At 39.1% G+C, this 144,179-nt stretch overlaps 1 protein-coding gene and 1 long non-coding RNA gene across 5 annotated transcripts; one reads left to right on the top strand and one right to left on the bottom strand.

Annotated features, from left to right (window-relative positions):
- Positions 1-1,393: 1,393 nt before the first annotated feature.
- On the bottom strand, positions 1,394-44,829 carry NOCT (nocturnin). Of its 4 annotated transcripts, XM_077140016.1 has the most exons (4): positions 19,207-22,750; positions 5,481-5,539; positions 4,560-4,829; positions 1,394-3,341 (listed from the first exon to the last, which is right to left on the bottom strand). In XM_077140016.1, the coding sequence occupies exons 3-4, from the start codon at positions 4,819-4,821 to the stop codon at positions 2,506-2,508; spliced, it is 1,098 nt and encodes a 365-aa protein (XP_076996131.1). In that variant the 5' UTR covers positions 4,822-4,829; positions 5,481-5,539; positions 19,207-22,750; the 3' UTR covers positions 1,394-2,505. The 4 variants fall into 4 exon arrangements, with proteins under 4 accessions (XP_076996131.1, XP_076996130.1, XP_076996127.1 ...); XM_077140015.1 differs by lacking the exons at positions 5,481-5,539; positions 19,207-22,750 and adding an exon at positions 44,711-44,829; XM_077140012.1 differs by lacking the exons at positions 5,481-5,539; positions 19,207-22,750 and adding an exon at positions 30,486-30,669.
- LOC143666318 (uncharacterized) lies at positions 31,692-102,831 on the top strand. Its single transcript, XR_013167521.1, has 3 exons — positions 31,692-31,717; positions 42,708-42,841; positions 102,800-102,831. It is a non-coding gene; the product is annotated as an uncharacterized LOC143666318 (long non-coding RNA).
- Positions 102,832-144,179: the final 41,348 nt, after the last annotated feature.

Raw genomic sequence — 144,179 nt, forward strand, 5'->3', positions numbered from 1 at the left:
CCATTTGTACTCACTCAAAGCCAAGGAAACATGGTGTGTATGTATAGGAGGGGGTGTGGAAAGCAATCACTTTTCAAAACAAAGCAGACATGAGTTATTAGTTGCAAGGCTCCACTGGTTATTAGCTGTCACTTTGATCAAATTATTTGACCTTTTGAGTCTATCTACAGGAAAGAAGGAAAAGTTATACATAAAGCTTAGACCAAGATACATGTTACTCAAATGTCACTTTCTTTATGCGTACATCATAATGCTTTGTTTAAATAACTAAGGTGGTCATTCCTACCACCATGTAGAATAGAATCTATTGAAACTTGGAATAAAGAGCACAACCATGGCCACTCACCCTCTCTTCAAATCTACACAATTTACCTTCTCTTTTAAGACTGTTATAACTAATCAAAATATGATATAAAAGGAAAAGCTGAACCAAAAGGTACATAACGAGAAACTCATGCATGAAATATATATCAAAATCTAGAATCTTATATTTTTCCCCAAGCAGTATAGATCTGTTATTTACCATCACACCTTAAGGTAATTCTGATAGTCCATAAGGCAAAGCAGTCTACAAAGAAGCCTGAAAGTAGAATCAAAATAAAATATGAAGCGTAACCCAGCAAGACTTATATACCTAATTACATTGAAACAAATGCAAATGCATCATCCCATTGAATAAGTATTTAGTCTCCAGCTATTAGAACTTTGATGGGTAAATCATAAGGAGAGTTCCATAGTGTATTTTCCCTCCAACTCTTAATTTATAGCTGCATCTCAGTCACATGTTGAAATCTTCAGAAGCCTTTTATTTTAATCAGCAGTATCTACACCCATAGCTACTCCTACCCCGAGTCCTTACTCCATTAATTCACATGTTGGTGGAGAACACTTGGAAATTCAAACATTATTTTGGCTTTCCTTCTCATCCAGATTTTCTTGCTTAAGCTCTAAAGATTTTTCCTCAGGTTGGGGTACTTCAACATAGGCAAACTAACACTTGCACAAATAAATACTTGGTGTTCTGTTTCTGAAAATTAGTCATGCTAAGATTTGAACCAATACTGCAATTAATACAGACCTCCTCCTTGCTTGCCATTCTTTCCAGGTAGCCCCAAGATGATGTGTATACAATGTACTGAAAACCTCATTTGTTTTTCACGAGTGGTTCTAATGCAGAGTACTTAGGTGAGCCCATTTTGGGTTACTCTGACTTTGGTGCTGAGCGAAATAACGTAAGAATAGGATAGATGCCTTCAATGTGCAGCTACAGACCCACCTTTGTCCGCTTGAAAAAATGAAGATGCTATGTGCAAATGGACTGTGTGGGCCACCACATAACAGGTCAAGTCCACCCCAGATTTTTTGGATGAAAAAGGCAAGATATTAAAAGTACTAGTTTTAGAAGACCATTTATTAATCTTAAATATTTACAACTTAATGGATTAAAGTACCAATTTATTACCAATAAGTTATTTTGTTGAGATTTTTTGAGAAGATGCTTTACCTGTTATCTTTACCACTTTTATTTCTGATGAAAGAGAATTCCAGGTTCCTTTTCTGACTTTTTACATAATTCTTTCTAGACATTTGAACAACACAGTCACCTGGCTATCTTAGGCAATTTCAGTGACAGCCCTATTAACAGGGTTTTCAGTTTTCCATCTCTGAAAAGAATTTCTTAGCCATGGCCACATAACAGCTCCTAAATAACCTACTGTGAAAAGCACATTCCAGTACAAATAATAATGAAGTTGAGTGACCTCAAATGTATACCAATGGCATTCCAGTGGAAAAGTATAAATGCATAATAGTGAATAAATAATGAAGACACTGACCATGGACATGGAGCCACAGCAAGGATTATTTATGAAGACTGTATCAAGGAGACATGATACCTCCACTTAAATAACAATCAGGTTTCGTACACCACTATTTTGTTAGACCCCAAATGAAATATTAGAGCTTTAAGAAAGTTACTATAAATTACTCTCCCTATAACTTCTGAACATTATAAAATGTTCATGTCATATTTTAATTTTACTTGAAGGTATAAAAAATAAATATTGCCATGCATATTTTAATGGACATTTAAAGAACCACAAATAAATAAACTGAAATGCTGTCTAGAGAAATTGCTCCTGCATATCTATTGTTAATTATGGAGGATGCAAGCAAGTCTGAGTTTTTATAATGTTCTCAGATCGAAAAAGCTTCAAAATAAGCTTAATTTAATGCCTTAAAATTATCAAAACATAATGCTAAGGGAAAGAAAACAATACAAGCCAAAACTGGAGTGCAAACACCCTTTTTTTTTGCTGTAGGTTTTAATAATAATAAAAGAATTATGAACTAATGGGCTCCCTTCCCAAGGCATGCGGGAAATATGGAAAGTGAAGTGAGAGAAACTGCGAATCCTTCCTCAGGCAACTTGTTACCCTGTTTCAGTTTCCTCAAACATCCCTTGTTAAGACTCATGTTATTAAAAATACATAAACAAGTAAGTACTTATAATATCTCATCAGATTCCTCATTAAAGCTGAAGTCACACACCAGAGACAGGTGGTCTGAAGGATAATGAAGGGATGGTAGTCGGTTGGGTCCAATCTGTTCTTCAGTGAGCAAATCAAGAGCTGACCTCACACTTAGAGCATGTTTAGAGTACCAGATATAATCCAGGGTGTGCCGGCATTCCCCTGAGGTCCGGATCTTCCAGGTAGTATATGGAGGTTCCGACTGCCCATCAGCACTCAGCAGCTTGTAGGCGCTATTCAAGTTGAGGCTGGAGGAAGCAAAGTGTTTGTAGACCTCCTCCGTTGGCTCTGCATTGAAGTCTCCACAAACAATAAGGGGAATTTTGGCTTCATGGGTGATGTTCTGTAGGTTCTGGAGAAGGTCACAGCCTTGAGCTGATCGGAACCGCTCCCAGCCAGTGCGTGCTTTTAAGTGGGTGACAGCAATACAGAACTGTCGACCTGACTCTTTGCACTCTAGTGTCTGTGCAATGGCCACCTGATTGGTTTTCAAAGTCATGGCTGTCAGCCTAATATTGGCACTGTTTACTAGCTTGAATCGGTTTTGGAGAAAAAACAAGGCACAGCCATCTGGCCCATTGTTATGTTCTACATCTAGACAAGGTGACCAAGGCTTGGGGAAAAAAGTACCTTGATAGCCCAGTCTACTGAGGAGTGGTTGGAAGGTGTCAAAATAGTGGTCCACCTCTTGGAGGCACAATATATCGGGCTGATAGGCTAGGATTTCTTCTAGGATGAGACATTTCCTTTCTTCCCACTTGAGTGCTTCAATAGGGCATTGCACAAAGTTGTCTTTGCCTTCTCCAAGAGCTGAAATAAAAAAACCAGTCAGTTGTCAGCTACTAGAGAACAGTAACTTCAAAGTACCTTAGGGTCTCCTTAGGTTTGACACTACTTAACAACCATAGAATGCTGCTTCTGTTTCAGATGCTTTGGGTGGTTCTTCTGTCTAAATTGTATTAACACACCCAAACTAAATAACCTCTAACCATCAGGATAAGGCAACTAATTGGTTTTCTTTTGTTCTAAACTATTTCATATAACTATTCCATGACATAAGAAGTACAGAGTTATTTTCAGTCCCAGCAGTCTAAACTATGTTTCAAATGAAATATATTATTTGACTCTACAGACTAATTTCAACAATGGCTGTAACAAAGTCATTCAAATATAGGGTGAACTGATAAAAAAACAGACAGCACTTTGAAAGAACAGGACCTATTTTAAATGGGTAGCTTTTTCTACTTATGGATGAACACCTGGGAAAAATAAAACAATCAAAGATTGGAAAGTTAGGGAGTATTCCTTTTCCAGCAAAAAAAAAAAAAGAGCTCTGGCTTCTTTTACTTAAAATTTTAGTGCTACACAAAAGGCAATACTTCACAACATTGACTGTCATCTGTTTTTTTTAAATTCAGATCCAGGAAAAGAGTCCTTTTAACTATAACACAGTAATATCTGTGTTTAACAATAACATAGTAGTATCTCAATGAACAGAGAACTAAAGCAACATTTCTGGTTATTACAGAAGGAGGCAGAAAGTTTTCACATATTTTTCTACTTTATAGAACACTGGCCTCAATTTATATAGATGTGTATGGATAAGAATCTGGCTGCAAGAATCCCCAACACTCACCACCAGCCAACTCCCATTCCTGAAGAAAGTTCTACATATTATGTTACCCATTCAGTAGACTTAGTTTCTCTTCTGCAAGAATGCACTGAAAGATGGAGGCAACAGAATATTAGAGGCTGTTCAATTTAATTGTCTAATAAATGACAGGGTCATTTAAATTTGGATTTGCTGGGAGGTAGACATAACAGACTTTCATTGTCCTTGGATAGTCCACAGACATAGAAGGTAAGGAATAAGTTTCGACGTGACATGATTCCTTTTCCTAATCTCCCCTTCTGGGAACAGGATCCTCATGTTCCCGCCACAAGAAACATCAGTGAATTGGGCACATGCAAAAGCAGAAAGAAAGTGACAGCAAACTAACCGTGCAGGCACAAAAGCATCAGGCATACCTTGGGCGAGGATGTTCCACTGCATGACCCTAATAGGTGGGTGGCTACTGGGGCAATCTGTCCTCAGATCCACAAAATCCCTCTGGAACCGAGGAGGTCGAGTGTGCAGGACAGCCCTGCATTCCTCAAGGAGCTCTTTAGGATCAATGGGCTCCAGATGTTCTGGGTCAGGTGACACCAAATACTCTGGGTGCTGGGAGGCAGCGCTGCTGTTCAGTGTCTTGGCGAGAGCACTATAGAGTCTGCTTGTACCGTTTCCCATGGAATACGCTACAGGAAAAGTAAAGTACAATTACACACTCAGCTCCTTTTCCTGCTGTTTCTTCCATTCTCACTCAGCTCAAATGTAAGATAAACCATTTACTGCCCACAGAAGTCAGGAGCTCATCTTAGGGCAATGTTGCTGGGTTCATTTCTACAGAGGTGGATTTAAGGAGTTTCCAGGTTCTAGCTTTCTACTAAGACAGGTATTTTAAATACTGTTAAAACTAGTCTCTGATTAAATCTTAGGCAAAAAATGCCTTGATCATTGTGGCCTCTTCTAACCTAGGATTTGTCTTTATAAGTTATAGTCCCAGTCTTAATGAAAGGATGGCTTACAGAATTCACATTCTTTTTCCTGTATATCCTAATACAGATTTGAAAACTAGTTTGTAAAGAGTCAATATTCGAAAAAAGATCTGGTTTTAGAAGGCTGCTGCTTCAGCTACATCATCTATATGATCTCTTTGTTATGGAAGGTAATGGCTGGATTAAATCCGTATCACAGTTTTCTTAGATGTTAACTCTATGTAAACCATGGCTCTGGCTTTCTGTAGAACTCCGAACATTATTGAGGAAGGTAGTCTATAATCTCAAATCAACTGCTTGATTAGAAAAAAAATCCAAAAACGGGACAGAACGGGGAGGGTGTGATGATACCATTGATCAGGCTCAGCTAGTTTCCATCCAGGATACCACCTTCGTGTGAATTGCCCGTACTTCCTCAGATCCCAGCAAGAAAAAGGAATAAAGCAGGGGACACAGATTAGATTGTCTTCATAAACACTTCCTGGTGTTTTTCTTTTTATCCTACTTTTTATCCATCTTTTCACGTCACTACAATATAAATTAGGACAAGTTTTACTTGGAGGAATCTCTAACTCTGGCAAGATCCTGTGCACAATGGATCCTCGTATCAAGCAATATGGATTTACATACCATGTCCAAATCCTAGCTTTCGCTTGAAAGACACAAAGTTTTCTTAATGAAATACGTTATTTAGCAGAATGACTCATTGCATCTGAAATTAGCAGTCAATCAGCTTCACTATAAGAGGTCACAAAAACAAATTCATACATTCACCACTAAATGAACAACAAGCATATAGGCATACTGTCTGTTGTTCCTGTTCAACTTTAAATAAAGTTTTTTTCTTCCTTCAGTAAGAAAACTAAGGCAAAAAAAAACCAAACTACTGGTTTTCCCAACACACATTCAAGCGTATGTGTACCTGCAAGAAGCGAGCTCATACACACACATGCCTGTTTCCAACTGTTCGATTTCAGTATGTGTATAATGGCTACATGATCCAATAATAAACATATGAAGATTTAGTGCAACCAAAAGGGTGGGTGGGGGAAAGAATAAGGATAGCACATTCAATAAAAAAATTGTAAACTCTTTCCTGTGGTTCTAATTGGTACTGTTAGTTTTGTATTGCTAATAGGACTCAGGTATGTGTGATGCAGCAAATGAGTAATTATAGGATATTCTAATTCTATTATTCCCTGTTGTTTGCAAGAACCAAGATTCTTGGTATGAAAGAAGAATATATATATATATGTGTGTATATATACACACATGTATATAGTGAGAGAGAAAATTCAGTAAAAACCCTTGAGTTCTTATTAGAAGTATTAGCATGAGCTTATAAAGAAGTTTATAACCATGGAAAAGGCATAAAAACGACTAACCCAATTGTAATGAGCATCCCCAGTGCCCAGAAGTGGTCTTGAAATACACTTTTTACTAAAACAAACCAGGGCTTCTTGGAAATTGTTAATTCTACGCCTGGAGAAAGAAATGTATAAGATGAGTCTGTAGTATTTTGTCATTCCCCAAATACCAGGGAAGCTATCAAAGACTACAAGTCTCAGGTCAAAAAGGACTCAGGTGAGCACTACTCCATACAAGGAACTGTTTAAAAAGTTGAAAAAGTCACCAGACTTCAACTAGAGATATGAATGAAGCTGATCTGGATAGGACTAAGGTAAATCAGAATACAGGGTGAAGGATGATATTGTGCATATTGTGAAACTTCAACTTCTATGTGAGACCAAAGGGAGAGATGTTTATTTTGTGCAGCGCATTACCTAATTTAACTTGTATGGTCAGTTTAGTTGAACACCATAAGTACATGGAATCTTGGATAGGGGGTGAGATTTTGTTGGTTTATACAGGTTAGTGTGATACCCAGATATATCCTGGAGTAATATGAGCAGTGAATAAAGAAGTATTTGCAAAGTCCCCTTGGGGGACTGGGGAGAAAGGAGGAAATATTCAACTTCCTCATTTGGGGAACTCCTGATACTCTCACAAGCAGTGGGGACAACCAAATCAATAGGCCGAGATCTCAATCTTGCGATTCATCCCTATAAAATTTATTCCTACAAAGGATAGGCTAAGCCTACTTAAAATTAGGCCTAAGAGTAACCCCCAGAGAACCAGTTTTGTTGCTCAGGTGCGGCCTCCCTCTGTAAGCCAACTCAGCAGACGAACTCACTGCCCTCCCTTGCAATGGTGCCCGAACTCACTGGATGAGCCAGGACCCAGAATCATGGGATTGGGAAAGCCTTTGTGACCAAAAGGCAGAAGAGAGAAATGAGAAGTTTCAGTGGCTGACAGATCTCATAGAGAGTCGAAAGGTTATCCTGGAGGTCATTCTTATGCATTATATAGATATCCCTTTTTAGTTTATGATATATTGGAGTGGCTGGAGGGAAGTACAGAAAACTGTAGAGCTGTATTCCAGTAGCCTTGATTCATGACAACAATTGTATAATTATATAGCATTTACAATGCGACCCTGTGTCTGATCCTCCTTTTATTCAGGGTATGGACAGACGAGTAAAAAACTAAGGATAAATAATAAATAAATAATGGGGGAGGGTAAGGGCTAAAATAAATTGGGTAGATGGAAATACTAGCAGTCAATGAGAGGGAGGGATAAGGGGTATGGGATGTATGAGTTTTTTCTTCTTTTTCTTTTTCTGGAGTGATGCAAATATTCCAAAAATGATCATGGTGATGAATACACACTATGTGATGATATTGTGAGCCACTCATTGTATGCTATGGATGGACTGTTTGTGTGTGAAGATTTCTCAGTTAAAAAAAAAAAAAGACCCAGAAGCCAATCCAAAGAGGCTTCCATTTGCCAAAAATGAGACCATTTTAATTTCATTAAGGATAAGGAATGCAGTGAATTAAAACAAAGTATGTCTAAATCAACAAGTTCATAAAAATGTTTAAAGAGTTCAACTGCTCGTCTTCCAAGAATGACAGGGAGCCAAATTATTCTTTTGAAAATTGGAAAATTAAGGGAAAGAACCAAGAGTTTATCCTATCTTTCCTTAATGAACTGTACCACTGGATAGCCAAATAGTGGTATGAAGATGTCTCAGCTGATAAACTAAGATGGAATGACAGAATTGGAATAACACCATTTTGCAGCTCCCAGTGAATTAATGCCTTTAGACAATGTGCATCACTACAGCTAGCATTACAAAAGGAGAGATAACCAGACATTTTGTCCTTCCAGATGAAAAAACACATTTTTGACAAAGGGATCAAACACATAGGTCCGATTAAGCATCTGGATCCAGGTGCTCATTTGAAAAAAATTCCAAGGACAGAGGAATAAATTGAACGGCACCATAATTATGCAATTGGCAAAATACAGAATGTAGAAAACTACAAATCAAACAGCCGGGTTCTTTACAGATCAACTGAAAGGAAAAGAAAAAGATGAGGCTTTCCTTACAGTTTTTTAATATGTAGATTAAGAATTTAAGGCATCGATTTTTTAAATGGGCAAAACTAAACTATAATAATAAACAATCACAACTGGGTGATAAAGACATAAAGAACTATAAAACGAAGGAATGACTATGAAAGTCAGGACAGTAATTAATTTTGGAAAGATGGTGGGAGGTGTTGGGATTGAGATGGGTCCCCTGAGTGGCTGACAAAGCCTGTCCTAGACGTGGGTGGTGGTTACAAGGGTGTTCAGCTTATAAAAACTTCACTATGCTTTACATTTGGTTTGCTTCGTTTTCTATATTAGTGCATTATTTTACAATAAAAAGTCTAAACCAAATGCTCAGAGAAGAAAGAACTCTTAAAAATCAAATATAAAAAAAGAGATAGCAATTCAATAGGTACTTAGAGGACAAATATTAAAATATTTCAGAATATAGAAAAAATTAGAATATAGATATGAAAAATACAGGAGAAAGGCCAGTAGAGGATCAATCTAAGAGCTTCAAAAAGGAAAGGAAAAAATGGTGTGTAAATATAAAAAATTTTCCAGATCTGAAGGATGAGTTTTCAAATTGAAAGTACCTAAAATAAATGGAAGCCTACAAAAAGGCATGTTACTAAGAAGTTTTTCAATGCCAAAGATAGGGAGGAGATCCTAAAAGCTTTGAGGAGAGAAAAAAGCAGCATATAAAGAAAAAGACTCATACTGGCTTCCTACGAAGCCTAAAGACAATAGAGCACTGCCTTTAAAATACTGATGAAAATGACTTTCCATTTCTAACTATTCCTAACTAAACTAACATTCAAGTATAAGGACAGAATAAAGACATTTCCAGACAAAGACTAAAAATTTACCCCTGTGTACCTTTTATTAGTAAACTTCCACAAAATTAACTTAAGCAAAATGGGGGTGAGTAAGTTAAGAAACAGAAAATCAAGAACAGGTTAAGAGTAGAAAGACAGACAACTAGATAGGGAGATAGATAATTAGTTAGGGGAAGAGAGGTCAGAAAAAAATCGATGTCAGGAAGTCAACAGACAATATCTATAATTACCAGGGGAAAGGAATGAGAGTGGCTGTCACTTGGAAGTAAAATCGGGGAATGAAAATAGGAGGGGGAGAGGATTGCTGTTTCTAATGGTATTGTCCTACTATTTGTATCAAACCTACTACTATACTAGCCAACATTTGTACAATTATATGTTAGACAGTGGTCCAGGTACTTTAACAAGCATTATTTCATTTAATCCTCACAACAAAATACTGTTATATTCATCTTATAGATGAAGCAACTGAGGCATAGAGAAGTTAGGTATCTTGCCCAAGATCACAGAAGTAGAAGATCCAAGAAGTAAAGGAGCTAGGATTTGAACCCCGGCAGTATGATTCCAAGATTAAGATCCCAAAGATAGGGCAGACAACGATGGCGCAGTGGCAGAGTTCTCACCTGCTGTGCTGGAGACCTGGGTTCAATTCCTGGTGCCTGCCTGCCCATGGGAAAAAAAAAAAGATCCCAAGATACACCATTGACAAATACATATTCAAAACAAAATAAATGAAATAAAATGATATATATTAAGTACTTTCTATATTCCTTATAAGATTGTGAGGATTAAATGAGGTCATCTATATCAAAAGTTTAGAATCATCTATAGCATATAGATGTGCTCAATAATTATTAGCTATTATCTTTATTGTTGTTACTATATGGTATACTCATCTGAATGAGTTGTTCTTCAAAAGTTACCTGGCAGGCTACATTATTTTTGACTTGGCTCTCAAAGACTTTTGTGTTTCCAAAAACTAAATCCACCCTCAAAAAACAACGCTTTGCAGCAAAAAGGGGAAGGACATACCACAGAATGGGATGGTATCAAGAGACCCGATTCTAGCCCCAGGTGTATTACTCTGGATGTGTCACAACTCTCTAAACCTGCATGTGTGTCTTTAAAATGGTCCTGTAGGTGTGAACCTATTTGCAAAGAAGACCTCTGAAGATGCTATTTGTGAAGGTGTGCCAAACTGAATGAGGGTGGGCCTTAATCCATGAAGTCCTTAAAGTCAAAGGAAATTGGACAAGGAAAGAGAGGCTATGGGCAGAGCAAGAAACCAGAATTCAATGGAACCTGGAAGAAAGATGCTAGAATGTGCACTGCCAGGTGATGGAAAAGCCAAGGAACCCCAAAGATTGCTGATCAGCTAGAAGATAGAGACACTGGGAGGAAGCAAGTCTTCTATCCTCTGAAACTGTGAGCCAATAAATTCCTATTGTAAGACAACCCACTGTATGGTATTTGTTTTAGAAGACCGGAAATGAAAACAGACATTTTCCTTTCATTTCACTGTAGGTTCATTCACCTGAGAAAAATGTCCTTAGGCTAAAGTTTGAGTAAGAGACTAAAGAGCTTTTAGGAAGTAATACTATTATCCCGTCTCTGGCCCTTAGAGCCCCATGATGGACTGACACAAACCTGATTTGTCAGATTATCTGATACCAAAGTGAAAGAGAGAAGTGCTTCTGTACCCACCCAGGACACACCCCTCCAATACTAAGGTACTGGGACGCGGCTCAATGAATTGGCCTGCTGCTTAGTGCACACAACTAGGAACGAGGCACAGATGCTTCAGAAGTGGAACCCCATAGCAGTAAAACATGGACTAATGTTTTCCCTCAAAAGTTAACAGGTGTTTGGGGAAACATTAATACACATGAACTAATAAGAGATGAACAAAGAACTACCTATATGGAACGGGCTAGGGAATATTAATAGTTAAAACAATCAGGACATAAGACTAAACCAGAAAAAAATTTCAAAGAAGGACTTAGATAGGGAGCTCCAATTCCCGATTCAGCATTTATGGGGTTTATCACAGGTAGCCACCTCCATTCCCTACCTCACTTTCTCAAACACACACACACACAAATGGTCACTCATTCATTCTTTCAAATGTCTGAGTGCCTACCATGTGCCAGACAATATTCTAGTCCACTGGAGATACTCTCAGAGAACATACAGACTAAAATCCTTGCCCTCATGGAGCTTCCATTCTAGTGGGAGAGACAAACAAGACAAGACAAAAGAAATATATAGTTTAAGTATTGTGGCAAAAAATCAAGATGAGGGGAATAGGAAATCTAGTGGGTAGAGTTGGCAGAGTGTTGCTGTTTTATGTGGGGCGATCAAGAAGGCCTCACTAAAAGAAGGAATTTGAGCAGAGACCTGAAAGTGGTAAGGAAATAGGTCACAGAGATCTAGGATCCACAGGAAGAACATTCAGGGCAGAGGGATAGCAGATGCAAAGGCTCCAAGGAAGGAATGTGCTTCAAGTCTGACATACAACAAAGAGATTAGCGTGACTAAAACAGAGAGAAATGGAGACAAGCTTAGTGAGGCAGTGAGATGGTGAGCGACGGGACAGCAGATCACGTAGGGGCCTGGCAGGCCATTCTAAGTGCTCTGAAATTTATTTGAGATGGGAAAATTCTAAGCGGGAGTGAGAATACAATTTAATCTAAAAATATCACTGGCTAGTGTATTAAAAATACACCAAGGGAAACAGGGGCAGACATAAGGAAAACTGTTAAAAGTCATTGCAACAACCCAGGAAAGAGACAGTGGTAGCTTGGACTAGGGTGGTAGCAGTGAAAGTAGCTGGATTCTAAGTCAACTGAAAGTTGGAGCCAACAAGTTTTGTTGATGACTTGGATGTGTTTGTGAGAGGAGAGAGCAGTCAAGAAGGTCTCCCATGGTTCCTGGCCGAGCAACTAGAAGGATGAAGTTGTCAAATGCTGTGGTTAAGAACGCTTGGTAGGGTTTTCAAAATTTGGCAATTAGTTATGGCTCACTTTCAGGAGAGATGGCCAACCTGGAAATGAATATTTGGGAGATTAGTGTGTAGATAAGAATGAAGTGATTTAGAGAGAAAAGAGGTCAAAGGATTGAGCTCTGGGCAAATTAGGGAAGACGTGGTGAAAATCTGCAAAGCTGATTTTTTGAGACAACATGGCCAGAGAAGTAATAAAAATAAGAAGAGTATGATCATCCTGGAAACAAAGTAAAGAAAATGTTTCAACCAGGAGGGAGTTTATCTCCTGTGTTAAGTGGTACTGATAATTCAGAGAAAATGCAGACTAAAGTAGATCTGGATTTAGCAATATGGAAATCTTAGGTCACTTGAACAACAGCATTTCTTTTTTTTTTTCTTTTCATTTTCAGTGTAGTTGTGAGGAGAAGGGGAAATGAAGACAGAGAGGAGAAAAGTATTTTGAGGAAACTTTGTCCAAAAGAGGTAGAAAGGGTGTAGTAGCTATAGATGGATATGGCAGCAAGATATTTTTTGTTTAAGATGAAAACTATTATGCCATGTCTATTTGCTACTAGAGGAAATACAGCAGAGGGAAAACCTGAAACAGGAGACTTCTGAAGAGGTCGACGGATCCTCTCCTCAAAAAACAACTATACATCCTGACCAAAAGGGGGAAAAGAAGTGTAACTAATAAAGTATCAGAGAGAGTTCAAAGAGTTGAGAAGCTACTCTGGAGGTTGCTCTTAGTCAAGCTTTAATTAGACCTTGCTACCTATCATAACCTGCCAACCCCCAACCAGGACCATTCCAGCCAATCCTAAAGAACACCTAGGGCAATATATAAGATTCCACAAGGGCTCCAGGCACTAGAGCAACTTTCCAGAAACCTACATCCTCCACATGGGTCCCTGGACCAGATAAGTCCTGAAACCTAGAGGGCCCAGCCTCTCCAGAACATCAGATAGTTCCATCTCCCTATCCCATATTAATGACAGACTTCCTTCCAACATGAAAAAGTTAGAATGGTCATAGCCCAAACACTAAAGAGAGAGATGGAAAGATCAAAGGCGATAGTGGAGTTAAATAGTGAAGATAGGATTTAACAAATGAATATGAACACTGAATCATTAAATTGATATCTCTTTTTGTCTCTAGTATCATAGAGCAACTAGAAGTAAAAATCTAAAATTGTGGAATTGTAATCCATGTCAAATTCTGAAATGTTCTACAACTAATTGTGGTGCTGTGTTTTGAAATTATTGCTTTTGTGTGTGTGTATGTTATTTTTCACGAAAAAAAAGGAAGAAAAAGTCGATTGTGATGATAAAAAAAAATTAAACCTGCTAGCCTCCTATATTCTACAGCAGCCAGAAGGAAAAATGTGAGAGGATGGTATGGTAGCCCATGACAATCTCTGAGATCTGTCCTATAACTACTTGTTGAAGAGTGCTTTGAAAACTATTGCTTTTTTATTTCTTTGCTTTGTATATATGTTATACTATACAATAAAAAAGTTTTTAAAAAAATCAACTAAAATGGATCATATATATATATATATATATATATATAAAACCAAACAAGTATACATCTGGATGAAACCATCAAAAACAACCATTTAGGTACTCTGGATATTGACCAAAGGCATAAAATGGACTGAGAAGCTCTTATCCATAAAAGTCACTGAACTTTAGGTAAGAACAGTGCTAGTGTACAACATTCTTGCCCACAACTTCTCCCATCCTATCTACTCTTCTCCCTCGGCTCTATGGAAATAACAGTTCAAACAGGGCAGCACAGAAATTGAATTATTAATTTAAAGTCTCCCCACAAAGAAAAGTTTTGGCCTTTAAAGGTTTCACTGGTGAATTCTTATCAAATATTTAAGTAACAATCCCAATCCTTCAAATAAACTCATTCGTTGCTTCTCAGGTAGAAGCAATCCAGGAAACAATATGGCAATTAAAAAACATTAAAATATATACTTAACAAAGTATTTATCTAAATGAACTGAAAACTTAAGTTCACACAAAAACATGTAGGCATAATCACCAAAAATTGGAAGCAATCAAGATACCCTTCAAGAGATGAATGGATAAACTGCGGCATGGTCATACAGTGAAATATTATTCAATGATAAAAAGGGAAAAGGCTATTGGTTCACACAATATGGATGAATCTCAAATGCACTGTATAAGTGAAAGAAGCCAGACCCAAAAATATTGTATGATTACATTCATATGATTCTGGAAAAGGTAAAACTATAGGGACAGAAAGAGACCAGTGGTTACCGAGGGTTGGGGGAGTGGAGAATGAATGAGTATAAAGGGGATGACGCACGGAGGAATTTTGATGATTATGAAGCTATGTTTGGTACCGGGGTGCTGGATACATGACTCTGCATTTGTCAAAATCCACAGAACTGTACATCACATAAAATAAACTTTAATGTATTCAAATTTAAAATACTGTATCAGGAGGTTGGAAATCCCAAGAGAAATGCAGACTTTGTTGAATAAATCTAATTGTATTCCAAAGGTATGATATAACTTCACTGAAAGGGATGAGGAAAAAAAGAGCTGATACAGGTAACTTCAGGTAACTTGCTCACTGACAGAGGAAAGGTTTGGATCAACTAGAATGAACCACAAGCTGGAGCTGGTGACATCAGTATGAAATCATGTTTAGCTTACTATAGATACAGACGGATATATACAGAAATAATTATAGATATGTGTATGTACATGTGGGTTGGTATGCATACATTTATTTCCTAGCCTAGCCAAGTAAGAGTGAAGACACCCTAGCAGCAACAAGAACTCCCAATGCCCAGATCTTGGTTTCTAATACCATTTTCAAAAACAAAGGAATCACGGCTTCTTGGAGAAATCTGCTAATTCTATGGCTGAGGCAGGGAAAATAAAGATGAACCCAGAGACAAGGAGCCAACCTCAAAAAGTCCTCAATGATCAAAAGCTGGAACAACAGGGGCAACAAAATAACATAGTATTGGATTATAACCCAAAGTATAAAATAAATATCCATAAGTCCATACCAATGCAAGAAAATCATTAAAATAAAGAAATAAATGGGGGAAAAGAGACAAATCTTTACACAAGAACTACAAATAACTCATAGATACTCCTTATTCAAAGAGGTCGTGCTTAAACCCACCCAGCCACCCACAGGAGTGAGGCTTGCTTTCCACGGAGAGTATGAGATGAGGAAGGGAGGGGAAGTACAGTAGAGGAAAAGATGTTCAACATCATTAGTCATTGTATAGACACATATCTAAAGTGAGTTTTATAAAATAGTTATCTTTTCTACATAAAATGGGCATGGATATTTTCTATTCTATTGTTTCATTTTTTTTTAATGCTGGTTTCGACCCAACTACATTTATTTTACAACCCACCAATCCTCAATATGTAACACTGTTTTCAAAGTATAGTTCACAGACTTTTGGAGATGTGTGAGACTCTTTCAGAAGTATGCAAGGTCAAAACTATTTTCAGAATACTAAAACTCATTTGCCTTTTTCACTAGGTTGATATTTTTTCACCCACAATGGCAGATAAGACTGCTGGTGTCTTAGCACAAATCAAGGCAGTGGCATCAAACTGTACTGGTAGCCAGCATATACTCTCAGTTAGAAAGAAATGCCAGTTTCACTGAAAAATGCAGAAAAGTATTTTGTTAAATCTGGATCTCTATTTACACGCCTTTTTCAATATTCTGTGTGACAATATGGAAAGGGTGCATAACAAAATGCAATGTTTTAAAGCATTCAAGCAATTGTAGCGATTGCCTAAGTTAAAAGATGAATTATCTCATTTTTCATAGAACAACATTCTTACCAAAAAGAACAAATGATAAGCTACAGTTAATCAGATATGGATATGAGGCAGACATTTCTCTAAAATATATGGAGTGGGCGGGCCACGGTGGCTCAGCAGGGAGAGTTCTCGCCTGCCATGCTGGAGACCAGGGTTTGATTCCCGGTGCCTGCCCATGCAAAAACCAACCAACAATCAAACAAATATATATATACTCCATATATATATATGGAGTGAACCTGCCACTTCAAGGAAAACAACTGACAATATCGCTGCCAGTGATTAAAATTTTCAAGGAAAAACATATCTGCCATTGTGAGCTTGGCAGGTTCCCAATATTTCAAAGATTTTCCTGAACAGGCTGAAGGTGATATTAACTAATGTTATTTTTTGATATTATATAACATTTGCATAACTCCGTGAATCAATATTTTCCAACAGATCAAAACCAATGTTACAAAATCATGCAGGGGTAAAAGATCCATTCAAAGCACCAGACAGATGGAGGGATTTTAAGGAATATCCACAATTACTTAAAAGGGGTGTTAAAATACACCTTTCTCATTTCCAGCTACATATGTGTGGGACTGGGTTTTCTTCATAGACTTCAGTCAAAACAACATATCACAAAAGAATGAATGCAGAAGTAGAAATCAGAGCCCAGATGTCCCTATTAAGACAGACTTTAAGTGATTTCCAAAACTGTTAAAACATTGCCACTGTTTTCACTAATTCCTTTTTGTTCTGGATAATATAGTTATTGTTTCACAAAAAAATGTGTTCCATAACATGTAGTGAGATACGAATGGTGATGAAATAACTTGATAAACATATTTCCAAGTTTTACTTTCTAATATGACATTATCAATAGATACCACTAACCCACATAAATAGAAGTTCTCTGGGGCCCTGGATATTTTTTAAGAATGCAGTGACCTCAAGAATAAAGTCGGAGAACTTCAACACTAACTATAGATTTCCACCCACGCGGGGAACAAGGCAATACCCTCGGAAGAAAATGAGCATATGTTTATTATTTTTTTAACTGATGGAACGAATGATAACAAAAGCTTGGCGATTACTGCTATTGCCTAGAAAGTAAGGCTGTTTCTCCAAGTCACTCCAGAGACTAAAACTATCTCCAAATCATGGATAATCTTCTGTTACCTCTGCCCTTATCTTCCTAATATCCAACCTAGATTTTCTATACTTCAAAAGTACTCTTCTCATAAAATCATTTTACTAAATCATATCAGAAGGGATTTGGGGAAGTTCAATTCATCTTTCCCTTGTGTTCATTTTTTATTTTCTTCTTCTAGGCCCCAGAACAGATGAACTTTCTTAGTCACTTCTCACAGCTCTATTTTGCAAAATTTTCTGGTAACATATAGAGATCAGTTCAAAGTAAGTTCTAAGCCCCAGGCTCAGGAACTAATAAATAAAAGTAAATACTATAATATGATAATGCTGCATTGATAACACTGTGTCAACCAAGGCTTGGACACACCCAAGGACTGTAATGTAGTAGGCTATTCATTTAAATTTGAAAACAAAAGATGGAAGATTATAGGGCAATGATAGTTACTGAATACTGTTTAATATGCACCAATCACAAATTGTGCTTCCATTTTCAACTAATTCTGCATTTTCAATTATTCTTACCATAATTCTAGGAGCCAGCTACTCTTATTACTACCCCCATTGGACACATGAGGAAATAACTTAGTAACAATTCTCATTGTTTCTCACTTATTTTTAAAATAACAACATTCACTTTGTTAAGAGTATCAACCATTTTTTAAAAATCCCCTTCACATATAATATACACATACGCAATTCCAAGATTTCAAGCTGGTTGAGGTTCTATGCCTTAACAGGGGTTGCCATCTGGACTTTTAAAAGATCTTCAAGCATTTAGAACAGCTTAACATTCAAAGCATAGTTCCTGACGCTAAATATGATAAATAATTCATTTACATGGTAATTAAGAGATTGAAAAGTATCAAATCTTGACAAAACTTCTACTGAACTTTGACAGTCATACTGGTTTCTAAATTCAATTTTATGTGTTTGGAGAGGGGTATTTTTAAATGAGCCCATATGTATTTTTATTTTATCCTAAGTTAATTTTTTCTTCCATTTTACTAGAAAATTATCTGTCATTCTCAATGCAACATATACATTACATAATTTATATTTTTATTTTTTATGCCTAGCTATCCATTTAGAAATGCCACCACCATTCACTGCCATTTACTAATTTTATAATTTCATACTCATTTACAAAGGGATGCCTCCAGGCCTTGTACCTCACAGTCACTTCACTTTATAGGAGTAATAGTTCTCTTATAAAAATGTCCTTTAAAGATCTGCCAGGAAATTTAGATTATTTAGATTCTTGAAATATTTTAGTGTAAAAATCTCATCAGGCCACAGGGATATACACATTTTCACGTTCTCCTGGGATTTCGTTTTGCTTAATCCCATTACATAATGGTAAACTTTCCATATTTAGTCACCCTTTTCTTTTCCTAAAAAACAAAGCAGAGACTATGGGCTAAAAATATTAGGATACATGTTTATCTTAATACTTCCAACACCACGTACTTCTAAGCAACAAGCAGATCACAATATAAGCTCCTAAGTATGCTAAACATCAGAGGGAAATGATCAGAGCCTAATGAAACACCATCACATCAATAATTAGGATATGGGATGAGAACCCCAACAGTTGAGATCCAAGATAACAGGGCCTCACATTCCCAGTAGTCCTAAACAGCAGTTAGTAGTCACAAAAGAAAGACACTTCTTTCCCATTTACCCAGTAACTGCTTGTTCTTGGGTTTGTTCAAACCACTCAGTCTGTACATAATTTTTTTTTTCACAATTAGTTTGAGCTTGGTCTCTTGAAACATTAGCTAGATTAAAAATGTAGATCAAAAACCAAAGAATGAACAGAAGCCAGATTTATTTAAGTACACACCTGAGGACTGCTGGAGCTCACGAACCTTGGGCCCAAAGAAACCTCGGAGGGTAAAGCCCACAAAAAATGGTAAAATGACAAACGTCACAGGAAGGCGTCATTTGAAACAACAATCCAATGCTGCCATCTACTGGCCATGCAGTGAGCCAGCTCAGACAGTCTAGTGGCTAATTTTCATCAGGCTTCTTAGAGAAGGTTCCTGCAGAATATATAGCCACCTTTAAGACAAGTGAGTGAAAATCTCCTAAGATAACCATTGATGGAGGATATATTCTATATTAATTTAATATTTATTGAAGGAATCAATAAATAAAGTCATAGCCCCCATGCCTGCAGAGCTTAGAGCAGAGCCATGCCGCTTCCTCTGCTACATGTGGAATGTTGCGGCTTCTTCTCCATCAAGCCCCAATTGCTCTTTTTCTTATACCGGGCCTGCTTCTCTAACTGAGGTTGCCCTTGGATATTTGAACTACACAGTCTTTATCTTTTATCCGTTAGATTACCAGCTCCACGAGGGAAGGGACTGTGCCTCTTCACCACTTTCTCTGGGACCCAGCCCAGCGCATTAAAAAATGTTAATAAAAAAGAAGGATGGCAAGTGACAAGAGTGCCAAAGAATCCTGTCAAACACTGCTGGATAAACTGTCTTACACTGGTAAAGTATTTTATGGTCTCCCAAGCACTTACCCATTACCTGTCTTCTTCTCGAAAATCCCTTGAAAGTAGTAATTATTAACACCATTTTATAGATAAGGATACTGAAATTCGGAAATTTACGTGACTTATTCAGAGTCACTGGTAAATGTATCTCTATCTTTTTGGAATCTTGCGAGGCTGTGGTCAGAGCCCTTTCTTTGTGCTGATATGCATCCCATCAGGAGAAAACAAAAGCTCAAATGGTATAACACGCCCCTGAGATCCACCTGGTAAATGAATGTGGCCACTTACAAATATTGCACCTTAGCATGAATGTGGACTTATATAGTGTATTAACTCCCAGATCCTAGAGACTGGATCCAAAGTGCCAATTTAGGAAGACATTACTCCTGATGAGGGCCAAATATTTTCATCAGTGACCAGTCTTCAAACCTCTGTTACTGAGCACTGTTGACTGAATGTGATAGGCAGGCCTGGAGTACTTAGCAACCAAGTATGACAGTAAGTGAAAGCGCCTTACAGCTAAAGCCTCACTCTACTCAGGAGGATCAGGCTGGAGTCCAGTAAAGGCAAAGTCTCAAAAGCATGGACTCTGGGGTTAGGCTGCCTGGTTTCAACCCCTGGCTCCAGCTTTTATTAATATGATCCTGGACAATATTTAACCTCTCTGTGTCTCAGTTTCTTCATCTTGGGATAAATGCAATCTACTTCATTGGGTTACTGTGAAGATTAGTTGAGTTTAATTAGATGTACTAGAACATCCTAAGGATCAGCTAAATGTTAGCTATTCTGTTACATGTAGTGAAGTTCACATGCTGGGTTTAAAGAGATGATTGTTAACATTTGAGAGCTTATATGTGCCATGCTATCTCTATGTATTTTCATTTACTCTTTCTCACAATCTGGTAAAATTGCACAGTGTCCACCATTCTACAGGCACAGACACTGAGAGTAAGAGAGAAATTTCCTCAAAATTACATAACTAGTAAGGGGTCTGACTTTGGGGAAAGTTCCCTGAACCTTGGACTGCTGCTCACCAGCATCTCCAACAGTACCAATACTGAGTCAGGACAACTGAGATGGAGCCCTGCAAAGGGCACACACAGCAGCTCATTCTAAGTGCCAGGAATAAACAGAGGTCAAGTTCCACCTCCTCCATCTGTTGACATCATTGCCATCACAGCACAGATACTGGCACAGAACAAAGTGTACAAAGCAGTGGCAAGACCCACATGGCATTACCAGAGATATTAAGTAAAGGTCATGGCTCTCAACCTAACATCTCTAAAAATACAAGCACCTAAACACGGACTGACAGCCCAACCAGCCTGTCTTTGCCAGGCAGCAGTCACAGGCAGGTAGGAATGCCACGGCGTTCTCCAGACAAGGCTGGGCTGTACCTTCAGATATGCCAGCTTCATCTAGAAAATACTACAAAGAAAATAGTTCAAAGAAATGTCCCCACAGTAAAAGCTCAGTTTAACATATTTAATTGGTGATCAACTGTTAGTTGGCTGGCCAATAATAATAAGCTGGGCTTTTTTAGGTAATGCTCTGAGGAAGACATGAAAAATACAGAAACTGAAAAAGAACCTGGTGGGGCATCTGACATCCACCAGACTGTTAGTAAAATGTCAGGTGTCAACTGTCACCTTTTTGCACAACGATCAACAAAACGGGAGGCCATTCTACACACACACAGAGGTCTGTGTCACTACATGACACCCATCACAGACATTTCAGGGCTACTCAAGAAAATGGCCCATTTCTGCAGTTATGAATAGAAATATGAAAGCTAACAGGAATATTTCACTGCAGCACTGTGCTCTTCTCTCTACAACAAGGGTCTGCTATGACAGCCAAATCTGGCCTGGCATTTGTTTTTGCGCTGCTCTGTAAGCTAAGAGTGCCTTTATATTTTTAAATGGCTGCAGGAAAAAATCATAAGAACATTAATATTTCATGACATGAAATTAAATGGAGTTCAAATTTCAGTGTCCATAAATAAAGTTTTATTGGAACACAACCATGCCCCTTCATTTATGTATTGTCTATGGCTGCTTTCACACAACAAGTGCAGAGCTGAATTTTTGCAACAAAGACATACGGTATGCAAAGCCTAAATAAAACAGTCAGTAAAAGGCTCTTTACAGAAAAAGTGTGCCGGCTTCAGTTCTAGATTACATTAAAATGAAATTGTATAATCAAGAGAATATCACAAAACCAATGAAATACTTTCAGTCACTTAAAAAGGGGCGAAATAATTTTCATATGTAAATTTCCAGAACCTTGCTTAAATAACTAAAACATATGTAGGAAATGAAACTTCTTTAAAAATCTGAGAAAATGTCAATGGTATTTAAATCTCTATTCTAATTACTCATTTTGAAAATAGTAATTTACACAATTTATACAATCAACAGGTCATCAGGTATGTTGGTTCTAGAACAATATAGCAAAATGAAACATTCGCTCACCTTCTTTCCTAATAAAGCACATATATATATACACACATATATATATTTAAAGAATGTAACAATAACATTGGAAAACAAGGATGCCATCAAGGATTAAAAATCTGAAGGAATTCTAGGAAGACAGAAACAGACTAGTTTGAATTAACAGAGAAATCAGAGTGGAGGAAAATGCAGTTCAGCTACCAAAGGGTCTTCCCAAGGGGGAGCCCTGAAGAAACTCCAAGTTCCCAGTCAACAAATATAAAGGGCAGTAGTGGGTGAGGGGCCAATGCTAGGGGTGATTCGCTGGAAAATGGAATTCAAACACTAGTTAAACCCCTTTCCCTCTCCCACAGACAAAAGCTGGCAAGCAAGGCATTTGCCTGCTGGATAGAACCAGAGAACTCCTTAAAAGACAGTGGGTGATATGCATTTGAAAGGCTCCTGAGGGTGACAGACCAGGAAAGCAGAATGAGCAAGAATGATTTGAGCCTGTGAATGTGTCAAGGATATTTTTTAAAAAAGAGGCGTGAGCAACTCCATAAGTGAAATCATTGCCTGCACCCCTACATGGGACATGATGCCAAGGACAAGACTCCCTGGAGGCGTGGATGATGAATCCCAGGGATGAGTCTGGCCCTGGCACTGTGGGATCAACAATTCCATCTTGATCAAAAGGGGGAAAAGAAGTGTAACAAATAAAGTATCAGTGATTGGGAGAGTTCAAATAGTTGAGAGGCTATTCTGGAGGTCACTCTTATGCAAGCTTCAGTTAGACATTGCTACCTATCATAACTTGCTAACCCCCAACCAAAACCATTCCAGGTAATATATGAGTCTACAAAGGTTCCATGCACTAGGGTAACTTTCCAGAAACCTACAATCTCCAGATGGGTTCCTGGACCAGATTAAGTCATGAAACTTAGAGCCTCTCCAGAACATCAGCTAGTTCCATCTTCCTACCCCATATTACTGACAGCCCCTTCCAACATGAAAATGTTAGAATGGCCATAGCCCCAAATACCCCTAAAGAGTGGGACAGAAAGATCCAAAGTGATGGTGACGTTATACAGAGAAGGTAGGGTTTAACAAACGAGTATGATTGCTGAATCATTAAATTGATATTTCTTTTAGTCTTCAGTCTGTTAGAGCAGCTAGAAGTAAAAACCTAAAATCATGGAGCTGTAACCCATATCAAACTTTGAAATCTGTTCTACAACTAATTGTCGTGTTGTGCTTTGAAATGTACTGCATTTTTGTATATGTTATTTCTCACAAAAAAGAAAACAAAGTTGATTTTGATGATAAAAAAAATATTTCCTCCTTCTAGCCTCCTATATTCTGGAGCAGCTAGGAGGAAAAATCTGAGAGGATGGTATGGTAGGCCATGACAAACGCTGGGATCTGTCCTGTAACTACTTGTTGAACAGTGCTTTGAAGACTATTGCATTTTCTTTCTTTGCTTTGTATATATATATGTTATATTATACAATAAAAAGTTTAAAAAGAGAGAGGGGTGAGGAGTTGAACAGATGAAAGAAAACAGAATGAAGCCATCTGCTGACATCTTTGTCAACATGATCTCTGTCCATCTTTGACAAAGTGGAGGTCCCCTGTCTGCTCCCTCTCTCATGTATTCTGTAAGGAAGCCTGGCTATCCACTCTCCAACAACCTTCTCATTCACAGAACTGCAAACTGCTCTCCTCTTTAGCAGAGGCCTGAGGGAAAACAGGCATATATATCCATACATATTTAAAGATACAAGAGAGTATTGTGGACACAAAAAAAGAATAGGCTTCTATAAAAAAAGGACCAAGAGCACTAGAAAACGTTTAGGACTTTAAAATGACTGCAAAATAGAAATGTTCAGGAACTCTCATGAACTAGAGAAGAGATAAAGACAGTAAAATATGAGAACAAGAGACAGTATAGTAAAAAAAATATTCTAAGAAACTATAGAAAATGTTCCCCTGCTGGAGAATGGTATGTCTTTAGAGTGAAAGGGCTCACTGGATGCTCGGCCATGTGTCCTGATGAAATTTTTGAACACCAAGGACAAGAATCCAAGCTTCCAGAGATAATCAACACTCACAAAGTTAAAGTTCTGAGGAAGAAGATTTTTATACTGGGCATGTGTTACTGCTGTTCGTTAAAAAAAAAATTAATTAAAAAAAATCAAATCATGAAATTATTTCCAAGTGAAATTCAGAAGAATGAACTGCCTGAAAGAGAAATTAATTCTGGGAATAAAAGCTTGTGAAATCTATTTGGCCTACAAGATTTAAAAGCCATACTTCTTCCTTCAGCATACCCTCAGTGACAGTTCACATCCATGTAAGCAAAACACAAAAAAAGAAATAGAATAGCATTATATCCAAGGTATTACTAGAATCTTCAAGGTAATTTACTGTACCCTGAACTGGACAAGGTACTGGGAGTCAGAAATTTATTTGCAGACTGGCAAATAGATCCGACCAAGTACTGGAAGCTCAAAGAGTTCCTGGGGAAAGGACAGAAAAGAAGGGAAGGAAAGAGAGTAGAGAGGATACCCTATAACCAAGGGACTTCCCAGGCATAATTCTTTATTTTTATTTTTTTAAACATAACAACATACAAACATGAGCATTCTTACCATATGATCATTCCATTCTTGGTATATAATCAATAACTCACAATATCATTACATAATTGTATATTCATCACCATGATCATTTCTTAGAACATTTGCATCAATTCAGAAAAAGAAAAAAGAAAAAACTCATACATACCATACCCCATATCCCTCCCTCTCATTGATTACTAGTATTTCCATCTACCCAATATATTTTAGCCCAGGCATAATTATTACTGTAAATTTGGCTGCATGATAAAAACCTTTAAGTGCTTAATTTAATGAACTTTTCATCTTACTCTAATTCTGAAGATGAAATAAAAGTGGTTTCAACCTTTTCCTTTCTGCACATTTCCCAATAGTCAAACAGCAGTGTAACTTTAGGAGGCAAGAGAATTAACACATTAGTTAACAAATTTATGACTGGATTCTAAGCATTTTTATAAATAAGTTTCCCCAACAGGTGTCTACCTGCTGTCTAGCCTGGCTACACAGCAGAATCACCAGACAGAACTCCGGCTACTTGCAGATACTATTATTCAGGAGATCCAAGCGGAGCCCAGGTTTTTTTTTGGGAGAAAAAACATTTTATAGGGACATGCTAAACTGATGGTAATAACTTTCTCCTGGGCACTCCTACCCATATATATATATCAGTGACACTGATTTCATTGGTAATCATGTATGTCAAGTGCTACTTTGAGAACACACACACACAAGAGGATAGCTAAGGTTTTCACTTGTTGTAGCATTACTCCTTCTGGGAAGGCTGATTTTCTTTTCTTCTAAGAATGACAACAAATCCAAAATATCTTGGCTGCTTTCCACAAAAGTCTAAGTGGGTTTACCGTGGGGTCAAGTGCTTATGCATATCATTTTTTCAACTTTTTAAATATTCAAGTACGATAACCATTAAGTGGCTATCAAGGCCTTATAATTCTCATTAGTCAGGAGTGACTCCTTACAACAAGTAAAGATGCTGTGAAGCTCCCTTTCTCCTTCTTCCAAAAAGAAATCTGAATAAAACTGCCTCACTTCTCCTTTAGTAAACAGAAACCTACATGAGTATTATTTATCCACTGTGATGGCATGAGTATTTCCTCATCTTGTTATGAGTATGTCTGTATTTGTACATAAAACAAGTATCTTGTTTTCTTCTCATCATATGACATAAGTTGTATTGTTCATGTTACACTATTTAAGTTATAGGATATCAAGTTTAAGAGCGAATTTTACCTAAGGGCTGGAACCCTATCCTGGAGAGATGTAGTGCATTTCCGGTTGTATGTGGCACAGTTGTGTATTGTTAGGTAAGACATATGTCTGTTATTGTCTTCTATTTAGAAATTAAGCATGTTTCAAGGTAATGTATATAGCTGCCAAGCAGACAAGGGATGAACTGTGATGGTTGGGTCCCAGTGTCAACTTGACCAGGTGACAGTGCCCAGTTGTCTGGTCAGGGAACCACTAGCTTAACAATTACTGCAAGGATATTTGCTGGCTGGTTGATAAACCAGAAGGCTGGTGTATTAAATCATGAGTCAGCTGAGTACAGCTGTGGCTGATTACATCCGTGATTAAAAACTAAGGGCACACCTCAAGCAAATCAGATAATCCAATCAGTTGGATCTGATTTGATCAGTTGAGGACTTAAGGGGGAAGAGAGAAGTTTCACTCTTCTTCAGCCAGCGAGCCTCTCCTGTGGAGTTGGTAGAGAACTTTCATCTGAGTTGTCAGCCTTGCAGCCTGCCCTACGGACTTGGGACTCTTACATTCCCACAGTTGTGTGGGCACTTTTATAAATCTTGTATTTACAGATATTTCCTATTGGTTCTGTTTCTCTAGAAAACCCTATGCAACTACATTAATACACCATTCCAATGTCAGTCTCAATGTTTCTTCTCAGTGAACTTTCACAAATACTCCAATTCTAAAGTCTGCTCTTGTTCAGGGAAAGGGTTTTTTGGCTCAGAGGTCTCCTGAGTTGCCTTAGGCCTCCAGCCCAAAGATCTTACCAACTTTCAGAGTTCCCTCCAGGGTTTCTCTAAGTACCTTTGGAAAGGAGGAGTAGGGCTCATAAGATGTTTCCCAAGCACTCTAGAAACAATCACCTGGGGCACTAGTTACATACACAATTTAGATCTGGGTGAAAAGGCCAGAAAGCCATATTTCAACAAGCATCCCACAAGATTCTGGGAGGGCCTTTACGATCCACACTCCTCTTTTGCAAAGATGTTCATTACTCCTTAGACCCACCAATTTCTTTCAGGCATTGTGTGGTTTTCTCTTTCTGACCACCAAGTCCCCTTCCACTGCAGTGTCCTTCTTTCACCTAGTCAAAGCAAAATCTTTTCCAACAAATCCAACTGCAATGATTTTCTCTTTCTTCTAAATTCCTGCTGCAATTACAGTCTTGTGGCACAATTTAATATCTGGCCTCTTAAGTGTACTGTTGTTCAATAAAGCCCGTGGATTGAGTGGTATATCAATTTATCTTATTTTTTTTTTCTAAGTAACGTCCAGTATTGTTCAGAGACAGTAAGCAAGGTTAAACGATTTGCAAATGTTCACATATAAGTGTGTTGAATGTGATCCTGGAGCCATGGTTATTAGCAAATGATACCTTAGTTCTCCCACAAACAAGGCAATTTATTCTGCAGAAGCTTGATAATTACAAGCTTTCCCATTTTCTTCCACGCATAAAGCAGCTTACCCGCATAGCTAAGGGACATACTACATAAGGCCGCCTCTTCACATGAGCTGGTATTTGCCTTTAAAATTGCACTAAGAAAAAAGCAACATGTTCCAGGGGTGGTGACAGCCAACTCGTCCTTATCTGACGAGGGATCTGGAAGGCAGCATTTATAAACCCACACACGACTCCATGCTGCATCTCATCCAGTATGCTAACTCTGGCGATTGCTGCCTCTTTATGAGGGCTGCTATCCTTGTTTGAGAAAAGGAAAAATGAAAAGGTATATATATATGCATGTATATGTATATACACATATATATAATGAGACTATTTCTAAATTCCTCTTCAAATGCTAACAATTTGATGACCCCAAAGGGGACTGGATGCATCTTCTAGGCAGCCTGTGATTGTCAAGAAGCTTAAGTTAGGAAGGAACTATTAAACTGGGCGGAGTGTGGGAACACATTATTCTCCTCAAAAACTGTGACAGAATAGCTATCAGCTGCCTTAAGGTCTCTCCCACACTGTGGATGCCAGATGTCAAAACTTAGGGACAAACAACAATAATCTGGAGAGTTTTAATGTTATTATTCTGTTTAATGATATGGAATCTGAAGTCCACCATTAATGATTCTGATTTAATAGGTCTAGGGTAGGACCCAGGAATCTCCTTTTTTTTTTTTTTTTAATGAATCCACATTTCTAAAAAGTACCTAATACTGGTTCTGAGACTTATTGGAAAAACTGCCCATTCTGCAAGGGGCCTCTTCTCTCACCCTTCTTCATCCACCCCTCACTTCCCTTTCTATTCATGCTTTTCCCAAACAAAATGCTTGATATTAATCTTTCAATCCTAGCCATGATTCAAGGCCCAGATCAAATGTCAACATCTTCTTGAAACATAAAAGGATCACCATTGCTAAAGCGACTTCCTGTTCTCCTATACCGTGTGTGTCATTTGCAAACTCCTCTAAGAATAAAAGGTGCTTCCTTTCATTAAAGAGCTTTTGTGTGTGTGTGTGTGTGTGTGTGTGTGTGTGTGTGTGTGTGTGTGTGTGTGTGTGTGTGTGTGTGTGTAGGGAGGTGTGACTCTTATCTCACAGGATAAGTAAACTCCTTAAAGGTAAATTAAAGCTCCTATTCTTTTACCTCCTATAGTAAAGACTCCTTGAATGAATGAATGATCCAGCAATAAATGAATCTACTCAAATATGTTTCTTTTAACAGTAGCTGAACTAAAATGGCAGGAAACAGAAAAAGTAACTTTGTAATACCTATCTACAATAGTACCATAAGTCCATCAATTTCCTTATCTGTAAAACCAGGATATTTCAGAAGACTTTTAAAAACTTTATTAAGATTTCCTCAATCAAAAGTCTAACATTTTAAGTGCTCTGCTTGATGTGACCAAGTTCAGAGCAGAGCTATCTAGATCTGTATTACACAAGCTATCTGTATTCCTATGACATAACTATTGACTAACTCTGCTTCCAAGGGACTTTGAGGGAATTTAAGATATGATCTGGTACAGGAGGAGCCACCATTTTTTATTCCTGCTGTCTCAAGCATAATGATGTTTGAGTAATGTGTCCTCAGGCAGAAACTGAGGTGGCAAAACAGAGAACGTCCTGGTTTAGGATGATGTCTAAAATTGGATCTTCATAAACAGAAGGCATCATTTTTGCAAAATCTTAACCCAGGTATACGGGACACGTAATGAACATTTCCAGCAACAAAATCCATACTAACAGTTATTAGATGGTACCCATCTAACAGTTATTTCACAAATGTGCCAAATTCCTAAAGAACTGAAGGAAAAAAACCTATGACTGACAAGTTCACTCCTAAAAAACAATCGAGTTCAGAGTCTCTAGTAACCAGCAGTTCAGTACCCTAATTTTAAAAGTATCTTCCATCAGATTTCAGATGATCATTTTTGTCAATTAAAGCCACATTGATTATGTTCTTACTGTTCAATCTGATGTTCTTAAATCAATCCAAAACTTTCAGAACAAAATGTATTTACAATCTAGAATGGTTATAAAAATGTCTTAAACAGCAATAACCTGAGAGCAACTAACATACACTTCTTAGTGTGATGAAGTAATTGTCAGTTTTGAAGTTGAAAGTTCATTTATCAGTTTTCAAAGTATGATTTAAATTTGTGGCCACAGTAGTGTGTCCTCAGGCAGAAACTGAGATGGCAAAAGAAGGTAAGTTCTGGGTTTAAGACAATGCCGAAGATTAGCTCTTGGCAAACAGAAGCCATCATCTTTACAAAACCTTAACCTAGGTATCCAGGACACAGAATGACAGAACTATACAGAGTGGAAGGCTCCGAAAAAAAAAATCCAAATCAATGTGAAACGAATTAATATGGGCTGTAATACACTGTTAACACGGCCTTCAAAAAAATTTTCAGAACCTCTAGGTCAGGCAAGCCACATGACCAAAAAAAGTGCCATTTTAGAGGATTTGGTTTTTTTGCACAAAAATGTCCATAAATAGCACAATAAGAAGTATAACCAGAACAAACAACTTGAGGCCTCGAAAACGGGGAAATTTAACACTGAGAGTGAGAAATATTGAAAGCACTGCATTGTCAGGATCGAACAGGAATCTGAATACAGTGCCCCAGTTCTTACAGTAAGTGATGCAAACCCCAGGCAAGGGAGGGCGAGGGAAAGAAAATTAGGAGCAAGGACGGGTGCTCGGGGAGCGGGCCCGCTTCCCGGCCTGCCCCCAGCCAGCCCCGGCAGCCCGGAGCCCGGCGCTTCTCATTCATCCCGCACCGTCTGCGGGTGGCGGCCGCGCGTTCTCTGCCGCGGTCTTCTCGGCCCCGAACCGCCGCGCACTCACCTGTTCGGGAGCTCGACCTCGCGGCGACCGCCGCCGCCGCCGCCAGGAGCCGGGGGGACGCGGGCCGCGAGGCAGCCACGGGCGGAGGGGACTGGCGGCGCAGCCCCGGGGCGGGCAGGCGGAGCAGGCCGGGCGCGTCCCTCTGCAGCAGAGCGGAGCAGAGCCGCCGCGGGCTCTGATACATGCCGGGCGCCGCCGCCACAACCGCCGCGGCCCCTCGCGCGCCGAGGAGCGGGGCTCCGCCGAGACCGACGCCGGGCCCTCGCGCAGACCTTCGCGGCCGCTGGACGTTCCTAGCCTCCTCCTTCCCCAGCCCAGGCCCTGGGAAACGTCCCGGTCTGCCGAGCCCGAGAAGGGTCCCAAGCAGCAGCCGCCACCGCCGCAACGACCGGCCAGTCTGCCGCCGGCTCCAGAGAGCTGGGAGGCAACCGGCGAGCGCGGCGCGCTGACAACGCGGGCGCTACCAAGCGGGGAGGGAAGGGGGGACCCGGGAGATCTGACTTCCGCAAGACCAGATTGGGAGTCTTAGACCCGGGATAATACTGTAGTGAATGGAAGACGATCTTAAGCTGTTATATAGGGGAAGCTGTAGGCGGGTTAAAGAATCGAATATACTTTGGAGAGGTTTTATAGAACTAAGAGCCCCCCCTCCTGCTGGTTGGAATGGAATAGCCCACAGGTTGGGAGTCCCAAGACTGTTCCAAGACTGTGGCTCAGGGGACACGTGTGTGTCCGAGTGGGTGACTCCGCTGTGTGAGAGCCGCGTGTTTGTGCGAAATCAGCAAAGGGCTCTCGCCCTAGGGTGTTACGACGGGGCTTGCTTGTGTTAAACGAAATTTAACACGATGAAACACCGATTGTGTGTCGAGGGCGATGGTGGCTAGGACGACGTCACTTACCTCAAGGATATTATACTTAGGCAAAGAGGCAAAGAGGTGGCAAGAGAAATCAGATCATAAAGCTCTACAAGTCGCATTCAGATTAGTGCCAAAAGATGCCATAAACTGGTGATACAGGCTGGGGTGGGAGGAATGGAGAAACGTTTCTAGAAGAATTGGCATTTGAATTGGGCCATGACACGGAGGTCTGGAATTTACACGTGTGGAATAGGGGGTGGGGGTGGGGGGTTATTTACACATGAAGAAAGCAAATAAGCCTTGGTGCATTTGAGGGAAACGACTCTTGTTCCTTACGTAAGAAGGAGGCCAAGGAGTAAGAAGAGAAACGCTTGGGTAGGTTATATTGTGGCAGATAGGCATTATACCAGATTTAACTTGGTAGGCGAGGGGGCTGCTTATATTTTGTGAAGTGGTAAGCGGTATGGCCAGGGCGGTGCTTTAATCAGATGTCTTGTTTCGTGGAACAGGAAAAGGGAGGAGACAGGAGACCAGCGGAGATGAGAGCTATTCTGGGTTTGTGTTAGGTTGATGGTACTGGAAAAGAATGGGTAGAAGAGCTTTCTGACTGGGCAGGAAATGGTGAGTAACTAGGAACGGATGTGGGGCGGAGGAGGAGGGAAACTGCAAGACTGGATTCCTCCCTGTATGAGGTGTGAGTTGGAAATGTTTTCTCTTGATTTTGCTGATTCTCCTATCTTGTGGAATTGAAAGTTTTTCATCAATGAGGATATTCAAACTATTTTTCAGACCTGGGTTATGTATCTCACACCCTGAGGGTGTGAATGAATCAGCTGGCACAGCTGAACACAACTGAAAGACAAGCTTCTTGGCAAGTCATTAAACCCTCAATCTTGGTTTCCTTATCCATAAACAGATAAACTCATACCTTAGTCATTAGGTGAAATAAAAAGAGGTAATAAAATAAATAAAAAGTGTTCTGTAAATGTAGCAAAATGTTGATTGTAAAATCCTGGTGATGAATATATAGGTGTTCACTTACAATTCTTTTTCTTTTCTGCATGTTTGGAAATGTTCACAATAAAATGTTGGCGGAAAAGTGCTTTAAAAAATTCCGAATATTGTTTTAAAAAAGCTGTTATTTTCAAAAGGGATTCAGAGAGCACACAATCATGAAAGTGAGTTAGTAATGTTGTTTTTGTTATATATTAAACACTGTATACTTTAAGCAATCAGGAAGATATACATTAATACCTGCTCACTTCAAAATTCATTCAGTCACTTCAATAAATTCATTCGTTGAATGCATATTATGTGCCAGGCTCTATGTTAGGGCATACAAAGAGTAATCGAACAGCTTATTCATAGGAAGGCATTGTATAAACACAAATACTTGCAATGATCTGATAATAAATTCAGAATCATGATATGAACAAGGTATTGTTGAAACACAGAAGGGGGAATAGCTAATTGCCTGGAGAAGTCAGGAGAGGCTTTTAGAACAAGGTGACTTCAGAACATTAGGAGAGAAGAGAACAGTAAGACTAGAAAAGGAGATGCATTCCAGGAACAGCAAGTACTACACTTTGATAAACTTGAGTGCAGGGTGCCAGAAAGGGAGTGGGAGGAGATGAGAGGAAACTGTGAGCAAGGAGCAAAGTATGAAGGGTTTTGAGAGGAGCTTGGACTTTATACAGATGGTTTTGAGAAACTACTGAAAGACTGAGCAGATAGTTTGTACTTTCAAGTTTGCTTGTTTGAAAGATCATTCTATTAGCAGTGTGGAAGATGGATTGGCGACTGGGGAAAGATTAAGAACAGAGTAGGTGAGAAAGAGTGGAGGCAGGGCATGGCATGTATACGTATTTTAAAAAATACTACATGATGATTCCCTGTTCCTCTTCACCATCTCCCAGTGAAATACAATTGAAGTTGAAAAGGAGACAGATTTAAGACTTATGGAGGAGAAAGAAACCAAAGGGTTGAGTGACAGATTGAATCTAGGGGGCTAGGGAGAGGAGGATAGAGTCTAGGGGTGACTTAGGTGACTGGTAAATGGTACCAACTAAAGAAAACAGAGTCTCCATTGTCAGGGGGAGATACTCGGTTCAGTTTTGAGCATGTAAGTGCACTGTGCCCATGGAACATCCAGATGGAGACATTGTGGGCAATTGAAACTGTGGACCTGGAGTTCATAGCAGGACCAGGGCCAAACACTTTTGGGAGTTTGGTAGCTGAAGCCAATGGATAGTGAGGTCACCCATAGAAAGTGTGGTGAGATAGAAAAGGTCTTAAGGATGAAACTCCTGTGAAACACGTATCTTATGGAGTTGGCAGAAGAGAAAGAGACTTGAGACTTGTTTAAAGGAGAATCAGGAGAACTTGAAAGTAAGGGAACATAAAGTTTCAAGAAGGCTATTAACAGTAATGAATGTCCCCCAGAGGTCAAGGTGGGGACGAAATCCTTTGGATTTGGCAATTAGAAGACTACTTTAAAAAAAAATGCAATTTTATTGAGATATGTATTCACATATAAACAAAATCTTATTTTGTTTCATTTTCCCATTTTGGTCAAGAAGACTTTCTTACTCCCATGATACAGGAGCTGAGCTTGTCCCCTGGAGTCATGTCCCAGGTTGCCAGGGAGTTTACATCTCTTGGAGTCTTGTTCCAGGTAGAGGGGAGGGCAGTGAGCTTACCTGCGGAGCTGGCTTAGAGAGGTAGAAGGCCACTTTTAATGTCAGTGTGAACAGACAGTGGAAGGGGAGGGGAAAACCAGATTGCAGTAGTAGCGGGGCCGGAAGGAAGGGGGACAATGAGAGAATAATGGAATAAATAATCAGGTGATTTTTTTTTCTCCTACGAGTGGAGCAATGGCGGATTATTTAAAAGTCGAGGAGATAGAACCAGTAGACAGAGGAAAGGTTGTAGCTGTTCTGCTACTATTGAGATTTTATGCTGAGCACTGCAGTTTGCTCAGCAGTTCCACTAGTTCCTTTGCACAGTCCATTGACTTTTCCTAACTTCAATTGTCCACAGTGAAGCACATAAAAATAACACAAATGCACTTAAAATGTGCATTTTTTTTGTTACTGTCAAAGACTGAATTAATGAGTAGTCAAACAAGACAAAGCAACAAGGACTCTATGACTATAAATTATTTTTCAGATTTTAATAACTGGGACAATATTGTCTTTAGCATATTTAAAAGCATAGAAAAATCCCAATTGCTTTGATTGGGTTTTTATAGTTAATAAAGAAATTAACTCAGACATCTATGATAGACTCCTTTGGAGATTTTTCCATTCATTTTATCCTTTTTCTTGGAAGATAACACTTTTTTGGGTGTCTTTTTGGAGGATCATCAGGTACCAGACAGCTGTGAGAATGTGCCTCTGAGATTTCCCACTGCCACCACCAAGGCATGATTGACCGATGGCCCTAACAGCTTTGCTCTGACACCCATCAGTGCTCTGGTGCCCTGGCAATGTTTCCCACATGCTACTCCCAGCCCATGACTGAGTGCAATACAGGACACCAAAGCAGGGTCATTTCTGAGAGACGTGGGACTCCTCCGAGGAGTGACTTTGGCTTGAGGACTCCCCCAACGTCCTTACTGAACTCTCCTAGAACTGTTCTCCTGTTTAAGCCCTCCTCCCCTCCCTTCCTTTCTTCTTCCTCTTTTTCCCTTCCTTTCCTCCTTCCTTCGCTCTCTCCTTTTACCAGAGTCAGAACTATTTCTCAGGATGATGGCTCTCCTGGTCTCCTCCCAGCTCCCTCCCCAATTTCCTTCCAGGGATTTGGGCCTAATGAATCTCTTACATGGATGTTGGATGCCAGCTCACCAACAGCCTGTAGTTAATGCCTACAAGATATCACCTACAAGATAGAGCTGAGTTTTTTGCTCACCACTGTGTGGAGAACTAATACCTTAAGAGAGCTTTGGCAGCATCTTAAAGAGGAAAAGGCAAGGTCTGATTTTATTGCACTTTTGAAATATGGTTTACAGTCAGGTCTTTCAATGAGGGGACTTGGCAAGGATCGTGATGCAATAGACCTTTAGGATGGCGGGAACAGCAAGGAAAGGAATGTTAGGGCAGGAGTGTCTTAGTGGGTAAACTGTTGATGCTTTCTACTAAAAGAATTGATGGGTTTTTTTTCAAAGTTCCTGTGATGAACAATAAAGATATCTTCCTAGGCAATAGTCTCTTGGAATGGTCAAGTTAACGTAATGAAAACAATGGAATAGTATGTCATTTCAGTTTTCATGGCTAATTGCTTCTTGGCAGACACAGACTTATATAGGTATGAATATAAAAAGCAAATTAAAAGCTCTTTCCTTGTTATCTATGAAGCAGAAATGGACATCCAAACTCTACAGTAGTCCATGACCAAGGAAAAGTTAAGTTTTAATCTCTTATTTAGACTAATTTACACGTAGGCTCAAAGGAACCATCAGACTTCCCCTTTATTCCCAAGTCATAACATCATCCAAAGGTCCAAGTATTTGATAATCTTACTCATGGAAGCTGAGGCCCAATGAAGTCAAGTGAAATGATTGTTATTCCCTACATTCTAAGGACCAAATAGTCTTTTGTGAGTGTGTGATTAAAATGAAACATTGGCAATTAGCTCAAAATAAAAAGCGTCTATCTTACTCTTTAAAGATACATACATGAAGGAAAAGATTTCTCATTTATTTTTTAAACAACATTTATAGTGTTATTGAAATCCTCAAAATTTTAAGAAAGATGACAATTAGTGTAATTTCTCAGTTTGGAATTGTGTTTAGCTGATAAGATATCCGAAGTAACAATAGCTTAAACAAGATAGAGCTGTTTTTCTTTCTTGTGTAGAATAAAGTGGAGACAAGCAGTTCAGGGCTGGTGTGACACCTCCGCCTCACCAAAGACTCTGACTCCTTATATCTTTCTGCTCTGTCATCCACTGAGAATAGATTCCATCCTTAAATTTACCTCATTACACAGATGGCTGTTGAAACCATCATGTCCCGCATTGTAGCAGAAGGAAGAAGGAAAAAAAGGGGAATATATCAGCAGCAATCTGTTCCCACTTCAAAGAGTTTTTTCTACCTTGTGCCTTTTATCTGTGGCATGGAAAGATGAGTAAAAAATACGGATAAAAATAAATAATAGGGGAAACAAAGGTTAAAATAAATTGAGTAGATTAAAAAAACAGTGGTCAAGGAAAGGGAGGAGTAAGGGGTATAGTATGTATGAGTTTTTTCTTTTTCCTTTTTTATGTCTTTTGCTGGAGTGATGCAAATGTTTGTCATGGTGATGAATATACAATTATGTGATGATATTGTGAGCCATTGATTGTACACCACATATAGAATGTATGTCAAGAATGTTTGTATGTTTGTTTGTCAAGGTCTACAATAAAAATATTTAAAAAAAAGAGCTTTTCTAGAAGGATCTCCAACCGTTTACACATATATCTCATTAGTCATCTGGCCATACCTGTCTGTAAGGGAGATGGGGAAATGTGGTCTTTGAGCTGAGCATATTGTCTTCAAGAAAAGGAAAACATCTGGAAATTAGATTGGCAGCTACCAATTTCTGCACACACAATACTTTGTATCTGAAGCAAGCATGCAATAAATAATTCAAACTTAAATTGTGACATGATAACATCAGAATGGGTTACAAGAACACATTCATTTGCCAGTTCTGTTGCAACTTTCAACATGGGGAACAATAATAATGATTAAAAAACCAACACATTTTTCCTTATTTCATTCATTCTTGCAACAAATATTTGAATATCTCCTAAATGTCAGGCACTGTTCTAGGTGCTTGAGAAATATCAGTCAAGTAAACAAAAATCCCTGCCTGTGCCTGTATGAAAGGATTACGTATCCTAGAAAAGCTATTTTTAATTCTGACCCATCTTGTGGAAACAGCTATTTCTTTTAATCCCTATTCAATACTGTAGGTTGTAAACTTGACTAGATTATCTCCACAGAGATGTGACTCACCCAATTGTGGGCTTTAACCTTTGATTAGAAGGAGATGTGACTCCATCCATTCCAGATGGGTCTTGATTACTTTACTGGAATCCTTTAAAAGAGGAAACATTTTGGAGAGAACCTCAGAGCCATGAGAACCACGAGAGCCCACGCAACCAGAGAGCTTTGAAAATGAAGAAGGAAAACACCCCTGGGGGAGCTTCATGAAACAAGAAGCCTGGAGAGAAAGCTAGCAGATGTTGCCATGTTTGCCATGTGCCTTTCCAGTTGAGAGAGAAGCCTTGAATGTCATTGGCCTTCTTGACCAAAGTATCTTTCCCTGGATGCCTTAGACCAGGCATTTCTATAGCTTTGCTTTGATTTGGACATTTTTCCAGCCTGAGAACTGTAAACTTGCTACTTATTAAATTCCCCTTTTTAAAAGCTGTTCCATTTCTGGTATATTGCATTCTGGCAGCTGGGAAACTAGAACACTGCCCTTGTGGAGCTCACACTTTAGCAGGCGGATATAGATAATAAACAAGAAAAAAGTAAATAAATATTTCAATGGTAAAGATGTGACATAAGCATCAACTCTTAAATCACATTTTGTAGCACACTAAATCTGTCTTAATTACCTCCTCAACTGGCTGAAATTTAAATAACTACAACTTTTTGGAGAAAAGCTTTGAAACAGTCATATCCTTTGATTCATTCATTTTACTTCTAGGAATAAGAATCTATTCAAGGAAACAATCCTAAACACCAAAAAGCTTTCTATGAAAAGATATTCATCTTTTTCCCTATTATTTAAGAAAGGAAGAAACTGGAAAGAAGCCTATATGTCTAGGATAGGGTAATAGTTAAATAAATCATGATGCCTCCTTTGGCACTAAATTTTATTTATAAAAACTATGTAATGATATGGGGAATTGCTTATAATATAGTATTAAGTGAAAATAAAAGCAAAAATTATCAGGAAAAAGTACTCCAAAACATTAATAGGGCTTATTTTTGAGGGTTGGGCTTTTTTCCCCCCTATTTGAAAACATTCTTTTCTAATTTTGTTGATTGATCATTTATAAACTGATTAAATGTAAGAAGTTAACATATCCACTGAGGACTTAGCCTACTTTTCTAGTTTGAGCATTAGATAAGCACCATATATGCTAGTTTCATAATATTATGCACCTTTTGTCTTTACTTATATATAAAAATCTGGTAAGGAATTTCATAATTGGCCCTAATAACCATCTAAGTAAATTTGAAATCATTTCGGATTTTAACTGCTTGGTCCTGAAAAAGAAGACACTTAGAAATCATTTCACCCAATACTTTTTATGTACAAATGAGAAAACTGAGACCCATAGAATTAGACTTTTAATAGCAGGACAAGGTTTAGGAGTTAGGTTTCTTGACTTCCTAGGAAGGCAGGTCTCTAGAATCAAACCAGAGCCTCATGATTCAATTCCCCAGTGCTAGATTAAAAAAAAAAAAATCCAAGAATGCTGATGGTGAGGGAAAAGTAGTCAACTAGATATATAGGCATCATCTGCTTAAAGTTATAAATAAAGAGATTGTGTTTTTTAAAAAGAGCTTTATTAAAATATAATCCACCCAATTCATCAACTTGAAGTATATAATTCAATGGTTTTAAATATATTTACAGGGTTGTGCAATCAATATAACAATCAATTTTAGAATGATTTTTTAGTCAAAAAAGACATTAGCAATCATTCCCCATTTGCCTCCAGAACCCCAGCCCTAGACAACCACTAATCTACTTTCTGTCTATAGATTTATCTATTATTACTATTTCATATAAACAGAATCATATAATATCTGGACATTCGTGATTGACTTCATTCACTTGGCATAATGCTTTTAAGGTTTATCCATGTTGAAGCATTTACCAGTACCTTATTCTTTTTTATGGCCAGATGATATTCCATTATTTAGATATTCCACATGTCATTTATTCAATTAATCCATAGGTGAACATTTGAGTTGTTTCCACTTTTTGGCTTTTATGAATAATGCTGCTAAAAACATTTATGTATAAGTTTTTGCATAGACATATATTTTCATTTCTTTTGGTATATACATAGGAGTGTATGGTTTAAGTGGCAACTTTATGTTTAACCTTTTGAGGGACTGTCCGACTATTTTCCAAATGGTGGTATCATTTTACATTTACCAGCGATGTACAAGTGTTCCAATTTTTCCACATCCTCATCAGTACTTATCTGTCCTTTTGATGATAGTCATCCCAGTGGGTATAATGTGGCATCTCATTGTGGTTTTAATTTGTGTTTCCTTAGTTGATGACGATGTGGCGCTTCTTAGTTTTAGTTTTAGTTTCTTTGACTGTTCAAGCAAATACCATACAAAGGATTGGCTTAAGCAATGGGAATTTATAAGCTCCATGGTTTTGAGAGTAGGGAAAGTCCAAATCAAGGCATCTTCAAGGTGCTGCTTTCTTCCCAATGATTGGCATTTTGGGGCTGGTTGCCAGTGATCTTTGACCTTTGGCTCTTCCGCACAGAGCAAGGTACATGGTAGTTTCTCCTGGATTTTGCCTTCTCTTCTGGGTTCTGTTGACCTTCAGCTTCTTGCTTCCCATAGCTTTCTTTATCTGGGTCTGAATTTCATTCTGCCTATAAAGGACTCTAGTAATAGAATTAAGACTTGTCTTTACTGGGTTGGGCCACACCTTAATTGAAGTACCTCATCAAAGGTCCTTCTCACAATGGGTTCACATCCACAGGAATGGATCTATATAAGAGCTTGTTTCCTGGGGTACATGGCTCCAAACCACCATATTGGCCATTTGAATATCTTCTATGGAGAAATGTCTATTCATATCTTTGGATAATTCTTTTACTTATCCTGGGTCCCTTGAATTTCTAAAGGAATTTTAGGATTAGCTTGTCAGTTTCTGCAAAAAAAAAATGCCATTTGAGATTTTGATAGGAATCGTGTTGAATCTTCAGATCAATTTGGGGAATATTGCCATTTTAATAATATATTTTCTTCTGCTCTATGAACATAAGATATCTTGTTATTTATTTAGGTCTTCTTTAATTTCTTTTAACAATATTTTGGAGTTTTCAGAATACAATTGATTCTTGTTTTTTTGCAATAGTTGGGTTTCCTAAGTTTGACATGAAAACTGAATTAGGAAATACTGAACCATTGTTCCTTGGGGAAATACAGGGCTAGGTTCCTGCTAGTCTCTGGTCACATTTTTGTCAACCGATGGAATACATAACCTTATTTTGTGTGTTTTTACATTTAAAGACACCTTGTATAATATATATTGTTGATTCATTAACATTGATCTCATAGCAACGGCACTATAACGCAGGCCTGAATGAAAATTTTCTAAACCACGTATTTTTCTCCATAAGGCATGCCACAGTCTTCTTGGGCTTAAAGTACACTAGCAATGCTTCAGCTCTATGCGTGGGGGCCATTTGAAACAATGAAATCACCAACAAAGCATAAACACGTAAAAAACATGGCACTATATATACTGCAAAAAGAATACTTGTTTACATTATAAGAACTGAAACAAAATGTCTGAGCATTACTTTGTCTGTGCTCAGCTGAGAAAATTTGCTCAGGGCAACTCAAAATTTTGCCATTCTGAACATGTCCATGAATGACCTTGAATGTGCCACGAGTATTGATGTTGGGGTTACAAATAAATTTTAGTGAGAAGGAGAACTCACAAATACAGAATGCACAAATAATGAGCATTGATTGTATAAAGGCTTTGTAGTCATGTGGAAAAAGTGGTGGCTTTGGAGACAGTCAAGTCTAAATTTGAAGCCCAGTTTTAGAACTCAAAAGCCAAGTGCTATTGGACAAGTTGCACAATTTCCCCAAGCTGTACCTTTCCATTGATATAATTTCATTGTTAGGGTTAGATAAGATAATGGAAATATCCTCAAAATAGAGTCTAGCACATGTAGGTATTCAATAAATATTAATTGCTCTTGGAAAATTTCTTACAGTGTTACATCATCTCCTAGTATACTTTTTGTTTTATCTATGTCATTATTTTATTTTTGTGTTGATTTTTTTTTTTACTCTAAGTTCACTACCTAACTCTCATCCATTTTTTATACTGTGGTGGCCAAACTAATTTTCCTAAAATAACGCTTTCAATTATATTATACTTCTGCCAAACAACATACAATTTCACCCTATTGCTTTCTCTATGGAGTCCAAATTTCTCTTGCTTTCCAGGTCTCCCCCTACCTAGCATTCTGTTCATGGTAGTCTCCTCGCTATAGAAATCGCACCAGGGATTCTATGTGTAGCTGGATGAACAGAGTTAGGATGCCCCCTTGGAGTTTCCAACAGATATCTGTTCTTCATCCCTTTGATATGTGACCAACAATATTTGCCCTACAACATGTGGACAATGCTGTACAATCAAGAACATTCAATCTTCTGGGCTTCAGATTAGAAAATAGGATTTAGGAAACAGACCATGCTCCATTATTGATCAGAGTTCCTCTTTGTTGATAGTGAAGTAGCAAAATATAGATTGACTTTGTTATACAGCCAATTGAAAGGATTGAAGATGTAGAATGGTAAAATAGATAGCCCAAAGCTAGTCATTCAAAATGTAAGTAAATCAGCAGAGAAAATAATAGGCTGCAATTATAAATATAAACATGGTAGGCTAGAATTCATTTCGACTAGAATTATCTTCCGTCTCTAATTGACAGAATCTAAAGCCTAACATGGTGACTTAAATTTATTTAAATCCCCAGTGTCTATGTGTGAAGCCCACCAACTAAAAAAAGTTATAGTATATCATTCATTTTAAGTGACCATGCTGGGTTCCAACCTTCCTTGGAAGTATTTCTTGGAAACAAGAGAATGTTCTCCTTGGATATTTCTCTAAACCTAATGCAATGGATGTAAGTAGGTGTGAGTGCTTCGGTACAACCTAATGAATTCATAATGCCTCAACACTGATGCAGATCCCTTTCTTAATGGATTCTTGCTTAATATTTCTTGTCCCACTCCAAGCTCCTAAGTAACCTGGCCTACAGTTTGTCCTGAGCACGTACTCAGGTCTGAATCTTGTCCCAAATATGGTGCTTGACACAACAACATTCTTGCTAACTTAAGCAATCATCATTAGGTTTTCACATGCATTTCTCTTTGTTTTCTCCTCTAATTAACGTAATGTATTCCTCAGTCCAACCCTAAACTAACAGATGCCATCAATTCTAAGATACATGGGGTTCTCCCCCAAACACACATTTTAACACATCTGAAATTGGGATATCCTCTTAAAATCAATGAAATACAACAATTGCATTCATCTGTGGTGTACACTTTATTCTGTATTTTCCTAACTCTTTTTTTTAGATCTGCTGTTCTTCACCTAACGCTGACTAGAAAGTTCATGATTTTCCTGTCCAATGCTGAATCCTGACTGTGATGAGTTGGGCCCAACCAGCTCCAGCTTCTTCATAGAATCTGAACCCTGGGTCCCAAAGGATGTAAGTTCTTTGAATCTCAGGAGGTTCTCAACCATATTTTTTTTCATGTATAGATATTCTGTTTTCCAGTGTGTCAAATGCAATGACCCCAACCTTACTTTTTTCCCTTGGCATAAATGTCATCTGTTTATAAGAGCCAAAACTATTTAAAAAAATCCCTATATCTAATATTTCAGCACTCCCTCTGTCCCCCACTTCCTTTTCCCCCATCCAGTCACCTAACAAGCTGTGTATTATGATGAGGGCAAGCTAGAGGGTCAATTTCTGAGCTACTTGTCCATATAAATAATAACCAACTTATCTCATTATGATTAAATTTTGCATACCTTGATGTAGGTCTTGTATGTCTATATGTTAAAAAATTAGGATGTATGCTTTTCATGTATATCCAAATCTCCTACTCATTTGCATAACTATCCGTCAGATGTCTGGAACCAACCTAACGGCTCTCCAAGGTTATTAAACTTTTCATTAGCTGGTGTAATAATTTTAGGGCAAATATCAAAATAGGTACTAATTCTATCAAAGCTTTTGTTTAAATTTGAAACACAGCCATCAAACTGACACCATAACAGGTTCTCATCAGCCCCATGGAGCAATCCAATTAAAAGTTCCGCCCTTGAAATATCTGTAGGCAGGAAACACTGCCTGGAAACCTAGCATCAAACTACTAGGTTATAACTGTGACAATGAAGGCCGCGTAGAGTGATATACATCCCCTTCTTGCAAACCACCTGGTATTCTTAAACCTCTGGGAATTGAAGGGGCAATTCTATTTTGTAGCAGTAATAACAATATTATTACATATGAACTCTATTCTGATAGGATCTTAAGGTTTCATACTCTATGCCAGCCATTTTCAAACTTTTAAACTCAACAGAACATTTTATTAAAATTCAAAGTTTTTCTTAATTGACAACCTGTAAAATTGACAGTAAAAGGTTAGCACAGTTGAGGTCTAGAATGTTATAGTTTCCAAATAGAGTAGATACCGCAATCAACGAATCAATATCTAATGACAAGGCAGAAGAGTACAGGGGAGGCTGGGCAGGCAAGCTGGGGCTTCTCCAGCTTGGTTAGCTGACAGTGTGGAGGGCCAGGAACAATTAATCAGGCCCAAGCAGGAGCAATCAATCAGGCCCAAGCAGGGAGAGTCCCCACACCAGTGGGGCAGAATGTCCCGAGAGTTAAACAATAACCAATGCTAAGAAACTGTGGGAATGGGATAGGTTTTGGCAACGGCTAACAGCATTCTTCTGCTTCTATGAACCGCTTGCTTGCTAGCAACTGCAAAAAAACCACAGCATGATTTTAGCCTTTATAAGCACACCTTGAAAACCTCTAGGGGCTGCTCTCTGAATCCTCTTTCGTGGAGGTTTCTGAGGCAGTCGCCGGTTGGCTAATAAAGACTCCAAATTGGCTTGCAGTTTTGAATTGTGTGGTCTCTCTTCCGGTGCATCCCACAACAACAGGAACAAGTAAAGTTTTCTTTCAAGTTTCCTGCTCCATCATAAAAAACAGTGCAAATTTGGCCCTCTATACCACAGCACATCTATGTTTGTTCTAAATAAAATTGTTGGATTCCTAAATCTTGGTGTACAATGTGTACTGGCTAGAAGATATGCTGTATTTACTGAGTGCCTTCAAAGAACCTCCTATTGTGTTGCTCGAGCAGAACTCTTGAGAGTGGTATAGATTAGTCCTGTGTGTTAGAAAGTGTAGAGCACCTCCTTTTTTTTCTAACTTTTTTATCATGGTAACATAAGCACAACTCAAAATTTCCTATCTTCCTGTATTAGTTAGGGTTCTCTAGAGAAACAGAATCAACAGGAAGCACTTGCAAATATAAAATTTATAAAAGTGTCTCACATGACCACAGGAACACAGAGTTCAAAATCTGCAGAGCGGGCTGTGAAGCCGACGATTCCGATGGAGGGTCTGGACGAACTCCACAGGAGAGGCTCGCCAGCCGAAGCAGGAAGAGAGCCTGTCTCTTCTGAATCCTCCTTAAAAGGCTTCCCGTGATTAGATTAAGCATCAGGCATTACAGAAGACACTCCCCTTGGCTGATTATAAATGGAATCAGCTCTGGATGCAGCTGATGTGATGATGATTTAATTCTATGAAATGTCCTCATTGCAACAGACAGGTCAACACCTGCTCAACCAGACAAACAGGTACCACCACTTGGCCAAGTTGACACATGAGCCTGACCATGACACTTACCCACTATCAAATGTACAATCTGAACATTCATAATGTTGTGCCTCCATCACCCTATCCATTACCTACACTTTTCACCACCCCAAATAGAAACTCTGTGGCTATTAAACAATAACTTACCATTCCTTCCTGCCCCTGGTCCCTGATAACCTGTAATCTGTTTTTGGCTTTATGAATTTGCTTATTCTAAGTATTTCATATAAGCTGAAATGGTACAATATTTGTCCTTTTGTGTCTGGTTTATTTCACTCAGCATAACGTCTTCAAGACTGATCCATGCTGTTGCATATATCTGCTTCATTCGTTTTTATTACTGAATATTATTCCATTGTATGTGTAGATCACATTTTGTTTATCCATTCATCTGTTGATGAATACTTGGATTGCAGCCACCTTTTGTCAATTGTGAATAATGCGGCTATGAACATCGGTGTGCAAATATTTGTTTGAGTCTCTGCTTTTTCAGTTCTTTTGTGTATGTGCCTGGAAGTGGAATGGCCAAGTCATATGGTAATTCTATGTTTCACTGTTTGAACAACTGCCAAATTGTTCCACAGCGGCTGTATCACTTTATACTCACACCAATGGGAAATGTGTGTTCCTATTTTTCCACATCCTCTCCAACATTTGTAATTTCCCATTTTTAAATTAATAACCATTCTAATAGGTGTGAAATAGCATCTCATTGTGCTGTTTTTTTTTTTGTGTGGGGAAGTGCATGGGCTGGGAATCGAACCCAGGTCTTCCTCATGGCAGGCAGGAATTCTACCACTGAAACCCCCTCGCACCCCCTCATTGTGGTTTTAATGTGCATTTTCTGGATAACTAATGATGTTTAGTGTCTTTTCCTGTTCTTTTCAGCTATTTGTATATTTTTGGAGAAATACTTACTCAACTCTTTTGCCCATTTTTTAATTGGGTTCTTTGTCTTTTGGGTATTGAGTTATGTATTCTGGATATTAAACCCTTATCAGATAAATTATTTTCAAATATTTTCTCCCATTCTGTGGAGCATCTTTTCACTTTCTTGATAATATCCCTTGATGTACAACAATTTTGAATTCTGACAGTCATTTTATCTAGTTTTTCTTTTGTTCCTGGTGCTTTTGGTGTCAAATCTAAGAAATCACTGCTAAATGTGATGTTTTGAAGGTTTTCCTTTATCTCTTCTAAGAGTTTTATGGTTTTAGCTCTTATATTTAGGTCCATGATCCATTTTTAGTCAATTCTTGTGTATGATATGCATGTGGACATCCAGTTTTCCCACGACCATTTGTTGAAAAGACAATTCTTTCCTCATTTAATGTGCTTGGCACCCTTATCAATACTATTTGGCTGTAGATGTGTGGGTTAATTTCTGGATTCTCAATTCTACTCTTTCTTTATACCAGTAACAGACTGTTTTGATTATTGTGGATTTGTAGTAATTTCGAAATCAGGAAGTGTGAGACCTTCAACTTTGTTCTTTCTGTATAACAAAGGGGCTATTTGTATTCCATATAAATTTGAGGATTGGCTTTTCCATGTCTGCAAAATATGCTGCCAGCATTTCGATAGGTGTTGCCATGAATGTGTTGAATACTTTGTCTTGCTAGCCATGACCGTCACGCCTTCTAGTTGTAAAGTTTCATTTTTATATAATTTCAAACTTAAAGAAAAATTGCAAGAATAGTACAAAGAACTCTCATATACCCTTTGCCCAAATTCACCAATAAAAATTTTCCCCTGTTTATCACTGGCTGTTTTTAAAAGAACTATTTGAGAATAAGTTGCAGACATCATGCCCCATTACTCCTTAATACTTCAGTGTATGTTTTCTAAGAGCAAGGACTTGCTCATAAATAACCATCAACTTAACATTAATACAATGCTATTATCTAATGTGGATTAGATAGTCAAAGTTTGCCAATCATCCCACTAATGCCCTTTATAACTTTATTTTTTCCCATTCCAGGATCCAATCCAGAATCATCCCTTGCATTTAGTTGCCAGGACTTCCTAGTCTCCTTAGATTTAGAATCTTTAACTTTTCCTTGATTATCATGATCTTGATATTTTTGAAGAATAAAGACAAGTTGTTTTATGTGGAATGACCAACAGTTTGGGTTTGTCTGATGTTTCCTAATGATTAACTTCAAGTTATGCTGATTTTGGCGGGATTCCAAATGAAAAGACTCAGGGTGATATTATTACTGCGTTGTCATATTTGGTATAGTGGATGCCCAGAGCTCATAATTACTTTTCTATTGCTTTCTTCATGTTCAAATAAGATATTTGATAAGGTCATACTAATCAATAGAAATGATGTTTCCTTCTCCGTGCGTCATATCAGGAGGCCTATGCTCTCAGTTTGTTTCATTTTTGTTGATGTTAACTTTTATTTCTTAGTTAAGGTGATATCCACCTAGTAGATAGTTGATGATACTTCCAGGAAATCTCTTTAAAAGACGGATGAATGCTCTTCCCCTTTCCCTTTCTCTATCCTGCTTTCAAGGATGTGGATAGGAACTGCGAAGTTACTATTTTTTCCCATCAGAATTAATAAGTAATTTATGGAGAGATACTCTCAGATTATGTCAATACTTGTCCATGAAATTTTCACCAGAAACTTTTCATTCATTGAGGATTTTGGCCAAATCATTTATTAACTATGATTGTTGCAAAATGAAAACTTTCCAACTCATTCTGTCCACATTTAGTAATTGACTTTCTAATTTAAGGGAAGGTTTTCCCATCTCCCTCATTTATGAAGTTATATGTGTATGTATATATGTATGTGTGCATGTAAATATATATTTGTATGTGTTTGTATCAGCATAGACTTATGGGTTTTCCCTTTACTCTAATGTGTTAAAATCTATTACTATTAATATTTATTTTGATGATTAAAATGTACCATATTTGGCCAGTGGTAACCCCTTCAATCTAGCTTCTGTGTCCTTTCCACCATTATATATTTTTAAGCTCATCTTTATTTTCTGGTACCACAGATGTTCCTGGCTTATTTTGTACTTTCCCTGCCTCAGTCCTATAATCAGCCATTTCTCTTAGAAGAGCTGGCTCCTTTTAGTGGGGAATGATAACACTTTTTTTTTTTTTAACTTTTTGATTGTATAGTATAACATATATACAAAGCAAAGAAATAAAAAAGCAACAGTTTTCACAGTACTCTTCAACATGTAGTTACAGGACAGATCTCAGAGTTTGTCATGGGTCACCATAGGAACCTCAGATTTTTTTCCTTCTAGCTGCTCCAAAATATAGGAGGCTAGAAAGCTTAAATATTTTTTACCATCAAAATAGACTTTTTCTCCTTCATTTTTTGTGAAAAATAACATATATACAAAAAAGCAATAAATTTCAAAGCACAGCACCACAATTAGTTGTAGAATGTATTTCAGAGTTTGACATGGGTTATAATTCCAGAATTTTAAGTTTTTACTTCTAGCTGCTCTAACATATTGGAGAGTAAAATAAATATCAATTTAATGATTCAGTATTCATATTCATTTGTTAAATCCTATCTTCACTGTATAACTCCACCCTCACCTTTAATCTTTCCATCCCTCTCTTTAGGGGTGTTTGGGTTATGGCCATTCTAAATTTTTCATATTGGAAGGGTCTGTCACTAATATGGGGTAGGGAGATGGAACCATCTGATGTTCTGGAGAGTCTGGGCCCTCTAGGTTTCAGGAATTATCTGGACCAGGTACCTATCTGGAGGTTTCTGGAAAGTTACTCAAACGCATGGAACCCTTGTGAAATCTTATATATTGCCCTAAGATATTACTTTTTTTAAAGGTATTTTTTGAATAAGTAATGCATTCATTTGACACAAAAATAAAGCATATATGAGTATTGATTTATGATTATTATATCCCGACTGGACTATTTTAAAAGCACCCAGACTAACCTATACCAATGGCAAGTATTTGTTACTCCCAAGTACACACCCCATTTTAAATTAATGAATTGGCATTCTGGTTTATAAGTGGATCTTTTTTATGTGTCTGGTTATGTTAAACTTGTCCTTCTTCCCTCCAGATAATATCATCAACTAGCATCTCACCCAAATCTGAAATCTGGAATTACTCTTGAATTACTTCCTTATAGAGTGGCTCGATTTAGTAAAAAAATATTTTAAAAAAGTACAGGACACTCAGTGTCGTGGTCAGGTTCATGTGTCAACTTGGTCAGGTGGTGGTACCCTTTTTTCTGGTTGGGCAAGTGCTGGCCTGTCTGTTGCAATGAGGACATTTCATAGAATTAAATCATCATCACTTTGGCTGCATCCACAGCTGATTCCATTTTTAATCAGCAAGGGGAGTGTCTTCTGTAATGCGTGATGCTTAATCTAATCACTGGAAGCCTTTTAAGGAGAATTCAGAAGAGACAGGTTCTCTTCCTGCTTCGGCCGGCAAGCCTCTCCTGTGGAGTTCATCCAGACCCTCCTTCAGAATCGTTGACTTCACAGCCTGCCCTGTGGATTTCAGACTCTATGTTCCCATGGTTATGTAAGACAATTTTATAAATTTTATATTTACGGGTATTTCCTGTTGATTCTGTTTCTCTAGAGAACCTTAACTAATATACTCAGTTAAATTTGAATTTCAAATAAGAAATGAAAATGATAATAATTTTCAGAATAACAATAAATAATTGAGAAATGCCCCAACTGGGCATCCTATATTTTATCTGATCATCCTACTTCCTCAAAATCTCTAAGAGTAGAGTGACTGCTATCTGGTCACTAGAATCTGCACTCCATTTCTTTAATATGACTTCTCAGCTTCACATAATTTCTTAGCTTCCCTTGGATTTAGGTAGAACCAGGTGATTAAGTTCTCCAGTGGAATATGAGCAGAAGGAATATGTGTTACTTCCAAGCCTGGTCCATACAACACCCAATGAACTTTCCTTGCTGCTCTTTCTTCCCTCCTTTTGTGGACTGATATGGCCTTGACAATTATGCCCAGAGTGAGTTGGAAAGCCATAAATGTGAGATGGCAGAGACTTAATTAGCCTGTATCCCTGAACAACTGGATGATGAAGCCCAGCCCCTACCAACTTGGAATCTTGGTCCTGAACTGTTGTTTGAGAAAGAAAGAAGCTTGTTCTTTAAACTACTACATTTTTGAAATCTATTTGTTTCCATGATTTACCTTACCATAACAAAACCACAAATTTTAATGATTTTTTTCTTAAACTTAACAATTCCCTTCACCCAGAGGTATGCTGGAGCTGGCTCTTGAGAGCTGATTGCATGCGTCTTTTTTCAATCTCAGTTTAGTGACATCACATTGGTAGCTTGAAAGCAGCCATAGTAGTAGTATATTCCCCAGGGAAATTGGCAAATTCTACAGATCAGTGCTTTTCCCCTCTCTCAAGAGTGCTGGTTGATAAACATTTATCAGTACACCACTGCCCTTACTTCACTGCATTTCATTAGTTCTACTGGAATATTTCAATACCTCTGAAACGGTCTTCCTGCCTTTCTAGTTAAGTAAAAATTCCCTTTTTTCTCTGTGTTTTAACATAATTGTATTACAGTTGGGTAGTATTGTGCTGTCCGTTTCTGAGTTTTTATATTCAGTCCTCTTGCACAATCTATATTCTTTCAGCTCCAATTACCCAATATCTTACCCTATTTCTATCTCCTGATGGTCTCTGTTACCAAAGTAATATTTAAAAATTCCTTTTATACTTCCCTGAAGGCTTCAGCATTAGTCAAAACTCTTTAAGCCTCTTACAATCTACAGACCTCAAAATTTGCCTCTATTCACTAACTTTTAAGTGTACTATTGCATGAGTTTTTGACAAATGTGTACAGTTATGTAATCATAGCCAGAGAAAAGATGACCTTCCATCACCCCAAAAAGTTTCCTTGTAGACCCTTCTTAATCAATCTGCACCTCCAACCCCCAACCCAGAAAACTACTGATCACCTTTCTATTACTAGAGATTTTATTGGTTTTTTCTATAATTTTATATAAATGGAATATGAAGTATGTACTTCTCAGCATGATATTTTGGAGATACATCCATGTTATTGCTGCCTTAGTAGTAGTCCATTGCATGATATACTACAATTTGTTTATTCATTCACTAGCAATTGGGCATTTGGATTGTTTGCAGTTCTTGGCTTTTAAGAATAAAGTACTATGGGGACTTCCAGGAAGATGGTGGAATAGGATATGCTCAGTTCACTCTTGCTCTGTGGAATAACTAGAGAAGTGACAGAAAAATGACCAGGATAGCAGCTCCAGGATTCAAGTTAATAGAGAGGATCTTGTACACTACATTGGGAGGTCCTGTATGAAAAAGTGGAGAAATTGGGTTGGAGAGAACAAGGAGAATGTACTTGGTTGTGACTCCATCTGGGGCAAATGGTGGTATGTAGGAAGAAGCAGGGCTAGTCTCTGCAGCTAACTTGGAAGATCTTCCCTCTCAGCTCCACAGCTGGGAGCTCCCGTGTGGAACCCAGAAGCCAGCAGATTTGGTTTGCCTGTGCAACCAAAATCTGACCTTCCAGCCAGTGCACAGTGCCTGCTCCCAACCTCTGAGACAGTCTGCTGTGGGCATCTAGTTTTTGGCAGAGACTAGGGGGCTCTCCTTTTGGGAAATGCAGAGTGGTATTGTCTGACAATTGGCTGGTGAATGAGACTCATTGGTTCCCACTACTGCTTCCCTTTCCCATAGAGACCTGGAGCCCTCAGGCACACACAGGTGGGGAGGCACAGCTGAAGAAGTCAGCTGCAATGTGCCTCACTGCCAGGCTTTTCCAGGTTGGTTGAAGGCAGAGGTAGTTGAAATACTCAGTCCCATAGCCCAAGGTCATCCCAAGCAGGACCCTGGTGACCACCAGATCCATTGGTCCCATAAGTGGATCCTCCTCTGAGGTGCATACCTCCAGTCTAGGGTTGTTGTCTTTCAGCATGCACTGAGGCCGGTGGTCTTGGCTGGAATTATACAAGGTCTCTGTCCTGCTTAGACAGCTGCTGCAATCAGGGAGAGTTGGGCCTGATGGAAAGAGGTGGCCTAAGAGTGGCATCTCCTGTGAGGACATGGAAAGTGCAATCTGGCAAACTATCTATATAGCTTTAAACAGATCTTTAAGTAGAGTTGCATCTCAGCATGATATCTGGGTAATTACTGACAAACCAAGAGCAAAAGCAGACCTTCAATGCAAACTCAAGCAAATACAAAACCTTAGACAAATGAGGGAAATCAACATTCAAAATAATCTTATTGAGATAATCAAATACCCCAAAGCCGAAAGAAAACCATAAAGCACATGAAGAGGCAGGCAAATCTGGCCCAACCAAATGACCAAATTAAAATACCAGCGGAGATACAGAATTTGGAACAATTAATCAAGGATATCCATACAAACCTCCTAGATAAATTCAATGGGTTAGCTAATGACATAAAGAATATCAAGAAGACACTGGATAAGCATAGGAAGAATCTGAAAAAATAAATGGAAAAATAATAGATCTCACAGAGATGAAATACACTGTAGACAAATTAAAAATATACCAGAGACACACAACAGCAGATTTGAAGAAGCAGAAGAAAGAACAATCAAACTGAGGCTAGGTCAGCTGAATTTGAATGCACAAAAGAACTAATAGCAAAAAAGATGGGAAAATTGGAATTGGATCTCAGAGAAATGATGGATAGCATGAAGCATACATATTTAGGAATCATCAGTGTCCCAGAAGGAGAAGAGAAGAGTAAAGAGCTAGGAAGATTAGTTGAGGAGATAATAGGGGGAAACTTCCCAACCCTCATAAAAAACATAAATATGCAAATCACAGAAGCCCAATGAAACCTGGCTAGCATCTGCTGGGGTCATTGACCTCTGGACACCTCTCTTAGCTGGAAGGCACCTGGTGACATCTGCTAGCTTTCTCTACTGGCTTCTTCAAAGGGTTTCCCCAGGGTGTTTTCTTCTGCATCTCCAAAGGTCTCTAGTTGTGTGGACTCTGTTGGCTCTTTCCAAAATGATTCCCTATTAAGAACTCCAGTAAGCAACCCCACCTTGAATGGGTGGAGACACATCTCCATGGAAACCACCTAATCAAAAGGTCCCACCCACAACTGGGTGGGTCACATTTCCATGGGAAAAACTTAATCAAAGAGATCCCAGCCAGCAATATTGAATGAAGATTAAACAACATGGGTTTTCTGGGGTACACAACAGTTTCAAAGAGGCATGCAACTTATTGGATAAGGGTTTGATATTCAGTAGTATAAAGAAATCATACAACTCAACAACAAAATAACAAACAAACCAATTATAAAATGGGCAAAAGATATGAATAGACATTTTTCTGAAGAGCAAAAAAAAAAATGACTAAAAAAACACATGAAGTGATGTTCATCTTCATTAGCTATAAGGGAAATGCTAATCAAAACTGCAATGAGATATTGTCTCATATCTATAAGAATGGATGCTAATAACCAAACAGAAACTACAAATGTTGGCATGGATGCAGAGAAATTGGAACACTTATTCACTGCTGGTGGGAATGTATAATGAAATAGCTACTGTGGAAGACAGTTTGGTGGTTCTTCAGAAACTAAATATTGAGTTGCCCTATGACCTGGTAATACCACTACTCAGTGTATACTCCGAAGAGCTGAAAGCAGTGACACGAACAGACATTTACACACCAATGTTCATAGCAGCATTATTCACAATTGCCAAAAACAAAAACATGGAAAGAACCCAAGTACCCAACAATAGACAAGAGAATAAACAAAATATGGTATATGCATAAGATGAAATATTATGCAGCAGTAAGACAAAATGAGGTCCTGAAGCATATGACAACCTGGATAAACCTTGAGGATATAATGCTGAGTGAAATAAGCCAGACACCGAAGGATAGATACTGTATGATTTCACTAATATGACCTGGTACAGGTAAACTCGTCTTTTATGTACAATATAGGGCACTCAGAGATACACAGAAGCTAGATATAGGTAAACAGTTACCTAATGAGGTTGAACTCAAATGTATGGGAATGGATAGAAGTGATGGTAGTTCATTAGTGGATTTACAAGTAATATTGCCATATTGAAGGTGAATATGATTGAAAGGGGTTGCACGGAGCCATGTATCTCACCAATTAACACTAAAAATATAATAAGTTTTTTATTGGGAAAATAAGATACATACCAAAAAAGCAGTAAATTTCAAAGCACACCAGAATAATTAGTTAGAGAACAGGTTTCAGAATTTGGTACGGGTTACAATTATAAATAAGTTTTTTCATGAAGTACTTCAAAGTTATGAATCTTGTAGAAAGAGTCAATAATAGAGGGGTATAGGGTGAAAACTACTATGGCATGCTGTGGTCTGTATTTAACAGGAAAACATCACCAGTACCACAGCAATACTAGGGGTAAATAAATATGGGGATGGGGAATGGGCAAGAGTTAAGGGGACTTTTGGATTTTCTCTTTGGTGCAGATGTGTTTTTCTGTTATTTTTCGCTTTGGAGCAATGAAAATTGTCTTAAATTGAGAGTGATACTTATTGTACAACTAAGTGAGGATACTGAGATATGGATCGTTTATTTTGGACATTATCCATGAGACCCAATGGATGGAAGTGGTGGAAGGGTACCATGACTGAGAGGCAGAAAGGCAAACTGTGGTGTATACGTGTAATGGAATATGGCGTGGCTACAGAAAGGAACGAAGCTGTGAGGCATGCAATGAGATGACTGAATGTTGAGGACATTATGTTTTGCAAAATAAGTCAGAAACAAATGGGCAAATATTGTATGGTCTCTTTTAGAAAACACAGAAAATTGTGGACTAGATTCCAAACTCTTATAGCAGTCACATTATTCCTAAATTTTAAGTGTTATTTCTAGATTCTGAGATGCTGTGCTATATATGTATAACCTGGTATCTCCCTGGAACTTTGGGTGCCTTTGTGACACCTAAGATTCAGAGTCAGAGTTCTGTGGCTCCGAAAATCAGCACTGCTACATCTAACTATTGTTAAAGAAGCCTAAAAAGATATCAGGCTTCAATTAGAGGTAAGAACGAAGCTGATCTGGTTGGGGTTAAGGTAAATCAGAATACAGGGTAAAGGATGATAGTATCTGTCTTTTAGAACTTCACCTACTGTATAAAACCAAAGGAGGAGAACTTAATTTTGTCCAAAACTTAAATTTTCTGTAGCACACCATCTAATTCAACCTGTCTGGATAGTTCATTTAAACAACCCAAAGACATGGGGCCCAGAATGGGAAAAAGGGCTTGTGATTCTGTATAGCTTAATGCAATACCTATATATATCCCAGAGTATGTTGGGTAATTAAAAAGTATTGGCAAAGTCCCTTGAGGGACTGGAGGAAAAATATGGAACTATTAAACTTTAACACCTGGGAAACCCCTGATACCATCTCAAACATTAGGGACTCCCAAGTTAATAGGCTAAGCCCTTGATTTTTTTTTTTTTTTTTTTTTTTGCATAGGCAGGCACTGGGAATAAGCCCTTGATTTTGAGGCTTGCTCTTGTGAAGCTTATGTATGTAGCAGAGACACTTAGCCTATTTATAGATATGCATAAGAGTCACCTCCAGAAGACCTCTTTTGCTGCTCAGATGTGGCCTTACTCTCTCTAAGCCCAGCTCTGCAAGTGAAACCATTGCCCTATGTGGGACATGCCATCCAGGGATGAAAGTCTCCTGGCAGTGTGGGAGATGACTCCCAGGGATGAGCTGGGTCCTTGCACCATGGGATTAACAATGTCTTCCTGATCAAAAAAGGGAAAGGAAGTGTAACAAAATAAGGTATCGGTGGCTAAGAGAGTTCAAATAGTTGAGAGGCATTCTGGAGGCTACTCTTAGGCAAGCTTCAGTTAGATATTGCTAATTGCCACGGTTTGCCAAAACCCAACCAAGGTCATTCCTGTTAATACTAAAGAACACCCAGGGCTCTATCTGAGATCCTACAAAAGTTGCACACACTAAGCTTACTTTTCAGAAACCTAAAACCTTCAGGTGGGTCCTAGGCCAGACAAGTCCTGAAACCCAGAGGTGCTGGTCTCTCCAAGAATATCGACCAGTTCCATCCCCCTATCCCATATCATTGACACCCCTTTTCAACATGAAAAAAGTTAGAATGGGAAAAACCCAAATATCCCTAAAGTTTGGGAGAAGAATTAAAGAAGACAGAGTTACAAGAGAAAAGTTAGGATTTAACAAATGAGTATGACTATTGAATCACTATACTGATATTTCTTTTTAGTCTCCAGTGTCTTGGAGCAGCTAGAAGGAAAAACCTGAAATTGTGGAACTGCAACTCATACCAAACTTTGAAATATGTTCTGTAACTACTTGTTACAATGTACTTTGAAATGTATTGCTTTTTTGTATATATATTTCATGATAAAAATGTTTAAAAAAGAGAGTAAAATACTGTGAGCAACTGTCTACCCATCTTTGCATGGATATCTATTTCCATTTCCTTTGGATAAATGCTAATTTATCTGAATTGGGAGTGAAATTGCTGGATTGTATGTTTAATGTGCATTTATATACTTAAAAAATGCACATTATTGTTTTCCAGTTGGTGACAACAGGAAAACAGAGAGCCTCATTCTGAGAAGGTAAACTAGGGGGTTGTTTTTTACGTAAAATAATCTTCTCTTTTGTTTTAGTTTTAGAAATTGTATAAGTAATACGTGGATACGGTCTCACTTTAAGACATTTACTCATTCAAACAATAGAGGAACAACTTTGCTCCTGTCCTTCTCCCCTTCCTGCATAACAATGTCCTTGGAAGGAGCTTGCCCAGAGCACTTGGGGAGAAGTAAGGATGTTGTGCCTGGCTCAGGACTCACTGGGGAAGAACGGAAGGAAGAGAAGGTGCCTGAGAGGAGAAACAGCACTAGAGCAAACTGGCTTCTTCACAATTTCCCCTTGTGAGATTGGCTTGTTAGCTGTGAAGATAGCTTTTTGGTCTTTTGGGAAAAGCTATGTTTAAATAAGGGCTCATTATTTAGAAATAGATATTCTTTCCTCTTGAATGTACAGTGTTGATAGACAGGCAGATTCGTGTTTTGGTCATTTTTCCAGACTTCATGCAAACCACAGCCCTCTGGGACAATCCAAAAGAGGTTTAAGTGTCTTCTATCTCTACACTCCGGTCATATCTTACCGAGGATACACTAGATAAGATTTAGCAAACACCCTGGACTTTACCACAACACCTGTTATAAACCGATATGGGTATCAGTTGTTATACATTCTGCTTTTAAAATGGTAAATTTATCCTGACTCTCTCTTCTAGGGATGGGACAGTGATGCTTTAACTGTGATTCTTGGCACATCAACTATTTTCATTTTTCTTTAAGAACAAACTGTAAAATACAAATTGCTGGATTGTGGGACACTTGTTTTCCCACAAGATTATAGTGCACTGGGAGCTCAGCTTCATGGCTATTAAGTCTGATTTGGGGCAGAGGATATAGGAATCTGTTTTAGTTTCCCAGATGCTAAAGCAAGTTTCATACAATGGAGTGGCTCAACAACAGGACTTCATTGAGTTACGGTTTCAGGGGCTGGATGGCTGGCCTCCTTCCAATTCCAATTCAGTATCTTCTGGCTGGCCGGCAATTCTGGGGGTTCCTTGGCTTTTCTGTCATATAGCAATGCACTTGACAGCATCTTCTTTCCCTTCTGGGTTCTGTTCACTGCCAGCTTCTGTCTGCTCCCCATGGCTTCTCTCTCCCTCCTACTTTTACTCTGCTTACAAGGGACTCCAGTAATCCAGATTAAAGTTCAACCTGATACTGTTGGGCTAGACCTCAACTGAAGTAACATCTTGAAACTATCTTATTTACAATGGTTCCATGCCCATAGGACCAAGAGTTAGAACTTGAACCTGTCTTTGGTGGGGGCTGTGATGCAATCCCCAACAGCATCTTTTAACATTCATTCATTTGTTCATTCCACCAACATTTATTCTGAGCACTCACCATGTGCCTGGCATAGGGCTAGGTGCTGGGATACAGCAGTGGACAAGACAGACAAACGTGCCCTTACGGAGCTTTCATTCTAGTTGAGGGAAGAGTGATAGATCATCAGCCAACAAAATAAGCAAGGCATTTATACAGTGGGGTCAATGCTATGAAGGAAGGAAATAAGATAAAGTGATAGGGAGCGAGGAACATTTAAACTGAGGTGAAGGCTCAGAATGAGATCCCTGTGAGAGGAGTTGGAGCAGGAAATTGCCAGGGGCAAAGTGGGAGAGTATGTAGTGATTTAGGGAGTGGAAAGGAAGACAAATTGGTAGAGCCAGATTCCAATTGAAACATAAGGAGTTTGGATTTTATTCTAAGAGCAGTGGAAAGCCATTGCACACAACAAAGGAGTGACAGCATCTGATTTATGTTTTAAAATATAAACTTGAAACTTAAAAACATAAAACCTGTGGTCACTCAATGGAGAATGAATTATAAGGGAATGGCACTCTGCCATCTTCCCGGTGACCTCTTATCTGAAGACCATGAATTCCAGGGATACCTCTGGAGTGGGAGACCCTCCTCATTCAATCCCCCGTATTAGTTAGGGTTCTCTAGAGAAACAGAATCAACAGGGAACACTTGCAAATATTAAATTTGTAAAAGTGTCTCACGTGACCACAGGAACTCAGAGTCCAAAATCCACAGGGCAGGCTGTGAAGCCGACAACTCTGATGGATGGTCTGTTTGAACTCCACAGGAGAGGCTCACCAGCTGAAGCAGGAATGGGGCCTGTCTCCTCTGAATCCTCCTTAAAAGGCTTCCCGTGATTAGATTTAGCATCACTAATTGTAGAAGACACTCCCTTTGGCTGATTACAAATGGAATCAGCTGTGGATGCAGCTGACGTGATAATAACCTAATCCTATGAAATGTCCTCATTGCAACAGACAGGCCAGCACTTGCCTGATCAGATAAACAGGCACCACAACTTGGTCAAGTTGACACATGTCCCTAACCATGACAGTCCACCCCTTGTCAACTTGGCACCTATATATATATCACCTTAAACCATACTTAATTTCCAAATGAAAACAAATAAGCACATATTTTTTTCTTTTACCTGACAATGCTCAATTGTCCTGCATATACTGGAAACACATTAAATCTCTCCAGAATAGGGTGCAAATCCTTGGGCAACATTCATTCTTAAACTTGATATCTTAAAACTTAAATAATATAACATGAACAAAACAGCATTACAGTCCTCGTTTCTGTAACTGATCACGTGGTCGAAGTTCATATTTATCACTACCTTCTTCCACTACCCATTCCATGTTCCCTTTCCCCTCATCAAGCACTTCAGCTGGCCGTGGTTCTTTGCCTGGTGGGGTGACCCAAACTTTCATTCCTGAACTTTCAGAGCCATTAGTAGTCCTGCCTGGATTGTGTTGTTGCAGTTTTCCATTGATTTTAATCACAGGGCATGGTAGTACTAATAGACGCCCCAGGGGATCTCCTATATTCCAAGAAAACTCTTCTTTACCTCCATTATGTAGTTGCAGTCCTACTTCCCTCTGATAGTCAGGGTCAATTACCCCAGACAATAATGTAATCCCCTTCTTGGTTTGTTGATCCAGGGGCATAAGTAGCCCAAAGTGACCAGGTGGCAGTCTTAACTTCCAGTTCAGTGGAATCATTGTTGTTTCTACTGGAGGAAGCACACCCCATTTTGGAACTAAAACCTGTAGACCAGCAGAACTCAGGGTAGCAGGGACAGGAAGCAAAAATTTTCCTAGTGGATCTCTAGGGGTAATAGTGAGTGGTACCATACCCATTTCCACCCCTTGGTTCCTGGACCCATGGATCCTGGCTATGGGAGAAACAGCACCATACAGCGGATGCTGATTCAGAGCATACCCAGTTTCCTGGAGAACATTACCCCAGCCTTTCAAGTGTTTGCCATCTAGTTGGCACCATAATTGAGTTTTCAAAAGGCCATTCCACCGTTCTATCAATCCAGCTGCTTCTGGATGATGGGGAACATGGTAAGACCAGAGAATTCCATGAACATGCACCCATTCCCGCACTTCATTTGCTGTGAGGTGTGTTCCTTGATCCGAAGCAATGCTATGTGGAATACTAGGACGATGGATAAGTCATTCTGTAAACCCATGGATGGTAGTTTTGGCAGAAGCATTGCATGCAGGGAAAGCAAACCCATATCCAGAGTATGTGTCTATTCCAGTTAGAACAAATCACTGCCCCTTCCATGAAGGGAGTGGTCCAGTGTAATCAACCTGCCACCATGTAGCTGGCTGGTCACCTTGGGGAATGGTGCCATATCGGGGGCTGAGTGTGGGTCTCTGCTGCTGGCAGATTGGGCACTCAGCAGTGGCTGTAGCCAGGTCAGCCTTGGTGAGTGGAAGTCCATGTTGCTGAGCCCATGCATAACCTCCATCCCTACCACCATGACCACTTTGTTCATGAGCCTATTGGGCAATGACAGGAGTTGCTGAGGAAAGAGGCTGACTGGTATCCACAGAACGGGTCTTCTTATCCACTTGATTATTAAAATCTTCCTCTGCTGAAGTACCCTCTGGTGTGCATTCACATGGGACACAAATATCCTCATATTTTTAGCCCGCTCAGAAAGGTCTATCCACATACTTCTTCCCCAGACCTCTTTGTCACCAATTTTCCAATTATGGTCTTTCCAAGTCCCTGACCATCCAGCCAAACCATTAGCAACAGCCCATGAGTCAGTATACAAACGCACCTCTGGCCAGTTTTCCTTCCAAGCAAAATGAACAACCAGGTGCACTGCTCGAAGTTCTGCCCACTGGGAGGATTTCCTCTCACCACTGTCCTTCAAGGACACCCCAGAAAGGGGTTGTAATGCTGCAGCTGTCCACTTTCAGGTGGTACCTGCATATTGTGCTGAACCATCTGTAAACCAGGCCCGAGTTTTCTCTTCCTCAGTCAATTCCCTGTAAGGAACTCCCCAAGAGGCCATAGCTCTGGTCTGGGAAAGAGAAGGTAATGTGGCAGCAGGAGTGGAAACCATGGGCATTTGTGCCACTTCTTCATGTAACTTACTTGTGCCTTCAGGACCTGCTCTGGCTCTATCTCGTATATACCATTTCCAATTTACAATAGAGTGCTGCTGTGCATGCCCAACTTTATGGCTTGGTGGGTCAGACAACACCCAACTCATGATAGGCAACTCAGGTCTCATGGTAACTTGGTGGTCCATGGTTAAGCATTCAGTCTCTACTAAGGCCCAGTAGCAGGCCAAAAGCTGTTTCTCAAAGGAGAATAGTTATCTGCAGTAGATGGTAAGGCTTTGCTCCAAATCCTGAGGGTCTGCATTGTGATTCTCCTATAGGGGCCTGCCAAAGGCTCCAGACAGCATCTCTATTTGCCACTGACACTTTCAGCACCATTGGATCTGCTGGATCATATGGCTCAAGTGGCAAGCAGCTTGTACAGCAGCCTGGACCTATCACAGAGCCTCCTCTTGTTCTGGTCCCCACTCAAAATTAGCAGCTTTTCTGGTCACTTGATAAATGGGCCAGAGTAGCACACCCAAATAAGGAATATGTTGTCGCCAAAATCCAAAAAGACCAACTAGGTGTTGTGCCTCTCTTTTGGTTGTGGGAGGGGCCAGATGCAGCAACTTATCCTTCACCTTAGAAGGGATATCTCGACATGCCCCACACCACTGGACACCTAGAAATTTTACTGAGGTGGAAGGCTCCTGTATTTTTGTTGGATTTATCTCCCATCCTCTGACATGCAAATGCCTTACCAGTAAATCTAGAGTAGTTGCTACTTCTTGCTCACTAGGTCCAATCAACATGATATCATCAATATAATGGACATCACACTTGATGTCTTGTGGGAGGCAGAAACGATCAAGGTCTCTGTGAACAAGATTATGATATAGGGCTGGAGAGTTGATATACCCCTGAGGTAGGACAGTGAAAGTATATTGCTGACCTGGCCAGCTGAAAGCAAACTGTTTCTGGTGGTCCTTACTAATAGCTATTGAGAAAAAAGCATTTTCCAGATCAATAGCTGCATACCAGGTACCAGGGGATGTATTGATTTGCTCAAGCAATGATACTACATCTGGAACAGCAGCTGCAATTGGAGTTACCACCTGGTTGAGTTTACGATAATCCAGTGTCATTCTCCAAGACCCATCTGTTTTCTGCACAAGCCAAATAGGAGAGTTGAATGGGGATGTGGTGGGAATCACCACCCCTGCATCTTTCAAGTCCTTAAGAGTGGCAGTAATCTCTGCAATCCCTCCAAGAATACGGTATTGCTTCTGATTTACTATTTTGCTTGGTAGGGGCAGTTCTAGTGGCTTCCACTTGGCCTTTCCCACCATAATAGACCTCACTGCACGAGTTAGAGAGCCAATGTGGGGATTCTGCCAGTTGCTCAGTATGTCTATGCCAATCATACATTCTGGAACTGGGGAAATAACTACAGGATAGGTCCGGGGGCCCACTGGACCCACTGTGAGACGGACCTGAGCTAAAACTCCATTGATCACCTGGCCTCCATAAGCCCTCACTCTGACTGGTGGTCCAGAGTGATGTGTTGGGTCCCCTGGAATTAATGTCACTTCTGAACCAGTGTCTAATAATCCCCAAAATATCTGATCATTTCCTTTTCCCCAGTGCACAGTTACCCTGGTAAAAGGCCGTTGGTCTCCTTGGGGAAGACTTGGAGGAAGATTAACAGTATAAGTTTGTGGCAGTGTAGCAGGTTTCTCCCCCAAAGGGACCTGGCCTCCCCTTCATTCAAGGAGCTCTGGGTCTGTAAACTGTTTCAAGTCTGGAAATTGATTAAGGGGCCATGACTGTGTTTTTGTAATTCAGGTTAGACTTCTGTTCACTTGACCTAGAACTCTTTTGTTTATATAGCTCCAACAAGAATTTAGTAGACTGCCCTTCTATTGTTTTTCTAGGTACCCCATGATTTACTAGCCAATGCCACAAATCTCTGCGTGTCATATAATTTTTGATGCCTCCTTTGAGTTTGCTGTCTATTATAATAGCCACATCTACCCTGTCCGTGGTGATTAAGTGCTGCCACTTGGCTTCTGCCAACTCGAGATCCTGTCATCCCTATTGTGTTTAAGGATTCCAGCTCAGTGACAGCAGTTCCTACAGTAATATCTGACCTACAGAGAAGTGCAACCACAGAGCTCTTTAGGGATGATGGTGCTAGTCTCACAAATTTATTTCTCACTGTTCTGGTAAAAGGTGCATCCTCTGGACATTCCTGGGGTGTAAGAGCAGGCTTTGCATGATAAATCCACTCTAACATTCCAATCTCTCTAAGCCTCTGGATCCCCTCATCTACATTATACCAGGGCAGTTCTGGCATTACAACCTCAGGTAATGTTGGCTACCTTTTGATCCATGTTTCAACCAACCACCCAAACAAGCTGTTAACACCTTTTCTAACCGCTCGAGCAATAACATGGAATGCAGAATCTCTGCTTAGTGGGCCCATATCAATAAATTCAGCCTGATCCAGCCTTATGTTCCTCCCACCATTGTCCCACACTCTTAAAATCCATTGCCACACATATTACCCTGATTTCTGTCTATATAAATTGGAAAACTCACATAGCTCTTTTGGAGTATAATGTACCTCCTCATGTGTGATACTTTGTACCTCACCTTTAGGGGCCTGTTGGGACTTTAGTCTAGTTATAGGTCTGGAAGAAATGAGGGGTGGTGGGGGTGGGTCATGAAAAGAATTAGAAATATCTTCTAAGCCATTTGCTTCAGGGCCTTCATTTGCAGTTTCATCTGGTGAAACAGGATTAATCACTCTAGGGCTAATCCCTTCAGGAGGAGGTTGGGTGGCCAATTCCTCAAGGGAGGCTGGAGGTGCGGTGGCTATGTCCTCAGGGCAGACTATTACAGGGTTATTCAGAGAAGGCTCAGCATGGCCTAGGGTTTCAACCTCGCTCCCAACATCATTATCAATCCATATGTCACCATCCCATTTTTCAGGGTCCTACTCCTTTCCAATCAATGCCCTCACTTTAATGGCTGACACCATGTAAGACTGAGATATCAGTTTACGTTGTAAAGTTGCTACTCTAACAATAAGATTCTGAGTCTGATTTTCAGAGATCTCAAGTCTATGGCTATAGGAAATAAGATTTTCTTTCAGGACACTCATAGAAATGTCTACATTTTCAGATGGCGCTTAAGCTTCTCGTTTGAAGCCTTAAGCCCATCCCTTTCACCCCTTAATGTAGCCAGTGTATCTAACAACAACCAACCAACATCTCTATAATTCTTATTTCTACAAAACTCTATAAAGGTTTCAAAAACATTATCCCCCAGAGTCTGGCTTCATACACGTGAAGCATTAGGAGAATCGAATGATGATATTTTGACTATCTCCTTTGCCAACTCACTCCATGGATTGGGAGCGTCATTCTGATTATGGGAATCAGAGTCCTTAGTGTCTCTGAGTCCAGTCAGAGTAGAAAACCATTCATAAAAACTCATTTTTAAGATTCTGTTTCTTAAGAGCCACTCCTGGTACCAAGATGTATTAGTTAGGGTTCTCTAGAGAAACAGAATCAATAGGGAACACTTACAAATATAAAATTTGTAAAAGTGTCTCACGGGACCACAGGAACGCAGAGTCCAAAATCCACAGGGCAGGCTGTGAAGCCGACAGCTCCGATGGATGGTCTGTTTGAACTCCACAGGAGAGGCTCACCAGCCAAAGCAGGAATGGGGCCTGTCTCCTCTGAATCCTCCTTAAAAGGCTTCCCATGATTAGATTTAGCATCACTAATTGTAGAAGACACTCCCCTTTGGCTGATTACAAATGGAATCAGCTGTGGATGCAGCTGACATGATCATAACCTAATCCTATGAAATGTCCTCATTGCAACAGACAGGCCAGCACTTGCCAGATCAGATAAACATGCACCACAACTTGGCCGAGTTAACACATGTCGCTAACCATGACACCCCCTCTCTATTTTTCTTTTCTTTTTTTTTTTAACGTGGGCAGGCACCGGGAATCGAACCCAGGTCCTCAGGCATGGCAGGCAAGCATTCTTACCTGCTGAGCCACTGTGGCCTGCCCCCCCCCCCCACTCTATTAACTGCTCCCAATTCTGTAGGGGAGGCCCCTTGGTGAGTGAAGAAACTAAAAGCCACGGCAACTTGCCCTGGCAAGAGCTTTTCTCAGCTTCTTTCCCAGATTTGGGAACAGGGCCTGTAGGGAAGCACTACACTTGACGGTGGTTCAGCAAACCACTGTTTGAAGGTGCTGCTTGCTTGGGTCTGATTAGGTTCAAGCAATGATGAGGCCATAGGATGTGCGTCACTAAGTCATATAATTTCCAAAGGGAACTGGAGAAATAATAGCAGATGATAATGAAAATGACAGAGAATTATGACATGTGAGCAAAATACTGAAAGAGATTACAAAAAAGAAAGAATAAATCCTCCTGAAGCAGGAGCCTAAGCCTTTTGAACTAGAAAAGAAGCATAAGGAATTTATTCAAAAGCCTAGTGTGCCCAGAAGATGTAAAAAATTATTTCATTTTTTCAAATGTAGTCTGTTGTATAAATGAATAGTTTGAAGTAAGTTTTCCAACAGTGTAATAAGTTAAGTATTTAAGTTGAGGATATAATTTATTCATGCTTCTCTAATGTGCCCTTGATTTCTTATTCAACTTATTCATGAAATGATTTACTATTTTATAAATCTCAAAATAAACAAGGATTGCTTTAATCTTTTAAGAAACTCATGTTACTTAAAGTATTGAAAACAAAAATTGGATGTTAGCAACATTTTCTTTATTATAAGGAGAGTAGATTGAAAATCAAACCTTTAATGAAGTACAAATTCATATGTATGTATGTATACATATACATATTATATGTATGTATGCATGCAGTGTGTATATGTATGTATGTGAGTGTGTGTGTGCATACATCTCCCAACTGGGTTTGTGTTTTATTTTTTGTATTAAGGAAATAAGAGTCGTTATCAGTAAAATTAGAAAACATGAAACTACTCACACTGCCATGGTATCTGGAAAAGGTATTAAAAGTGGATCTTATTTTCTATGAACTTAAATCAATCTTCAATGATGCCTAATAAAGCTATCCATGTAAAATACACCTCTTCTAGACAGTTCTCAAAAGAAAAAATAAAATGACAAATACAAAACAAAATAAAACATCAATCTCCGTAGTAATCAATGAAAAAAAATCAAAACAAACAAACATTTACCCCCATAACCTGATTATTTTTCCCATAACATCTTGGCAAAGAGGTAAAAAGAGGAGTGAAAATACCCAGTGTGTGTTGGGTGATAGGGTAATGGATCTTTGTGGAATGTGTTTTGATTGTAAGTATTAGAATTTCATTCTGACAATTTAGATGAAATTAGCCATTCTTTGAAAAATACAAACTCTAACAGCTCACTGAATGTGAAATAGGTAATTTGAATAGCCATATAACTACTAAGGAAGTTGAATTTATAACTTAAAAATATCCAAAAGGAAAACTCCAGGTCCAGATGGTGTCACTGGAGAATTCTACCAAACATTTAAAGAATCAGAACTGATTCTACATCATTTCTTCCAGAAGACAGAAGAGGAGAAAACATTTTACAATTCATTTCATGACACTGGTCTGACCTGACACTAAAACTGGTCAAAGACAGCAGGAAAAAAACAAAACAAAAGCAAACTGTAGATCAACATCCCTCAGGAATATAGAGCAGAAATTCTTGACAAGATAATAACAAATAGAATTTAACAATTTATAAAAATAATTGTATACTAATACCAGGTGAGGCTTATTCCAGAAATGCAAGCCTGGTTCAAATTTCAAGATTAGTCAATAAAATCCACCACGGTAACTAGGCAAAAAAGAAAAACCCACATGATCACATTGATCAATGCAGAAATAATATTTAACAAAATTTAACCCTCATTCATGATAAAAATTATCATAAATCTATGACTAGAAGGGAACTCCCCCAACTTGGCAAAGAGCATTTACAAAAAGCCTATAGCTAACATTATAATTCATTGTGAAAGACTATCCTTTCTCCCTAAGATTGGGAATAGGACAAGGATATCTAATGTCACCTCTTTGGTACAATTATAGCACTGAAAGTTCTATTCAGGGCAATAAGGCAAGAAAAGGAAATAAAAGGCATAAAGATTATGTGTAAGAAATAAAACTGTCCTTATTGGCAGATAACATGAGTGCCCATGGAAAAGTTTCCTAGAACTAGTAAGTGAGTTAATCAAGATCACAAGATACAAGATAAGCATTAAAAAATACCCAATTGTGTTTCTGTATGCCAGCAAAGAACACTGGTATACCTAGAAATCAAAACATACAAAACATACAATACAGGGGGGTGGGTGAGGGGATGGGATGGTGGCTCAGCAGGCAGAGCGCTTGCTTGCCATACTGGGTTGGATTCTTGGTGCCGGCCCATGCAAAATACGAAACAAAACAAAGAAAGCATACAATGCTATTTATAATTGTTCAAAAAATAGAAGACAATCCTTTGATGTGAATATAACAAATCATACATAAGATTTGTATGTTTAAAACTACACAACACTGATGAAAGAAATCAAAGCAGACCTAAATAAACAGGGAGGCATACTGCGTTCATGGACTGGAGGGCAGAGCACTGTAGAGATTTATTTTTCCACAGATTTATATATCGGTTTAATGCAATTCCTATCAAAATCCCTGTAGTTTCTTTGTAGATATAGATAAGGTAATTCTAAAATTAATATAGATAAGCAAAGGAACTAAAATAGCTAAAACATTTTGAAAAAGAAGAAAAAGGGGAAAGAATTATTCTACCCAAGTTTAAGACATATAAAGCTAGTGTTCAAGACTGCGCTACCATTGGAGGAATAGATAATAGATTAATGGGACAGGTAGAGATTCCAGAAATAGAGAATTCCACAATGCATTTGTCCAACTGATTTCTGACAAAGATGCAAAAGTGACTCAATGGAAGAAAGGCAGCCTTTCCAACAAATGGTGCTGGAACAATTGGACCATCCATAGGCAGAAAAAAAAAAGAAGAACCTCAGAGAAGAGTTATGTCATGTGCTTGTTTGAAAATGTTATGTACCCCAGAAAAGCCATGTTATTTTCCTAATCCAATCTTCTGGGGCAGACACTATTGTTTAGGTTGGAAACTTTAACTGGATTGTTTCCATGGAGATGTGACACACCCAGTTGTGGGTAGGACTTTTTGATTAATTGGAGATGTGACTCCACCCACTGAAGGTGGGTCTTAATTAGTTTACCAGAGGCCTTTAAAAGGGGAAACATTTTGAAGAAAGCTCAGAGATAAGCAAATACTCACAGAAATAGCCAGAACCTGAAGAAAAGAAATCTCCAACCCCAGGAAATGCTAAGCTAAAAGATGAAACCCAGAGTTTTGCCCAGAGCAGCTAAGTGAGGACCCACAGCTGATTAAAGAGGAAGCCACTGGAATCAGAAGCTAGAAACAACCCAACTGGGTTGAACCAGCAGACGCCAGCCATATGTTTTCCCATGTGACAGACATCAGTCTTTCTTTGGAGTCAAGGTATTTTTCTCTGGATGCCTTAGTTTGGACATTTTTATGGTCTTAGAACTGTAGACTTGTAATTAATAATCACCTTTATAAAAGCCAACCCATTTTTAGTATATTACATTCTTGCAGCATTAGCAAACTAAAACACACCATATACAAAAATCAATTCAAAATGTATTGTGGACTTAAATGCAAAATGTAAAACTGTAAAACTTTTAGAAAATAAACATTGGAGAAAATCTTTGGGATCTAGGGCTAGGCAAAGAGTTCTTATGATTGACACAAAAAGTATGATCCTTAAAAAGGAAAAATTGATGAATTGGACTTCATCAAAATTGAAAATTTAATTCTGCAAAAGAGCCTGTTAAGAAAATTAAAAGACAATATACAGAGTGAGAGAAAATATTTGCAAACCACATATCCAAGAAAGGACTAGTATTTAGTCCTCAAAACTCTCAAAACTCACACCTCTCAAAACTCAACAGTAAAAAAAAAAGCAAATAACCCAATTGGAACATGGATAAAAGACATGAAAAGACATTTCACTAAAGAAGATATGCAATGACAAATAAGCATATGAAAAGATGTTCAATAGTATTAGCTATTAAGAAGTGAAAATTAAAATCACAATGAGGTATTATTATATACCTTTCAGAACAGGTAAATAAAAAATAATGACAATACTAAAATCTGGTGAGGAGGCAGAAAGACTGGATAACTCATAAATTGGTGGTGAGAATGTAAAATATTGTAACCACTCCGGAAAGCAGTCTGACAGTTTCTTTAAAAATCTTTACAAGCAACTACCACATGACCCAGCAATTATACTCTTGGGCATTTACCCCAGAGAAATAAACTTATGTTTGCACAAAAACACACACATCAATGTTTGCAGCAGCTTTATTAGTAATAGGCAAGAGCTGGAAACAGCCCAGATGTCCTCTAATGGGTGAGTGGTTAAACAAGCTGTGGTGCGTCCATACCATGGAATACCACTCATTCAGAAAAACAATGAACTATTGATACAAGAAACAACCTGGATAAATCTCCAAAGGATTATGCTGTGTGAGGAAAGCCAATCCCAAATGGTTATATACTGCTTACATAAATGATTACATAAATGAACTGACACAATTATAGAAAAGAGAACAGATTCATGGTTGCCAGGGGTTAAAGAGAAAGTGAAGGTGGGAAGGAAGTGTGTGGGGGTGGAAGAGGGCACCTGAGGGATCCTTGTCCAGAAGAAAATGTTCTGTAACTTTACTGTATTAATGTATGTATCCTGCTTGTGATGTGCTATTGCTTTACAAGATGTTACCATTGGGAAAACTGGGTGAGAAATACACAGGATCTCTGTGTACTATTTCCTACAACTGCATGTAAGTCTATAATGATTTCAAAATTCAAAGTTCAAATTAAAAAAACAAAGGGAAAATATCTGCATGCTCTGTTTTCTGGTTCCCTTTCTTGGCATTTGCCTTGACCTGTTAGGGAAGCCTTGTACTTTCTTCTCTTTGTGAGCCCCTAGAACTGGGTCTGTTCACCAGAAAGTGCTTATGATGACTCCTCTAAATATGGAAAAGGGTTGGCTGTTTGCCAGCCTCTGTGGGAAGTAGTACAAACATTTCCTTAGCAAATTTCCAAGCTTTTCAGTGGTCGAATTGGCAGCAAAGACATTAGTGAATTACAACATGAATTCCCATGAGATGAAAAATTAGGGTTTAGAACTTTCTGCTGTAGTCACAAAGCCTTGGAGGAAGCTTGTAGGGAGGAAGTCAATAAGCAATTCCAAATCGATCTGCAACATTTTGCAACCTTATCATGACTTCTTCATCCTCTCCCCTGCTTCCACTAAAGGATACATTTGAATTTAGAGGGATGCCCCTAAAAAATCTGTCTTTTCAGTTCAGGTCCCTTTGATGGATTGTGATGATCTCTCTGTCAGTCTGTCTATATCTATCTGTGTATCTATCCACCCAGATGGCAAAAATCAACTTGTTTTATACACTGATCTGTTACTTTTACATGGATGGTGTGTAAATTCTCAATTAATGTACTAGGTATATTCCCTACGGTGGTAAAATATGAGTTTTAAAGTCAGTTCCTAGTGCAGGGAAATGCTAACAAGCTTCCCGAGAGTCTTAAGTGATCTCCTGATGTGGAAGAGTGTCTAAGGCTAAGTGAAATTTTCTCTGCTGATTTGCTATGATACTTATCCTGATATCCTGTGACTCATAGAATTTTAGCACTGGAATAAACCCAAGTTCAACCTTTCTGGTTTTCAGATGAGAAACTGGGTAATTAATTTTTTGGATATTGCAGCAGAGAGTTAGTATTAGAACCCAGATCAACTGTCAAGTCCAGCGCTCAGCATGTTGCAAAGGACTCTAGTAGGCTTATTTTCCATACTCATACCTCCTTATATTGTGTTTAAGATCGCACACTCTGGAATCAACTGGTTCCATCTCTAAGGCATGTAATCTGAAATGAATAATTAGACCCTCAGAGCCCTAGTTTCCTCATTTGTGACCTGGAGATAACAATAGTACCTCTTAGGACTGGGTGATGACCAAACGAAACATTGATAGGAGTGTCTATAACAGAGCCTGGTGTGTGGTGCCCACTAGCTAAACCTTAGGTAGTGCTGAAGCTTTGAGACAATGCCATCAAGAGATGCCAGCTATTTACGGAGATGGCTTATTGTTAAGACCTAGGAGCTAGAGAGACCTATGTTGCTATGCTGCCTCTGACACTTACTAGCTGTCTGACCTTGACGGAAATTACACAACTTGTGTGATCTTTAGTTTCCTCACCTAGAAAAGAGGGGAAGTAGTCCTTATTTTGCTGAGAAAATTAAATAACGAATATAGCGTGCTTATCTTAACACGTTAGCACTCAATAAACATGAATGCCTTTCCCCCTTTTGCTTATTGAAGCAGTTATGTAGCATTTGGCTTGAAAGACTCTCTTCTGGCTGGCAGGCGTCCATGGAGTACAGTCATCATGAACTTGCTATAATTTAATCTGGAGCAAAAGTCTGTACACTCTAGAGTTATACAAATGTAGGAAAACAGGTTTTATGTCAGCTGTGCTTTTATATATCTGTCTCACAATGAACATTTTGTTTCTTGCTTTACTAATTCAAAGGGAACCAGTTTCAGCTTTCTGGAAGGCGTCAGGCTATGGAGGAAAGGTCAGGGCTTGGGATTGACAAGAGGCTGGGCCGGGATGCCAGGCTGTGGTGTGTTAGCCTTGCACTCTGGGGCTGGGTTTTCCAACCTCAGTGTTGCTCATTCAGGAGAGATTAGAGAGAAAAACGCAGCCCTTGAAGGGTTAGTGTGAAGATCAAGCTATAGATTATGTGGGAAAGTAATACTATATAATATTTATTGAGCACTTATTATGTGCCAAACGTGTTCTAGTTAACTCATTTAATTTTCATAGCTATCCTAAGAGATAGGTATGGTCACCACCATTTTATGGATAAAAAGTTCAGGCACGAAAAATTATGCTACCTGCCATGGCTAGTTAGGTGGTGGCACCTGGCTTTAAAGATGGGCACTGGGACAATTAGCTGCTGAGCTTTACCGCTGCCTTGGCACATAGTAGGTAATAAATAAATATTCGTTTCCCATCTCTTCTGTCTAAGATAAGCTTATTGAACAGGAAGACATTTTCAAAGTGGGGGGAAAATAGTGTCTTCCCACATCAGAAACAATGAATCCAGGAAATAGAGAATTAATAAACAGCATAATTTTTTAGACTTAATGATGTAACAATTGTACAGAAGGATTTTCTTGCTAGTAATTAATCAAATATAGCTTAGTAAAAATTGTTATGGATAAATGTTTGACCAAAGCAAGTGAAGAAGGAATTATTGTGAAAATCAAAACAGGTAAAAAATGATGGGGAAGGGAATTTACATCTCTTGACCATCTGCTGTGTTCCAAGCACTGTGCCACATGATTGATCGACCTGGTCTAAACACGATTCCTGAGAAAAGGAGATTGTCCTATTTTATGGATGAGGACACTGAGGTTTACTAAGGCTGAGAAAGTTGCCTAAGGTCACCTGCTTGGCCAAGATTCAAATCAGATTTGTCAGACATGCTTTCTGCTCCATCCCTGCCTTTGTTCCAGGAGTCACGTAGACATATTCCGGATGACTCTACTCTGCCAAGAACTGCAAGTCATGAAGTGTCCTTGGCTGGAAATTTCAGCATCTGTGCATGGGCGATTCCCAGAAAAACTTGTTCCTAAGGAGAGCTTTTGAATGAATGGGTGCAGGAAGAGGGTTTTCTTCTCCTCTGAGCCATGATAAAGGCTGATGCTGTTGTTCTTCTCTTACCACAGGCAGTGACATGTTGCTGCATTCTATGAATTGAGCAGGAGTCCAAGCTTGAGACTTAGCTTTGTCCCTTTAAATCCATACAGGCCTAGAATAACTAGAGGACCCAATTGGTGGGTTACATAGAGACTTTTTATATGATTCACCAAGGAGGCTGCTGGCAAGCACTTATCCCAAGGATAAAGGGAGCCAATGCAAATAAGCTTGCTCTAAGCCCATGCTTCAGGATCAGAAGGGAGAGATGTTTGCTTTTTTTTTTGCCAAAACTGAAGGACTCCAATCTTGATATCTAGAGAGCTGGAAGTAAAAATTGAAAGAACCATCCTGAAACCTAGAGGGCCCAGCCTCTCAGAACATCAGCTAGTTCCAGCTCCCTACCCCATATTATTGACAGTCCCTTCCAACATCAAAAAGTTAGAATTGGCATAGCCCAAACACCCCTAAAGAGAGGGCTAGAAAGATCAAAGGTGATGGTGGAGTTGTACAGAGAAGGTAGGGTTTAACAAACGAATATGATTGCTGAATCATTAAATTGATATTTCTTTTAGGCTCCAGTATCTTAGAGCAACTAGAGGTAACCTAAAATTGTGGAACTGTAACCCATATCAAACTCTGAAATCTGTTCTACAACTAATTGTGGTATTGTGCTTTAAAATTTATTGCTTTTTTGTATATATGCCATTTTTCACAAAAAAAGAAGGAAAAAAAGTCAATTGTGATGATAAAAAAATATTTAAACCTTCTAGCCTCCTACATTGTGGAGCAGCTAAAAGGAAAAATCTGAGATGTTATGATAGCCCATGACAAACTCTGGGATCTGTCCCATAACTACTTGGTGAAGAGTGCTTTGAAAATTATTGCATTTTTCTTTCTTTGCTTTTATAGATGTTTTATTATATAATAAAAAAGTTAAAAAAAAAAAAAGTCTTAGAGAAAGCAAGAGACTCCAGTGTGAGCACATTTGATAGACACACCTTTTGACCAGGCTGGTATGATGGAAAAAAGGTGGATAAGGATTTACTCTTAGCGTAATTTTTAACACTGAAGACATAATTTGTGATTAAGCTGAATGGAGGAGACATTATAGAAATGTTATTTAAACAGTCAGGGAAATATGTGAGTTCAAACTCTGATAAGTCCCATGAAGAAAGATGACAGGGTGTCCTGCCAGTGTGCAATGGGGAAATGACCTGGCCTGAAGGGGATAGTAAGGAAAGGTTTTCCTGAGAAGTTACATGTTGGCAGTGTGTGTGTGTGTGTGTGTGTGTGTGTGTGTGTGTGTATGTTGTGGGTGTGTGGAGTGTTTGCATAGCTCCTGAAGCCAATGGGAACAGGTCAAACAAATTACCAACTGTGGGAGTGAGAGCAGGAGAGAAGTCATGGTGTGTTTCTCCTCTGATCTGCATTTTAAGGAGCCTTTGTGAAAGTAGAAGTTAATGTGAGAAGACATGTGAACGGGGAGCACCCAATAATCTGGATTCTAATTAAGCCTCAGTTGCCAAGTTGAATGATTTTAAGCAGATTTCATAACCTCCATTTCTCCCTACGTAGAGGAAGGCAGAGAAAGGAGTGGCATCAGTTAGATGATCTCCATGGTTCCTTCTGGGGCTTAAAAAAACATCTAATAGCAGTTTTTAAAGATCCTCCGGCTATTTCACTCTTGGAGAATGAGTTTGTTCTTTTAGCTGCATAACTCCTCATATGTGCTCAATCTTTCCCACTGACTCAGTGAAGGCCTTAGAAGAAGAGGGTTTATTTTGTGAGGCCTCATGGTTTTACTGAAGTTATTCATTTACTCAACACTTGTGCCAGGTGCTGAGTATTCAAAGGAGAAAGGATCTGTGAGATCCCATCCTCCAAATCCACCATCCATTTAGAAGACAGATAAATAATCGAATAATTACAATACACAGAGATAGTTGCACTGATAGAGATATATATAGAAGATATTAGGAGAAAATAGAGGAGGGCCACCTAATCCAAATATAAGAAGAATAGGGTTGTGGGTTACATCTTGTGATACACATGGCTGGGTGTATAAAACATAGCAGATGCTTCATAAGTGTATACAGCTGAAGGAATGCATGAATTGTACAGCTGTCATTTTCATTTCAGGTTGCTAGATGGTTGATTCCAAGATTCTTTCCCACCATAAATAATAAAAAACAACCTAATAATTGTTGCAATTTTTATGATTCTAAAGAGTGACCAGGCACTGGACCTATTCACGTGGGTAATATTTACCTGCACTGTATTTTTTGCCTAACATTTTCATTAGGTGGACTACTTCCCCCATTATTCTTTCCTCCCAGAAACTAGAAAGATTGCCTTTGGCCATTTTCATTTTATTGTGTTAAGTCCTGGAAAGAAACAAGTTCAGTGTACCCAACAGAGAGACAGGTAGGTGGCTAAAAGTCAGGGTAGAGAAATCCAATAAGAGTTTCCTCCCCCAGGATGGGGGCCCTGGGGGTGGATGTGAGTCTGTGAAATGACCTGGCCGTTACTGAACTGTGGAGCTAGCAAGGTTGAAGGCTTGAAATTTTTCCTCTCGCTTTAATTTTCGCCGAACACTTGCTACAATAAAAAATGAGATCGGAGGCCCTAAGTGCAAATGATCAACTTCACAAGAAAAATGTTACTTTCATGCTGCCCATTAAAACATTTACCTGCTCCGTATGCTCCTGCACTTACCAGAAAAAGGGGAATTTGCCCAATGAAAATTGAGAGCACATATCTGAAAAATTGTTTTCCATAAATCTTGCAAATTACTGTGCTCAAATATTCCTGCTTGTAGCCAGACTGACCTCGGGGGAGCGATTATCAGGGAAATAACCATGAACAGCAATAAGATCTGGCCCAGATCTGACTAGCAGCTCCGCCTGTGACCTTTCCGAGCAGGAGACGTTTCTGAGGGCCCTCCCCGAGTTGCCAGCAGCACTGTAATTAATGGGGCACCAGACAAGGCCTTTTCTCTGTGAGCTGCTAATTAGTCCTTCTGGAAACACTTCTCCCAGCCACATCTAGGAGTGTCATGCTCCCCCCTGCTGCTTGCTCAGCTGAATTAGATGAGTCCTCATGGGGGCGCTGCAACTGATTCCCCAAACCACCCGCCTGCTGTCCTTTCCTTCCCCCCCAGCATGGACCCAGGTAGGGAAGCTATGGTGACTAATACCTACCCTGTTTTGACTTTCCTTTTATGAGAGATACATGATATCATTGGTAATATTACAAATTTCAAAGATGCTAAATGGTTTAGAACTCACAGGCTGTTTTGCTGACTTTTTACTTGTATGATGCTTTGGTCAGTTGGCACGACATAGAGGACACTGCCACCCGTAGTCAGAGGTGGCACCCAGCCTGCAGGGTTGCCGTGCATGGTTGTACAGGTTGCACCCTGCACAAGGATGCCCACGTGAAGGGGCAAGTGGGGCCAGAAATCCTGTACTTTAGACTCCAGCCCGTCTGGCTCCAGAATAAGTCCTTAACTACACACTATATTGACTTTGTAAATTAACTTTACTGGGCTTCATATCCTGGAAACCAACTTTATCAATTACTAGCTAACAGTCATTGACGTCTTGGGAAAATATGAAGGTTGAACCCAGCCTTTTAAAACCAAAAATTAATAAAGTTAGATATTCAGATGCTGCCTGTGATTGATAGTTGCTGGAGAAAGAATCATTCATCCTGGTACACCATACCATGTGTTCTAGTTTGCTAGCTGCCGGAATGCAGTATACCAGAAATGGAACAGCTTTTAAAAAGGGAAATTTAATAAGTTGCATATTTATAGTATTTAGGCCATGGAAATGTCCTAATTAAGACAAGTCTATAGAAATGTATGATCTAAGGCATCCAGGGAAAGATACCTTGGTTTAAGAAGGCTGATGAGGTTCAGGGTTCCTTTCACAGCTGGAAGGGCACATGGTGAACATGGCAACATCTTCTAGCTTCCTCTCCAGGGGTCTTGCTTCATGAAGCTCCCCGGGAGGCGTTCTCCTTCTTCACCTCCGAAGGTCCTGGGCTGGTGGATTCTGTCGTTTTCTCATCGTTTTTGTGACTCTGCTCTGTTGCTTTTCTGTTGTTCTCCTTGTACTCTCCAAAAATGTCTCCTCTTTCAAAGGATTCCAGTAAGCTAATCAAGACTCACGTAGAATGGGTGGAGACACATCTCCATCTAATCAAGTTTAATACCCTCAACTGGTTGAGCGACATCTCGCTGAAGATAACCTAATCGTATTTCTAACCTATAGTAGTGAGTAGGGCTTAGAAGAAACAGTTGCCCCCACAAGATTGATTAGGGTTAAAGCATGGCTTTTCTAGGGGACATAAATCCTTTCAAACCAGTACACCCATGTTTTACTTTTCGCATTCAATAAGAAGGTCTGTAAATAAATAGATGAGATGATTTATTTGCAAACTCAGCATTTTAGTTAACTTTTGGTTAAAAGCACAGGGCTTAACTGACTTCTAGTTGGCAAATTATGAAGCTCGGGTGCTATCAGCCACAATATATTTGAAAGTCAACAGATGCTGACGTATCTTTCAGGGAGACACAAAGGTCTGGTTCACCTGGGTAAAGCTTGTGTGCTGATGTTGATAGCAGTATACACAATTCTGCCCTGTCAGTCTTCTCAGATCAATAGAGCAATGCTGTGTCCTTGGCAGCAGTGCATGGGACATGATGTAGACTTTAGAATCAGAGCCTTGGACTCAGCCCTTTCCAGCTGTGGCAACTTGGACACATTATTTAACATGTGAGTTTCATTTTCCTCATCTGTAAAATGCCTTCTTCTCAAGTTGTGAGAATTAAATAAAACAAATGAGGCATCTAGCACAGAGCCTGGAACATTATAGGTTTTCAATAAATGTCAGTTCCTTCCACCCCCGTTCTTAAATATCTTTAATGATTTCCCATTATCTTAAGAAACTAATTGCTGTGCCAGTCTGAATCTGTGGTAGACCCCAGAAAAGCCAAGTTCTTTAATCCTCATTCAATATTGCTGGGTGGGAGTTTTTTGATTGTTTCCTTGGAGATGTGACCTACCCAATTGTGGGTGGTAACTTTTGATTAGATGGTGTCCATGAGATGTGTCTCCACCTATTCAAGGTGGGATTTGCTTACTGGAGACTTTTAAGAGGGAACCATTTTGGAAACAGCTTTAGAGCTCACGCAGCCAGAGATCTTTGAGGATGAAGAAGGAAAATGTCCCCAGGGGAGCTTCATGAAACAAGAAGCTTGGAGAGAAAGTTAGCAAATGTCCCTGTGTTCTCCATGTGTCTTTTTGATTCAGAGAGAAACCCTGAACATCACTGGCCTTCTTGAACCAAGGTATCTTTCCCTGGACGCCATAGATTGGACATTTTCATAGCCTTGTCTCAATTTGGACATTTTCACAGCCATAGAACTGTAAACTTGCAACTTATTAAATTCCCTCTTTTAAAAGCCATTCAGTTTCTGGTATATCGTGTTCTGGCAGCTAGCAAACTAGAACAGTTGCCTAGTGACTTCAGAATTTCTCAAAGGCTTTTGTTATCTCTGACCAGGGAAATGGGCTTTATATCTTTGTAAAGGGGAAATTCCCCATTTAAACTAGCAGGTCATTTTGTAGGAGGAGGTGAGGATCTCAATTTAGCTGTGGTGCAAAATTCTTTTGTTTTGGAAAAAATCACTAGAAGACACCATTTAACATTTCACCATGATCACTTCTCCATGTTGTAACCTTATCTTTTGTAATTTTCACCATTCAATAAATACATCACATAGTTGACGTACCACATTTTACTTCTTGGTTGATGGATATTTACATGTCCCTAACCAAGGATGCCTGGGATATATTTTATATTCAACAGATGTCGTATAAAATACTGCTCGGCCAGTCTTGTATATGTTCTTGGTGATCATATACTGGAAACAAAGGAGGTTCTTAAATCAGACAGATCTGGAGTCACATCTCAGCCCTAGGCCTTTCTGCCCATGTGAACATGGACATATTAAATAATAATAATTTTAAAAGTCATAGAATAATGTGTAAAATAAGCATATATTTATGTTTATACAAAAATTATATTTATATCTACTCAGAAAAGGATCTAGGAGGATATGTATAAAAACTGTTAAGGAGGGGAACTTTGAGGAGTGGGTGTGTAAATGAGTGAGAAGCAGATGAGGACATTTACATTTTATTATATGTTCACTGATATTACATTTTTTTTCAACAAGCAGGTACTTTTTCTAGTGTTTAAAGAGCAAATTTAAAAACAAAAAGAAGCATCTTTTCTCGCACATCATAAAATCCAACCTAAGTAAAGGATCAGTGGTTCCCAGTGTAATCACATGGCCATGCCTTGCCTTTGGCATCACAATCTATATGAAGACATTTTCTTTTCCTCCACAAAGAATCCCATACCACCCACCCCCACAACCCCTGCTTATTGACATTTGGTTTTGCCATATTGCCTTTGTTACATTCAATGGAAGCATATTACCATGTTACTGTTAACTATAGACCCTAGCTAGCATGATTGTATTTTTTCCTGTATACTATTCCATTTTCAATACCTTGTGATGTTGACATACATTTGTTCTCATGCAAAAATATTCTTATATTTGTACATTTAATCACCATCATTGTCCACTCGAGGCATTCCTAAGTTATACCTTCCCCTTCTCAGTCTTTATCCTCTGTCTGTCCTTCTGGTGTCATGTGTGCCCCCAGCCCTTCTCCCTCCACCATGCTCACATTCAGAGAAACATCTGTTTTAAAAGCAGGTGATCACTTGGAAACTAGGGGAATCTGGCCTTTTGAATTTTTACCTATGCCAATGCCTGTCTATCACTTATCAATTGGAAAAGATTAATATGGAGAAAGGACCTTTTGAAAACAGAGATAGAAAATAGAAATCTTTCTTTGTCTTAGTGTTTTCTCTGATGATAATTTCTTCATAACTCACTCATAGGGAAAGAAAACACCAGAAAAAGCTTTTTAAAGCCAAACACATCCTTTTCTTTCTTTCTTTCTTTTTTTTTTTTTGCATGGGCAGGTACCAGGAATCAAACCTGGGTCTCCAGCATGGCAGGTGAGAACTCTACCACTGCACCACCATTGCCTGCCCACCAGACACATCTTTTTACTAGAAGTGCCAAAGGAGGATTTGGAATTTTGGCTTTTGTAATTGTTGATGTTTTTAATAGCTTTTATTTTTTTCTGCTGAAACTTGATTTTTTTTTCATCATAAGGAAATATATGTCTTCCTTTTCTAGAGAAAAATTGGTTTTAGTTTGGAAAGTTCTAGAAAGTATATATTCAGTGAAAATTTAAGAATGATTTCAAGTCTCCTGGATATATATGATTCTTCAACTATTTTTTCCACAATTCTGTTTTGAATGGATATCAAAATCTCTCAACAAATTCTGTGTTGTCACAGAATGCACAGCCCAGTATCACATTTCATATGCAGGCTTTAATGTTTGCTTTTGAAAAAGCAGTATATACGGGCTTTAAAAGAAGCAAATTCCTCCACTTTGTACTTCTCACTATTCTGTCAAATACTTTTAAAAACTAGGGAGTTAGTGGTGTGCCTAGGAAATGAAATAACTTTTTAAAAATGTAATTTCCTTATTTCATTTTCTTTAATATCATTCTAACGTTATTTGTTTAATTTCCACTTTGACTAAAGAAAATATCTCTATTACAGACAATTTATTTTTTATTTAAAGAATAAAAGGTTTGAAAGATTACCAAAAGTTTTCACAGAAATGGGTCTGAAAAATTTCATTTGATCAGTAAATTATGCATAAATACAAATTATTAGAATATATTTTCAGTAAATATTATAGGACATTTCATCATCAATTATTGGCAGGTGGAAACAAATCAGTTAATATCATTTGAGCTCTTGACAAAACAACAAAAAAAACTTGGTGTGATTCTGATGAGTAAAAACAAGGATTAGGTTTTGGTTCACAGGGCATTGAGAATATTTTGAAACAATTCAAGGGTCAGGAGTAAGAAGACAAAAATGGCTCAAATGACTGTATGTACATATGTGGTAGTACATTGATTTGTGTAACATTTCTTGTGGGCAGCTAGTTCTTATTTTTCTTTAACACTATCAATTAAAAAACAAGAGTTCATTCATCAACTAACCATATGTAGTATTATGCACCAAAAATGCAAGAGAATTTCGTATGCATAAACACAAAGTTGTGATTGCGGATCAAAATTTTCACATTGTGCTTCAGTGAATCAGACAACATACAAATGAATTCTTCCAGAGTTTGTAAATTAAAAAGATGAGACCCTGATGATTCCGTGTTGCTTCAGTGGCCTGAGGACTGCTCTTTTATGTTTTGAACTCATCACAAAACCTGCCCAGAGTTTGGCACATAGGAACTGCTTAATAAATAATTGCTGCATTACAAAATAACCCACTCATGAATGTAAATGAAAGCATCAAGAAGACAAAAATCTCAGGAAAGTAAGTGTAATTCTGGAGGCCACATGTTATAATAGCGACGTGAGTACTTATTTTATAGAAAGAAACAAAATAAAAATGTACTATTCTGTTGACTAATAGGGTTTTGCACACTGTAAAAGCAGAACACTAATTTTTCATTTTCAAATCTTCTTAAGTAAGGTGGAATAAAAATAGCATTTATTTTTTTGTTTCCAAAATTTGAGAGATACTGAAAAATGGAGAAATAACACTGCCAGGAAAATAAGGAAGTTTCAACATTAGTAAACCCAATAATGCAATTAACCACATTAATAAATTAAAAGAAAATTATCAAATAAGCACCTCATTAGATGCTGAAAAGATGCTTGATAGAATTCAACATGTATTCCTTATTTTAAAAGAAACTTAATAAATGTTGATAAAGGCAGAGTTAATGTTGAGACATTAGCTACCAAAGACATTCCTATTAAGGATGGTAACAGTACAGAAATTCTATGATTTTTATATTAAGCAGTATTGTCCTAGAGGTCTTAGCCAACAGGAAAAAATGAGAAAATTGTATATTTTGGCAAGCAAGAGATGAAACCCCTTATTTGCAGGTGATATTACTATTTACTTAGAAAATTAAAGACTATCATCCCAAAAAGAGTTAGAAATGAAGATAATTGGGACAATAGATAATATATTTCAAAAAAAGAAATTGGATTTTTCATAATTTTTTTATTGGGAAATATTTTCAAACTTACAGTTAAGAAACAATACAGACACCCCACAGAGAACTTTACAGTACCCTGTCCACCCCCTCAGATACCCAGATCCACCAATTTTAACATTTTGCCATGCTTGCTATATTAAAATTTCAATATTTTAATTGAGAAATATTCACACAAATATAGTTCATACATGGTATACAACCAATAGGTCACAATATCATCACATAGTCCTATATTAATCACCAAGATCATTTTTAGAACATTTGCATCACTCCAGAAAAAGAAATACATATAAATATGAAAAATCTCATACATCCCATACCCTGTATCCCTCCCTCTCATCGACAACTAGTATTTCAATCTATCCAATTTTTCACCCTTTATACCCCCCATGATTTATTTTTATCGTTATTTTTTAATTATTTTTATTAATTAAAGAAAAAAAAGAAATTAACACAACATTTAGAAATCATTCCATTCTACATATGCAATCAATAATTCTTAACATCATCACATAGATGCATGATCATCATTTCTTAGTTTATCGTTATTTTTAACTCATTTGTCCATACCCTGGAAAGGGAGCATCAGACCCAAAGTTTTCACAATCACACAGTCACATTATAAAAGCTAGATCATTATGCAATTGTCTTCAAGAATCAAGGTTACTGGAACACAGTTCAACAGTTTGAGGTACTTCCCTCCAGCCACTTCAATACACCATAAACTAAAAAGGGATATCTATATAATCCATAAGAATAACCTCCAGGACGACCTCTCAACTTTGTTTGAAGTCTCTCAGCCACTGAAAGTTTGTTTTGTCTCTTCCCCCTTTTGGTCAAGACAATTTTCTTAATCCCTTGCTTCTGGGTCCCGTTTCATCCCAGGATTTCTATTCCACATTGCCAGGGAGATTTACACCCTCCAGGAGTCATGTCCCACGTAGTGGGGAAAGCAGTGCGTTCACCTGCCAAGTTGGCTTAGAGAGAGGCCACATCTGAGCAACAAAAGAAGTTCTCTGAGGGTGACTCTTAAGCATAATTTTCAGTAGGCTTAGTTTCTCCTTTGCAGGAATAAGTTTCATGGAGGTGAGCCAAAGATTGAGGGCACAGCCTATGGAATTGGTTGTCCCCACTGCTTGTGAGAATATCAAGAATTCCCCAGATAGGGAAGTTGACTATTTCCTCTTTTCTCCCAGTCCCCACAAGGGGCTAAATACTTTTTGTTCACTGCCCAAATTACTCTGGGATATATCAGAGCATCACACTAACCTGTACAAACCAACAAGAGCTCATGCCTTATTCAAGATTCCCTGTACTTATGGTGTTCAAATAAACTGATCAATCAAGTTAATTTAGATAGTGTGCTACCAAAAATATAAATTTTACACTACTTAAGTTTCCCTTCCTTTAGTCTCACACAGAAGTTGAAGTTTGAAAATATGGACCAAATCATCTTTTACCTTGTTTTCTGATTTACTTTAGTCCTAACCAGATCAGCTTCATTCATATCTGTAGTCAAAGTCTGATGGCTTTTTTCTTTCTTTCTTTTCTTTTTTGTGAAAAATATCATACATACAAAAAAGCAATAAATTTCAAAGCACAGCACCACAATTAGTTGTAGAATATATTTCAGACTTTGACATGGGTTACAATTCCACAGTTTTAGGCTTTTACTTCTAGTTGCTCTAAGATACTGGAGTCTAAAAGAGATATCAATTTAATGATTCAGCATTCATATTCATTTGTTAATCCTATCTTCTCTGTATAACTCCACTATCACCTTTGATCTTTTCATCCCTACCTTTAAGGGTGTTTGGGCTATGGCCATTCTAACTTTTTCATGTTGGAAAGGTCTGTCACTAATATGGGGTAGGAAGATGGAACTATCTGATGTTCTGTAGACACTGGGCCCTCTAGGTTTCAGGACTTATCTGGTCCGGGGGCCCATTTTGAAATTGTAGGTTTCTGTAAAGTTTCTCTAGCGCAAGGAACCCTTGTGGAATCTTATGTATTGCCCTAGGTGTTCTTTAGGATTGGCTGGAATGGTCCTGGTTGGGGGTTGGCAGGTTATGATAGGTAGCAGGGTCTAACTGAAGCTTGCATAAGAGCAACCTCCAGAGTAGCCTCTCGATTCTATTTGAACTCTCTCTGCCTCTGCTACTTTATTAGTTATACTTCTTTTCCCCCTTTTGTTCAGGATGGAATTGTTGACCCCACAGTGCCAGACCCAGATTCATCCCTGAGAGTCATTTCCTACGCCACCAAGGAGACTTTCACCCCTGGATGTCATATCCCATGTAGGGGGGAGGGCAACGATTTCACTTGCAGAGTTGGGTTTAAAGTCTGATCACTTTTTGAACAGTTCCTGCATGGAGTAGTGTTGACTTTTATAACTTCAGAGCTCCAACTCTGAGTCTCAGGTGTCACATAAATACCCAAAGTTTCTGGGAACGACCAGGTTGTACACAAATAGCTCAGCATCTCAGAATTTAGAAATAACAGTTACAACTCCTGAATATATGTGACTTCTATAAGAGCTTACAATCTAGGACCCTTTACAATAGGTCCAACCTGATAACCCATACTCTAGACTTCAACTCTCTGAATTCGTACATTATAGTTAGTCCATATGAGTGAGGAATGATGATATTTGCCTTTTTGTTGCTGCCATTTCAACATACAGTCCTTAAGTTTCATTCATCTAGTTGCATGCCTCATAACTTCATTCTTTCTTGTGGCTGCTCAGTAGTGTGTTGTATTTATATACCACAGTTCCCCCTTTCTTCCCTCTGTCTTTGTACCCTCAGGCCACCTCCATCCATTGCGAATCATGAACACTGCCGCCATGATCAATCCATTTTTCTGAATACTTGAGTATAAGTTGTATACATTGTGCTCCTTGAACACTTACTACGGCCATACACATTTCCTAAGAACAAAGATATTCACTTGTGTAGACATCTTAAGTGCAGTTATCAAGTTCAAGAAACTTAACATTGATATAAAGCTCACAGTCTATATCTCATTTTTTCCATATGTCCCAATATTGTTCTTTTGAGTCTTTCCTTCTCCCTTGTTAGATCCCATCCAGGATCATATATTGCATTTAATTGTCATTGTCTCTTTAGTTGTTATCTTGCTTGCTTTCTCTCTCACCTCTCCCCCACTCCTTTCACTCTTTCTTTCTCTTGTGGGAATATATATACAACATAAACATCCCATCTCAACCACTCCCAAACATATTACTCAATGGGTCTAATCACATCTGTACTATTGTGGTACCCTCATCACCTTCAATACTAAAACTTTTCCAGCTCCTCAGACAGAAAACCTACACCCGTTGTGCATTAACACCCCATTCTCCTTGCCCCTGCTTCTGAAACCTGTGTTCAAATTTCTATTTGTATAAGCACTCATGTACTCTTATGTTTTTTCTGTAGTTACCATGGGGCTTAAATTTAACATCCTAAATCTGTAACAGTCTCGTTTGCTTTGGTACCAACTGACACAAACAATGTTCCTATACTCTGTACCCCAACCTTTATGTAGTTCTAGTTAAAAATTACATGTTTCTACATTATGAGTCTAAAACCACTGATTTATCACTACATTTTATACATTTGCCTCTTAGCTCCTATACAAAGAAAAAGTGGAGTTACAACCAAAAATATAGTTTTTGCATTTATATTTACCAATGTTGTTAGCCTCCCTGGAGACCTTTACTTCTTTGATTTATTGCCTATTGTCCTTTCCTTTCAGTCTACAGAACCCTCTTTGGTATCTCCTGTAGGGCCAGTCTAGTAGGGAAGAACTCCCTCAACTTTTGTTTATCTTAGAATTTCTTAATTCCCTCCCTCATTTTTGAAACACATATTTTTTTCAGAAATAAAATTCTTGGTTGTGATTTTGCTTTCAGCACTTTCAATCTGTCATCCCATTTCCTTTGTAGCTCCATGGTTTCTGATGAGAAATCATCAGTTAATCTTATTGAGGTTCCCTAGTTTATGACTTGTTGCTTCTCTTTTGTGGCTTTCAGACTTCTATCTTTATCTTTGGCATTCAACAGTTTGATTATAATATGCTATGGTTTGAGTCTATTTGGGCTTATCCTGTTTGGAGTTTGTTGAATGTCTTAGATGTATATATTAATGTCTTTCATTAAATTTGGCAACTTTTTCCATTATTTCCTTGAACATTCTTTCTGCCTCTCTCTCTTTTTTCTCCTTCTGGCACTCCCACAATGGGTATATTTAATGCTTGATGGTGCCCCACAGGGTCCTCAGCTTCTGTTCACTTTTCTTCTTACTGATCTTCTGACTGAATCATTTCAATTGTTTTAGCTTTAAATTCATTGATTCTTTCTTCTGCCAACTCCAATCTGCTAGTGCAACTTTCGAGGGAAGTTTAAATTCTTGTCACTGTGGTTGTCAGGTCTGTTTGGTTTCTCTTCATAATTACCATCCCTTTATTAATAGTCCTTTGTATTTATCTTCATTTTCCTGATTTCTTTGGTTCTTGTTCATGTTTTCCTTCAGCTCTTTGATCATATTTAGGACAGTTTTTAAAAAGACTTTGTCTGGTATATTCTGGTCTGGTTCTTCTCATTGATAGTTTTTACTGCTTTAATATTCTCTATTGCTTGGGCCATAATTTCCTGTTTCTTTGAATGCTTTGTAACTTTTGTTTAAGCCTGGAAATTTTGATATTTTAATGTGTTATTGCTGGAATTTAGTCTCTGAGGCATCTGTTCCTTAAGCTAGTGTTATGGCAGAGATTTTTTTGAAGGCTAAGAGCTAACAACAAAAAAAGACAAAGAAGAAGAAAAAAACAGTAGTACCTTCCTCAGTCTTTGCAGGTTGAACTGTACTCTTCTTCAGGGCTGATTCACACAATGAGTTTAGAGAATAGCCCCTAAAAGCAAAAGGGCCTCACTGATCATTTCTGTGCAAGACCCTTGTCTTGTTTATATGCCAGTAACCCTACTTTTTTACGCATTTACATGAATGCAATGTCCTCACTTTCTTAAGAAACAGTTTCTTCAGAGCATTGTACTGTAAATCCTACAGCCGGTAATCCTTTGCCCCAGGCAACACAACCTGAGGGCTCTCCCACTGTGTTCTGGAGAACACAGGGCTCTGTGAGCCTCCTATACTAGGGCAAGTTCTGGGACGGTGAGTCCCTCAGGCCATCACCAGACAGACTGGGCCAGACCATACCTGCTGGTGAGTGGTGAGAAGGGCCAGCCAGGGCATCACTAGCTCCTACTGCTTAACTGCACATTGAAGGCTTTTGGCATTGATCATAGGTCAGTTAGATAGTTTTGGCCAACCCGGCATTTTCAGTACTGTGTGTGACTTTGGCTTTTATCACATAGAGCCAGACTGCCCACTGTTTCCTCAGAGAGCAGGTGTACTAGAATTTGAAGATGGAAGGTATTTGTGTTGGTTTGAAACTATTATGTACACCAGAAAAGCCTGGATTCAATATTGAATCCTTTAATCCTGATTCAATATCGTAGAGTGGAACCTTTGATTAGGTTGTTTCCATGGATATGTTACAAACCCAATTGTGGGTATGACCTTTTGATTAGATGGAGATATGACTCTGCCCATTCAAGATGGGTCTTGAATCATTTACTGAACTCTTGAAGAGAGCTCATGGGGAAAGGAAGAATTAGAGATGACATAGACACAGACGTTTGGAGATGCAGAGGAAAATACCAGAAGGACCTACAGGATCTTCAAGAGCCATTTGAAATGAGAAGCCAGGAGAGATGCTCAGTAGATGTTTTCATGTACCTTCCCATGAGATGCTAAGCAAACCAGAACCCAGAGTTTTGTCCCAGAGAGTTAACTGAGGGCACACAAAATCTTGGAGAGGAGGTTGCTGGAATCAGAAGCACAAGGCAATGAACTGGGAACAAGGACCAGACGCCAGCCACCTGCCTTTGCAGAGAAATCTGGGATGCCATCTGGTCCTTTCTTGAGACAAGTTGTCTTTCCCTGGATGCCTTAGCTTGGACATTTTTATGGCCTTAGAACTGTAACCTTGTCACTTAATAAATCCCCTTTATAAAAACCAACCCATTTCTTGTATATTGCATTCAGGCAGCATTAGCAAACTAAAACAGTATGTATTCATACTCTCTTTTATCTCAGCTGAGGCTGCATACATATGCATGTATATGGTTTGATATTCCATGGCCTTGACCTTGGCCTCTGAAGTGTTGCTTTTTTTCTTTATTTTTGATTATCATTTATTTCTGCTTAAAACAAAACAAAAACTCTTGATCTTTCTTAAATTATGTGCAGTTCTAAAGCATTGGTCTTCCACTGTTACTCCAGCAGGTACCAGTTCTGAGAGCCTGAGAGTCCTTCTTCAGAAATCCCTGTCTCAGCCAGCAGGCAGAGAGCGCTAGCAGAGGGTCCTTGATTGGGCTAAAATCTCCTGGTTCCATACAGGATGTTCTGATTTAAGCAGACTTTAAACAGAGTGAGATTGACACAGAGAGAGTGAGATCGGCGTAAAGAGAGTGTGATTGACGCAGTTTTCCTCACTGTGAAAGCGTAGGAGGTCCCAGGGCAGCCTAATTGTGGGCTGCGGGGACTTGCTCAGGAACCACATCTGCTTTTGCAGAAGAGCAGCTATTTCTAACACACCATCTACTGCCTTCTTGGTTTTATCTGCCACAAATGAAGCAGAGTAAAGTTAAGGTGGAGGCTCTACTGTTAGGTAGAATTCAGCCTTACCAGGAGAGAAATGTCAGCTTCAAAAATACATATAGAATAAGATTCATCAGAGAGCACACAAAAAGAAAAGGCTAGAAACAGCGAGTCTAGTTACCCTATGACCCAGTAATTACTCTCTTAGATAAACACCCACAGAAAAACTTGCACACAAATGTTATTTGGCAAAAAAAAAAAAAAAAGGGAAAAAAATGCTGATGCATGTTACAACTTGGATGACCACTGACCTTTTGCTAAGAAAAGGCCACATATTGTATGATTCCATTTACATGAAATCTCCAAAGCAGACAAATCATACAAACAGAAGGTAGAATAGTGGTTACCAGGAGTTGGGGATGGGAGTGAGAAGGAATTAAGGGAGAGGGGGGAGTTATTAATGGGTACAAGTTTCTTTTAGGAGGGACTAAAATGTTCTAAAATTAAATTGTGGTGGTGGTTGTGAAATATTGTGAATGTACTAAAAACATCGAATTGTGCTTTTAACCAGATGAATTGTATGGTATGTGAATTATATCTCAATAAAGCTTTTTTTTATTCTTTTATTTTTTTTTAGAAAGGAACAGTGAGTCTAGTAAGAATTAGTGGGTCTAGAAGGAACGGGTGGTGAAAATATAGCATTGACAACATATATTTAGACCTCTGTTGTAGCAATCAGGAAGTCTCACCTCCACCCCCATTTCCTTCCTGGCAATGTCTTTTGTCCTCCACCCTCAAACTGATCTTCTTAAATTCCTGTATTTCTTACATCAGAATTATTGCTCAAAACTATTACTGATTGCCCACTGCCTGAAGGATTCTTGGTCTCAAACTCACCTTTATTTTTTATTTTTTTTCATACAAACATATAAACATTCTAAACATACAAACATTCCATATATGGTACACAATCAATGGCTCACAATATCATCACATAGTTGCGTGTACATCAACATGACCATTTTCTTGAACATTTACATGACTCCAGCAAAAGAAACGAAAAAGAAAAAAAGGAAAACTCATACATACCATACCCTCTACCCCTCCCCCTCATGACTACTACTATTTCAATCTACTCAATTTATTTTACCCTTTGTTCCCCCTATTATTTGTTTATTTTTTATCCATATTTTTTACTGATCTGTCCATATCCTAGATAAAAGGAGCATCAGACACAAGGTTTTCACAATCACACAGTCACACTGTAAAAGCTCTATCATTATACAATCATCTTCAAGAATCAAAGCTACTGGAACAGTTTCAAGTATTTCCCTACAGCCAATCCAGTATACTGTAAACTAAAAAGGGATATCTATCTAATGGATAAGAATAACCTCCGGGATAACCTCTCAACTCTGAAATCTCTCAGTCACTGACACTTTATTTTGTCTCATTTCTCTCTTCCCCCTTTTGGTTGAGAAGGTGTCCTCAGTCCCTTGATGCTGGGTCCCGGCTCATCCTGGGATTTCTGTCTAATGTCAAGCTCGCTTTTTAAACCTGATTTCTTGCACAATTTTTTATTTGCTCTAATTGTCTGGTCTCTTTCCTTTTATTATACCCTCCCAAGAATTCCTAGTTGCCCACAACATTCTGCCAGCTTGGAATATCACATTCCCATCCTACACTGTACATCCTTCAAAGACATATCACTACAAGGCTGGCCATCTTCTCTGAGTACCCAAATCTGCCTTGAGGGTGTGTTCTTCTGACTCCTGTCATTTTCATGTCTGCTTCTTCTACTTTTCACAGTATATACACTGCTTGTGTGAATATAAAAATGTCACACATTTTCTTGTATGTATATTCCTCTCTTCCCTCATTACCCACATTTACTTTGGGGATTGGTCTGGGATAAGAAGAACCAGATTTGAAGCTCCAGGCTACCCTACAGATAGATTATAACTTTCAGTACTCTAAAGAGCTAGGTATGATAAGAAACTAAATAATCTTTTAAAAATATTCTTTTCCTATTGCTAAAAGAATTTCATTTGCGTATAGAACATTTAGAGAGGTGTAGGACATTTGGAAAGGAAAAGAAAAACTGCCCCTAATTTCCTTGCCCAAAGATAGTCAACATTAACATTTTATTGCATAACATTTTATATATACACATGTACATGTATGTATCAGTGTTAAAACTCAGATATATAGAAATATAATTTTTTCCAGTATGGAATTCAATTGGCTCATCAGCTCTGGTTTCTGCTGATGGGAAACCATTTCTTTTGGTTAAATATTCACTCACATTTAGGCATCTCCGTCCTTTTCTCTTGTCCTTGCGTCCTTTCTTTCAGTTTCTGCTCTTGCTAAACTACCCTGCACAGTACTGATGGGCTGATGAAAGCTGATCTTTCTAAAACTCAGATTTGATCACAATGCTTCTTGTCCTCCCAGTTTAAAGACCTTCTCTGGCTTCCCATTGCACACAGGAAAATCTCCAAATTTCTTGGCAAGCCCAGTCTTGCATATTGTTTTTTGCCATTTTTACTAAATGCATTTGCCCTCTAATCCTCATAGCATTTGCTTTTTTCTGAAAATAGCAAATGCTTCCAAGTCTCTGCTCACACTGTTTCTTCTGCATGGAACACACCTTGCAACTTTTTCCTCCAGGCAAATATCTTTTAAACGTTACCTCCTCTTCCTTGACTAGTTTATATTGAAATAATCCTTCCATCAACGTGCTCCTTTTTCACTTGTACACCTTTGCTACTGAATTTATTATACTGTATTAGAATTTGTGGGTCTGTTTCCTCTCTGGGAATGTGAATTTATCCAGGATTACTCATTCATTTTTGTGTTCTTTTGGCCCTCCAAAGCTGAATATTACACCCTGAATGCTGAAGTGCTAAATAAAAGTTGAAAATAAAGTGAAATTATATGTGTCAGTACATATGTATAGGTTGATTAAAGAATTCTAAATCATTTAAGAGACACAGGAAGAAGTGTTGGATGCAGGTGAGGAAATGCAGATTGCTATTTATTAGGGGAAGTTGTTCACAAGGTAGTAATGAAAAAATAACTATCCCTTTATAATTTCTCTTTAAACTGTGAAGGTGAAATCACTGAACCTTCCCATACTTGTGACTGTCAAGAGACTAGCACTGTTCCTTTTACAGAGCTAACTAATTCTAAGGCAAGAGCATGGCTTTTCAAACAGTTGCACGCGTTTATCTTTAAAAAACAAAAACAAATACAGAACTAAGAGCGCGTGACCTATTGCTTTACTTACAGGAAAAAATCCAGGTTTTGGGGGATCTGAAGCATATAGAATGGGGGGGCCCCTCTTTAAAAAATTACAAATTAGAAAATGAGGCAAGAAAACAAATATTTATTTAGAATGAGAATGGGCAGGGATTGTGCAAGTGAGTGGCCCTGAGGTGTAAACTTCCTTAATGTCATGGAGATAAGTTTCTGCTTATCATGAAACTTTTAGATCTTATCTTGATGCTGCTCTGGGGCTTTCACTTATGAAAGCTGCAGCTGCACTGGAGAAGGTGGCTATTCTGTGCCTTAATATGACATGGGTGGCAGAAGCCACCAACTTTCTTGAGTTAATTAATGCCTAGATACGGACTAGATTCAAGACGATGCAATAACCAGCCTCCTCGTTCTTTTCCTGACACAAGAAACTGAGCCTCTGTCCAGTCTAGACACATTTTATTTCTCTATCAGGTCGCACTAGGTAAGGCTTCAGAAAATACAGTGATTCTATTTGAAGTTAAAGCTCTTACACACATGTCTTTGGGTGTTTTTCACAGGAGGGTTGGTGCGTTGAAATTAGTTGATCACCAGTTTTTTTTTTTTTTTTTTTTTTGTCTCTAGAGAAGGAACAAGGAGAACATAAAAATCAAGAATTGTCTTTCAGTTCAGGTTCTTACCGGAGAAAAAGCAGCACCAGCGAGGCCGAGCTAACCAACACGCTCCCTCGGCAGCCGGGGCCGCCCCTTCCTGGAGCCCCAGCTGTCCACCTACCTCTCGGGGCGGAGGTCGTTTCCAAACCTATTTTCATTTGAATCTGCCGGATTCACTTTCAGTTGCACAGAATTCCTTTTAAAAGAAGTAATTAAAATTACAGAAAGGAAATTCCTCCTGGGGAGCTTCTGGGAAGAAGCACTTTCCTTCTTTTTCCTTATGAAGTCTGAACTTCACAGCTTTCCCTCTCGCACTGGCTCACAAAAAATTGCAATAGCAGATAAGACACTTAATGACTGTTCTTCAAAAGTGCCATTCGTGGGTTATGGTTATTTTCAGCTTCTGTTTAAACCACAAACCAGAGTTTTGAAATAAAAAAGGTCGTGTTACAGTGTTGACGTTTAACTCAAGAAACGTGGCGTGGCGGTAGTAGAATGCATGGGGAATGAAACACTATGCTAAGAATCCGATTTCCTAAATTATTTTCTGGTCTCTCAGCTATTGTGGGTTGTAGGTGAATAAATCCTACGATTAATGAGTGATAGGGCCCAAAGGTCCAACTCTTGAAAAGAAATTACTGTTTTATCTAATTATGGAAGTACTGCATATACATTGTAGGAACATTTTCCCTGCAGAAAAAGAATTGAAAAAAGAACAAAAAACAAAGCCTGAAGAAAATGTCCTATAATTTTACTACCCAATAATAATCTCTGTATACGCTTAGATTAATGTTGAAGTACATTTGCCTTTGGTGTTTGATAGAGAGAGTAATTTTTAAATAAAATCTATAATATGAGAATTTAGAGATATTATGCTGAATAGTAGACTCTGCATTCAAGGATTTAACATTCAGAGTTAAATAATTTTCAGAGTGAGTAATTTTAGCAATCTGGAAGGTCCACAGTGTGTAGAAACAAAATTCTGCTGATAAGCTGGTAGGCAGGAATGAGTCACCTGGCTGGTGAGTCATGTATGGGCTGCTAAGAATCCATATCCTAATATGGCTTTGCTGTTTTCTACAGGAGATCACTAAATGCGTAGTTTGTGGTCAAGATTGCTTAGTGCCTCCTAATTCATATTCTCACCTTCTTCATTAACTAGACATTCTCTCACCTAACTACAAGAATACATTTCCTCAAAAAGCTGAATATAGAATTGCCATACGACCCAGCAATACCACTGCTAGGTATCTGCTCAGAGGACTTAAGGGCAAAGACACAAACGGACATTTGCACACCAATGTTTATAGCAGCATTATTTACAATTGCAAAGAGATGGAAACAGCCAAAATGTCCATCAACAGAAGAGTGGCTAAACAAACGATGGAATATTATGCAGCTTTAAGACAGACTAAAGTTATGAAGTATGTAACAACATGGATGAACCTTGAGAACATTATGGTGAGTGAGACTAGCCAAAATCTAAAGGATCGATACTGTATGGTCTCACTGATATGAACTGACATTAGTGAATAAACTTGGAATATGTTGTTGATAACAGAGACCATCAGGAGATAGAAATAGGGTAAGATATTGGTTAATTGAAGCTGAAGGGATACAGACTGTGCAACAGGACTGGATACAAAAACTCAGAAATGGACAGCACAATATTACCTAACTGTAATACAATTATATTAAAACACTGAATGAAGCTGCATGTGAGAATGATAGAGGGAGGAGGGCTGGGGGCATAAATGAAATCAGAAAGAAAGATAGATGTTAAAGATTGAGATGGTATAATCTAGGAATGCCTAGAGTGTATAATAATAGTGAAATGTACAAGGTACAATTTTAAAAATGTTTTTGCATGAGGAAGAACAAAGGAATGTCATTATTGCAGAGTACTGAAAATAGATGGTAATTAATATTTTAAAATGTCACCTTATGTGTGAGAATAAAGCAAAAAATGTTTATTTGTTACAAAATTTATATTTTGACTAGTACATTTCCTAATATAACTTATGTAGATAGTGTGATTGAACGCCATAAGTACTTGGAATCTCAGATAGGACATGAGATTTTGCTGGTTTGTCCAGAGTGATGCCCCAATGAATCCCAGAGTGATTCGATCAGTGAGTGGAAAAGTATCTGCAAAGCCCCCTTTGGGGAGTGGTAAGAACAGGGAGAAATTCAACTTCCCCAAGTTGAATTCTTGATATTCTCACAAGCAGTGTGGACAACCAAAGCTAAAGGCAGAGCCCCCAGTCTTGGGGTTTGTTCATATGAATCTTAACCCCGCAAAGGATAGGTCAAGTCTACTTAGAATTTAGGCCTAAGAGTCTCCCCAAGAGAGCCTCTTTTGTTGCTTAGATGTGGCCCCTCTCTCCAGCCAACACAATGAGCAGTCTCACCACCCTCCCCCTCATTGCGTGGGGCATGACTCCCAGGGGTGTGGACCTTATTGGCAACGTGGAACAGAGATCTTGGAATGAATGGAGACTCAGCATCAAGGGATTGAGAAAAACCCTAGAATGAGCTGAGACTTAGCATCAAGGGATTGAGAAAACCTTCTAGACCAAAAGGGGGAAGAGGGAAATGAGACAAAGTGTCAATGGCTGAGAGATTCCAAACAGAGTCGAGATGTTATCCTGGAGGCTATTCTTATGCATCAAATAGATATCATCTTGTTATTCAAGATGTAATGGAGTCACTGGAGTGAACTGCCTGAAAATGTAGAGCTGTGTTCCAGTAGCCATGTTTCTTGAGCTGTCACAATGTGACTGTGTGATTGTGAAAACCTTGTGTCTGATGCTCCTTTCATCTACCTTGTCAACAAAGGAGTAGAACATATGGAATAAAAATAAATATTAGGGGGAACAAATGCTAAAATAAATTTAGTTTGAAATGCTAGTGATCAATGAAAGCAAGGGGTAAGGGGTATGGTAGGTATAATCTTTTATTTTTTCTTTCCTGTGTTCGTTTTATTTCTTTTTCTATTGTCTTTTTATTTCTTTTTCTGAATTAATGCAAATGTTCTAAGAAATGATGAATATGCAACTAAGTGATGATATTGTGAATTACTGATTATGTATATTGTTTTATTTTGTTTCTTATTTTTTTAATTAATAAATAAATTTTTAAAAATGTCACCTTGTGTGTGAGACTAAAGCAAAAAATGTTTATTTGTTACAAAATTTATATTTTGACTGTGCATTTCCTAATATAACTTATGTAGATAGTTTGATTGAATGCCATAAGTACTTAGAATCTCAGGTAGGACATGAGATTTTGCTGGTTTGTCCAGAGTGATGCCCCAATGAATCCCAGAGTGATTCAATCAGTGAGTGGAAAAGTATCTGCAAAGCCCCCTTCGGGGAATGGTGAGAACGGGGAGAAATTCAACTTTCCCAAGTTGAATTCTTGATATTCTCACAAGCAGTGTGGACAACCAAAGCTATAGGCAGAGCCCTCAGTCTTGGGGTTTGTTCATATGAAACTTAACCCCACAAAGAATAGGTCAAGTCTACTTACAATCTACGCCTAAGAGTCACCCCCAAGAGAACTCTTTTGTTTGCTCAGATGTGGCCTCTCCCTCCATCCAACATGACGAGCAGTCTCACCACCCTCCCCCTCTCTGCATGGGATGTGACTCCCAGGGGTGTGGACTTTCCTGGCAACGTGGGACAGAGATCCTGGAATGAGCTGAGATTCAGCATCAAGGGATTGAGAAAAACCCTAGAATGAGCTGAGACTTAGCATCAAGGGATTGAGAGAACCTTCTCGACCAAAAGGGGGAGGAGTGAAATGAGACAAAGTGTCAATGGTTGAGAGATTCCAAACAGAGTTGAGAGGTTATCCTGGAGGTTATTCTTACGCATTAAGTAGATATCACCTTGTTGTTCAAGATGTAGTGGAGAGGCTGGAGGGAACTGCCTGAAAATGTAGAGCTGTGTTCCAGTAGCCATGTTTCTTGATGATGATTGAACAATGGTATAGCTTTCACAATGTGACTGTGTGATTGTGAAAACCTTGTGTCTGATGCTCCTTTTATCTACCATATCAACAGAAGAGTAGAACATACGGAATAAAAATAAATAATAGGGGGGACAAATGTTAAAATAAATTTAGTTTGAAATGCTAGTGATAAATGAAAGCATGGGGTAAGGCATATGGTATATATAATCTTTTATTTTTTCTGTTATCATTTTATTTCTTCTTCTGTTGTCTTTTTATTTCTTTTTCTAAATCGATGCAAATGTTCTAAGAAATGATGAATATGCAACTATGTGATGATATTGAGAATTGCTGATTGTATATGTAGAATGGAATGGTATGTTAATATTTTTGTTTGTTTGTTGTTAATTTTTTTAATTAATAAAAAATAAAAAATAAAACAAAAGAATACATTTCTAGTTTCCTTTGTAGGTAAATATGTGACTTAGATTTAGCAGAGATATAAGCACAATACGCACAGCTCCTAGGAAGTATCCTTTTCCCCTTTCCCTGTCCCTCTGGGTGGAATATAATTGTTATGGCCGGAGCTCAGCAGCCATGCTGGACTTTGAGGATGAGTGTCACAATGTAGGGAAGGCAGACAGTGAGTTGGAAGGATGCTGGTCCACGACAATTTTGTGGAGCCAACATTTCAATCCTGGGCTGTCTACTCCCACCCCCCTCCCCATCCCCTACCCCAGATTTCTTTTACATGAAAGGGAAATTTTCTATGTTGTGTAAGCCATTGCAAAAAAAAAAAAATGCTTTTGTCTTTTCATTCAATTAAACATAATCCTTTGGATACAGGCTTGCTCATTGTTATCATCTACCTCATTGACCTAATATGGGGAGTTGTTGATTCACCAGTAGGAAAACAAAGGTCAAGTGATCTCACTGTGAATAATCAAGCTAGGAGGCATCCTGGCCTTAGTTCAAAGTCTTTTCGTGTCTGTACCTGCCATGTGCTATCTGTGATGACTCAGGTTCTGTGGATCCATCTGCAAAGACAATTCTTAAAAGCTGTGGCTTTGCTGTGCATCTCAGGGTCAGTTGGGGTTGCGGTAGTGTGCTAGTTTGAAAGAATGCATGTCCCCTGGAATAGCCATGTTTTAATCAAAATCCCATTTTGTAAAGGCAGAATAATTCCTATTCAATACTGTATGTTTGAATCTGTAATTAGATCATCTCCCTGGAGATGTAATCCAATCAAGAGTGGTTGTTAAACTGGATTAGGTGGAGATGCATCTCCACCCATTCGGGTGGGTCTTGATTAGTCTACTGGAATCCTATAAAAGGGGAAACATTTAGGAGAAAGCAAGAGATTTGGAGAGAGCAGAGAAGAACAACATAGCTACGAGAAGCAGAGAGTTCATGAACCAGCGATCTTTGGAGATTAGGAAGGAAAATGCTTCCTGGGGAGCTTCATGAAACAGGAAGCCAGGAGAGAAAGCTAGCAGATGACGCCATGTTCACCTCGTGCCCTTCCGGCTGAGAGAGAAAACCTGACTGTGTTCACCATGTGCCTTCTCACTTGAGAGAGAAACCCTGAACTTCATCGGCCTTCTTGAACCAAGGTATCTTTCCCTGGATGCCTTAGATTGGACATGTCTATAGACTTGCTTTAATTGGGACATTATCTTGGTCTTGAAACTGTAAACTAGCAACTTATTAAATTCCCCTTCTTAAAAGCTGTTCTGTGTCTGGTATATTGCATCCCAGCAGTTAGTAAAGTAGAATAAGAAGGGTTAGAAGTCCTGTTAGTCTTACAGGGAAGGCCAGTACTGGCCAGGGAAAAGGAGCATCAAGAACAGCCAGAGGCATCCACAGGGGAGTTCCTTCTAGGGTAGCTGCTCTCAGAGTATGCTTGGGAAGCTGTAGGATTGCCTGAGACCTTTCCAGAGCGTCCATGAGGTCCAACTTATTTTCTTTATAACGCTAATTAGTTACTTGCCCTTTCCATTCTCACTCTTTCATGAATTTATACTGGGGGTTTTCTAAAAACTTTACTATATGTGATAGCACAGCAGATTGAATATAGATGCAGATGTGAGAAGTCAGTTGAGTTTTAGAAATCAAACTTGAGAAAAATTTGCAAAAATGTAATACAGTACCATTCTTCTTACATTTTTTGTTTTGAAAAAAAAAATAGTTCTTTAAAATAAAAATGTAGGGTGGGCCATGGCAGTTCAACAGGCAGGGAGTTCTTGTCTGCCATGTCAGAGACCTGGGTTCAATTCCTGGTGCCTGCAAAAATAAAATATAAAATAAAATTAAAATAAAATAAAATAAAATAAAAATAAAAATGTATTGTGTTCACATGCCATGTTTATTATTATTATTATTATTATTTTTTGCATGGGCAGGCACTGGGAATCAAACCTGGGTCTCTGGCATGGCAGGCGAGAATTCTGCCACTGAGCCACCGTCGCACCTATTTATTATTATTTTTAAGTGAATTAATAAATAAATGCTTTAAATATTTCTCAGTTTACATTTCTAACATGGTGCATCTCGATAGATAGAACTCACAGAAACAAAAGCTCTTTGAGCTACTCAAATTATTGAGAGTCTAAAGAGGTCTGAGACCAGAAAAGTTTCAGGACTGCTGCTCCAGCTTTTCCTTGAAGAGAGCCTGTGTCAACCACACCACGGGGCTGCAAATGGTCCTTTGTAAGGACTCTCTTCTGGATTCTGTAATATCTGGGGCAGATGGGGTTGGGGAACCTGAGGGTTGAGCCCAAGGAAGGTTTATTTTGTTTGTTTGTTTTTGGGGTTTTTTTGGAGTGTATGGTCTGGGAATCAAACCGGGCTCTCCCACATGGAAGGTGAGCTTTCTACCACTGAATCACGCATGCACCCTCCCAGGGAGGGTTTTGTAAAACCCTGCAGAGACTGGCAGGGAGAGGATTGAGGCAGATCTGCTCATCACAGAAGCGCTTTCCATCCCCTGTGGCTCATTTACTTAAAGCCATTCTACTTAAACCATTCCCAGTGGCTGGAACTCCTCATTTGAAAAATTTCAGTTGTCAGTTCTCTAGCGTTTTGAAAAAGTTCTGAAATGGTAAGTAGATGGAATTTTAAAGGCGTCATTGACCATGCGAGTAAATTGGCCCTCAAGAAAAAAATCTCCAACTCCTTTGTTTTACAGATGAGATAAAAGTACATGTGACATCCTCAGTCTGGGGCTGGGGCTGCCAGCCAAGATATTGCTTCTTGAAGAGGACGCAGGCGCAGGCGGGAGGCCTATCTCTGGGTGCTTCACATCTATCTGGATGTTTCTAAGGCTTTCCATGCCCTAAGGAGGGGTTGGGGTGTGTCTGGGATAGGAGAGAAAGCAATAACTTTATTTTTCCTTTTGTCCCCCTTCTTTTCTGCACAGTATTTCCAGGCTGGAAGACGGGAGATTTCTTTTATGCCTCATTCTTTTCAGTGGAGTACCTCTAAAGGCTGAATTAGGGATATGAACTCTCTTTGTTTGCCTGGGACAGAGGCAGGATTTTCAGGGCTAACGTGGAAACAGTCCCAGGCAAACCAGGATGACTTGGTCATCTTAGACATAGCTCTCCCAAGCTGAAGAGGTTATTTTCCACGTGCATTGAGAGTAGGTCCCAGGGGTGGGTCCTACTAGTTTGGTTTTGTGAAATGCTACAGATATTTAGGAAATCTTTTCTTTAACACAGTAGTTCTCAATTAGGGGAATTGCCGTAGGGAACATTTGGAAAAGATTGGAAGTGTGTGCTCCTGGCACGCAGTGAGGTGGGGCACTGTCCAAGACAGTCTGCGCAGGGAATAAGTCTGCCACTCAAGATGCCAATGGTGTTGCCTTTGAGAAACAGAGCACAATTGCCTAACCCTGTTTTTCAAGCTCAGGATCTAGTTAAAGGGGTCAAAGCCCTTTTCTCTCTTGATCTGGGGCCCCAAGAATCAGTGACTTCTCCAGAGAAGTGGGCACCTTCCCAGGGAGTATGATTTAAAGGGGAAATTTACATGCTGAACTATAATATTTGCAAAATATTATCCTCTTATAAAGCAAGGGTCTAGAACTCTCTGCAATCAGTGAAAAAGAGCTCTGGAGCAAAAACTAGACATCTCAGAGAGCACAAGAGTATGGAACAAGAACAATGTGGAATTCTGAAAGGTAACATATAGGATGAAGCAGAACGACTCTCCTAGCTATAAGGGTCAGTGTTCATAACCACCTCCTCTATTAGGAGAAACCTGAGATTGAATCCAGTAGTTTCTGTGTAACCTTTACAGGTCATTGTATAACCATGTACACAGTTCTCATTATAGAGCAAATCTATTTACCATCTTCATAAAACTCCAATCTAAAGAAATATTTCAGGCATTGTAATATAAAGTTGTTTGGACTGGGTAAATTTAGCATCAAAATTCTGAAGCTCAGAGTGGGGCAAAACTGGGTGGAATATTGTTTTTGTTAGGCTTTTTTTCCCCCTGCTGGAAATGCTATGTAATACAGAAACTGAAGAGCCCATGCAACAAAGCCAGTGCAAAACAAATTCCGATTTCTACAGAAGTCCCTTCTTTGCTTAAAACAAAATTATTATAATCTTTTTAGAATACATGTTATCTATGAACACTCTAATTTTTAAAAAGGGGTATAACAGATCTTGTAAAGTGGCTCACTCAATACATACTGCAAACCTCTTCTAGCCTGTGTTCCTTAATTATACAGGCAGGACATTTCCCAGACTCCCTTGCAGCTAGGGTTCTAAGTTACCCCCAGAATAGTCACATGCCTGGTTTGCCTGGGGCAGACTGGTTTATGTCTCTTGTCCAGACATAATTTTTAAAAGTGTCCCCTTCTCTCTCATACCCACACTAAAGACTAGAAGTTGGTGGTGATGACTGACACTTTTGGCAATGCCCTAGAAGAGATACCGCCGTGGCAAAGTTTCTGATGTGTCACAGCAGTTGGCAGCAGGCAGTGGTTGTAGTGTAGTGCTGTTTCTGCCAGGCCAGTCCCGTGGGGTAGTTGGGTATTTCCTTGGATGTTTTGTTCCTGGCTGTGTAGCATCTAAATCCATTTCCCTGGTCCTAATGGGAAATTTGTAAGCTTCCTATATATATAATTTTCCCATATTTCATCAATTTTAAGATGCACATTTCTCACATTTTTTAATCTCTGAAATTGGGATCCCTCTTAATAATCAGTGCTGTATCATAGTTTATTTAGCAAGGTTATAGCTTTCTTAGTGGTTTATAAAACAATGGTGTGTATTAGAGATAAATGATGACATCTTAGCTTCAATGAAGAACAGTAACAAACACCTTACTGCTGAAATCTGCTACGTTAGACTACACTATTTGCACTGGGCATCCAAAGCAGTGTAGATTGTGAACAAGGGAACTTACGATGCGATGGCTGGAATCATAGTAACTAAATCCTAGGTCATTAAAAATTTTTTTTTTACCTGGTTTTCTAGGAAAGATACTGTATAAATCTTCTCCTTCTGGTAGAGAATATGGGATATCTTGCAATGCCTGACTATTTTAGGAAACACCTGTATAACTTTGTCACTTCCAGAGTGGCCTTAGTATCTCTGAATTCCTTCTCCCTCCTCCCTTTTTAAATAAAAAAAAAAAACAACAACCAAAAAACTGTTACAAGATACAACTATACAACTGTTACATAGCCTTGTGTTATCTTTCCTTCCTTTTTTTTTTTAATAAAAAAGGAAAGAAAAAAAAAATAACTGTTATCCACAGAGTAGTCCAGGACCAAACAGATTTATGAAAATCAAGTAATTCATTTTGCATTATTGCTGTCATCACCACCACCATCAAAAATATTCAAGTCTATATGTGCTGACTGTGATAAATGATCCACAGAAAACGTTGCCTTCGAGTCATACTGATATTATTTCTGACATGCCCCTTGAATTAGATTCTTTTCCTTCTCACAGACACTATCTGGACACTATCACCTCTCACCCGGACAATTGCAATGTGCTCCCTGAGTCCAGTCTCACTCTCACCTTCCCTACCTCCCTCCTTATAGGGCTCAGAGGACTCGCAGGCGTCTTGGAAGCCTTGGGTTTTGGGAGTTGTGGTTGAGTAGAAGCAGGAGAGACCTATGTGCTTCAGGTAAGAAGTGTTAGATATTTTTCCTACCCAGGTATTCATTTTTATTTATTAATTTGCATAGAGGCTGGAAATAGCCACTTGATACACAAACACACACACACACACACACACACACACACACACACACACCTCCATATACACACATTGGATGAACTGGTCAAAAGATTCTGAAATAAACCAGACTTTAGGAGGGACAGTGATTGTGTGTGCCACACACACATACAAACACTCTGAATTAGAATTTATCATAGGAAATCTGATACACTGAGCTGACTTTGGATCAAGATTTAAGTATCTGATAGAAGGGATGGTTTCTGCCTACAAGCTCTACCTGGCTACACGTGTAAGACCCGGGGGAAAGAGCTGAGTCTATTAGTTAGGGTAAGCATAGGTTATTGTAATAGAGGGACTCACAATAATCCAAAGGCTTAAAGAAGATAGAAGTTTCTTTGTCAGTCACAGCCCAAGGTGGCCTTGTTTCATGAAGTCATTCAAGTAATCAGGTAACCAGTTTTCTCTACCATCCCTTAAGTTCTTGGTCTTAATTACATGGTTAAAATTGCGTCACAATCAGACTGTGATCCACCTTGAGAGAAGAGGAAAGAGCATAGAGGAGTACATGTGCAATATTCTGAGGCCCAGGCCTGGAAGTGACAGGTATCACTTGTGCTCATATTCCATTTGTGGGAAGTCACATGGCCTCATCTGTCTGCAAGGAGGGCTGTGAGGGTGGCCGCACACCCAGCTATAATTCTGTCATTACGATAGGTGAAAAGAATGGATTTTGGAGGAAACTACCTCACTCTGGTACATAGGGAATATGTGACTATATAGAATTATAATGCTTTGGGATCCAGACAATTTTGTCATCAGATAACCTTGCATTGAGCATTCTCCCTCTCCACAGGGAGTTGCTGGCTCCAACACTGAGGACAGATGGTGGTGGTTACAGCAGATCTCTCCATGGTGGTGGAGCGCTACCTTGAGTGCTGTGTGTCAGGTCTAGCACTACGGGTGCGTGTATATCCTGCATGGCAGGTCCTCGCAGCAGATTGTCACCAGGATTGATTGAAAAACTCATGTCAACACGCCTTAGAATTTCTGGAAATATTCAGGAAGAGGAACTCCAGGAAAAGGCTGAACTACTTCTTTTTCAAGCTGTGGATACTCAGAGCACTGAGACTTGAGGTAATGGTTCAGATGTGACCTCATTTATACAGGTAGGCTGATGCAGCCTGGGCATTCTAGGTGTTCGTACTTGATGATGTTATTTTTTGAATAAGAAAAACTTCCCCTTGTCTTCTTGCTTCCAGGATAAAGTGCAAACTCTTTTGCAAAACATTCACAGCTGCTCAAGGGCTGACCCCAACCAACCCATCAGATCTAATCCTCTCACCACCCTCCATGCTCCGGCTACACTGACTAATGTACTAATTACTCTTTACCAGACATGACAGGTATTGTCATGCCTCTGTGCCTTTACTCTATTGTTTCTTATGCCTGAGATGCCCTTCCTATCCTGGATTAATCTTACTCATCCTTGAAGGGGCCTATCAAGTACTAACAATGACGACAGCTAATATTAAAGCACTTATTGTATTCCAGGCACCGTTCTAAGCGTTTTTCATGGCTTATCTCTTTCAATTTTTCACAACAGATATGTGATAGATATTATTATCATCTCTCTCTTACCACTGAAGAAACTAGGTCATAAGGAGATTAAGACCATTGCCCGAGGCCACTAGGAAGTGGGTGTCTCAGCCAGAATTTGGATCCAGGTGGTTGACCAGAGTTGAGCTCTTCACCAACATGTGATGAGAAGCTTCCTCACCCCCTGCAACCCAACCCCCCCACAACTGCTTCTTCTTTGTGTTTCCTTTTAATTAATCTCCTTTTTTTGTGCTTCCACTCACCAAAACTAAGTGAAAGATAGTTGCGTTCTGTCTTCGTGAAGGTATTCTGCAGATGTGATGAAGAGCTGGCTTTAAGTAAATGGAGATTGTTCTCAGTGACTGGGTGGGCCTAATCCAATCAAGATGAAAGGTTTTAAGAGGTTTCACTGAGGGCCGAGGAAGAAGTTCTTCCTGTGGACAGCAGCATGAAATCCAGCCCAGTAGTTCTCAGCCTGCCAACTAGCCTTACAGATCTCAGGTTTGCCTGACCAATCCCCATAATCCTATAAACCAATTCCTTGCAATAGCCTCTACATATATACTATTCTATTGGTTCTATTTTGTTAGTAGAACCCTGACTGCTATAGTTTCCCACACTTAATGACATAGGCTGGTATATAAAGTTTTTTTTTTCCAGTTGTATATTCATCACCATCATCATTTTTTCAAACATTTGTATCACTCCAGAAAAAGAAATAAAAAGGAAAAAGAAAGAAGAAAAAACTTAAACATACCATACCCTTTACCCCTCCCTGTCACTGACCACTAGTATTTCCATCTACCCAATATATTTTAACCTTTATTCCCCTTATTATTGGCTTATTTTTTTATCCATATTTTTTACTCATCTGTCCATACCCTAGATAAAGGGAACATCAGACACAGGGTTTTCAAAATCACACAGTCACATTGTAAACGTTACAATCATCTTCAAGAAACAAGGCTACTGGAGCACAGATCTATAGTTTCAGGTACTTCCCTCTAGCCATCAAATACATCAACCGAAAAGGGATATCTATATAATGCATAAGAATAACCTCCAGTATTACCTCTCAACTCTGTTTGAAATCTCTCAGCCACTGATACTTTATTTTTTCTCATTTCTTCCATTTCACATTTGGTCAAGTCGGTTTTCTCATCCTGGGATTTCTGTCTCACGTTGCCTGGGAGTCACACCCCTGGGAGTTATGGGCTGGTCTATGAAGTTTTAATGTCTTGTTGTTCCTTGAGTGCTAAGTCTACTGAAACTTCTTCAGGATACATTTAAGGATTTTTGAAAATTCCCTAACTTTTGAGTATGATCACATTTGAACAAATTCAAGGATTACATATCCCTTAAGAATCAGAGGTTTCTCTTGCATTATCTTCAAAACCCCAAATTAATTTACATTTCAACAGAAATGGATCTGCTTTGAGGCTAATGAAGTTTATGTTTCAGGGCCACTCTCTTGCCTGGCCCTGCTGGATTCCTAGCACTGTGCTCGTTGTTTTCATGAAATTTAGAATAGTAAGATGAAGTGACTTTGGAAAGAAATTTTGGCACATTTCAATACAACTTTTGGGAATTACTGACATGATTTGAACATACTTGAAATGTTTGATACTACAACTGATGAAAGGGAGTGAATCATATAAGTACATTAGGAAAAGATTTACATTTCCTACTGATTTGACAAAATAGTGATATTGATGAAGATAATATAAAATTCACAGTAACCCATTAATTGAGTAAACCATTATATTACTGATCACAAACTGTTTAAGGAAATGTTAGTTAGTCAATAAGTACTTAAAATTAACTACTGACCCCCCTCCCCAAAACTTGAAATGTCCTGAAATGTTATGTCTCATATACAAAAGAAATTCATTAGAGATATTTTAAATTGACAATAAACTTAGACATTTTCTTGGCTTTAACAGTAATGATTTGTGAGGCTAAAAGAAACCTTTCTAGATTATTGATAATAAAAGTATGTTTTGAAGATACAGTTGTCAAAATAGCACGGTCCTGGCACAGAGATAGCTATATTAACCAATGGAATTGAACTGAAAGTTCAGACATAGACCCTCATATCTATGGTCAATTGATTTTTGACAAAGCTGCCAAGTTCACACAATTAGAACAGGATAATCTCTTCAACAGATGGTGTTTGGAGAACTGGATATTCATATGCAAAAGAATGGAAGAGGACCCTTATCTTACTCCTTATACAAAAATTAACTCAAAATGGATCAAAGACCTAAATATAAGAGACAAGACCATAAAAGCCCTAGAAGGAACCCCTACCACAAAAAACATCTTCAAGATCTTGTAGTAGACAATGGCTTTTTAGACTTTACATCCAAAGCACAGTAACAATAGAAAAAAATAGTAAATGGGACTGCCTCAGAATTAAATATTTTTGTGCTTCAAAGGACTTTGTCAAGAAAATGAAAAGGCAGCCTACTCGGCAGGAGAAAATGTTTGGAAAGCACATATCTGATAAAGGCTTGATATCCAGAATATATAAAGAAATCCTGCAACTTAACATTAAAGACACACAACAATTAAAAAATGGGCAAAAGACAAGAATACACATTTTTCTATAGAAAATGTACAAATGGCTAAAAAGCACATGAACAGATGCTCAACATTACTAGCTATTAGGGAAATGCAAACCAAAACTACAGTGAGATATCATTTCACACCTACTAGATTGGCCACTATTAAAAAAACTAAAAATGTTGGAGAGGATGTGGAGAAATAGGAACACTTATTCACTGCTGGTAGGAAAGTAGAATGGTGCAGCTGCTGTGGAAGACAAGTTTGGTGGTTTCCCAAGAAGTTACGTATAGAATTGCCATATGATCTGACAATTCTGTTACTAGGTATACACACGGAAGAACTGAAAGCAGGGTGCAAACAGACATTTGCACATCGATGTTCATAGCAGCATTACTCACAATTGCCAAAAGATGAAAGCAACCCAACTGCCTAACAACTGAGGAATGGATTAAAAAAAAAGTGTTTTATACATAAAATGAAATATTATTCAACAGTAAGAAGGAAAAGAAGTCCTGATGTAAGTGACAACATGGATGAAACTTGAGGACATTATGTTGCGTGAAATAAGCCAGAAACTAAAGGACAAATATTGCATAATCTCACTAATATGAACCAATTACAATAAGCAAACTCATAAAGTCTAGAATATAGGTTACCAGGAGATAGAATAAGGGTAGAGAATGGGGAACCGATGCTTAATCTGTGCAGAAATTTTAATTAGGTTGATTGTAAATGTTTGCAACTGGATAGAGGTGATGGTAGCACATTGCCAAGTGTAATTAACAGGGCTGAGTAGTGTGTGAGTGAGGCTGGAAGGGGCAGTTTAGGAGGGTCTTGTATGTCACTAGAAGGAAAGTTAGAGGATGAAGCATGGGACTGTGTAATGTAGTGAACTTTGCTGTGGACAACGACTGGGGTTAATAGTACAAATATGAGAATGTTCTTCCATGAACTAGAACAAATGTACATCATTATTACCAGGTGTTGACAATAATAGGGTGGTATGTGGGAAAAATACACCTAATGCAAACTATGGATGATAGTTACCAGTAATATTTTTTCATCAGTTTAGCAAAGGCCCCACACCAATGCTAGGCATCAGTGGCAAGGGTGTATAAAGAGAATGGGTTTTTCTTTTTGGAATAATGAAAATGTTCTAAATTTGGCTGTGGGGATGAATACACAACTCTGGAATGTACTGTGAGCCATGGATTGTACACTCTGGAGAGACTGTGGGGTGTGTGACTATAACTCAACAAAACTGCTTTAAAAAAAGTACATTTGGATTAAACGTGATGGAGGAAGGACTCAATTATCTTTGTGTCCTTACTATAGAAAGTGATTTTTACAAAATCTTGTTATATGAAAAGGCTAAGAATATGCAGCTAAGAAACAGCCCAAAGAATGTATTGGAAAGTTACGTTAGGCAGCTTATTAGTTTAAAACATCCTGCTATTTTCCTTATTTTCAATTTCTAATTGCTGTTTATGCTATTTGACAGCTTTTAAAAATTTATAACTTGTTGCGATTTCATTTTTGGTTCTAGGTATATATTTACCTAATTTTGTATTCTTCTTTTCATAGAGGATCCCAAATTGCATGAGCTTCAGGCCACTTGGATTTCAAATTTCAATAATGCTTTTTCTCTTATCATTGCCTTTTCCCCTGCAAGACTAGAGATTGACTTCCCAGTTTTCAGAGAGTGTGAGGACATGTTGAGAGTCACAGGCTAAACCTTACAACAGGCTTAATTCAAGTTCGTATCTCAGAAAAATGACCAATTATTACATATCATGAACCTTTGGATCTGTCTGAGTGTAACTGATACCTCAAATATTACATCAGCAAATTCTAGGAATGTACCATAAGGACCCTAGAGAAAGTTCTTGCTGTCCTTTGAAAAAGTAGTCTACTGCTAATTTCAGACTTTAGGATCTCCCAAGTGCCCTTATTTTCTGAGTGGATGCTGGTTTTCAGATGTCCCACTCACTGTCTCACAGAGAAAAGAGCCTTCTGTCCTTTGGAACTGGAAATCATAAGTCAGATAAATTTGAAGGGCCTAGTCAGTTTCCAGTTGGTCAATAATTCTTGACTCTTTTACTTTATCCATGGATGATTTCCTGGAACTCTTTTTACTGATGTAATCCTGACTTTTGCAGGCAGATATGGCCTGGCTATGAATGTGTAACTTCGGAAAGATATTTGTCTCGTTAGCAGAACAAAGATGGTAATCTCTCTTACGTGGAAATACTCAAGTTCCTCCTGAGGTCTGATATCCTTTTCTTTAAATCCAGGAGTGGGGGGTAGAGTGTGGGAGGAGAAACTACCCAGTATATTCCTCATCCTCAGTGTCAGACGTTAACAGGGATGCCAGGACTTCGCAATAACCTTGGCAGTAATAGAGCTGGGCTTACCTCTTTCGGTTGGCATGGGGGACTGAACATCAGCCTTTCTCTGCTGCTCCCTTTATGGGCTCCGTGGATCAGAAACCACAGAATGCATCCCTGATAAATAGCAGTGATACGAGGCTCCAAAGATCCTGTCGAAATTCCTCCACTGGCATTCGAGTGCCTGTGCAAGATTATACCAATTAATATCATCTTCTGCGATTCCCCTTTATTTATCTTGCATTCGAGTCAGAATGTATTACTTGCTGCTCCATAAAACACCCAGAACTTTCCATGATCCAGGATTTTGTTTCCCTAGGAACGTCCTTCCCCTTTGCACATGCAAAAAATCATATCCATTATTTGATCCATAGCAAGCAAATAAGTTCCTGAACCTTCCAGGGGAGTACCTGTTCTTTTGAGTCCCCACATTAGCACTTTATTTATATTTCGATTAAGGCCCTTGACTTGCCTTGCTCCACCCTCGTCCCTGCAGGGCAGACACCCTGTGCACGTTAGGCATCTGCATATGTCAGTGGAATTGCCAGTGATTGCTTTCCTCCTGCATTAGGTTTGAACTGTCTACCTGCACAGCCTGGTCAAATCCCCACGATGACAAGCTGCTGGCCATCAAGGGCAGCTGACTCTCACTGATGCCTTCCCACTTTAACTTTAAAGTGAAAATTACTTTTCTGACCTCCGGGAAAAGCCATATTTCATCTCTAAGTTGTTATGACCCTACCTTGTCCCCATACAAATTGCTTTTAGGGACTTCATGTTACTTTAGACAAAATATGCCTTAAAATTTTCTTAATATCTAAAGTAGAAAAAAAAATCTTTCTCATAATTTCACATCTTCTTGAAGCATGCAGGATATTAACCTTGTGTTTCCATTTGGTAATTATCCTATTAGAACAGGAGTATTTAAGGGTCCTGGTTGTAACCCCATATCGTAGGCCCTTATCCAACTTTTTGTATTTTGAATTCTTGTTTTCACTCACTAGATGTCACTCTCTACTCAGTGAATGTTAGAGCTGAGCTTTGTGGTGAGTTAATTAGAAAAGAAAGCTATTTGGAAAAGCGTTTGTAAGTGGCTGCAAAACATATTTTCAATTACTTCCAAATAGAACATTTTCCCTACAGTGTGCAAGAGGCATTCATTATTTCTTTGGTAAAAAGAAACCCTTCAAAAGCCATTAAAAAAGAGAAGAGTAAACTCGGTGTCAGTCTTTTCCTCTCCCTAGCCCCATGGCACTGGGATTAGACAGGTGCGTAGCTACACTGAAATGCAGCTTGCCTCTGAAATTATTTCCTCAGCAAAGGACAGAGCCACAGGGGCTGCCAGCATTTGAATCCATTCCCAGAGATGCAAGGAGTTCTCACTGCCTCCCCTGAAAAAGGACCCTCTGAGAGCAAAGAAGGCATCACTGACTTAATTTCATTTTCTTGATTTAACTTGGATTTTCAATCATGAAAGGTATGTGCGAACCTTTTAATTAGATTGCCCAGCTGAAAGAAACCTAAAGAATAACGCATAAAGGAAGGCCTTTCTCTTCAGGGTGTTTAAACTGAAACCACCAGCAGTATTTCATGCATGGCTGCCGAGTCCACTTTTATTCCAGAAGGCAGACCAAGGGGTGATTCTCTCAGAGGCAGAAAACAAGGCAAGTTTGTGTATGACATTATTTAAATGTTGTCATCATTTTTACATTATGGACACCCCGAAAATTGCAAAACTTCTTTCCGATTTCAATACCTCAAAAGGAAATAGGGTGAATCTTGGTGATTTCCTGGCAGGGCTGTTCTGACTGGCTTTTGTAAACTCTGGGGTGTGCAAATTGGCCTGGAATTCCAGAACTGCTTTTCATTAAATTTAAACTTTTAAGATATTAATTTAGACAACTCTGATCCCCAGCATTCACAAAACAATACCCCCCCCAAATAACAAAAATAATGAGAGACCTGAAATTTCAGGTGTGAACTGAATTGCTCTCCACTTCCTAGAAATCTGTGGGTAGAATAGGCTTGTCACAGAAATCATCTGATAAGACTCGTCACATGTTTGAGTGATGTGCTGTCACTTTGCTAGAACCTTGAGGCCTGCTTTGCATGTATGTGTGCTCACATGCACACAGGCTAACAAAAATTGTGAAGTTTCTTCATAAGAAATCATGCCTAATTGCTTTTAGATCATTGTTTCGGTTTGCTAATGGCACTGGACTGCAATACACCAGGGATGGATTGGCTTTTACAAAGGGGATTTATTAGGTTAAAACTTACAGTTCTAAGGCCATGAAAATGTCCAAATTAAGGCATCTAACAAGAGGATACCTTCACTCAAGAAAGGCCAATCATGACCGGGGTTTCTCTGTCACATGGGAAGGCACATGGTGACATCTGCTGGCCCCCTGCTCCTGGGTTTCACTGTTTTCAGCTCCTGGTTCCAGTAGCTTCCTCTCTGAGCTTCTGTCTGTCTGCAAGCATGTCCAGACATCTGTCACTTGGTTTCATCACTCTGCTGTCCGTGTCAGCTCTCTAGTCTATGTTTTCTGCCTTTTGTTCTCTTCACACAGGGCTCCAGTAGAAGGATTAAGGCTTGCCTTGAATGGGTGGGGTTACATCTCCATCTAATTAAAAGGTTCCAATCCACAATTGGGTGGGTCGCGTCTCCATGGAAACAACTTAATCAAAAGGTCTATTCAACAATGTCTGCCCCCATAAGACTGGATTAGAAGAACATGGCTTTTCTGGGTATATCACAGTTTCAAACCAGCAGAATAATGATGTGCTTTTAACTTAGGAGAGTAAAGACTCAAATTGTGCCTCAATCTTTGGCGAGACCCAGTCATTGTAGCTGTCCCCAAACCATTATTCTTAAACCGTCATTTGACTTGGTTTAGTTGAATGTGACACGCTCAGTTTTCAAGCTCCAGGGTACATGTGCGCATGTGCGTGATGAATTTTGGGATAATTCCTGTTCTGTTGGTTCGGGTTTTGAATCACACCTAAAACTTTTCCTTTTCAAATTACAACTTGTACATATATGGAGAGTCTTCAAAAGAGGAGAAATATTTAAAACAGAAACTGGAATTAATTAATTCGGTAAATATTTGAAAACACAGTTTCTTAACAAATAACTTTAATCTCATTTACAAAAGAAGTTCATATATATTGAGGGAAGTTGGAAAAAACAGATAAGCCCACGGAAGAATAGATAGCCATTCTATAATTCTGCTAGTCAGATATTTCAATACTCATAGTTTGGTAATTTATTAATATTTGATTTATGTATCTCCGGTTTTTGTACCTCTCGTTACACACACAAGTATATATAAATTGGGATCATGCTGTGCGTACTATTTTGTAGCCTCCTTCTCCCCCATTTTCCCATATAGTTAAATATTCTTATATAACAAGCATTTTAATGGCTGCCAAGTGTTTTTGTTTTTTGGAAAATTTTTAAAAACCAATTCCCAATGGTGGGACAACCTTGTAGCTATCACTTCCTGATGCTCATGACAAGTTCTTCAGGTAAACACTTTAAATAGAATTTTAGGTTTGAAAGTGTGAATATTTTTAAGGCTGCCCCATGTTGCAGATTACCTTTTAAAAGTCAATTTACATTTCCACCAGCGATACACAAATACTCCTCTGTGTTTGCTCTGACTTCTGAAGCTTCTCCCTAGTCTTCTTGGTAATAAACAGGTGTTAGATAGCATCAACCTTAAAAATAAATACCTTAGCACATTACTAAAGGGAATTTTATATTAAAAGAAGAGCAAATAAGCAATAAAAAGTTATAGTATTGTTACTTTGACTCTGCATTTATTACAACAGGAACGGTATAGTTTTAATTACTGGTGATAATACTTCATAGTCTACCAATAAATGTCTTGCAGTGTATCTTGAAAAATGCAATAAAGTCTTTGTCAGGTGAGAATTCACTATAGTTCTCAGCCTCTAAATCTCTGCTGAAAAGGATAAAATTGCTATTTTTTCCTGGTGAGAATTATTGGCAAGACTGATTATGTTATGAAACTCAGTTAGATTTTGAAATAATTACCTCTATAGGACAAAACTGAGAAAATAAACCTCTGTATTAATGTAGCACAGACGCTAGGTAAGGTCAGTGGTTTTTAAAAAACGTTAAACGTAGTGCTTAAGAGATAAATATAATAAGTTAGTTTAGAAGACAACAATATTAGTACTTGGTTACATTTTAAAATTTGCTATGGAGTAAATAGATTACAGATGATTTTGTATTTGGGGGATTTGATATAATGTTCTTAGTAGAGTTGGCAAAACTGGGACAAAAATGTGCAAATCAGAAAATACACATGTTCTGTGCAAATCAGAAAATACACATGTTCTGTGCAAATCAGAAAATACACATGCTCTGTGCAAATCAGAAAATACACATGTTCTGTGCAAATCAGAAAATACACATGTTCTGTGCAAATCAGAAAATACACATGCTCTGTGCAAATCAGAAAATACACATGTTCTGTGCAAATCAGAAAATACACATGTTCTGTGCAAATCAGAAAATACACATGTTCTGTGCAAATCAGAAAATACACATGCTCTGTGCAAATCAGAAAATACACATGTTCTGTGCAAATCAGAAAATACACATGTTCTGTGCTAACATCCTTTAGTAATGCTGCTTTAGGGACACCGCTGGGAATCAGGAAGAAGTTAACTTTTTATTCATTTTGTGGAATTTTTGTACTCTTCTCTTTCTCCTAGCTCACATTAAAAATGGAAATAGTTATTTGCTTTTTTCTAATTACAAAATGATACATCATTATTATAAAAATTGTACAACATAGAAAAGCATAAAGAGTTAAGCAAAAATAACTGAAATTACCACTATCCAGACATAATCAATGTAATATTCGATGACCATCTTTCTAGCCATCTATCTTCTCTCAGTAGATTCAAAATTTTAGAAAATTTGGTTGTGCTACACACATGTTGCTCAATGGCCTCCTTTTTGTAAAGTGGAAACACATGTTGTGACCCTCTTTTGAGTCAAGCTATATATAGATATAGATAGATTTACATGATTGTCTTTTTTTTTGAACTGTGCTTTTTCCTTTTATTTATTTATTTATTTATTTTTATTTATATGGGCAGGCACCGGGAACTGAACCTGGGTCTCTGGCACGGCAGGCAAGAACTCTGCCACTGAGCCGCCATTGCCCCTACGTGATCGTTTTAATGGTTACCTAATATTCTATTGTAGAGATATGCAGTAAATTATTTAAATTTTATCTTAATATTTGTATTTTTGATGTTTTAAAAATCAATGTTTGGGAAAAAACATTACAGCAGTGCATAAAGTAAAAAGGGAGTCTCATTTATTCCTTCCCTTCCACAATTAATTTAATTCCCCCTAGGCAATCTTAGAGGTGTGATTTCTTCCAGAAAAATTTATGAGACTACTGAAGTTATACACACATACATATATCCCTCAGATGGTGTCATATTAGGTTCTACAATTTGCTTCTTTTTTTTTTTTTTACTTGATAATACATTGTGAACATTTTGGAGATCGGTATATATAACACTTCTTGACATCTGCATATGTAGTATGAATGCACCGTTACTGATTTAACCTATTCTGTATAAATGTACATCTAGACTATTTTAAATTTTAAAGATTCTATATAAAACACTGCAGTGAACAATCTTGCACAGTCATATTTATAAATATCTGGATATTTCCTTGTTAGATTCCTAGTAATGTTATTACTAAGTCAAAAGTCATTCTTGTTTAATATTTTGATAGGTGTAGTCAAACTTTACTCCAGAAAGGTTACACTACTCTGTATTTCCTCTGGTAATGCACGAGAGGTTTTGTTACTTTCCGCTTCAGGAGTGTGCCTGCTGCTGATATTTTTATAGTCATCTTTTCTAATCTTTTAGATAGAAAAGGATATATTATTATTGCTTTTATTTGCATTTCTTTCATTATTCAGGAATTTGAAAACACTTTACAGTGATTTTGCTAGGTACTTGAAATTCTTCTTTTGTGACATACTTATTTGTGTCCTAATTTAATCCCATTTTTTTTCAATTGGGTTATTTATCTTTTTCTTATTGTTTTGCAAGAGCTTTTAAGACATTAAGAGAAATTTATTTTTATCTGTGATATATAGGCTATAAAAATCAGTTTGTCAATTGCGTTTAAATTTCTTGGTGCTTTGAAAAAAATACAAATGCTTTTTAAAAAATGTGATGAAATTAGGAGTTCAAATCTGCTTTTGCCAGTCTATGTAAACATCTGACTTGGTATGACTAGCATTGGGTTTCTTATTTTTTTATGATCAGGTTAATGAAGATATAATAAGTTAAATTTTATGGTGATTGTGGTATGGGTTCCCCTTAAAACCCTCAGGTTCAATGATTTACTTTAAGTTCACAGAACTCAGGAAGGCAGTTGTACTGACGGTTATGACTCATTACAGTGAAAGGAGAGAGATTAAAATCAGCAAAGGCAAAGGTGAGTAAGTTGGAGTCCAGGAGAGAGCAGGCATGAACTTCCAGGTGTCCTTTCTCGGTGGAGTTCTATGGGCAACACTAATGCTCCCAATGATTATGAGTGACAACATGGATGAAGTATTGGCACCCACAGAAGCTCACCTGAGCCTTGGTGTCCATACTTTTTTTTTTGGTTTTAATTTAATTTAATTTTTTTTTGCATGGGCAGGCACCGGGAATCGAACCCGGGTCTCCGGCATGGCAGGTGAGAACTCTGCCTGGTGAGCCACCATCGACCGCTCAGGATTGGTGTTTTTGCTGGACTTTTACTTGACATTTCCATGATTATTAGGAACATTGAGTCTTTTTTCATGTTTCCTAGTCTGTGAAATGCCCATTTACGTCTTTTGTCAATATTTCTTTTTTGTTTTAAAAACCTTTTTATTGTATAGTATAACATATATACAAAGCAAAGAAATAAAAATGGAATAGTTTTCAAAGCACTCTTCAACAAGTGGTTACAGGACAGATCCCAGAGTTTGTCATGGGCTACCATATGATCCTCTCATGGTGTCCACATTTTTAAAATCCATTTTATTGAAATATATTCACACAGCATAGAAACCACCCAAAGTATACAATCACTCATTCACAGTATCATCACATGGCTGTACATTCAGCCCCATGATCAAATTTAAAACATTTTCATTACTCCAGGAAATAAATAAAAATGAAAAAGAAAACTCTACTCCTCCCATACTCCTTATCCCCCCATATTATTGACCCATGGTGTTGGTGTGGTGCATTTGTTAATGAAAGAGTATTAAAATATTACTGTTAACTATAGCTCATAGTTTGTACTAGGTACATTTTTCTTATATACCCCTCTATTATTAACTCCTTATAACAGTGTCATACATCTGCTCTAGTTCATGAAATAATTTAAAAATATTTGTGCAGTTAATTACAGACATTGTCCACTACAGGTGCCATTGTATTAAGCATTCCCATGTTTTAACCTCTTGCTTACATGGTTCTAAACTTCCTTTTTCCACCACACTTACACACATTCAGCACTGTTAATTATTCTCACAATGTGCTATCAACACCTCTGTCCACTTCCAAATGTTTAAGTTCACCCTAGTTAAAAATTCTGCACATATTAAGCAACTGCTCCCCATTCTTTAGCCCAGTCTATATCTTGGTAATCTATATTTTATATTTCGTGTCTATGAGTTTGCAAATTATAATTAGTTCATATCAGTGATATCATAAAATATTGTCCTTTTGTGTCTGATTTATTTCACTCAACACAATTTCCTCAAGGTTCATCCATGTTGTTGCATGCTTCATGACTTCATTCCTTCTTACTGTTGAATAATTCCATCGTATGTATATTACACATTTTGTTTATCCATTCATCTGTTGACAGACACTTGGTTTGTTTCCATCTTTTGGCAATTGTAAACAATGCTGCTATGAACAAATGGTGTGCGTCGCTGCTCTCAGATCTTCTGGGTATATCCTGAGTAGTGGGATTGATGGGTCATAGGGCAACGCTATACATAGCTTGTTAAGGAACTGCCAAACTGTCCTCCACAGTGACTGTACCATTTTACATTCCCACCAGCAGTAATAAATGTTTCAATTTCTCCACATCCTCTCCAACACCTGTAGTTGCCTGTTTAATAGTGGCCAATCTAGTAGGTGTAAGATGATATCCTCATTGTGGTTTTGATTTGCATTTCCCTAATGGCTAGTGAAGCAAGCATCTTTCCATGTGCCTCTTAGCCATCTGTATTTTTTCTCTGAAAAATGTTTACTCATGTCCTTTGCCCATTTTTGGGGTTGTCTTTTTATTGTTGAGTTGTTGGATTTCTTTACATATTCTGGATATCAAACCCTTATCAGATATGTGGTTTTCAAATATTTTCTCCCATTGAGTCAGTTACCTTTTAACCCTTTTAACAAAGTTCTTTGAAGTACTGACGTATTTGATTTTGAGTAGTTCCCATTTATCTAGTTTTTCTTTTGTTGCTTGTGCTTTGGGTGTAAAGTCTAAGAAACTACCGCCTACCACTAGATCTTGAAGATACTCCCTACATTTCTTTGTAGTAGTTTTATGGTAATGGTTCTTATATTTAGGTCTTTGATGCATTTTGAGTTAATTTTTGAATAGGGTGTGAGATGGGATCCTCTTTCATTCTTTGGTTATGGATATCTACTTCTCCCAGCACCATCTATTGAAAAAACTCTTCTGTCCCAGTTGAGTGGCCTTGGGAGCCTTATCAAAAATCAATTGACCAGATGAATAAAAAAATACGGATAAAAAATAAGTAAATAATAGGGGGGATAAGGGGTAAAATAAATTAGGTCGATGGAAATACTAGTGGTCAAAGAGAGGGAGGGGTCAGGGGTATTGTATGTATGAGATGTTTCTTTTTTCTTTTTATTTCTTTTTCTGGAGTGATGCAAATTTTCTAAAAAATGATCATGGTGATGAATACATAACTATGTGCTGATATTGTGAGCCACTGATTATACACCATGTATGGAATGTAGGTGTGTGAAGATTTGCCAATAAAAATATGAAAAAAATCAATTGACCATAGATCTGAGGATCTATATCTGAACTCTCAATTTGAGTCCTTTGATCAATACATCTGTCTTTATGCCAGTACCATGCTGTTTTGATCACTGTAGCTTTATAATAAGCTTTAAAGTCAGAAAGTATGATATTTCCCACTTCATGCTACTTTTTAAAGATATTTTCGGCTATTTGAAGCTCCTTACCCTTCCAAATAAAATTGATAATTAGCATCTTATCCATTTCTGCAAAGAAGTCTGTTGGTCATACATTGAATCTATAGATCAATTTGAGTAGAACTGACATCTATTTTAAAAAATTTTTTTATTAATTAAAAAATTAACAACAAACAAAACATTAAGATATCATTCCATTCTACATATATAATCAGTAATTCTTAATATCATCACATAGTTGCATATTCATTATTTCTTAGAACATTTGCATCGATTTAGAAAAAGAAATAAAAAGACAACAGAAATAAAAACAAAACGATAACAGAGAAAAAAAAAGATTATACACCATACCCCTTACCCCTCGCTTTCATTTACCACTAGCAATTTCAAACTAAATTTATTTTGACATTTGTTCCCTCTATTATTTATTTTTATTCCATATGTTCTACTCTTCTGTTGATATGGTGGATAAAAGGAACATCAGACAGAAGGTTTTCACATTCGCTGAGTTACACTGTGAAAGCTATACCATTGTTCAATCATCATCAAGAAACATGGCTACTGGAACACAGCTCTACATTTTCAGGCAGTTCCCTCCAGCCTCTCTACTACATCTTGAACAAAAAGGTGATATCTACTTAATGCATAAGAATAACCTCCAGGATAACCTCTCAACTCTGTTTGGAATCTCTCAGCCATTGACACTTTGTCTCATTTCACTCTTACCCCTTTTGACGGAGAAGGTTCTCTCAATCCCTTGACGTTAATTCTCAGCTCATTCTAGGGTTTTTTTCAGTCCCTTGATGCTGAGTCTCAGCTCATTCCAGGATCTTGGTCCCACATTGCTAGGAAGGTCCACACCCCTGGGAGTCATGTCCCACGCAGCGAGGGGGAGGGTGGTGAGACTGCTCGTCGTGTTGGCTGGAGGGAGAGGCCACATCTGAGCAACAAAAGAGGCTCTCTTGGGGGTGACTCTTAGGCTTAGATTTTAAGTAGACTTGACCTATCCTTTGTGGGGTTAAGTTTCATATGAACAAACCCCAAGACTAGGGGCTCAGCCTATAGCTTTGGTTGTCCACACTGCTTGTGAGAATATCAAGAATTCAACTTGGGGAAGTTGAATTTCTCCCCGTTCTCACCATTCCCCGAAGGGGGCTTTGCAACTACTTTTCCACTCACTGATCGAATCACTCTGGGATTCATCAGGGCATCACTCTGGACAAACCAACAAAATCTCATGTCCTGCCTGAGATTCCAAGTACTTATGGCGTTCAATCAAACTATCTACATAAGTTATATTAGGAAATGCTCTAGTCCAAATATAAATTTTGTAACAAATACACATTTTTTGCTTTATTCTCACACATAAGGTGACATTTTAAAATATTAATTACCATCTATTTTCAGCACCCTGCAATAATGACATTCCTTTGTTCTTCCTCATGCAATGACATTTTAAAAATTTGTACATTGTGCATTTCACTATTATTATACACTCTAGGCATTCCTAGATTATACCATCTCAATCTTTAACATCTATCTTTCTTTCTGATTTCATTTATGCCCCCAGCCCTCCTCCCTCTATCATTCTCACATGCAGCTTCATTCAGTGTTTTAACATAATTATATTAGTTAGGTAGTATTGTGCTGTCCATTTCTGAGTTTTTGTATCCAGTCCTGTTGCACAGTCTGTATCCCTTCAGCTCTAATTACCCAATATCTTACCCTATTTCTATCTCCTGATGGTCTCTGTTACCAATGACATAGTCCAAGTTTATTCACTAATGTCAGTTCATATCAGTGAGACCACACAGTATTTGTCCTTTAGCTTTTGGCTAGTCTCATTCACCATAATGTTCTCAAGGTCCATCCATGTTATTACATGCTTCATAAGTTTATTCTGTCTTAAAGCTGCATAATATTCCATCGTATGTATATACCACAGTTTGTTTAGCCACTCTTCTGTTGATGGACATTTTGGCTGTTTCCATCTCTTTGCAATTGTAAATAATGCTGCTATAAACATTGGTGTGCAAGTGTCCGTTTGTGTCTTTGCCCCTAAGTCCTCAGAGTAAATACCTAACAGTGGTATTGCTGGATCGTATGGCAATTCTATATTCAGCTTTTTAAGGCACCACCAAACTGCCTTCCACAGCGGTTGCACCATTTGACATTCCCACCAACAGTGAATAAGTGTGCCTCTTTCTCCACATCCTCTCCAGCACTTGTCATTTTCTGTTTTGTTGATAATGGCCATTCTGGTGGGTATGAGATGAAATCTCATTGTAGTTTTGATTTGCATTTCTCTAATATCCAGGGACGTTGAGCATCTCTTCATGTGCCTTTTGGCCATTTGTATTTCCTCTTCTGCGAAGTGTCTGTTCAAGTCTTTTTCCCGTTTTGTAATTGGATTGGCTGTCTTTTTGTTGTTGAGTTGAATAATCTCTTTATAAATTCTGGATACTAGACCTTTATCTGATATGTCGTTTCCAAATATTGTCTCCCATTGTGTAGGCTGTCTTTTTACTTTCTTGATGAAGTTCTTTGATGCACAAAAGTGTTTAATTTTGAGGAGCTCCCATTTCTTTCTTTCTTTCTTCAGTGCTCTTGCTTTAGGTGTAAGGTCTATAAAACCGCCTCCGATTATAAGATTTATAAGATCTCTCCTTACATTTTCCTCTAACTGTTTTATGGTCTTAGACCTAATGTTTAGATTTTTGATCCATTTTGAGTAAACTTTTGTATAGGGTGTGAGATACGGGTCCTCTTTCATTCTTTTGCATATGGATATCTAGTAGAACTGACATCTTAACGACATTTAGCCTTCCAACTCCTGAACTCAGAATGTCTTTCCTTTTATTCATGTCTTCTTTGATAACCTTTAGCAATGTTGTGTAGTTTTCAGTGTACACGTCCTTTATATCCTTGATTAGGTTTTTTCCTAGATAGTTGATTCTTTTAGGCACTACTGTAAATGGAATTTTTTACTTGATTACCTCCTTTGATAGCTCATTATTAGTGTGTAGAGGTACCATTGATTTTTGCATGTTGATCTTGTAACCCACCAGTTTGCAGAACTTGCTTATTAGCTCAAGTAGCTTTGCTGTCTTATTTTCTAGTTTTTCTAAATATAGGATCATGTCATCTGCAAACAGCAACAGTTTGACTTCTTTCTTTCCAATTTGGATGTCCTTTATTTCTTTTTCTTGCCTGATTGCTCTAGCTAGAACTTTGGGCATAATGTTTAATACCAGTGGTAACAGTGGGCATCCTTGACTTGTTCCCGATACAAGATATGATGCTATCTCTTATAACATTTTTGCATTTAAAGTCTATTTTGTCTGATATAGTATAGCTACCCCAACTTTCTTTTGGTTACTACTTGCATGGAATAACTTTTTCTATCCTTTCATTTTCAACATATCTGCACCTTTGGGTCAAAAGATGAGTCTTGTAAACAGCTTGTAGAGGGATCATATTTTCTAATACATTCTGCCAATCTGTGTCTTTTGATTGGGGAGTTTCATCTATTAATATTCAAAGTTATTACTGTAAGGGCAGTTTTTGATTCAACCATCTTATCCTTTGCTTTCTATTTGTCAGATCTATTTTCTCTCTTTCTCTTTTTATCCTTTAAGTTATCCTTATTAATATTCTTCAATTCTGTACCCTCCCCCAGAACTTTCTTTCTTGTCTTTTCTTTTCATCTGGCAGGTCTCCCTTTAGTAGTGCTTGTAGGGCTGATCTCTTATTAATAAACTCTCTCAGCTTCTGTTTACCTTTGAATATTGTAAACTCTCCCTCATTTTTGAAGGACAGCTTTGCTGGATAGAGAATTCTTCATTGGCAATTTTTCTTTTTCAGTGTCTTAAATATATTGTAGCACTGTCTTCTTTCCTCCATGGTGTCTGATGAGAAATCAGTGCTGTCTCATGTGGGTTCCCTTATATGTAGGGAATCATTGTTCTCTTGCTGCTTTCAGAATTTTCTCCTTCTCTTTGGTAGTTGACAGTTTGATTATGTGTCCTGGAGTGGGTCTATTTGGATTTATTCTGTTTGAGTATGTTGGGCTTCTTGGATTTGCATATTTATTTTTTAAGGGTTGGGAAATTTTCAGGCATTACTTCTCCGAATATTCTTCCTGGCCCTTTTCCCTTCTGGAACATCCATGATGTCTATATTTGTGTACTTTGTGTTAATCATTTCCCTGAGACCCTGCTCAAATTTTCCCATTTTTATCTCCATTTGTTCTTTTGTCTGTTCAAATTCAGTTGATCTGTCTTCTGGATCACTGATTCTTTCTTCTGTTTCTTCAAATTTGCTGTTGTGTGTCTCCGGTATATATTTAGTTTCATCTACAGTATCTTTTATTTCCATAATATCTGTTATTTTTCCATGTATTCTTTCAAATTCTTCTTTACGCTCTTCTAGTCTTAATATTTTTAATCTCTTTGTACACATTTTCCTTCATTTCTTTGAGTTGATTCAGGATATATGTTTGCACGTCTTTGATTAGTTGTTCTAGATTCTGTATCTCCTCAGAATTTCTAATCTGTTCCTTTGACTGGACCATTTCTTCTTGAGTTTTAGTATGCCTTGTGAGTTTTTGCTGATATTTGGTCATCTGGTTATCTTGATGGGCCTGTTCTGAAGGTTGATTTCTCTCTTGTTGAGGGTTTAGTTGTTGCCTGTGTTTGTATTAGGCACTGCTCTGACAGCTGGATCATCTGTATTTCAGTGGCGCTGGGTACCCATGGAACGGGTATAGACCAGTTCCAGTGGGTCTGGGGTAGGGTCTGGAGAGGCTCTGAAAAGCCCAGCAGTTCTCTTGCACTTTCCATCCTGTCCAGAAGATGGTGCTGCTCAGAGACTTAACTGTCCTCAGAAGCTGCTTTCCTCCAGGAGCGCTCACAGTGTCTGAATGGGTGGGGCTGAAGCTGTGGGGTTTCAGTGCTTTAGCTTCACTGGCCAAGCTCTGGCTCAATGTGGGCTGTGTCCCCCACTCTACTTGCAGCAGAGGATTCCCCCAGCTGCCCTAGTCTGCAGTTGTTCTCCAGGAAAGATCGAGCTTCCAGCTGATGTTTTACTCAGGGTATGTTGGGCTGATGGAGGTGGGTAAGCACCAGGGCCCAGGGCTAGAAATGGTCTTTGCCCACGTGTTCTCAGAGACTTCATCCCTCACTGAACTGGGCCTTGAAGTGCCCTCCCCTGTCTCCCAGGTCCCCAGACAGTTGATTTGGGTAGTTTCTGCCTGGCTACTTTTAGGGAAGGTTTTGCAGTTGCCTCCATTTTGGAAATTCTCCTTGCCCTTGGATTCACCCTTCCCCACAGCTTAAGTCCTGCTGTGGTCCCTGGAGGCTTGCATCTCTGTGTCTGGATATAGGTGGGGATGTATCTCACTGCTGTGAGAGGTTTTATAATCTGTGTCCACAGTGGGAGGTGGGAAGGATCCCAGCTGCTGCCTCTGCAGTTTCCAAGGTGTGTGGGACCCACTGAGGGGGAGGGTAGAGGACTGGCTGATCTGGGACTGAAGTTTCTTATCTAATATTATTCTCTTTCTTCGATCTAGCATTTGTGGAACCCTTGTCCAGTCTATGCATTTCTCCCGAATTCTGAACAAGTGAGAATTGTCTTTTTATTCACTGAATCTCTGGGGAGAGGTTTTCAGTAGCTGTTATGTCACCATGTTGATGACGTCACTCCGTGGTTTTACTGGGGGTCTTTCCCATAGGCGGGAGTGACCTCATAAACGATGCCCTCCTCCACCCTTGGCAAATTGGTAACATGTGGCCCAGGGCTTCAAGCCAACAAAAACTTTATAGCGTAAACTGGCATGGTCCAGGACCCCAGGTGTCCAGAGACTCTCTTACCAAGCATGATATTCCAAGGGTTCAGAGATTATTTCCCAGAAGCCAACCAAGAGCCAGTCTCTCTCTCTCTCTCTTTTGGAGTCTGCATTTTGTACTCCTCATGCTTGCTGAGTTAACTTTTTACTGCAGCACGGTAATCTCCATAGAATAAGTTTGCCTGGAAAGATGCTGTAGTAGGGGCACATTAGGTGATTGGAACTAAACATCAGCCAAGCCAGGGAGACTTAGAGCAATGAACCTGGGCCCAGGAGCAGCTAGATAAATTGTGAAGCCCAGTGCAGAATGAAAATGCTGGGTTCCTTATTCAAACAACAGGAAAAATGGTGTCTTTTAAAGCACTTTAAAGCTTTTGCATTTCTTTTCTTCTTGACTTGCCACGGTTATTATTATTATTTTTTAATTTGCTCTTTTTGATGATGCTCTAAGTAAAGAAAAATTCAAATTTTAAATTATCATGAATTCTACCATCATCTTTATATTGTACCATGCCAATTTTAAATGCAAATATAAGCTTTAAGCTCATATGAGAAGTCTAGTGAAATTGCAAATCTGTATTTTGTAGCTCATATATTTTCTAGCTCAAGGCAAGTAGAAATGCTGAACAAATACTAACTAAACTGTTTTTATTTCTCTTCTCGATACACATGCTTTCTACTTTACCCTCACTGACAAGTAAGGAAAGACTGAAGGAAAAGGGACAACCGGTTGCCCCATTTTTCCTTTTCTTTCTATGTCATCATTTTCAATGTTAGTGGTTGGATACTATTTCAAAGGAACTCCAGTAAGAAAGGATATAATGGAATACCATTACATTTGAAACAAAACTGGTTTGAAGGGAAAGTGTGGCATCTCAGGGCTATTGGGGTGTGGCTTCTCAGTCACAGAGGTGACACTGAGTCACAGTGATCTCCCATGCAATGTGGGTCCACTGGAATTTGTGCATGGGCATGGGAATGCTCTATGCAAATAGAATTGTAAGGAATGGTGCACGCACATATGCGCACATGTTGCATCTCCTGTGCTCCATCTTCCCATGGAACTTCACTTACAAAACATGAGTTCAAAGATAAAATTACTAGGAATTTCAAGATGGCGGCTGTGGAGTATCAAACCAAGTGCAAGGCCTTGTGGAGTGTGGGGCTCTGTACAGCTACACAGGTTGCAGCTCTTGAAGCTGGCTCTGCCTGGACCCACATTTATCTCTGCTGGTGCCTGGGCCTGGGCCATGGTTAAGAGGTCCAGATTGCTGGGGAGAAGGAATAGACTCTGCCTCTGCCCGCCTCTGCCACCTAAAATGCTAATGACTAACTTATAGCATGGTCTTATGCCTCCAAAAGACATGTCCCCTCTGTTCTCCAGTGCATACACACTTTCAGCTGGCGGGGGCGTTTGATTTAACCCATTTAAGCCATGCTGGTAGGAAGGGTGTTGGCGATTTGATCGTGCACTTCACAAAAGATACGTTCAAGTCTTAATCCTCATTCTGGGTGTGAACACATTGTAAATAGGACCTTTGAAGATGGTATTAGCTAAGGTGTGGAACTCATTTGTGGATAGGATCTTCAAAGATCCTTTTTAGATGAAGCAAAATTGAACCAGGGCAGGACTTAATCTATGTCATCGGAGACCTTATAAAGACAGGAAATTTAGACGCAGACAGTAGAAGCCAGAAGTCAGAAGAAGCCAGATGGATGAGAGAGAGATGGTCATGTGTTTTAGTTTCCCATTCTGATCAAGCACATACTGTGCAAAGGGCTGGCTTAAGCGATGGGAATTTAAGGGCTCATGGTTTTGAGGCTATAGGAAAAAGTCCACATCAAGGCATTATCAAGGCCGTGCTTTCTCCCCAAAGTCTGTGACGTTTTTGGGGCTGGCTGCAGGGGATCCTTGGTCCTTGGCTCTTCTGTCACATGGCAATACTCATGGTGGCCTCTCAGTTCTTTTCTGGGTTCTGTTGAATTTCAGTTTCTTACTTTCTGTGGCTTTCCCCCTTTCTCTGTCTGAATTTCATTCTGCTTATAAAGGACTCTAGTCATAGGATGAGGCCCTATCTTGATTGAGATAGGTCATACCCCAACCGAAATAACCTCATCAAAAGGTCCTACTTACAACAGGCTCATCCCCACAAAGATTAAGTTTAAGAACAAGCTTTCCTTGAGTGCATACAGCTTCTCCCATGCTATGTGCTGGAAGACTGCCATGATCAGAATGCTACTGATGCCAGGAGAAAGCATGGTCTTGTTGACATCTTGATTTGACTTCTAGCCTTCAAAACTGTGAGACAATAAATACCTGTTATTTAAGTGAACCCATTGCCCAGGCAAACTGAGACATATCAAATCACCTATCTTGGAACAGTCCTGGGCCTTGTACATCTCAGTTTATCTCTACTCTACTCGCATGCACAAAGGAGAAAATAAGAGAATTTTGTAATTACACTTATAAAATAACTTTTCTTCCTAAAAACAGATTCGCTTTCTGGCAGAGTGGCTGCCTTTATTCCACCCTAGATACTACTGCATTCCAATGACTCATGAGGGACCCTTTATATAAGTTGGTAAAAGGCTTGAAGAAGCATCCAGAAAAGCAGGCACCATGCGAGCATAAGGCACTATTATCACTGGTTTGGAAATCTGTGTTTTGTTACCAAACATTCTCCCCTGGTGACACATAGATCCGCATGTTTTATTATAAGCAAGACTGTGTGTGGCTTCTCATAGTCCCCCGCTTGCCTGGAGAGGATCATATTCTTGTCAAGTCTCTGAATTGGGATGAAACCATCCATAAAAGAGCTAGGAAGTAAATATTGAGGCGAGAGGGATTTGGGCATTCTCTTCTCCCTAACCGACAAGTGCAGAATAACATCGTAATCCATCAGATCTCTCAGACAGAAGCCACAAATCTTTTTTGTTTTGTTCAGCATATTGGCACAGTGACAGGTTCATATTATACAGTCCAGAATCTCTCTGGTAACCTCACCAAGACTCAACAAGTTCACAAAAAGAGCTGAAGCAAATAACCCTGGAATGCAGATGATTATTTATGTATTTACCTACTACATATCACTCTATACCCAAGGCCTTTCCAGAAGAGCTTCATAAAAAGTAATAGTAAATGACATTTACTATTACTCATTGTGCTGCTGCTTCTATTTCCTGTTTGTTTAATAGATCCCGACAGAGGGCAGTGAGGAAAGCTTAGGCTATTGTCAGACAATCATATCACTTCACAGCCTCCAAGCTCATAAAAAATCCTTTTGCAGTTCTGTGAGTGAAATGTGTTTTTGAAAAGATGACATGGGTATCGTTTGTATATATCCTTATACCATTTGGCCACCATTTTCCTTGCCCTCACATCATTCTAATCCACCCCCAACATTCATGATTCTCCTGAGGATGCCTTATGGATCAGAGGATGGAGAAAAGGGGCATAATAACACCTTCTTGCACTTAGCATTGCCCAGGAAATGTCAGAGCACTTACCAGCGTAAGTATCCTCCACTTCTCTGATAAAAGTAATGAAAAGTGCCGGAGTTTATGATGATAGGGCCCTTGTAACTTCTGATCAAGGTGGACAGAAAAGTTTACTGGGAAGACAGAGTTTCTCCGTATCAAGAAACATTTTCCTACTCTTTCCTGCTGAGGGAATTTTTCAGTCTTCCTCTCCTTCTTCCTTTTCCTTTCCCCTCTTCCTCCTTCCTTTTTTTATTGTTTTGCTTTGAGGAAGACAAAGCTTTTGAAAATGGACTATTTGACTTTCAGTTTGCTGCAGTGTGACCTCTGATTATAGATTCTGTGACAGTTGCAGTGCTTGAAAGATCTCAGTTTATACCCTCCTTTTCCCTGGGTTTGGGCATAGTCAATATCCAGACTTATTCTTTCATTTCAAAATGATAATGCATATTCAGATCCAGATACAAATAGAAAGAGTGCATGAGCTGGAATGGGATGAGGGAAAGCTTTAAGACTCAATTGAGTCTTCCAGGAAGCCTAAATCACCTCCTTTCTCCTCTTTCCACCCCTTAGACTGGATCAGTGGCTCCTCTTTACTGCTCCCATTACACCCTGTACATATTGCAATTACTACATTTGCCACTTTTTTTTTGATAACTAGCTGTATTACCCGGAATTATCAGAGTAATGATGAACCGTTGTTAATTACATTTTAATGGAAAGACTAAAAATAAATATTTCAGTTGTACTCATTTTATAAAATCATGGTAATTCAGATTTACAAGAACTTGAACTTATACCTTTTTCATTCCATTAGCTGGAACAACGAGGAATCAAAACTGGAGGGCTTTTCCACTGTGGAAAACAATTTGATAAAAAATCAGGAAATGCAAACTGAATGTCTGCTCTGGTCATTTAGAGAGAATGTACTTGCTCACCATAGACATTTGAAAGCAAAGGGGGATAATTTGAGGGGGCTACTGGGTTCAGGGGATAAATACCAATTTCTCTTGTTGCACTCTTTAAAAATGTCATATGTTGGGCCTTGTCATTTTTTTATGTCTGAATTCTGGATGGTGAGGTCAGAATTGATCCTGACCCTATCATTGGAGCAGCCTATCCTTTGGACTTCCCTTTCCATTTTAGGGCTGGATGATGGAGATGAATTCCAGACTTTGAAGCCATATTAAATTGAGAATTGCATTTGTGTCTCTCCCTGTGGCATGGATAACAGGTCTCTTCTGGTGCCTTCTGATGTCTCCTTTGCTATCATCCCATGGGCATTTCCTTGCATTGGGGTTCGACTTCTGGGAGGCTGCTGACCATCTCTGGGTGCCCACATTTGCCTCTGACTCTCTTGTCCATCATGCCTTATGGTGCATACTGCCTGAAAGATACTGTCTCCTGATCTTCCCTCATCTGTGTGTATCGAAAAGATCTGTTGAGTACCTAACTGATACCAGCATGAGCCAGAGTTCCAGCTATGATGAGGGTAGAAGGCTCACCGTGTGGAGAAGGCAAAGAACTTGTCAGTCACTAAGAGTAGGCATCCAGACACTTGTGCCTGCTCCATGGTTCCATGGTATTGTAGTTGTCAAGGAAGTCACCACACTCACACAAGCACTGGTCAGAACAACCCTTTATGTACACAGAGGAGAGACAGAGCAGGGTCCGCTTCAGTAGTGGGTGTCAGTTTCCCATGGGCAGTGGGTCCCTCCTGACAGCTGGTTCAGGGTGAAGGACTGCACACAGCCCTCTCATGTTGCAGTGGGAAAGACCCTATTCCTTCCTCACTGGGAACAGATATACAGGTGGGATTGGCCCTGTGCCATCTGATGCACTCACCTGTGCAGCACGAAGAGGTTCACTGGACACTGGGACAGGGAAGGGTCACCCTGTTATGAAGAAAGACCCATCTGAGCATGAGCTCACTGACAGCCTCTGGATGAGGGGATGTTTTAGGCTCAGGGCTCTGCCTGTGGCAAGCCTGGGTAGTGGTGGTATGTCATGGGAATGCTCCTTATCCAACAGTCAGAACTTGAATTAGGAATTGGGGATACCACTGAGAAGTGATGGACTCAGATTTTTGGATTCTCAAAGTTCTCAAAATTTTATAACTCCTACTAATGAGGAACTGAATTATTCATCTTTAAGATGGTATTTTTTTCTAGTATGATTTGTGAATCCACAGGGGAAAGTTGGAAATTTATAATGGACAACTGCAAAAAATTCAAGAAAATTTTGAACCTCCTTTACCATCCATAAAATTATGGTAACATTCAAACTACGTTGATTTATAAATTTAAACATTTAATGTATGGTGTTACTCTGAATGAAATAAGGCATTATATTACTTTGTATGAAAAGAACAACAGTTGTGTTTCTCCCATACCCTTAAGCCTTTTCCCCCAAAGTGAATTTCATGTAGACCCACAGCCACATGTGACACCAGCTATTTTGGTATCAACAATAAAAAAGACAAGAAGCAGACTCAATTTTATTATATGGATTATTAATTTGTGTGTCCTCTTTCTAGAGGGTGAGGACTCTGTTTTTCAAATTTGAGTAGCTTGAGCCTAGCATAGTACTTGGCAGAAGGAGTCAATAAACATTTGTTGAATGAATAAGGGAAGGCAGATAAGATTAAGGACGTTTAAAAATGGGATAACCCTTTTCTTGACTATGGTGTTTTGGGATGGTGTTATGGATTAAATTTGTCTCCCCCAAAGACTTGTTCAAATCCTAACCCCTTGACCTGTGAATGTGAATTTGCTTGCAAATAGGATATTTAAGGATGTTATTAGTTAAATGTGGCCAAACTGGACTAGGTTAGGACTAATCTTTTATGATTTTTTTAGAAGGGGAGGAAATTTGGAAAGAGAGAGAGAGAGACGGAGGGAGAGAGAGAGAGAGAGAGAGAGGAAGAGGAGAGAGAGACCCATGTGAGGGAGGCAGAGATTGAATTATGCTGCTACAAGCCAATCAACTCTGTGGATTGCTGGTCTCCCAAGCCAGGGGAGAGGCATGGAATGGATTCTCCCCTTTAAGAGGAAGCGGGACCCTGATGGCACCTTGATTTTGAACTTCTAGCCTCCAGAACTGTTGGACAATACATTTCTGTTGTTTAAGCCAACTAGTCCATGGTACTTTTTTACAGCAGCCCTGACAAACTAAGTAGATGGAAAGAAGGGGTGAAAATAGAAAGCTAAGGACCCCATACACATTTGGCATGTTTATTGTGCCCTTGCCACGCTAAGTACATCACACAAGTGACATATATGGACCCTCATATTTAATCCTATGAAGGAAGAAGTATTTCATGTAAGAGACAAGGAAACCAAAGCCTATTGGGTTTAAATGACATGTACACGTCACGCAGCTGACTGCCGGGCAAAGCCAGAACTGGAACCCAGGCCAGGAGGTCAGAATAACTTAAATTTAGTGTTTTTTTTTTTTTTTTTTTTTTGGTGCATGGTCCTGGAATGGAACCTGGATCTCCCACAAAATTTAGTGTTCTTAACCATTAAAATGTACTGTCTTCTACAGACCAATTGCCCCAATGCTTTGCTTATGTAAACCTGCTGGTAAGGTCCTCTCCACTCCCCACCACGCTGTGCCTGCCCCATGTCTCTCGGATGCTGAGGCTGAGATATTAACTTTGTGAAGGAAAGTACCAGTGCATGAGTCTTTCTTGAAAGCCATATTTAGCTTGAGGAAAGGAACACTTCGATGAAATTTCTGATTTTATTTACTGTTGGGATTTTTCACAACTTATGGTAATGGATTCTTTTGCATTCAGACAAAAAATCCCTAATGAGTTATTTGGAAATGAGATTATTGCCCCATTGTGAGGAGCGGGGTGGGAGGGAGGTGGTAGAAGACTTACTGTACTTGGATGGGTCACGATATCAACTGAGTTTTTTATTTGGGGTTTTAGAATACAATCTCCCTTTCATTCGTTCATATTTTGGGAATTTCTGCCTCTGTCTTTTCCTTGAGCCTGATTATTTATATATATATTTTTGGGGTTAATGCATATTTCCCTGAAATGTCAGATGGTGGAAATGTTTGCTCTTTAAAAGCAGAGGCATTCTGAGTCCAGACTGATGCTTCCTTTTAAATCTGGACTCAGAGGATTCTCTTCTTGGCATAGGTGTCCCCTCCCACCAGTTGCTCTGTGCTTTTTGACATTGAGTCGCCTCAAGGTCAAGGGTGATAATTAGCACAACAAAGTGAGGCAGGTCCCGTGTCTTACCTTCTGAAAGGGTGGGGTGGGATGGGGTGCATTTCCCACTTGCCTTCTTCGGTTTGGAAGGACTGCCCTAGGCTGTGTGTCATCTGTTCCTTGAGGTAAGGAAGGAGGACTAATAAAAAGCCTTAAAAACATCTTTTCTTTTTATTTCAGTCGATTCCTTGCGTCTGTCACAGACCCAGCCGAACTGGCACAACATTACACAAATAACCCTCCTTCTCAAGTAGCAACGAGGCAGCAGTAGGCATTTTTCCATTTAGAGGCTATCAACTGAGAACTGATAAAGTCATCACAGAATGACTGTTATTTGACCCTGACCTGACAAAAGAGACCAAAAATATCTCGTGTTGGAAAGAAGGCGAGGGACTGGGAACGTTATTTGGCTCAGAAAGAGGCTGCAGGTTGGTCAAGGGCTGACACCCGGCATTCCGCTGGGTGCGTTTCATAACTGCCAAGTAAATAATGAAAGGGTAGTCGATAAACAATTGTGCTTTAGTAAATTATTCATTTTAACAATACTTCTGTGTTTGTCCAGAGATCGGAGAAAGTCTGTATGTTTCCCCCGCCCCATGCTAATTTGGTCTGAACCTGCTTGCAGGCTGCGCTGGTCACTGTTTTGGACACCAGAGGGCGCCCAAGTCACATCCGAAAAAGGGAGACGCTAACAGCTTGTGCCTACCCATGTTTGTGGGACAGAAGAATCAGAAAAATATTGAGAAGAGCTATCCAGGAAGATGTAAGAAGCGGATAGATACAGAAATGAAAAAAATATATTTTTCACGGGTAGCTCAAATTCAACCTTGCACTGAAGCAAGGCTTAAGGAAATAAACAGCAAACAGTCATTCTATATTCCTTGGTTACAATTATGTCTTTATTTGAAAACCAAAGGATGGCAGATTTAGAGCACTCAGGGCAAGGAGATATTTGAAAAATTTTACAGATTTATTTCCATCTTGAAAACTGAACTCTGATTTTCAGGGAATGCTCTTAGGAATCAAGTGGTTCTCTTGGGATTTGCTGCCAGTGAGCAATCAGAAACGCTGCACAGCTGCTGAGGTGCCCCAGGCGGCTTGGAACAAAAACCGACCACACTTTAAAGCGTGTCCTTCATGGAAATGATTCCCTAAGATCAGTCAAACTCTGTGTTCATTTCCTGTTCTCATGGCGCTGCGCTATAGCCTTATTTTATTTATGAAATTGTCCACATGGGGTAAAACTCCTAACGTAGGTTGAGAAGGGCCATTGTACTCCCTGGGATATTTGCTGTATACCTAAGGCACTGAAGCATTCGCCATCCTCTACAGTAGTGCAGTTGCTAAAACGAACAATATTTATTTGTAATAACGCATGAGGCAGCCCACAGGGAAGTGTCATCTTGTTTGTAATCAATTCCAGTGTGAGCTGTTGTTGCAGTACAATCAGGCTTTGCATTTAAGTGATAAATTGGCTTTGTCTCCTTATTCTGCCTGTCATTTTTCTTCAGTGAGGATACATCATCTTGGTTACAAGGTCTTGGAGTTTTGTACCACACCCAGACACACACAATTGCTTGCTCTGAGAATGTACTAAGGATGAAGGCCACTGTCTCCCATCTGCCAACAAACGAACCGGCAATTCTAGTGCACTAAGGGTGAGCACTGATAGGTTGAAAAAAGTAGGTCAAGTGGAAGAGAGTTCCGGGCTGGTGGTGAGGAAACACTGGCCATTGGGTGAAAGTGGGTCTTTGTTGAACTAGCACTGGTATTTGTAGATGGATTTCTACTAGGAGCTTGATGAGAAAATGGATTTTCAAGCTGGTCTATGTAAAGAGACTGTTTTGTTTGAATTTTTGGTGAAGTCTTCTCGTACCCTGTGGCAGGCTGATTTTTAATGTCCTCCACCCCCCATATCTCCACCTCTTGCTATGGGTGTGACCTCTTCCCCTTGAATGTCAGCTGGCTTTGCATTTAACCACAGAATGTGGAAAGGTGACAGGATGCATGGGATTACATGTGTGCGATGACATGATCCTGTTACATCAGATGGCAGCTCTCATCTCACTGGCTTTGAAGAAGCAGGCAGCTGTGTGGGAAGCTCCCATGACAAGGAACTGTGGGTAGCCCCTTAGGGCTGAGGCCAGGCTCCAGCGACACCTCACAAAACCCCGAAGTCCGCAGTACTGCAACCACCAGGAACCGAGTTTTGCTAACAACCTGAGTGAGGCTGGAAGTTGATCCTTCCCTAGTTGAGTCTCAGATGAGACCACAGCCCACCTAAAATCTTGATTGTAGCCTTGTGAGACTCTAAGGAGAGGACCCAGCCCAGCTGCTCCTGGACTTCTGACCAACAGAAAGTGTGAGAGAAGAGCACCTTCTTTAAGCCACTAAATTAGCGATAATATTGTCACACAGCAATAGAAAACTAATAGTCACAAAACTTCTCTTTTTCTTCAATCTGTCTCCTATGATCATGTAAAAAATTGAACTACTTCTAATGTGAGCTGAATGAATTTTCCTAGTTGACCAATATCAGCTTAGGTTTTAGAGGCAAATTTGCCATGCTTTCTGGACTAGGACTTGCTTTCTATTTAGAATAAATTCAAAAGTTGGGTGCAAAAAGAAAATAAATTGCAATGAAATTAAATTAAAAAAAAGTTTTTTTTTTCTTTTTTGGTGTGGGCAGGCACTGGGAATCAAACCCAGGTCTCCAGCAGAGCAGGTGAAAATTCTGCCACTGTGCCACCATTGCACTGCCCGCAATTAAATTAAATTTATGCAATTAATTGTAACCAGCTTTAGATTGGGTCTAGTTTTAAATCAGACTATGATTATTTAGTTAGCTAAAGGAAGAGGCTCCAACAGAGCAGGTAGAAGTGGGGATGTGTGGGATGGGTACACTACGTCTCTTTTTTGCGAGTCTACTTTATGTTCAATAATTGACATATTTTAATATTGAGAGTTTTGATTGGTGCCTGAAGGAAATGCAATAGTTAATTATTTGCTGGAGAGAGAAAACAATAGTGAGGAACACAAAAAGATGGAGGAGGGAAAAGAGAAATGGTAGATGGTGCCAATCAGCTAAGACAATGTGAAAAGAGATGATGAGGTCAGCCAAGTTGACCAGAATGGAGCAGTATGGCTCTCGAAGGCAAATCCCACGGGATAGGGGTAAAACACAGCAGATGTATGTCTACCTTTGCTCAGGTCACGTTTCTTTCTTTTCTGGGATGTTCTCACCTCCCTTTATGCCATCCAGTTCCCCTGTCCTAATGGTTTGATTCAAACTCTAATAACTTCTGGAAATCTTCCATGTCAGTCTTGACTTCTTGATTTTACACCACAGAAATTTCTTCAAATTGTCTCAAACAATAAAGGAATGTTATTGGCTCATAATATTGAATTGTCAGTAGGTGAACCAGGCTTCCAACAGGGTTGAAGCAACAGCACACACAAGCATCAGGACTCTAGATTTGTTGTTCTTTAGTTTTTAAGGTTCTGTTTCCCTGTGACTTTCCTCATGGGAACAAAAACAACTTCATGTCATACTTTCTAGAGGAGGAGAGAATGCCTTGATCCTAAAGTTCTAAGCAAAACCCTGAGAATTGCACTAATGGACGTACTTAGTGTACAAAACCCACTTTGAGCCTATCAGCAACTCTGGAATCACAGGAATTCCCAAACAGAAATCCATGACCACTCAAATTCATTAACTTTATTCCATGCTTGTGTTTCTACTGCTGATATAAAAGTTTAATAGTATGTTGAATGAATGAACGAATGAATGATTATAGTGTTGAAGAGTTACAATCATTCATATTTTTGATCATTTTTCAGCAAAGCTGTGATGTTGGTTTCTAACTTTTATCCTTTCACATTTCATGTGTGGATCATAGGCTTGTCCTAATTAGAATACATGCCTCTGGAAAGCAAAGATTACATATCATTCCTTACACACTCTCCCTAAAATATCATAGCCAATGGGTGCAAGTTAATTGCAGATCAGCCTCACAGGTTTCCATCTATTATTACCACGATGCATTTTATTTTCATTATGAAAATGAACCTGGTGGAACACAAACATCATCTTGATCTTTTATATCAGATATATTAATGGAAGTATATTACAAAGACAACTGATATCTCATTTTTGTACCCTTTCCAGACAATAAACACCATTAATAGATCCTCTTTTAAAGTTATGATAGTATCTTTTGGTGGTTAACCTCATATTGTAGAGCCCAACAGGCCTAGAACAGTTCTGGCCCTACTACTTGATGACGCTGTATCCTACAGCATGCTCTCTAAGCTTCAGTGTTCTCATTTGTAAAATGTGGAAAGTAGTAAGAGAAAAATGTGGACAAGGCATATGAAAAGAGAATTTATAGAAAATGAAACATAAAGTCCCTTAAATATATAAAAAGATCTTGAGCCTTATACATTATAAGGGAAATGAAAAGTAAAGCTACATGGAGATTCCATTTTTCTTCAACTATTGAATGCATTAGAAGATATGACAATACCCTCTCATCAAGGCTGATGGGGTACAAGCATGTGCCTCTATTGCTATTGAAAATGCCCACTGATACATCTTCTATTGAGGGAATATTGCTAAGTTTCAAATGTATAACCCCTTTGATCCAGCAATCCACAATCTTGGAAATTTATCATGCAGATAGATGGGCACACATGTGAGATGGTATATGTTCCAACTTATTCATTTCAGCATTTTTTAATAACAAAAGATTGGGAAACACCTAACTGTTCATCAATATGTAACCAGTTAAAGAAATAATGCTGCTTGAATACAATGAAGCTGTATATACACTAGAAAAACATGTTCTTAAACTTAGTCCGTTCCTGTAGGCATGAACCCATTGTAAGTCGGACGTTCTGTTGAGGTTACTTCTGTTTTGTTGTGGTTATTTCAGTCAGGATGGGTTTTAATCCTGTTGCTGGAGTCCGTTATAAGCACGGTGAAATTCAGACAGACAGACGGAGAGAAAGTCACGCAGAAGACCCAGGAGATGCCGCCATGTGCCTTGCCGTGTGATGGAGCCAAGGATTCCTGGAAGCCCACCCCAGAACAGCACAGTCTTTGGGGAGAAACCATTGCCTTGATGTGGACTTTCTTTTAGCCTCAAAACCATAAGCTAATAAATTCTCAATGTTTAAGCCAACCCATTGCATGGTATTTGCTTGGGCAGCCTAGGAAACCAACATCTACTATATACCCAGCCCTGGGCTATGGGGCCAGAGAAACAAATACAAATTAAAAAGTTTTGATCATAGGGGAAACCAATTCTTCATATGTTTTTTCTATCCCCTTTAATTCCTACAGTTTAGATCTAGCTAAGAGTCTAATATATTCTTGCTCATATAAATGAAAGGTCATTAACCTAAAGTTACAAATGCACAGATATTCAGGCAGGGAAGGACCTTAAATTACTGAAGCAGGTTTTTAGCTTGGTGGTACTCAAGGGAAGTAACAGTATTGTAGCGGCATCCTAGAATAGGGAGGATGGAGGCAGCTGTGGTAGTTTGGAGGCTGTGTGCACCCTAGAAAGAATCATGTTCTTTTAATCCGTTCCTGTGGGTATAGACCTATTGCAGATGGGACCTTTCGATTATTTCAATTGAGATGTGACCCACCTCATTCAAGGTGGATGTTAATCCTTGTACTGGAGTCCTTTATGAGAGGATAAAATTCATGCCGAAGCTAAGAGATGAAATTCAGAGAAGCATGCAGGGAAGCTGAGAGACACGGCAGCCAGAAGCTGAAAGCAACAAAAGGCTGAAACCGGGGAGAGAAGGACCAGAAGACGCTGCCATGTGCTTTTTTCATGTGAGAGAGGAGGCCAAGCTGGCCTGAAGCCAAGCTTCAGAGTCCAAGTATTGTCCTGTTGATACTTTGAGTTGGATATTTTTCATGGCCTCAGAATTGGAAACTGGCAAACTAATAAATTCCCCTTGTAAAAACCAACCCATTTCTGGCATATTGCGTTGGCTTTAGCAAACCAAAACAGTGGCCAATTTGTTTGCACTGAGCCCTCTCTCTCTATATATATATATAGGGTAGGGCACAAGGGGTGTCATCTAGACTAGCCTGTTGAATTTGGCGCTGAGATTCTGAGCTTGTGACTTTTCACTCTTAATATGACATTCATGACCTCGCATGTCAGTGGTACCTCTCCATCTTCCCTATTTGGGAGACTGAGATGACAGCGAGAGGAAAACATACAAATAATTAAAGATCTGTAAATTAGAAGATTATGTTTATTTAACACACACTACAAACACTGCTGAGCTGCTTTGATACTGTGATACCCAGTACTTGCTGACCTTCCTTAGTGCTGGAGATAACTGCTTGCTTTTCTGAGACAGCTAGTTAGGTCTCTATCCAATAGATGAAAAGTGAAATGAAGAGAATTAGACCTATTACAGTCTACATTAGCAATGTGGAAGGCTGTCTTTCCTCTTAATTAGTAGTAAATAGCAGCTATACAGCCCGCAAATAACGGTATCTGAACAATTTATCCCCCCATCCCCAGCCTCCCCAGAGGTCTCCATGGCAGAGAGTGTGTGTGTGTGTGTGTGTGTGTGTGTGTGTGTGTGGCAGGGGTTGGCTCTCCTGTAGCCACTATCACCCAGCTGGAGAGGCTGATGCTCCAAATGAGTGGCCCAGGTCATCAGAGACCCCTCTGCAGTCCTCCCTCCATGCCCCTGTGGCACTGAGGTGGGAGAGGAGCAAAGGTTTCCAAGAATCCTGGGCATAAGAGAACACAGCGCCTCGCTCCCATCCCTCTGCCCGCGAAGGGGCTCTCGCAACATTTAAATGAAAAGGTGAGTCCACTGTACCGTTTTCCAGTTCTCCCGCAGCTGGAGTAGGGAGGCCCCAGCTCTAGCCTTTGGGTGGATGGCCAGACTCTATCAGGCGCTGTGCATTAAGGAGCTGCATTTTTTTATTTTTTTGGCCAGACATCTCTTGAAAAGCATTCTTCCTCACCTCAGATGCTGACTTACAAAGGGCAAAGCATGCCATGAGATCCGGGGCTCAGACTTGGGTTGTTCGTGTCATTTCCTGCAATGTTTATCCCTTCTTCTCTGTGTACTTTGCCAGCTAGAACAAAACAGCGCTGCTATGGAAACTGCAAACACCAGGCAACGCTGGCCCCTGCGCTTGGCAGCCCGGCTGGAAAGATAATGGCTTTTGTTGTTATCTACTGGAGGCTGCTGCTCGGTTGGTTGTACCCTCAGGCCCTGACTGGGGACGCTGCCCTGTAAGCACTCTCTTGTCCACTTCCTCAGCCTGCTGATGCAGGCCCGAGGTAAGCAGCATAGCCAGGGCCCCAGCTCATTATCTGACCACAACCCCGGGCTGCAGACTTCTCGGACAACTTCTGTGGCCTCTTCATGCTCAGGTGACTCAGACATCTCCAAATAGCCGGTTGAACTCTGCAAACACTCAGAGTGCAGCCTCTTAGCAAATCTTACATCCTGTTTTCCTTTCCTCCCATCTCCCCCCAAACTAATAAACGTCTTCTTCTGGGGACAGTTGTGACTCAGATGCATTGTCCTGGGGCTGGAGCAGGGCGGTGACCCTCCTGCTGAGGGGGACTCCGAACAGGTAGATTGACATTTTCCTTCTTGGAAGGAATTCAAATCACAGCCCTCAAAAAACATTTACTAGGAAACGCCAAAGAATCTCAGCACCTCTCTGTTGACTGCAGTATTTCATAAGAGGCCAATTTACTGTATCTGACCTTAACAGTGATAATGCTGGGAGATGGGGAGCTTCAGAGATTGAATAATTGCATGTGAGAGCCTTTCGCTACTGCGTGGTCAGGCGAAATCTAACCCGGCCTGGCAGAGGTTGGATGTGGGCAAACACAGCTGTGTTTAGAGTGGGCTCGTGGCGTGGTCTGTTTCCCCAATATTTGTGCTTTGAGAAGCGCCTTCTGATTGAAAGGCAGCCTCTCTTGTGTTTGGAGTTCACATGTGTGCTAGGGGAAAGTTACTCCATCTCAATTTCTAAGCTATCTCAGGAAACTGGCTTTCTGGTACTCTTAAAGCAGATTTTCTTTTCTGTGGCAACACCCATTTTCTCTGGTTTCAAACTACTCTTTTTTGGAAGAGATAATCGTGGAGAAATCTTTTGACCCATTTGCTTGCAAATGCTCTTCTTTGGTAAGAAATATTTGATATTCTGAAAGCCTTTTCCACATAAAGTAGGGTGATTTTCAAATGCTATTTGATCCTTCTAAAAGCTAGCTAGCCTTGTTCTCAGAAAAACCCGTAGTGCAGGTACAAAAAAATAATTCTAATTCCTGACTGCTATTTCACACTTGTAGATTGCAGCTCATGGGAGTATTTGGACGGGGAAGTGAGATGGGTCAATATGAGGACCTCATCACCATTTGTTCTTTTTTCTCTCTCCCTGAAGAGACCGGAGCAAAGACAGGCTTTTGAATTTAAGAATTCAGTGGGTTCTTGCATAGGATAATTTAAAGGCTTGAAGCTGGCCTGAGAAAGAGTCCTTAAGAAACTTTTGCCAGGAAGAACACAGAGTAGATTCCTCAGCTCTCATTTTAAAGGCTGGGGGCTTAAAAGAGGTCCTGACTTTGTGAAGTTCCTTGGAGTAAGGAATCTTTCCTCTCCTCCTTTTAATCTTCTTCTTTTGTTGAAATCTTCATTGAGCTTTACATGGCTTTGCATGTGCTCAAACAATTCCTCTTCCACCAGATGCCGAAACCCAGACCCCAATGAAATGACTCACTCGCATCTAGCAGTGCTTCATTCCAGTCTCTCAGCCAGCAAGAGTGATCCTTCCAGGCAAATTAATAGTACCGTGTTTGCTAGAGCGAGAATTAAGGATAAACTAAAAAGAATCCTTTAAAACAAGAACTCGTGAAGCTGCGTCAAGGGGTAGTGAGAGGAGCCACAGTCAAGAAATTTAAGATTTGCCAATGGGTTGGATTCCCTTTTTGGGGGGCACATGGTCCGGGAATCGAACCCAGGTCTCCACATGAAAGGCAAGCATTCTACCACTGAGCCACCTGTGCACTCCTGGGTTGGATTCTTATTTCCTGCAGGTCATAGGGCACAATTTGTGTTTGGGGTTTGGGAGGATTGGTGAAGAAGGAAAGATAATGTTCTTAATAATTAAGTACAGTATTAATTGTGCTACAGGAGGCAGCCTTGTAAATTATAGGGCAGTAATTTAATAAATCTTACTGGTTTGGAAGAGAGGATGCCAAATGATAGCCTGGTTTATCATGGCCAGATATAGCATGAGGCTCAGATTTGTTTGGCTTGCAAGGTGTTTGTTTTTAATTTGAATTAATCACCAAATTATAAAAATATGGAGTTTTTTTACATAGAATTTCTATCTTCTTTTAAGCAATGGGAAGATCTGGCAACAACACTGGCCCACAATCTGCATGGTAGCAGCTGGGGAGATTGAGTAAAATGCTTCCTTTCCACAAAGCAGGCCTGACCCAGTTTTACGTGGTTTTGAACACAGCCTGCGTCAGTTGATTGGCATTATCGACGTGACTGCTCTGAACATTTGCATTTCTGACCCTTGATCTAGAAATACTAGTCTTTAGGAATGTGTGTGTGTGTTGTATGTGTATGGGCATGACTTACTGTCACCTGCTGTACAGCTGGGAGGTTGAAGCATGACTGCAAGCCACATTGAGGAGGAAAAAGGGAAGGAGTTTGGACCTAGAATTCCAATGTTATGCTCTAGTTTGCTGGACTCTTCTGTGGCGCTTGGAGTCCCAACGTCATCACTGACTGACTGTTCTGATAAAATCCCATTTGCTCATATTTGTGATGAATAATTCAGATTTGGTAAAATACGCAGTGGGGAGGAGGGAGAGAGATTTTGGAGTAAGACTAACGCATGAAGAGGGGGTTTCTTGGGTAGATGTTCTAGTTTGCTAGCTGCCGGAATGCAATGTACCAGAAATGGAAAGGCTTTTAAAAGGGGAATTTAACAAGTTGCTAATTTACAGCTCTAAAGCTGAGAAGATGTCCCAATTAAACAAGTCTATAGAAATGTCCCATCTAAGGCATCCAGGAAAAGATACCTTGATTCAAGAAGGCTGGTGAAGTTTAGGGTTTCTCTCTCATCTGGAAAGGCACATGGTGGACATGGAGTCATCTGCTAGCTTCTTCTCCTGGCTTCCTGTTTCTTGAAGCTCCCCGGGAGGCATTTTCCGTCTTCATCTCCAAAGGTCGCTGACTCGTGGACTCTGCTTTTTGTGGCTATGTCATTCCGCTCTGCTCTTTCTGAATTTCTCTCTGAATCTCTCATTCTCCTTTTATGGAACTCCAGAAACTTATCAAGACCCACCCAAATGGGGGGAGACATGTCGTCACCTAGTCCAGCTTAACAACCACTCTTGATTAAACCAAATCTCCAGGGAGACAATCTGATTATGGTTTCAAACATACAGTATTGAATAGTGATTATTCTGCCTTTATGAAATGGGATTTAGATTAAAACATGGCTTTTCTAGGGGACATACATCCTTTCAAACCAGCACAGTAGATGAAGAGTCTTATTGGTATGGGTAATTAAAGTTGTGCTGGGGTTATAAATAAACCCTGGGCTGCTGGTGGCTTAACACAATAAGAGTTTATTCCTCGCTCACAATGCAAACACCATGTGGTGGCGGATGGGCAGCCTTCCTTGTCGATACAGGGCAGTGCCGTGAGAACACAAGGTCTCTAGAGTGCTGCGCACGAGAGGACAGGGAGTGCATACTCTCATGCTGGGAGTATGTGCACATCCTGGGAGTGGTGAGCTCCCTTCCAGCCATGTCCCACTGTCCAGAAGCCACTCACGTGGCCCTCACATCAATGCAGGGGAGGCCGAGAATGGGGTCTTCCCGTGGGAGCGGCAAATGAAACTGAGACTTGGCGAACATGCAACACTGTCTCTGTTACAGGGGTTGGAGGGAAAATATGATTTTGAGAGAAGGGCAGGCCAGAGGATAGCAGAGCAGAGTTAGGAAGTGGGATGCACTCTGACTTGAGGAGCTACTTATGCTGCTTCTCTTCACTTAGACTATAGGAAATAGCATCTTTAGAATTTTAGCTTTGTGTTCTCTTCCTATGTTGCAATTCCCTTTAATTACCCCAACTTTTCAGGAAAATCTGATACACACCCCTGTGTAGCCTTGTGCAGGGTGATGCAGAGAACAAAGAGACAGCCCAGAGCAGGGAAGTGATACATGCCACGGCCCTCTCTGCTGGCTCCCTTGGAGAAACTGCAACACCCTATCTGGGAAGTCTGTGTCCAGGAGTCTCAGGCAGTGACTGACCAGAAAGTGAGTGGTGAGCTGCCCCAGAGCAGTGGGCCCTTCCCAGTAGAGAACTCGGGATGGAGGTAACTTCATATCCCCTTCTTTGTCAATGTCTACCAAAGAAAGCTGCCCTTTGAAAGATGGGGATGTGAAATGCTTGGGTTATGCTTTACTATAAAAATAGCTGAAGCCCAGGTCTTACCAATAGCCTTTAATATTTGATCCGTCCTGTTGATCGAGTGCCCACACAGCTAGCACTGTGCTAAACATTTTGCAAACCTCATCTCCTTAATCTTCAAAACAACCTGCTGAGGTAGATGAAGTTCTCTCGTTTTTATAGGTGAGGAAATGGGACTAAGAGAGGTTGTTTAACCTAAAGTCACTCAGCTGGTGAGTGGCAGAGCCAAGAGATGAAGCCAAGAATGTTTGATTCTGAAAGTCAGCCCCATCCTGTCCTTACCAGCAAAAGGTCAATTCCATTACATTCATGAATGACGTTCACCAGTTTTTTTTTTTTTTTTTTCACTAGTTTGCACCCTCTGGATAATCAATAAATAGGCTTCTGTCTGTTACTC

This window comes from Tamandua tetradactyla, chromosome 22 (assembly GCF_023851605.1).
Source record: "Tamandua tetradactyla isolate mTamTet1 chromosome 22, mTamTet1.pri, whole genome shotgun sequence".
NCBI lineage: Eukaryota > Metazoa > Chordata > Mammalia > Pilosa > Myrmecophagidae > Tamandua > Tamandua tetradactyla.

Bases quoted from the DNA above. Each gene is read 5' to 3' on its own strand.
- NOCT (XM_077140012.1), bottom strand. From the start codon at position 30,669: ATGTATCAGAGCCCGCGGCGGCTCTGCTCCGCTCTGCTGCAGAGGGAC. The intron at 4,830-30,485 runs GTGAGTGCGCGG...CTTTTCCTGTAG, and splicing joins GAGGTCGAGCTCCCGAACAG to CGTATTCCATGGGAAACGGT. The intron at 3,342-4,559 runs GTATGCCTGATG...TTTTTATTTCAG, and splicing joins GTGGAACATCCTCGCCCAAG to CTCTTGGAGAAGGCAAAGAC.